General features: G+C 46.3%; 2 protein-coding genes across 2 annotated transcripts; both read right to left on the reverse strand.

Annotated features, from left to right (window-relative positions):
• Positions 1 to 16,814: 16,814 nt before the first annotated feature.
• Positions 16,815 to 28,972, reverse strand: LOC142491225 (immunoglobulin superfamily member 3-like). The gene is made up of 4 exons (XM_075593489.1): positions 28,819 to 28,972; positions 21,710 to 22,087; positions 20,934 to 21,341; positions 16,815 to 16,977 (listed from the first exon to the last, which is right to left on the reverse strand). Coding segments are annotated over exons 1-4 (879 nt in total). The 5' UTR covers positions 28,910 to 28,972; the 3' UTR covers positions 16,815 to 16,975.
• A 22,311-nt stretch (positions 28,973 to 51,283) lies between these two features.
• Positions 51,284 to 97,265, reverse strand: LOC142490543 (immunoglobulin superfamily member 3-like). Its single transcript, XM_075592954.1, has 4 exons — positions 97,113 to 97,265; positions 55,954 to 56,331; positions 55,167 to 55,574; positions 51,284 to 51,446 (listed from the first exon to the last, which is right to left on the reverse strand). Coding segments are annotated over exons 1-4 (879 nt in total). The 5' UTR covers positions 97,204 to 97,265; the 3' UTR covers positions 51,284 to 51,444.
• Positions 97,266 to 120,386: the final 23,121 nt, after the last annotated feature.

The raw sequence follows: 120,386 nt of genomic DNA on the forward strand, positions 1-120,386 counted from the left end.
ACTGTGTGGTGTTTTTGAACTGTGCTGGCAGGCAGTGCACATTTTACATCCATAAAATCCTTTGGGTGGATCCAGCCACGTGTGCTTTTTTGTAGGAGTATTTATTAGGGCACTTGGAGATAAATAATTTTTAATATTTGGAGCTCTCCTATATACCATTTTGACTTTATCAGCCAAATGCTCTCCCAAAACTGGGTCATTTTTAAGTATCGGCCAATGATTATTGAGGATTTTATTAATTCTGCTTGCATCCTTATTGTACTGCGTGATGAATGGCACTTTTATAGTGCCATCATCAATGGATGTTTTAGGGGCAGGTATAAGCATGGATTCTCTAGGGGTACTTTTTGTTCTAGCCAATGCTTGGTCTACTATATTTTTATTATAGTGTCTCTCCCTAAACCTTTTTGATAAAACTGCGGACTGTTCCTCAAATACATGGTTATCGGTGCAGTTGCCCTTAAGTCTGCGGTACTGCCCGTATGGGATGTTATTAATCCACTTATTGTGGTGGCAACTGGACTGTAGGATATAATTATTTGCGTCCACCTCCTTAAAATAATTTTTGGTTTTAATAGTGCCATCTTCCACATAAATACAAAGGTCTAGGAAGTTGATAGTAGTATGACTGACTGTAGATGTGAACTTTAGATTAAATTCGTTTGCATCTAAATATAGAAGAAACAAATCCAAATCAGCCACAGTGCCCTTCCACACAAAGAGATGTCATCTATGAACCTCCGCCATGTGACCAAATTTGCGTCCAGCCCCGTCCAAGACCATATGTGCTGATTTTCCCACATGGCCATCAATAGATTGGCGTAGCTGGGCGCAAATTTGGTCCCCATGGCGGTCCCACAGAGTTGCAAGTAAAAGACATCATCGAACCAAAAGAAGTTCTTACTAAGAATAAACATAATGCAGTCAACCAGGAAATCAATTTGTACATTTGGAAAAATCCCTTCCTTTTCCAGAAAATATCTAATGGCTCTGCACCCATCGTTATGTTTGATGGATGTATACAGAGCCGTTACATCTGTTGTTACTAGAATGAAGTTATCCTGCCATTCAATGTCCCTTAACATTAGAATAACATCATTTATATCCTTCAGATAGGATTTCTGTTTTTTAACCATTCCTTGCAGGTAACTGTCTACAAACTCTGACAGGTTGGCCGTCAGAGACCCGATGCCAGATATTATAGGCCGTCCTGGAGGATGTGTGAGATTCTTATGAATCTTTGGTAGAAAGTAGAAAACGGGGAACACTGGATCCTCCATATTTAGGAACTGTAATTCATGTTCCTCCAGTATTCCCCGTTCTCTACCATCCTCCAGTAGAGTCTGTAGTTCCCTTTTATAAACAGAAGTGGGGTTGGACACAAGTTTTTGATAAGTGTTTGTGTCGCCCAGTATGTTATTAGCTTCCAACATGTAATAGTCGTGACTCATTATTACGACTCCCCCCCCCCCCCCCTTGTCAGCTGGCTTTATTACGATAGTATTATCTGCTGAGAGTTCCTCTAATGCCAGTTTTTCATGTTTCGTTAAATTGGAATGGTGCTTTTTATGGTTATTAACAGAAAGGGCTTCCAAATCCTTAATGACTAATTGGAAAAAAACCTCCAAATGGTTGCCTTTGGCAAATTTGGGAAAGAAATGTGATTTTGGTTTGAATTTAGAGTGTACAAAATCCATTGTATCTGTGTTCATAATAGAAACATCTTCAACATTAGGATTTTTTGTTTTATTCCAATTCCTGGTGTCAACATCCTTATTTATAAAAAACCTCTTAAGAGTCAGTGATCTTAAAAATCTATGAGCATCCAAATATAAACCGAATTTACTAGGGCCAATAGTTGGAGCAAAAGTTAGGCCCTTAATGATTACTCCTTTTTGAGACTCAGTAAGAGTCTTACACTGGCGACACACTTTATTCGAGCTCGGCTAGTCCCACGAATTCGGGTATACCCGGGTGTATTGAGGTTTGTGACTGTTTTCTGCCCGAGTGCATTGAGGTATTTTCCAGGCAGGGATTGAAGCATTTTATTCCCGCTGGCTGCAATACTGCACAGTATATATATATACTGCATTACAATTCATGAATTTATGCCATCTGGTAGACACGCGAAGCATTGCAGCCTATTAAATCCTAATCATTATCATTTAACAGATCAGCCGCCCGTCAGCCAGGCATGAACCCAGGCTGGGAAGGCAAACGCAACGGGGCTTGTCAGAGGTGAGGAGCGGCGCATTCCAGGTATCGGCCAGGTACATACTGGGTATTTGCTCGAATAAAGTGTGTCGGTGCAGTACAACTGAGATTAAAAATATTTTTAGGTTCTAATTTAATTTTCTTGTTTTTCCGTGCTCTGCCCCCTCGTCGCCCTCTGACATGCGTCTTTTGTTTTTGGGTTTGCCAGAGGTAGGACTGGGAGCAGTGTTGTCTCAGCAATTTGATGGTGTTGAACACCCCATACTGTTCATCAGCCGGAAGCTGTTCCCAAGGGAAGTGAGGTATTCCGTTATTGAGAAGGAGTGCCTCGCTGTAAAATGGGCAATTGAGGCCTTGAGACATTATGTCGCCGGAGTACACTTCACCCTGGTCACTGACCATGTGCCCTTGAAGTGGTTAAACACCATGAAGGACACAAATCCAAGGTTGACCAGGTGGTATATGGCCCTCCAACCCTTCTCTTTTGATATTCAGCATAGACCTGGAAAGGACCATGGAAATGCTGATTTTTTGTCAAGAGAAGGAGTGGAGGGTCGGGCTTCAGCCGTGTGGGACACTAGCCACACACAAACAGGGGAGGTATGTGACAGGGTGAAGTCAACCCCTATCAATTATGCATGGGAAACATATGTCTGAGTGCTTTATCCAGCACTCATAAGGGTTAACTCAGGTGGAAGTTAGGTAATCAGGAAGTAAGCTGACACCTGAGAGCCAGGAAGGTAGATAAGGATCTTGTTACCAGCAGTAGCTGCCTGTCTCAGATGAGAGCACATGGATAGATGTGCTGCTAGCCAGAAGGATACAGCACACTACTTACTGCAGCCAAAGTAAGATTTGTTTCATTTGTTTGCATGACTGCTTAAAAGACTCTTAAGGTTTGGTTATGGTTTACGTGAAAAGAAAATATATCAAAAGTGGCGCTCACACATTATATCTATATATAAACAAGTGTACAAATTAATAATAAAATGATACTAATACAAACGTATATGGATGCTGCTTAACCCAGTGGGGGGTCGTTCTCTCGATCCCGTGGACATATAGGGGTGAAGATCATCAGGAAGCGCAAAACCATGTAAAACAGAAGAAATTTTCTGATGGTGCAATATTGTGGTAATATTGTGAATAAATATTCAAGGTGCAGTGTGCTAGGTACTCACAAGTGTATGGTGAGTGATGTTCCCATAAAGGTATGTTTTCAGGGACAGCCCATCTGACCAGATTGTGGGTAGGTCTGAATGAATTTATAAGTGCTGAAGACAATGTGTTAAAACAAAACAAGCGTTTAGATCACACAGATCGGATCTTGTGCGCAATGAAGCTGTCTCAGTCCCCCCTCCGCCTCGGCATGCGTGTCACCGGTGCGTCTCACCCAAACCGGAAACCGGAAGTGACGTCATCTGCTCTGGGGGACTCCGATCCTGTAGTGATCCTCACTCATCAGCATCACTCTACGCGTTTCTCCGTATTGCGGTTTCATCAGGAGTGTAATCTGACAAGTGCTGAGAGACTATTTATACGCTACGCTAGAGTTCCATTGGCTATACATTAAGTATGCTAATTTCATGGTAATCTGATTGCGTGGTGATAAAAGACTTAATTGGTTCACATAAGTTAAAGACTCACATCAAACATATGTGAGTCTTCCAAAATGACACATAATTTTAATTCAAACATGTATATATTTAAAATATCAAATAGTATAAACATAGTATAAAAATAGATAAAAATAGATAAACTAGCTATTTACAGCAAGATGTGCAATTAACCCCTAAATGAACTAGGCTAATGCAGCTAACTTAGTATTGGTATAATAGCAGCAAATCTATTAAGAAAGAAGAAAAGCAGGTTAGGGTCACAGAAAGGGTTTGATATCGAACTCTATGTTTAAACCCTGAGGGTGAATGGTTTTGAGCTCGAACATCCAAAAAGATTCCCTTTTTATTAAATTTAAATCTCTATTGCCCCCCCCCCCCTCCAATGGGGCAAAACTTGTTCGATAGCTTTAAATGAAAAGCTTGCAGGATTCAAGCTGTGTTGCAATAAAAAATGGTTTGACACGCTGTGTGTTGTTATTTTATGTTTTATGTTTCCCAGGTGTTCTAGTATATGCGTTCTAAGCGGACGTGTGGTCTTACCAATGTACTGTAAGCCGCACTCGCATTCTGCAAGGTAGATGACAAAGCTAGATCTACAGTTCAAATGTTGCTTAATATTATAAGATTTTTGTGTCGTATTAGATTTAAAACTGTGTGGTGTTTTTGAACTGTGCTGGCAGGCAGTGCACATTTTACATCCATAAAATCCTTTGGGTGGATCCAGCCACGTGTGCTTTTTTGTAGGAGTATTTATTAGGGCACTTGGAGATAAATAATTTTTAATATTTGGAGGTCTCCTATATACCATTTTGACTTTATCAGCCAAAACTGGGTCATTTTTAAGTATCGGCCAATGATTATTGAGGATTTTATTAATTCTGCTTGCATCCTTATTGTACTGCGTGATGAATGGCACTTTTATAGTGCCATCATCAATGGATGTTTTAGGGGCAGGTATAAGCATGGATTCTCTAGGGGTACTTTTTGTTCTAGCCAATGCTTGGTCTACTATATTTTTATTATAGTGTCTCTCCCTAAACCTTTTTGATAAAACTGCGGACTGTTCCTCAAATACATGGTTATCGGTGCAGTTGCCCTTAAGTCTGCGGTACTGCCCGTATGGGATGTTATTAATCCACTTATTGTGGTGGCAACTGGACTGTAGGATATAATTATTTGCGTCCACCTCCTTAAAATAATTTTTGGTTTTAATAGTGCCATCTTCCACATAAATACAAAGGTCTAGGAAGTTGATAGTAGTATGACTGACTGTAGATGTGAACTTTAGATTAAATTCGTTTGCATCTAAATATAGAAGAAACAAATCCAAATCAGCCACAGTGCCCTTCCACACAAAGAGATGTCATCTATGAACCTCCGCCATGTGACCAAATTTGCGTCCAGCCCCGTCCAAGACCATATGTGCTGATTTTCCCACATGGCCATCAATAGATTGGCGTAGCTGGGCGCAAATTTGGTCCCCATGGCGGTCCCACAGAGTTGCAAGTAAAAGACATCATCGAACCAAAAGAAGTTCTTACTAAGAATAAACATAATGCAGTCAACCAGGAAATCAATTTGTACATTTGGAAAAATCCCTTCCTTTTTCAGAAAATATCTAATGGCTCTGCACCCATCGTTATGTTTGATGGATGTATACAGAGCCGTTACATCTGTTGTTACTAGAATGAAGTTATCCTGCCATTCAATGTCCCTTAACATTAGAATAACATCATTTATATCCTTCAGATAGGATTTCTGTTTTTTAACCATTCCTTGCAGGTAACTGTCTACAAACTCTGACAGGTTGGCCGTCAGAGACCCGATGCCAGATATTATAGGCCGTCCTGGAGGATGTGTGAGATTCTTATGAATCTTTGGTAGAAAGTAGAAAACGGGGAACACTGGATCCTCCATATTTAGGAACTGTAATTCATGTTCCTCCAGTATTCCCCGTTCTCTACCATCCTCCAGTAGAGTCTGTAGTTCCCTTTTATAAACAGAAGTGGGGTTGGACACAAGTTTTTGATAAGTGTTTGTGTCGCCCAGTATGTTATTAGCTTCCAACATGTAATAGTCGTGACTCATTATTACGACTCCCCCCCCCCCCTTGTCTGCTGGCTTTATTACGATAGTATTATCTGCTGAGAGTTCCTCTAATGCCAGTTTTTCATGTTTCGTTAAATTGGAATGGTGCTTTTTATGGTTATTAACAGAAAGGGCTTCCAAATCCTTAATGACTAATTGGAAAAAAACCTCCAAATGGTTGCCTTTGGCAAATTTGGGAAAGAAATTTGATTTTGGTTTGAATTTAGAGTGTACAAAATCCATTGTATCTGTGTTCATAATAGAAACATCTTCAACATTAGGATTTTTTGTTTTATTCCAATTCCTGGTTTCAACATCCTTATTTATAAAAAACCTCTTAAGAGTCAGTGATCTTAAAAATCTATGAGCATCCAAATATAAACCGAATTTACTAGGGCCAATAGTTGGAGCAAAAGTTAGGCCCTTAATGATTACTCCTTTTTGAGACTCAGTAAGCGTCTTACAACTGAGATTAAAAATATTTTTAGGTTCTAATTTAATTTTCTTGTTTTTCCGTGCTCTGCCCCCTCGTCGCCCTCTGACATGCGTCTTTTGTTTTTGGGTTTGCCAGAGGTAGGACTGGGAGCAGTGCTGTCTCAGCAATTTGATGGTGTTGAACACCCCATACTGTTCATCAGCCGGAAGCTGTTCCCAAGGGAAGTGAGGTATTCCGTTATTGAGAAGGAGTGCCTCGCTGTAAAATGGGCAATTGAGGCCTTGAGACATTATGTCGCCGGAGTACACTTCACCCTGGTCACTGACCATGTGCACTTGAAGTGATTAAACACCATAAAGGACACATATCCAAGGTTGACCAGGTGGTATATGGCCCTCCAATCCTTCTCTTTTGATATTCAGCATAGACCTGGAAAGGACCATGGAAATGCTGATTTTTTGTCAAGAGAAGGAGTGGAGGGTCGGGCTTCAGCCGTGTGGGACACTAGCCACACACAAACAGGGGAGGTATGTGACAGGGTGAAGTCAACCCCTATCAATTATGCATGGGAAACATATGTCTGAGTGCTTCATCCAGCACTCATAAGGGTTAACTCAGGTGGAAGTTAGGTAATCAGGAAGTAAGCTGACACCTGAGAGCCAGGAAGGTAGATAAGGATCTTGTTACCAGCAGTAGCTGCCTGTCTCAGATGAGAGCACTTGGATAGATGTGCTGCTAGCCAGAAGGATACAGCACACTACTTACTGCAGCCAAAGTAAGATTTGTTTCATTTGTTTGCATGACTGCTTAAAAAGACTGTTAAGGTTTGGTTATGGTTTAGCCAGCCAGCCTGCTAGCTAGGAATGCTGTGTTAGTCAGTTTTCTCCCAACGAGGAGCAGGATTTATTTGCTTAAAGGGACAGTGTACTCGCATGTTATGTTGCTGTGGAGAAATAAAGCCACTGAACGTTTTCATTTATCCTGAAACTACACGTGTGGACTGTTCCCTGACCTCGGCTACAGGCCGTCCTGCCACACTCCCCTAGTGTGCTCCTTCCAAGGGTCTATCCCATCCTCTCCCGTGGGCACAGGTAGAGTCCCCGAGAAGGCCTTTAATTTCCGGGAGTTCTGGGAATGCGTGGCTAAGGTAAGGGCTTCTACTAACGGCGGTAAGCTTGAGGGGGTGGTTTACTGGTCTATCTTGTCATTGAGTTTCTGCAGCATGTCACTACGCACCCCCGCCTCTTAGGATGCGCAAACCAGGGATAGCTAGATTCTGGCGGACAGCTACCCGCCTCGCTTGCGGAGTAGTGAGCAAAGGGGAGCGTAGGGTCATCGTCACCTAGTTCCCCCACAGGGGGGGCCTGAAGTGGATAGACAAAGGGGCTGCCGACGGGTGGAGAGTTTGGAAGCGGCAGATATTGAGGGACTGCAGGCTCGAGGACTACTGGATCTCGCCGGCAATCTACTAGCAAGGTGTTCCACTTAGCATCTTGATCTATGAGCACATCTACCAGGTGGGCTTTGGCAAAACCCGGTAGTTGTCGTTGGGCCGTTTGCAATGTCTCTAAAGGTAAGGCCATGGGTACTCGGGTCACCGCCACTGCGCGGCGGGCGGGTGTGCGCATTTGCACGCCCAATCGCGTATCTCCTGACGGGAGGGAAGGACCATGGTGGCGGTATTTTTGGCTCGAGAGGCACCCCAGGTCTAAGATCACAGTAGCGCCTCCAAATGTAGCCCTGGTTCCTAGCGAACACAGACCAATACCATATGCTGTATAACCTGTAGGCTCACCACAGAGCCTCTGCCACAGAGAGCCTGGGGTACACACGATACTTATAACTTGGTGCAGCGCCTCCACCTGCGACATCTTCCGCCCGAGGGGAAGTGGGTCTTCGCAGGAACTGATGTACATTAACACTCACACAGTAATATACCTTAACTGATTAACTTTACTTGCAGCAACCATAAGCATATATATATATATATATATATATATATATATATATATATATATATATATATATATATATATATATGTACAACAAGATACAACAGCACAAAACAAAACACTTAGTTAGATGCACAGTAAATAACCAACACACCTGGCCAATCAGTCAACCGAGAGGTATTAACCCCTAAAAACACTGACCCTACAAATTGCTGCCAATTAGGTCCACGGCTCCACGCTTGCCGCAAGTATTGTATAGCGAAGAAATGAACTAGGTGCAGATATGCAGGGAGAGAGAAGAAAAGGAGAAAAACATCATAGGGCAGTATATCTGAGCAATCAGGGCTTAGGTGGTAAGATATGCACTTACACTTAATCCGGCAATTGTTTGCCTTTAATCCACAGTGGGACTCAGGAACTCTGCTGCTGGTGATCTTTAATTCCCCAGTTCGTCCTTTATTTTCAAGCTCACACGATATTTCCAACAGCTACTGTGGCATCATCACCGTTCCGCTGCTGGATGGCACCATTCACGGGATGGATCTCACACGGGGAGCGGTGGGGGAGGACCGGGGGGGGGAGAGAAATAATAGGGGAAAAAGGATAGTATAAAACCTTTTAATAAAAACCTATCTAAAAACAGCATTTGGTATCCCACTCACATGTATTGAATCGAATTTGGGCAGTTGAGAGTCTCACACTCGTGTCTCTCAGACGCCGGTTCACTGCACTGTAGTTGTTTGGAATCTCTTCCGCATCACGTGCTCCGGCTCCGGCTCTCGCGAGAATTCGTCTCTCTCGATAGACAGTAAACCAGCTTCTGCTCCGATGCAAAGGATCTCTCCGCAGTGCGTCTCAACCTGCTCCACCAATGCGCATGCCCTACGCGTTTCTCCACTTGGGCTTCGTCAGGGGCTAATGTCCTTAACCTCTCCCTACCCGGGTATTTATATCTACCTCTCGCGACTGATTGGATTAACACAAGATTGGCAAATTGGCATATTATTCACTTCATTTGGTCTCCGCAACTATCATTTAGAGAAACATCACAAGAAAGATATCATTACATACAAAGAATATACCCGATATAAGATTTAATAGTGTGATCATCTGTTTTTACATCACTCAGGTAATTCAACATCCAACCGATGGTCATCGATCTTTAACTTAACGGAACCAACTACTGAAATATACCCAATAGCGTCTGCCTATCATTAATAGACCTCATTGTATTTTTAGTTCCTTAATATATCGAACAGACATTTAATTTAATGAAGATGCTTTTAAAATCATGATCAGGAAAATTTAGTGCCACATATTATGGATCGATACATATTAGATATTAAATATCCAAACGGGTCCTAACTTATCAGGGGTATATGTACTAGAATTATACTCATTTATGGCAGATAGTAATCATCAGGGTAGACAGCAGAATACATAATATTGTTACCTCACGACTCAGAATGTTTAGGACTATGAATCCCTAACAAAATGGAGAAAGATATATAAGCAACAGCAGTGGGCTCTATGTCTATATCAGTAGTTCCCATACAATTTACAGATTCCTTTAAGCGGAAGAATAGATTCAATGTATCAACTAATGAATTAGATGGTATCCTACCAAGAGGAAAGGTATATAATTATCAGCAATTACATTATGCTGGCCAGATTCCCAATCATAAGATGATATAGATAATAACTACACTAACTTGTGATAACTTTTAATTAATTAAATATTATATTCCACAATCGTGATGTATTCCCAAATTATATATTTAATAACCAAAAGAACAATTAAACAATATTAACACAAACACCTCAGTATAATTAAATGCATTTATGTGTATTAAATTATATATTTATTTTAGTGCATACATTACTTTATTTATTTAATATTAGTAAATGAATCCTAATTTCTCCATACATTTTATTAACTATACCACATAGTATTAACTAATCCACATAGCGGGACACATATTAACACATAATGTCATCATTACAAAACACACTATTACAAAACACACTATTTACACCAAAGATAGACAATTCCAAAATGAATATACATATGAATAATATCCATGCATGATAGATATTTAGTCGCTATGACAATCCCACAAATTACATTACAACTTGCTTCACAGTTTTCTAACCCAGGGGGGGATCAGTGATCATCAGTAAGTGGATTGATTTATCAACAGGTTATGTTATTACATCTTAATATTATTCGATATTTAATTCCATATCTACATGTACTCGTTCTTAAATGGATCCAGGGGGAGACTTTGTATATGGGACTACATATATAGTTAAATTAATCCCAAACATTTCAAATTCTCGGGATGGAGGCAATCCAGATTACAGCAATTTCTTAATTTCATAATTTCAAATTGTCACAGTTTATTTCTCCAAAAAGACACCAAGGCTTATTGTGGGTTTGTTTGTGCCCGTACTACCGTTTGGTTAGTACAAGTTGAAAAAGATATACAATGCGCAAATAAAAATATTCATACATAAACTACAGAATCATTAACACAGCAAAAACAACAGATACATAGGAATAAGGATGTTAAACCGGCAGGCTGGACTTGATCTATAAACTAGAGATAGGTTTATACAGCATATGGATAATACTGTTAGTATTATTCCCTCAAAAATGATCCTAGGTCAATATCGATATTTATACCCTGTGGTATCAATGTTTTTAGGGTATAAATCCAGATGGTTTCCTGTCTGGATATCTTAATAATATAATTGCTGATAATTATATACCTTTCCTCTTGGTAGGATACCATCTAATTCATTATTTGATACATTGAATCTATTCTTCCGCTTAAAGGAATCTGTAAATTGTATGGGAACTACTGATATAGACATAGAGCCCAATGCTGTTGCTTATATATCTTTCTCCATTTTGTTAGGGATTCATAGTCCTAAACATTCTGAGTCGTGAGGTAACAATATTATGTATTCTGCTGTCTACCCTGATGATTACTATCTGCCATAAATGAGTATAATTCTAGTACATATACCCCTGATAAGTTAGGACCCGTTTGGATATTTAATATCTAATATGTATCTATCCATAATATGTGGCACTAAATTTTCCTGATCATGATTTTAAAAGTATCTTCATTAAATTAAATGTCTATTCGAGATATTAAGGAACTAAAAATACAATGAGGTCTATTAATGATAGGCAGACGCTATTGGGTATATTTCAGTAGTTGGTTCCGTTAAGTTAAAGATCGATGACCATCGGTTGGATGTTGAATTACCTGAGTGATGTAAAAACAGATGATCACACTATTAAATCTTATATCGGGTATATTCTTTGTATGTAATGATATCTTTCTTGTGATGTTTCTCTAAATGATAGTTGCGGAGACCAAATGAAGTGAATAATATGCCAATTTGCCAATCTTGTGTTAATCCAATCAGTCGCGAGAGGTAGATATAAATACCCGGGTAGGGAGAGGTTAAGGACATTAGCCCCTGACGAAGCCCAAGTGGAGAAACGCGTAGGGCATGCGCATTGGTGGAGCAGGTTGAGACGCACTGCGGAGAGATCCTTTGCATCGGAGCAGAAGCTGGTTTACTGTCTATCGAGGGAGACGAAGTCTCGCGAGAGCCGGAGCCGGAGCACGTGATGCGGAAGAGATTCCAAACAACTACGGTGCAGTGAACCGGCGTCTGAGAGACACGAGTGTGAGACTCAATTAAACTCTCAACTGCCAAAATTCGATTCAATACAGTACATGTGAGTGGGATACCAAATGCTGTTTTTAGATAGGTTTTTATTAAAAGGTTTTATACTATCCTTTTTCCCCTATTATTTCTCTCCCCCCCCCCCGGTCCCCCCCCACCCCTCCCCGTGTGAGATCCATCCCGTGAATGGTGCCGTCTAGCAGAGGAACGGTGATGATGCCACAGTAGCTGTTGGAAATATCGTGTGAGCCTGAAAATAAAGGACGAACTGGGGAATTAAAGATCACCAGCAGCAGAGTTCCTGAGTCCCACTGTGGATTAAAGGCAAACAATTGCCGGATTAAGTGTAAGTGCATATCTTACCACCTAAGCCCTGATTGCTCAGATATACTGCCCTATGATGTTTCTCTGCTTTTCTTCTCTCTCCTTGCATATCTGCGCCTAGGTTATTTCTTCGCTATATATATATATATATATATATATATATATATATATATATATATATATATATTCGACAGGACGCAGAGTATAGTGTCCCCTCTAGTGAGGGACACCGGTTGATATATATATATATATATATATCTCTATCAACCGGTGTCCCTCACTAGAGGGGACACTATACTCTGCGTCCTGTCGAACGCTCACTCTCCCCGTCCATCCACCGGGTGATCCCACCCCGTGTCCTGTTCCCTCGTGGAATACGTTCCCCCACCCTCAAGTGAGACAGTGAATGTATATTATGTGACTGCGCAGCCACCGTGTCCTGAGAGAATGATGGTACCGTTGGTGCACTTGAAGTTTACCTGCCGGGCACTTCAGTACCCGGTTCTGCAACAATCTTCACAAAGGATCGGTGTGGGCGTAGCTGACGTCACCCGTAGGTGTCCGGGGCGATCCCACCCAGACACGCTGCGACTTGGTAGCGGGGGCTGAGCCCAGGCCTCCCGCTGACTTAGAACTGTCTGATAGCGACTTTGTAACAGTAATGGGATCCGGAACCTGTCTATGGCCAGTCCCTAGCTCAGCTTCACACTACAGGGGCTCAGGGCCTAACTGGGCCTGGGGCATGCGGCCTAGGTAGGGAGCGGACTGCCTCCCTATACCGGAGCTCCTTCTCCTTCCTCCTCCAGCAAGCTCTGACCCCTCGTGCGCACAACCACTTCCTTTTCCTCCCTTCCACGTACCTGATTGGTCCTCGCACGTCACAGGGACCCGCGGGGCAGCTGGAACTCGTAGTTCCCTACCTCCCCTCCTGTCCGAGCTCTCCTCCTTTGCGGGCTTTGCTCACCTCGCCTGCGCAACCTCCCATTCAGCCAGTTCTGCGCCGGCACCACCCTTAACATGGCGGCTCCCTCTCTACGTGGAACCTCCGTTATTGGAGCATTCCCTAAGTGCAGCATCCCCCCCCACAACAACAACTGGTGGCAAAAAGGGGGTGCTAGCTACACACAGAATGTACACGCAGCCCTGTCACACTAGCTCTCTCCGTTCGCAAGTTAGCCCGCTTAATTGAAAGGCTCTCTTGTGGGATTCTAAGTTCACCTTGTTCTGACGTAAATTGACCGACTTCCCACGGCAATAGACTTTCCCTTTTTCAAGTTACGCGAGCTAACAAGGCATGGATACATTCTGTCGGGAAACCACTTCAGACCTAAACGCAAAGCACTTATTCAATTGACCTTACGGTTAAGAGGTCGAGTGCTTGAAAATGGATACCTATCCTTCAAAGCAGACCTCCCGTATACAGCCACGCTTCTTCAATCAGCGCTTGCTTCAGCTCTCACAATGCCATCTTGTGCCTGAAAACCTAATAGCACAGTTTGTATGTGTAGCCAGGTCCCCCCTCGCGCACTCACCCCCTCCTTCCCCGTTGCCGCGCGTGGTGGTAGTTGCGGCTGGTTGCTAGGGAAGCGGTCGGGCCGGTTGCCGGGGACGCGAGCGGGCCGGTTGCCGGGGATGCGAGCGGGCCGGTTGCCGAGGCCACGATCGCGTTGTTAGGGTCCCGGCGGCTAGCGGAGCAGGGCGCCGCCATTGACAGTCAGCTCGCGCATGCGCAGGAGGCCAGCTAGCGCGAGAGGCTCCAACAGCTCGCGCACACGCAAGGCGGGAAGGACAGCCCCCAGGGTGCACAGGGGCAGGGACACGTGATGCTAGGGAGCCAATCGGAAGGCCAGGTTCCCCTGCTCCCAGTTAGATACATTTCGCGGGGTTTTGAGTCACGCAGTCAGTCAGGATCCGGACCAGCTAGGGGTAAGAGGTGGATGCAGGGGTCAGTGACCTTCTGCATTAGGCCAGCAGCCCCCAGGCCCCCAGTTAGGTCCTGAGCCACCTTATAGCTTGTGGAGTATAGGGACAGGCCCTAGATAGGGACACTGACCCATTTATTTGTAGCTTAGTCAGGGACACAGTGCTACAGCCGTGCGGCACTGCGAGGTGGGTTCTGGGCTCAGAACACCATCACAGACCCTGGGACTAAGGTGATATTATCCGCGCTGGAATTCACCCAACGCGGTGTGGAGGACAACGTCGGATCGGGCGGATCTCCGGTGATATCGCGGTACCTGTGGCTGGAGCCCGGGCAGGTAACCTGCAACTCACGTGCACCAACCAGGCCTATCACCAGACATAGTGGCTGCGCAGTCACACATACACATGCACAGTGGTATTTGACTTTGGGGGTGCGAGACATTTGGGTGGGGGTTACTGGACACAGGGTGGGATCACTCTATGGGAGATTAGCGTCCGCCGTGACGCCTGAGGTGGTAGCGTCCGCCGTGACGCCTAGTGGGATTAGCGTCCGCCGTGACGCCAGAGGTGGTAGCGTCCGCCGTGACGCCCAGAGTGGTTAGCGTCCGCCGTGGCGCATGACGGTTGTGTTGATGTATGTAGATATAGTTGGTTATGCAGTAAAGCCAGTCCTGTTTTACATTCGTTCGCTTTGTGTGGTTGTTTCCTGCGAGGGCCTCCTCCCACTCCATTGGGATCCCTCCCAGGTGGAGGCGTTGCACCTAGAGATGTATAAGATGTATGTACCCCAGGTTCCCCGTGGCGGAAGCTCAGCCCTCCTGTGAGCCAACAGGTAATGCACCACACCTGCGTAACCTTGCATGTTCCTACACCTCCACAGTATTATCTGCGAGTGGGTGGGGGAAAACCCGTTACATATGCAATCCTATTTCTGCAGGCAGGGAACAGGCTGTAAAATGGGAATTAGAAGGCTGGGACAGGGGCAAATACATCAGGGTAATACATATACTTTTAACCCCTTCACTCCCAATGTGAGTTGGGGTTAATAAGCCGGGTAGAATACCTTTATAATTGGCCTGATTAACCCCTCCATCGCCACACCCTCATTCTCTCCCGTCTCGACTACTGTAACCTCCTGCTGTCCGGCCTTCCTGCCTCTCACCTGTCTCCCCTACAATCTATCCTAAATGCTGCTGCCAGAATCACTCTACTCTTTGCTAAATCTGTCTCAGCGTCTCCCCTGCCGTAATCCCTCTCCTTTCTTCCTATCAAATCCCATATCACATACTCAATTCTCCTCCTCACTTTTAAAGCTTTACACTCCTCTGCCCCTCCTTACACCTCAACCCTAATTTCTCACTATACATCATACCAACTCTTGCGTTCTGCTCAAGGATGTCTTCTCTCTACCCCTCTTGTATCTGAAGCCCTCTCCCACCTTAAACCTTTCTCACTGACTGCCCCACACCTCTGGAATGTCCTTCCCCTCATCCACCACCTTTAAGACCCACCTAAAAACACACGGCCTTAAGGAAGCATATGAGTAGCTCCGTGGCTGATCATTTACACCTCATACATTAATCTTGGCCCCCTGCAGACACACTTACCAGAATACACTCCTGCTGTCTCTGTACGTTCTTCCTACCAACAAATTAGATTGTAAGCTCTTCGGAGCAGGGACTCCTTTTCCTAAATGTTACTTTTATGTCTGAAGCAAATCTCCTCTTTATGTGTTACATATATTATTTATATTATTGCCACGTATATTACAGCTGTGAAGCGATATGTACATTAATGGCGCTATATAAATAAAGACATACTGTACTGTACATACATACATCCACACACACTTTGTTTACCGGTATCCTATTGATCATTTAGCAACCACTGTGGTAGGTGTGCTAAGTAGTCATAATAACATCAGATGTACTAATCCAGATCAATAATGCACATATGCGCTGGTGCACTGCCCCATTATATTCTGGTTATGGCGACAGTACCTGTGAATGGAGAGAATGAATAGTGTGGGCTATGAAGAATGTGCCCCTAGTGCATCTTCAGAGTAGTCTGGTGGAGTTGGGTACCACAGACACACGTTATGCTGATGGATATCTAGAAATGTTCTGCTATACACATCCTTGCAATGCAGGAGTGACGAGTGATCATAATTGAAAGAAGAAAGAATGAAGCCCTTATTTAACCCTATAGGAGCCAGTGTCTCTAGTTTCTAGATCCAGCCCGATTCCTTGCAGAGGACGAGGACCTGATCCCAATCACCAATCCTGGCCCGAGAGAAACCTGATCAATGCTCATAAACCGTAGAACATCCGGATTGCCATCGTGGCAATGGGTCACATGTCGGGTCACTGGGGTGTCCGTTACTCCGCTAACACAAGATTTCTCTTTATTTATCCCATCCCCACGACGGATAGATTACCACTTATGTAGAAATATCACTAGAGCAGATATTGTGCCCTCGGTGTGGACTGGTCACTCCACAATCATTTCCTCACTGGGGTATTTTAATAAGGGGAAAACATTCAGCCCATGGATGCTAAATGAATATTTATTATTATTGAACGATGATACAACGGCTGAAGTCTTAGAGGAGTTGATGCGATATTTCAACATTAACTCCACTACTGGCATTCCCCACTCCACTGTATGGGAAGCTCATAAAGCTGTAATCAGCGGAAATTAAAGCTTTGTCCTCCTGGAAAAGAAAACAGGAAAACAAAATCAAATTGATGCCCCTACTAACAAACTAGAACACTTATAAAAGCTTCATAAAAGCACTCCAACAAAACAGATTAATAGCCAAGTTATACAAACAAGAGGTGAATCAAACCAATTCTTAGCCGCGAAAGCAGAGAAGGCCATTCGCTGGACAAAACAACAATTTTATGATAAAAGTGATAAAGCAAACAAAATGTTGGCAAATAAACTAAAAGCAAAGCAATGCCTATCTAGAACACTCAGTATTTGCGCACAGAAGGGGGCATAACCTATGGTCCTGAACATATCTGCTCCGAGTTCAGAGATTTTTATACAGCTCTTTACAATTTACGGAGAGATGAAGGGAGATCTCGGAACCTCAATTATCAACAGACATTGATTCGTTCTTATCCAAATGCTATCTTGCAAAACTTTCAGGTGAAGATATTTTACATGAAAAATAGATATTTTACTGCTAGAATCTCCAATTTCACCACTAGAGATATCTGATGAGATTAAATCCCTTAAAGGAGAGAAAGGCTCCTGGTCAGGATGGATTTTTCAATCTCTATTATAAAAACGTTGCAATTATCCTTATCCCCCAGCTCACCAAATTATTTATCATCTTTCAAACAGGGTAAGCCCCTCCTAAAACAGTGCTGCAGATGTCAATAGTGATTATTCCCAGAGGTAAAGACCCCCTAAATTCCTCCAATTAAAGACCCATATCCCTACTAAATACCGATGTTAAATTAAATGCCCAAATTATTGCAAATAGACTTAATCCACTGTTGCCTAAATTGATTAATCTGGACCAAGTAGGTTTTATAAAAGGGAGACAGGCTCTGGATAACACCAGACGTCTGGTCAACCTTACCTATATAGTCCCCAATCCAAATCCCCGGCCTTCCTATTATCACTAGATGCCGAAAAGGCTTTAACCGCCTAAACTGGCAGTTCCTGTTCGCCACCCTAAAAACCAAATGATTCAGCAAAAAATGTATAGATAGTATCAAAATTCTATATAGCTCTCCTTCGGCCACAGTAAAAACTAATGCAGCCTACTCCTTCTCATTTCCCATAAATAACGGAACTCGTCAGGGATGTCGCCTATCCCCTCTCTTATTCGCAATATCTATTGAACCATTGGAAGCCTTTATTAGAAACATCCCCAATATCGCAGGAATTCAAGTTGAAAATCAGGAATATAAGATAACTCTATTTGCCATCGATATAATACTGTCCCTCACAAAAAATGTAATCTCACTCCCTGGCGTATTTGAAAATTTGGATTCCTTTGGTAAACTCTCAGGCTACAAAATTAATAATACAAAATCTGCAGCACTAAACTGAAATTAACCCAGCCACACAGTCAAACTGATCCAGACCGATTTTGACTTCAAATGGGATCCTCAAAAAATTAAATACCTAGGTATTCATCTCACAAAAGATTACAACACAATGTACATTTAGCTATGCCCCTCTTTATAAACAAATCTACAAAGATCTGTCGGATTGGGACCCCTACCAGATATCCTGGTTTGGTAGGATCACATCGATAAAGATGAACATCCTGCTTAAGATGATATATTTTTGAAGTGAAACATCATTGCGCGCACCTTCCACGCGAGAACATTTCCCTGGCAGTAAATGGACTTCTTGGTGGCGGAAGTGATGTCACTGCTGGCAGACGAGGCCATCAGCGACGTCAGTGTTTCCAGCTTGTAACAGCAAAAGGCACCGGAGAGGAGGACGGCAGGGCTGTATTCTGCACAGGCGTCCCCCACATGCGCAGAGGCCCCCTGTACGCACGGTGAGCATGTGCAGAGGCCCCCAGTACGCACGGTGAGCATGTGCAGAGGCCCCCAGTACGCACAGTGAGCATGTGCAGAGGCCCCCAGTACGCACGGTGAGCATGTGCAGAGGCCCCCAGTACGCACGGTGAGCATGTGCAGAGGCCCCCAGTACGCACGGTGAGCATGTACAGAGGCCCCCAGTGCGCATGGTGAGCATGTGCAGAGGCCCCCGGTGCACACGGTGAGCATGTGCAGAGGCCCCCAGTACGCACGGTGAGCATGTGCAGAGGCCCCCAGTACGCACGGTGAGCATGTGCAGAGGCCCCCAGTACGCACGGTGAGCATGTGCAGAGGCCCCCAGTACGCACGGTGAGCATGTGCAGAGGCCCCCAGTACGCACGGTGAGCATGTGCAGAGGCCCCCAGTACGCACGGTGAGCATGTGCAGAGGCCCCCAGAATGCACGGTGAGCATGTGCAGAGGCCCCCAGTACGCACGGTGAGCATGTGCAGAGGCCACCAGTACGCACGGTGAGCATGTGCAGAGGCCCCCAGAACGCACGGTGAGCATGTGCAGAGGCCACCAGTACGCACGGTGAGCATGTGCAGAGGACTCCACAGCAGCAGCATAGGGACACACACAGACACAGAAACACACACATAGCGAGACACACACTCACATACACACAAACACACAGAGATATACACACACACACAAAGAGACACACACATAGAGAGACACACACACACAGACACAAACACACAGAGATACACACACACAAAGAGACACACACAGAAAGATACACACACATAGAGAGAGACGCACACAGAGACACATACACACACACAGAGAGACACACAAACACACAGAGATACACACACAAAGAGACATAAAGAGAAAGAGACACACACATAGCGAGACAAACACACACAGAGACACATACACACAAACACACAGAGACACATAAAAACACAGAGACACACACACAGACACACACACAGACATGCACAGAGACACACACAAAGACACATACAGGTACACACACACGCACACAGAGACACACACGCACACAGATACACACACGCAAAAAGAGACACGCAAACAGAGACACGCACACAGAGACAACTGTGCCAGACATGGTGGAGCCTGCCCAGCGGGAGGCAATGGGTTGCCTGGGGGACGCCGCTGCTCGTAGGCACAATTCCCATTGGCTAATTCGTATTTTACGCTCGTCCGTCTTTCTGAGCTGGCTCGACACACACCCTCCTCTGACATCAGCAGCCAGACAAGACCCCCTTCTGATTGGCTGGCTGATTTACGATCCGGTCTCTGATTGGTCGCCAGCCCCTTCTCCATGCTAGACATAGAACACTGAGGTCTATGTAAGGGGACTGGCCGATCAGAGAACCAGACCTTCTTGTGGCTTGAGTCGGTGAGGCGCTTGCGGGCTTTTCAATGTTGCGAATAGCAGAGCAACCGGCTTCAGTTTTGGAGCTGGAAAAGCCCACCTAGCTGAGACTAAGTCAGACGCGAGGACCAAGTTCTGAGAATAGAACTGAGCCGTCGCGGTTATGCGGTCTCCCCGAAAAGAGAACCACGTATCCCGGGTCAATATCCTGGTCAGGGTAAGCCTTCCGAAGCAGGCGCCCTGCAGCAATTTGAGGCTAGTTGCACCCCCAGTAAGTGTGTATTCTTTCTGTATTTTGTGTATTCATTGTGTGTCCACGGGTTTCACCTGAATAAACCTCATTTTATTCCACTACCTTGTTTTGCTGAGTGAATGATCCCAGAAGGTATATAAGCTGTAAACAGTGCTGGTCTCCCGTGGCAGTGATCTCATAGACATAGACATGCCCTGCTCCTGTCAGCCTCACCTCCCACCCTCTACACGTAGCTCAGCTCCTAAGGCACCTGTAGGGCTGTGTAACGGGAAATGTAGATACATCTGGAGCTGTTTTTATATTACTCTTAAAGGGGTAGTCCCACGTTGTACCCTCCCAAAAATCTAAATTTCTTTAGGTTCATAAGGCTACAAGAACTACAAGTACCTTTAGGTGCCAGATTAGTTTGTTTTAAAAGCCTCCAGAGTTTACACCTTTCCTGCACCTGTAATGAATCTTTTGTTCTTACACGTATAGTTTATATTCCCCAACACTTACACTTGCCACTTGATACCACAAGTTTGGTTTCCTCTGACTCTTTCCTCTTGATGTCCGTCCATGTCCCATCAGGATCCTGGATCCATTCAGACGCCCGGCAGGAGATCTGACCCTGGTCTGATGTCTGGAGAGCCTGGATGGACAGACGGAAGACTGTTTTCATGAGCTTCTCCAGCTTTAGACCCCCGTCGGTAAAGCGCTCGGTGTAAGAGGGACCTGGGATAAGCACAAAATCCCGGGACATGGACAATATCTGTGTCTCATTCTCAGAGGTTAAGAGCCACGTGACAGAGAGGTGGGTGTGCTGGGAGGAAGTCGTTGATACATAGCAGAACAGCTGCAGTGGGTCCCCTTCTGTCTTCTGCAGGGCTTGAGGAAAAATTCTGACCTCCAGCGTGTCTGGTATCACTGGGGGGAAGAGGAGCAGCGTCAGGTCAACACAGGACAAATCCACCTTTATATTGTCATTGTCAAATAAAGATAGAACTTGCAGACAGAGAAGGAATCTTACTAACCGATCAGAGTCCTTCCTGCCCTTCCTCTGCCCTCTGTGGATGAAGTCATCTTCATTGTTGGATCTATGATGAGGCTGATCGCTGGTTTTCTGCTCAGCAGATTCCTTGTATTATTTGGTAAGATGCACAGAAGGTGCTGAATGCATCGGGGGGCAGAACATGAATTTCAGAGACTAAAAGTGACAGCTTCTTGCTGTGGTGCAAACTCCCCAATACATGAAGATACTACATGAAAAGGACCTATGCCTCATGGTTACTTACCTCTCAGATTCACCCTGCCGCTGTAAGTCCCATAATACGGTGTATCGGTCCCGGGCGTGTAACACTTGTACTCCCCGGCGTCCATCTCCTGCAGCTGACGGATGTGTAGGAGAGTGTGGTCGCCCGCCAGGCGCTCCACGTAGATGTCCCCGCTGTGCACGCGCTCGGAGTAGATAGGGTAGGCATAGTAAGAATCCGCTGTGCTCACCATCTGCAGCTCCCTCTCGGGGGAGGACGGACGGTATACGGACCAGAGAAATTCCTGCTGGGAGGGGCCCTGGTAACCGCTCACCCGGCACCAGATACTGATGTGGGAGCCCACGGTGCGGTACAGGGGTCCCTGCTGAAGCGTCACCGCCCGCTGGGCCCAGGACATGCCTGAGAGAAGGGGACACATGAGCTTATGTTATATGTCACAATATGAGGCGTTATAGGGAGCCGTTATATGGCACACTATGAGGAGTTATAGAGAGACGTTATATGGCTCAATATGAGGAGTTATAGAGAGCCGTTATATGGCACAATATGAGGAGTTATAGAGAGACGTTATATGGCACAATATGAGGAGTTATTGAGAGATGTTATATGGCTCAATATGAGGAGTTATAGAGAGACGTTATATAGCAAACTATGAGGAGTTATTGAGAGACGTTATATGGCAGGTTGATCACCTAAACCACGCGCGGGAGGACTATTTCCTTTTAATTTGGAATTTGTGGAAGAACTTAGATCACCTTCTTGGACTCTGGCTGCGGATCTCTGAGTATATACTTTACATTGCTTTTTAGAACTATTTATCCATTTTATCTACAGTATTTATCCCTTGTACTTTGTTTATTTTATGTATAAAATGTGTTACCAGGAAGTAATACATTGAGAGTTACCTCTCGTTTTAAAGTATGTCCTGGGCACAGAGTTAAGACAAATAATACATGGTTACACATACAGTTATATAAATGAGCAGGGTATACATTATATACAAGACATTGTGTGCACAGTTAGAGATAATATATATTATGGGCGTATGTAACAGTTACAGACCAGATTAAAATGTTACAGCCTTAGAATTGAAAGAATTTAAACTGGTGGTGGATTTGAGAGTCTCTGGTAGGTTGTTCCAGTTTTGGGGTGCACAGTAAGAGAAGGAGGAACGTCCGGATACTTTGTTGAGCCTTGGGACCATGAACAGTCTTTTGGAGTCTGATCTCAGGTGATAGGTGCAGCATGTGGTAGGGGTGAGGAGCTTGTTCAGATAGATGGGTATTTTGCCCATAAAGAATTTAAAGGCAAGACAGGAAAGTTGAACTTTGCGCCTAGACTCGAGTGATGACAAATCTAGTTCTTTGAGCATTTCGCAGTGATGTGTGTTGTAGTTGCATTGGAGAACAAAACGACAAAACTTGGTACTCAGATGGCGCTACGTAATTTTTCTTTTAGCAGTAGTAGTAGTGAGCGGTTACGTGGGGCAATAGGAGGAGTTATAGTGAGCGGTTATGTGGGGCAATAGGAGGAGTTATATGAACAGGTTATATGAAGCAATAGGAGATATAGGGTGCGGTTATATGGAGCATTAGGAGGAATTACATGGAGAGGTTACAGCCACGGCCCCTTTTATTCTCCAACATCTCCAAATTTTTTCAGGGATTTTTTCCGAATGCCACGCACTTCACCGCAATTCACCGCGTTCATGCCGCATTCATGCCGAGACAGCGCTAATAAAATGCACTAGGATAAAGGCGGCCGCGGCTAAAATACCGGAACATACTGCATAAAATACTGCATCTGCCCTCGGTTTTCAGAGTTGCGCCGATTCGGCCTCACCAGGATAAAGGCGGCCGCCACTGTATATAGAGCAATTGGAGGAGCTACAGCGAGCAATTATACAGAGAGAGAGTAGGTGCTATAGGGAGAGTTTATATGGAGCAGTAAAAAGAGTTATAGGGAAAAGTAGTTTAATAGGGAGGCATTATATGGATCATTAGAAAGTGTTACAGGGAGCAGTTATATGGAGTAATAGGAGGAGTTATAAGGAGAGGTTATTGGGACGGTGGTACCCAGGCCAGTAAATAAAGGTAGTATGCCCGGCTGAGTGCCCCGGAGCCATATTGGGGAAATGTGATTGTCAGCTCTTCGTCACAGTAATGGCAGTAACACGTTGCTTTTAATAAAATGTCTGTGTCTCCCACCAGGTATAAGGTGCAGAGAATAATGTTATTTCTACTGTAAAATGATTTAGATAGCGGTATTTTCCTGTAACGGCCAAAATGGTTTTAAAACCCAGCAGCCCGCAGCACAGCACAAAGCGCATAGCGCATAGCGTTTGGCTAACTTTTGCTAGGAAGGTCCTAGCGCGCTGTGAGTGCTGGGAGAGTAAAACCAGGAAAAATGTTATAACGCAATTTTTATAAAGTTTGATAAAAAATGATGAATGAAAGTCACCCTATTTTTATGGTTCCAACATTATAGGTGTAAGGGGATTTTCATTCAGACGGCCGGAACAGAGGGAAACACTCAAGTAGTAATTGCGGTACTTTGGAAATGTTTGGCAGGTAATTCCTGAGAGGTGAGCTATGCATATGTAACTAGGGCTTCTGAGCCCCACCCCCCCTGCTGGTTTGGTTCCCCGATGTCTGAAAAAGTCCAAAGTTGATGGCATTAGTCGACTAAAAGTGTGAAGTGGGGAGGGGTAATTCAAGTGTCCCCCATCTTAGCAAATGCCCAGATGTCCGGCCAGCTCAGACAAAATGTCGCCAGGTAAGGGGGCTTGGTCTGGTATGCTAAGCGGCAAAGGTGCGAGGTGCGCGCATGCCCTTAGCAAACTAAGACACCTCTGCCAAGTTTTGCCAAGTAGGGGCAACGGTGGGATAGGTGGAAATATTATTCCCATGAACGAGATAGGAATTTTTACTGCATAAAATCCCTGCAGCCGATCAGGAGTCAGATTCCTCTAAGCTGGATATTAAACTTTGCAAACTCGAAACCCAAGTCAAGAGTTCGTAAGAACTAAGGAATCCAGAACCAATTATATGGCTGTAGAACGAAGTAAGCAGCTGCGGAGGAGAAACAGGGGTTGCGAGAGGCGCCCCTATCCAAAGACTGTTTTTGGCTTTATTGCGCACAACTCCCGCTCCTGGGAAATGGTGCCTAATGACTCTGTTTCTAAAGATTTCATTTTGGAGTTAGAAGATTTCATTTTGACCCGTCCCAGTAAGAGTATTTCAAGTGCGGTTTTTTTGCAAATAATCGTGTGTGTGTTCATTCTGTAAATAAATTACAACTTATTTTATCTCTTGCTTTGCTCAATCAATGGATCCGGGTATTTTGGTGTTAAAAGTTCTTGTCTCCCGTGACAGGTTTTTTTCTGGTGGCAGCGGTGGGATCTGATTGAGTCTATGGTATAGTATCCTGCGGGATCCTATAGCATAGCGGGAGACTCAAAAGTTTGGAGCTCCCAAAGCAAGAAGTAGCATACACACGATTTGCAATTGCACGAGAAATACAGTCACCCTTTTCTTCCCATAACTGTTTGCCTGCGGGTAAAACATGGAAAGGCGAGCCGAATGATTCCGGACTTAAGATCGTGCCCGGATCGTTGTCCGGTGTGAGAGTTATGGACTACCGATGGCTTGTCTGTGAAAGGTGCCAATGGAGGAGGAATTAGAAAGACATGAAGCAGGTATTGCTTATCCTGCGGTCATGGAGCTCGTAACTGCAGCCACAGTGATTACACTTCAGCCCAGGGTTTAATAGGCTGATCTCCCTGGAGGGAGATGGACATGGGGAGGGAGAGTGTGCTCACTGGGTTAATGGTGAAGGACTGGGTCTTGGAGATGCGGGAGGTATTATCCCAATAGTTCCAATAGTCCCCGTTGCTACTGGACTTGCTAACTCTGGACTCACAGCACTTCTTGCCTCATGGGGGAAGGAGCTACAGCAGATGAGAGAATTTGCCTGCTGGCAGCTCTACACGGACAAGTGTCCCCTCACTCTCACTTGGTAAACGGAGAGCAAGCTGTCCCTCAAGTTAATCACCAAAGTTTCAACAAGTTTGTCTGTGGCACAGACAAAATCGACCGTTTTCTATCATTCTTTGAAATTCAGTGTCTGAGATACCGGGTGCTACAACGGGACTGGGTGCTGCGGATGCACCCCTTGTTGTCTAGGATTTCTAAAGAGACCCTGCAGGGCATCCCACGAGAATATCGGGATGACTATGAACATGTCAAAGCTTTGCTGCTGTTGCAGTATGCCCTCAACCTTGAAGACTACCGAGGCAAGTTCAGGACAGGGAAGCATTATCTCGAGGAGTCCAATGTCAAATTTGGTGCCCGCATGGCATGGCATGGCAAGGCCCTCAGTGGGTGGAGGGCTATGGTGCTATAAAATACCACACTTTGCTGGACTTGATTTTCCAGGAGCAGTTACTGCAGCAGTGTCACTCGGACGTGTGGGCATGGGTCTTTGACCGTAAAACTAAGACCCATGTGGAAGCTGAAAGAATGGCTGATGAGTACGTATGCAGTCGCTCCCTAATAGATGAGGAAGGGGCTGCAAAGAAACTGGCTGTGCCAGCCAAGGGAGCCATGCAGACTCCTCAATGGGAGCAGAGTCTGGAGCAGAGAACGGCGTATCAAAAGCTGCAGAGATGCTATCTCTGCAACAAAGTGGGTCACATCAGACCTGACTGTCCGGACTGTGCCAAGTCCGGTGGACCCCATCAGGGACAACGTTCTCCAGCTGCGAGGCCAGTCACCCGTGTGCGACTGGCACACACAGAGGAGTCAAGCACAGCCACGGAATCAACCCACAGAGGGACGTCTGTGGAGAGATCTGCGCTTTCCACCCTGGCACCAGCAGCGGAGATAGAGGGACATCAGGTTGCATCAGTCAGGATGCAGCCCAGCAATGTCCGGCAGAAACATTTGCGAAGTGACTATTGGAGATCGCCAAGCTGCCGGCTTGCTGGACTCTGGTGCGACTGATACTCTGATATGACCTGATATGGTCCAACCAGAGTATTTGCTCCTGGGCACCAGGATGCAAGTGCCCATGTCAGATGGGGGACTGTGGCCACTCCAGGTTGCCCGGGTGTTTTTGGATTGTGGTGCCGGATGTGACATGAGGGAGGTGGGGGTATTGTCTGGGTTAGATGCCACAGTTTTGCTCGGCAATGACCTGGGACATGTAACCTGTGTGTTCAGAGCAGAGCTGGCTCCTGTTGCAGCAATTACTAGGAGCCAGTCATCAGGGATCTCAACAGAACCAATCCCTGTCCCCCTGCATTTGGGACCAACAGTTCCAGTGGTGTCAGCGGAGACCAGACAGGTAACCCAGACTGAGTCGTGACCAGAGACTGACTTACTGTTCCTTTACCTGTTCCTGTTCCCCCTTACTTAGAGGCTAAGGGTGGACGGTTAGTGTTAGGAAGAGGGTTTAGGGATGCGTTGAAAGCTGACCCCAGCTTGGAAGGTATGAGACTTCGGGTGTCCGTCTCGAGAAAGTGAGGGGTCAGACCACTTTCTGTGGCACCACGGGCTTCTGTATAGGAAGCAAGGTTCTACCGGCTCAGATAGAGTCTGGACAGGTAGAAGATGGCTAGTGGTACCAAGGGAGAATATGCAGCAGTTATTACAGGTAGCCCATTCCATTCCACTAGCGGGGCATCAGGGGGTCACTGTGATGAGAGCTCGGCTGTTGCAGCCTTACTCTTGGCTGGAGGCATCAGCGGCATTGGCAGATTTCTGCCACCCTGGTGATGCCTGCCATCCAGTGGGTAAGACGGGTGATTGTGTGCGGATATCCTTGGACTATTAACCGGTAATGGGGAACCTGTTTCAAAGAGTAGCTCAGGCAGTGCTAGGTATCTTTGCTAGGATAGGTTTTCCTAGAGGTGTGCTAGTTAAGTTAGGGTGCCGGGTAAGTAGGCAGCCAGGAGCAGCAGCCACGGGTAAGTTAGAACAGCATAAGGATCTGTTCTCAGACCAGCCGGGCAGGACACATAGTACAGATCATCCTGTGCTCACAGGTGATCGGCGTCCTCTGCATAAGTATGCCTACCCGCTATCTGCAGAGGTGAAGAGCAGTATAGAGAGGGAGGTAGGAGCGATGCTGACCTTAGGGGTAAGTGAACCATCTCAGAGCCCTTGGGCTTGTCCGGTAGTCCCCGTAACTAAGAAGGATGGACCACCCGCTTCTGTGGGGACTACTGGCAGCTCAATGCAGGGGCTGTGTCAGATGCTTATCCCATTCCCCACATGGATGGGCTAGGCAAGTACTAAGTATGTAGTAAGGGTACTGGCAGATCCCCCTGAACCAGGAGGCTAGGGAGAAATCAGCTTTCATCACTCCGAGTGGCCTCTATGAGTTCTTAGTGATGCCATTCCTCATGAGGAAAGCCACGGCTACCTTCCAACGCCTGGTCAATAGGTTGTTAGAAGGAATGCAGAGATATGTAAGGGCATATCTTGGAGGATATTGCTGTCTTTAGTAATTCATGGGATTCACATCTCGTACATGTAGCAGCGGTGCTAGCCAGAATTAGGGGAGCAGGGCTTACCGTGAAACCCACTAAGGGGTTGGTAGGAATGGCTGAGGTGTTGTACTTAGGTCACAGGGTGGGCAGGGGGCTTCTGAAGCCTGAACCAGCTATGGTTGAGGCAATAGTACAGTGGCCCATCCCCAAGACTAAGAAGCATATACACACATACACACACACACACATACACACACACACACATACACACACACACACACACACACACACACATACACACATACACACACATACACACACACATACACACACACACACATACACACACACACATACACACACACACACACACACACACACACATACACACACACACACATACACACACACACATACACACACATACATACACATATACACACATACACATATACACACATACACACACACACACACACACACACACACATACATGTCAATACATTGCTGCAGCTTACCGTATTAACCCTTCCCGGTACCAGTATTATTAACCCTTCCTCTGCCACAGTCCTGCAGAGCACCATTGCAGCTGATGCATGTTAACCCTTTGTGTGCAGTGCTTGGCTGCCAGACTTACCTGTGCATAAGAGGAGTGCGGTGGTGAGCAGCCAGCTCTGGGTGCTGGGGGGGAGACCGTCACACATGCTGCCTCTGGATCTTCTGCTCATTGCTGAGTCTGTGGCTGGTACCCATGTGCCGCCTTATATCCCCTCCAGGGGCGAAACGTCCGCCCTTTCCCATCCCCTCCTCCCCCCCACCAAGGGTCAGATAGTACTGATGGGATTAGGGCAGGGCTGGGGACCTCTAGGACTGCACGGCTCAGCCAATGGCAATGGAAGAGACCTGCCTACCTCTAAGACAGATCAGGGGATGAGCGCATGGATACAGAGCCCGACACCACTAGGACAAGACAGGAGAAGTAGGGAGTGGAAAAAATAACAAGTTGTCGTACTGTGGGTTTTACCATAAAAATATACCCCCCAGTATCATCCCACTTCAGAGGCTAGTTCATGGATTCAACTACTAGACATGCTAGAGAAATTCTAAAGTTGCATGTACAGTCACATGAGCAGACATATTTAAGAGACCCACCCCAAAAATCAAATCAGATCACTAAATCTGTCTATCTATATCTAAGTGTATATCTTTTTATATATATCATACACATTATTTAAGTTATGGTGGGTGAAAAAGGCGACAAAAACACCACCGTTAGTATATAATCAATAAGGAATATCCCTTGTGAGCACATTCACATGTCTTAGACAGGTCTGCACCCTGCCTTTCAGCCATTATCACCCAGCATACAGCGCTTCCACTGCAGCAAGGGTTTCTGGGAATTTACATGCAAATGGACACACAATGTATCACCTTTTGCCTGAAATCCATTTTTACATGGAACTCTTATAAGCAAATGCTCTGCTGTTTACACAGCTTTTAAGCACAGCATGGGATTAGATGCAAAGCCAGTCAAACCCCTCACAGACAGCTGTTTTGACCTTTTCGGTCTCGTCAGTGTGAGGTTGGTTGTACTGGCTTTGCAATGTTCAAGCTGGGCAGGTTTACCGTACACATTATTTACGTTATGGTGCGTGAAAAAGGTGACAAAACCGCCCCCGTCAGCATATAATCAATAAGGAATATCCCCTGTGAGCACAGTCACATGTTTGCCACCCTGCCTCTCCCCAGTATCATATATAAATGGGAAGGGGGAAAAGTCTGCGTCCGCCTATAGCAAAATGTGTGAGTGAAGATACACCGCGTGCAATGTAGGGCAAGTGAGATATGGTAGAAGAAAGAAATGAAACCCTACAGTATGCACTCTGTCAGTGATCCATGGTCCCTTATACTATTTTTAACAAGTCAATAAAAGGCTTTTAATTTGCAATCAATTATTCACATCACAGCGAGTGCATACTGTGGGGTTTCTTTTCTTTCTTCTACCATATCTCCCCATTATCACCCAGCATACAGTGCTTCCCCGGCAGGAAGGGTATATTTTCATGTGTTGACATTTCCGGATAAGTGCCTCACTGTCTGTGTTAGACTATATCTGTTTACTTATTGAGGTGTGTCCGTTGTGTCTTAAAAATTAATCATGTGTTTGTTTGCACGCTGTTCTTTGCAACAATATAGCTGCTGCAGGCTCATGTGCCCTATAGGTATTTATTGCCATCTCTTGGTCATTACAGTTGCCCTCTGTGTATCACTTTACACTGTGTCCTAGGTGGGTATCAGCAGTAATGTTACATATTGGGCCTTGCAGTACTTGCATGTCCTCTGTAATTTGGGGGTCGGAGCCCCTTCCAGTTCTTTGTGTAGTTCTATGGCACATCGATACATTGTGTTTATATTTGCCTTGGAATACCCGTGTGCTCTTTCAGGGAATTTTTTTTGCTGTTTTCAACTATTTTTATATATAAATATAAAAAAAGCAAAATGAAAAGCAGCGTTTCTGCCTAAACAAAGTAACAACTATGAAACAAATTCCTTTTAGAATTAAAAAACATTAAAAAAAGTGATACAAAGTATGACATTTTTCTTTTCTTGTGTACAACGTGTTAAAGGCAAGTAAAGCTAAAGTGTAACGTTATCAAATAAAGGTTGTTAATTTGTAACAGCAAATATGTTACACGCTGATTTAAAAAAGTATTATTTGTGTAGGTGGAATCTGAGAACAGAGACGCACAGCTATCTCTATAGATTCGTCCGCTGAATTACCCAGAAGCCTCCATGTTTCAGATGGATAATGTCGGCTCTTTTACTCCCAGGGTCCCCAGGAATTAGGAGGGGGCAGATTAAAATAAAGAATGGATCATTTCTTTGAATTGCCCTAGTGTAGAACTGAACTGGTTTCCTGGTTTGTATAAAACATTTTTTGGACAGTAACAATATCTGGGGTATTTCCAGCAGCAAACTTATATCTCTCTTTTATTCTTATTATTTTAATGTGTGTAGTGACAGATATTTGGTTATAGGATGGGGGCAGTGTGTGCAGGGGTAGAGGGTTGGGTACAGGATGGGGCAGTGTGTGTAGTGACAGAGATTTTGGTATAGGATGGGGCAGTGTGTGCAGGGGCAGAGGGTTGGGTACAGGATGGGGCAGTGTGTGTATGGGCAGAGGGTTGTTTACAGGATGGGCCAGTGTGTGTAGGGGCAGAGTGTTGGGTACATGATGGGGCAGTGTATGTAGGGGCAGAGGGTTGGGTACAAGATTTGTAATTGTGTGTATGGGTACAAGATGGGGCAGTGTGTTTATGGGCAGAGGGTTAGGTACAGGATGGGGCAGTGTGTATAAGGGCAGAGGGTTGGGTACAGGATGAGACAATGTGTGCAGGTGCAGAGGGATGGGTACAGGATGGGGCAGTGTGTGTATGGGCAGAGTGTTGGGTACAGGATGGGGCAGAGGGTTGGGTACAGGATGGGGCAGTGTGTGTAGGTGCAGAGGATTAGGTACAGGATGGGGCAGTTAATGTAGTGACAGAGATTTGAGTACTGGATGGGGCAGTGTGTGTATGGGCAGAGGGTTGGGTACAGGACGTATAATTGTGTGTAGGTGTAGAGGGTTGGGTACAGGATTGGGCAGTGCGTGTATGGGCAGTGGGTTGGGTACAGGATGTGTAATTGTGTGTAAGGGCATAGGGTTGGTTAATGGATGTGGCAGTGTGTGTAGGGGCAGAGGGTTGGGTACAGGATGTGTAATTGTGTGTAGGGGCAGAGGGTTGGGTACAGGATGTGTAATTGTGTGTAGAGTCAGAGAGTTGGATACAGGATGGGGCAGTGTGTAGGGGCAGAGGGTTGGGTACAGGATGGGGCAGTGTGCGTAGGGACAGAGGGTTGAGTACATGATGAGGCAGTGTGTGTAGGGGCAGAGGGTTGAGTACAGAATGGGGCAGTGTGTGAACGGGTAGAGGGTTGGGTACAGGATGGGGAAGTGTGTAGGGGCAGAAGGTTGGGTACAGGATGGGTCAGTGTGTGTAGGGAAAGAGCGTTAGGTACAGGATGGGGCAGTGTAGGGGCAGAGGGTTGGGTACAGGATTGGGCAGTGTGTGTAGGGACAGAGGGTTGGGTTGAGCATGAGGCAGTGTGTGTAGGGGCAGAGGGTTGAGTACAGAATGGGGCAGTGTGTGTATGTGTAAAGGGTTGGGTACAGGATGGGGCAGTGTGTAGGTGCAGAGGGTTGGGTACAGGATGGGGAATTGTGTGTAGAGGCAGAGGGTTGGGTACAGGATGGGGCAGTGTGAGTAGAGGATGAGGGTTTGGTACGGGATCGAGCAGTGTATGTAGGGGCAATGGATTGGGTAAATAATTGGGCAGCATATGTAGTGACAGGGGATAGGGTACAGGATGGGGCAGGTTGTGTAGGGGCAGAGGGTTGGCAAAAGGATGGAGCAGTTTGTGTAGGGGCAAAGGGTTGGGTAAAGGATGGGGCAATTTGTATAGGGTCAGAGGGTTGGGTACAATATTGGAAGTGTAGGTAGGGGCAGAGGGTTGGGTACAGGATGGGGAAGTGTGTGTAGGTGCAGAGCATAAGGTATTGGATTGGGCGTGTGTTTATGGGCAGAGGTTTGGGTACAGGATGGGGCAGTTTGTGTAGGGGCAGAGGGTTGGGTAAAGGATGGGACAGTTTGTGTAGGGGCAGAGGGTTTAGGGTAAAGGATGGGGCAGTTTGTGTAGGGGCAGAGGGTTGGGTACAATATCGGAAGTGTGGGTGGGGGCAGAGGGTTGGGTACAGGATGGGGCAGTGTGTGTAGGTGCAGAGCTTAAGGTATTGGATTGGGCGTGTGTTTATGGGCAGAGGTTTGGGTACAGGATGGGGCAGTTTATGTAGGGGCAGAGGTTGGGTACAATATGGGCAGTGTGTGTAGGGTCAGAGTGAAGGGTACAGGGTGGGGCAGTGTGTGTAGATGCAGAGAGTAAGGTATTGGATTTGGCGTGTGTATATGGGCAGAGGTTTGGGTACAGGATGGGGCAGTCTGTGTAGTTGGGTACAAGATGGGCAGTGTTTGTAGGAACAGAGGGTTTAGAGTAAGGGGCATTAGAGTAAGGGGCATTTGGGTAGGGGGCATTAGGGTAAGGGGCATTAGGGTAAGGGGCTTTACGGTAAGGGGCTTTACGGTAAGGGGCTTTAGAGTAAGGGGCTTTAGAGTACTGGACTTTAGGGTAAAGAGCTTTAGGGTAGAAGCCCAATGTCTTCCTGATCGGCTATGTACTGTATATGTAGAGATCCAATAGAGGAGGCAGATGCCAATAATAGATGAATGTGTCTCCAGTGGATATACAGTGAGGGACCTTTGATAAGGCTCTCCACTTCCATGGATCTATGTTAGCGCCCACTTTTATCACCATTTTTATCTCCATCACACGTTCAAACTGATAACCTATTTTAAACAATTACCATTAAAATGTAAGTATTAACTCTTTCATTACTCACTTAACTGGTATTATTACTTACGGACTGTCACGGTAGCTAGTAACAGTGTATAATATACACGAAAATATCTGGGTGGAATTGAACATGACTTAGATACAGTATAATAAATATAGTTTATTCCTTAAAAAAAGGTGAACACACAAGATAGTACACATAACAGACAGGAAATAACACTTACTTAGGGGTTGGGGTGATGAAGTAATCAGGTTACAGGATTAGCAATTCATACAGCAATCGGGCATCACGAAAAGACACGAAAACACTGAGTATAGAGCTTACACTCGTTTATATGGAGTTTCCCTCTTATACTCTGGCATTGAGTGCAAGTCATTGGAGAACAATTATCTGCACCCAATCCCTCCTGGCCACCTCACTTGGAGGGCAACGTAATACCTGCCCATTGGACGGATATTATTCTAATCAGGGGCTTATTTCCTTAGCCCCCTCCCACAAGACTGGCATCTGAATGTCTGGCATGGGCAGGAAAGCCTTTGTCCCTAGGTATTAAACACAACACTTATCATCAAGTTCCCACATCCTGCTTTCCTTTGTGATACCATACACAAGCAGGATGGGGGAGCCTTTGATCAGGGGTTTATTGTAGACCATTTGTCTCCCCCATGAGCATTAACATACCATCTGGGCTCTGGGTTTTTCTAGCCGACCCAAAATACAATACATACTTTAATATATACACATATTAAAAAAATCCGTTCTGTGGGTCTGAGCGGGCTTGAAATCATGCCTGAAGACCTTTGCCAAAGTGGCCAAGTTTCAGTCTTCCACGACCCCCAGAACCGGAGATACCAAAAACAAGTTAAAATCCCCTATTAACTTTAATGCAGGATTCTCCGCTATAGCTAAAATAAATCTCTGCTTTTCACACTCCCATTGAAATCAATGGGCTCCGTCGCTATAGGCTTTCATTGGAGCAACTCCGCCATTGAAGTCAATGGTAAAATTACAATTTTCACATTTGCATACACTCTGTCTGGTTGATCAGAGAGGATTGGAAATGGCCATGCAGTCATGCCGGAACAGTGACTGCCTGCGACCAAAATCCCAACCCTCTGGTACTCACAGAACTGGAGATATAGTCTTAAACTTTTTACCCTTTCGGACTTAGCCGTTTTAAAGCAACGTGGTTTTCCCCCATTGGAATCAATGGCCGGCGCCGCCATAGGAAATGCATGGGCCTGGCGCCGCCATAGGATTCAATGGGACCTCCGCTCCCATTAGAGTCAAAGGCGCGACCCTCGTTGCGAGCGCGACCCTTTATGGGGGTCCTTCATTGCCGGACCCGGTGGTGGTCAAGTGTGGGGGTTCCTAGAGTCTAGGGGCAAAAATAATTTTATTTCTGGGTGCCCTAGAACCTAAGTTTCCCACGCCAATAGTATTTGAACTTGACCGGGGAGTGATCAAAGCTCTTTTTTAGACAATGTTTCCGCTCTTGCGGTCTGCGGTTTGGATGGCTGCCATCCCGTTCCTGGAGGTCGGCGTCGAGGAATCCCCATTGAAACTAATGGCTCCATTAACTTACAATGGGAAACGTCACTCCTCCTCTCGGGCGCCACCTGCAGGTCTTCTACCGAAACGGCCAGAATCTCCTTAGTGTTGCATTGGGCTGCAATGGCGACCAATAGACAGCTGCAAAATGGAGTCTGAAAAGGCAGGAAAGTGGAACAAAGGGCTATAATCACTCCTTAACTATTAACCCCTTCTCTCCTGCATCAATCCCAGTGTATGTGTTGGTGCAGACACTGGAATGTGAACAATACATATTTAAAGGGGAATACACATATGGGTTCTGAAGCAGGGTAAAAACACATTACTGGACCACAGTCCAGTTAACACCTTGCTTCCCACGTGAGAGCAGGGGAGGGGGAAAATAGGGTGTAACCCCTTTAATATCGGGCCAAAGCCCCTCTCTCATGACACGGATGTTTGAGTGCTTCACTACCTGGGATATATTTCTCCTTTGTTGTTGTTAAATTGCAAATGTCAAGGAGGAGGAGAGTAGAACTAACTCCAAATCTCCGATAGAAAGGTTACTAAACAAACTAATATTACAGCTACTTAAATTCATTCAATAGCTTACAATTACATATATTTTAAAAGTTAAATAAAGAATTAAGTTATACATTTCTCACTGAAGATTTTGAAAAGAATTAAAGAGGCGACTGTTGAAATGGACTGGGCAGGGTTCTCTGGAGAAGAATTATGAGCAGGATTCAGAATCCATTTTGTCTGTCATGTCGTGTCTCAGTATCCTCTCAGTATCCATTTCTGTGTGAAAGGATGTGTTTGTTTGTAAGGATGAGTTTCGCTAACAGTAGATTTCCAAGGTTGTGTCTGTGGCTCAACACCCAGAAGTATAGTGATAAGATGCACTGTACCCTGTTGTGTACAGAATTATAGTAATAAGATGTACCCTGACGTACGTTGTTGCTGTTCAGAGCTGTTTTGTATCAGTTTTACTAGCTTTTGGGACCTTGAAAATGATAAACTTAGTATTGGGAGAGGCCCGCATGATCACCACCGAATGTATGCGTCACTTCTGTCACGGGAGACCAGACAGTTAACACTTGGTTACCAGGATCATTCATTGAGCAAAACAGGTAAGTTAAATCAATTGTAATTTATTCGCATAAATAGGCATACACAGAATGGAACACAAAATGCAGATGAAAAACACACTTACTGTGTGTCTGGGGTTTGAAAACTAGACTGTTCTAGGTGCAGGGAAATCTAAAAATGAGTTTTACCCTGACAGGTACTTAGCCCAGAATCTTCCGGTTCCCAAATCGGCATGAAGTTTCACACACTACCGCTACGTTCCTTTCTGAGAAATTGGACTTTTTCTTGACAGGGTGTTAGTACCAAACTCCTGCGACTAAAATTGGCTTGCAATCCAAGCCGCGACCGCTACATTCTATTTTGAGAAATCGGTAAAAAAAAGACCGGACTTAGGGGCCTATGCACTAAGCACAGGAAAAAATATATAATGCCCGGCTGGGTGCCCCTGAGCAAGATTCGGAATGGTAGAGTGTCAGCTCTGCAACCCAGCAAGGGTGGTAATACTGCAAATGTATTCAAAATGCTGGTGTCTTTCCCCACCGGGATAAGGGGGCGAGAGTAATGCTATGTATCAGCTGTATCAGCCATGTAACAGAGTTCCCCTTAGTCATAGTGGGTAAATGTAAAGTGTCAGCTCTGCAGCCCACTAAGGGCTGCAACCCTGTAATTGGGTTAGAACGGTCTGTATGTGTCCCGCTAGGTGTAAGGGGACCACATGTATAAGTCATGTAACAGAGTTCCCCTCAGTCATATGGGGTAAATGTGAACTGTCAGCTCTGCAGCCTACTAATGGCTGCAAGCCTGTAAATGTATTTTAATTGTCTGTGTGTGTCCCGCTAAACATAAGAGAACCACATCATTATGCTTAGTAACATTGTATCAGTTATGTATCATGTGCGCGCATTGCAATAGTGTTTCACTGCAAACCGCAAGATAGGAAAAAGGTTTAAAAAACCAGCAGTCTTGCGCTTAGCATATAAGCAGCAAGCTAACTTTGGATAGGAATGTCCCAGCGCTCTGATTTTTGCTATGCATACTGCTAGGGGGCAATCATTAAACCGGTTATGTTTTCTGTATTAGAAACTTTCATAAGAAGAAATGAATGAAAGTCCCCCTCTTTTTGTATATTAATATTATAACGGTAAGGGGATATTCCTTCAGGCATCCAGACCAGGAGGTAACACTTAAAGTGTGAGTACTATGCTGTATAATGCATGGCAGGAAATCCAGGGGGTAAGCAATGCATAATTTATACTCAGGCTTCTAAGGCAACCTGCTGATTCGGTTCCCCTGTGTCTGGAGACAGGCCATAGTTCAAAGAAACTGACACTGTCAAGTGTTGAGTGGGTAGGGGGAGAGGTAAATAGATTTACCTGACATATTTCCAGGTGTCAGGGGAAAGGCAGACAACATGTCACCAGGGAAGTGGGCTTGGCTAGGTATGCTAAGCAGCTTAAGGGCGAAGTTTGCACATGCTCGCAACATACCTTGAGCCTCTGCCAGGCATACTGAAGTATGGGCAAACCTTGCCAGTAGGTGGGATTTTTGTTCCCACGCCGCGATTGGTTGAAAGTGTAAAGATAGGACTTTGTGAGGTTTCAAAAGACTGAGCAGCCAGTCAGGAGGTAGATTCAACATGTTGTAAAAAGATTAATCTGAGATTCCATCTAAGATATTTCCTGTAACCAGATTTAACATCGTAACTAAGTGTATTTTCGTATTATTTTGTAAATTAAACTGTGTATGTTCATTGTGTGAATAAATTACAATTTATTTTATCTCACGTTTTGCTGAAAGGATCTGGGTATTTTTGTGTTGAAAGCATTGGTCTCCCGTTACACCTAGGGACCCCTTAAATTTACTGGGACACTTTGCATCCAATGTCACATTTACATTTCTGGGCAGTGCTGAAGCAGGGAACTCTAGCGGTGAGTCGTGCAAACTTTTTTAAGGGGAAATATTGCCGGGACAATGTGCCTATATGTACCTGGGAATCAAGCATGATTCCCGGGTACCTTTTTGGAGTATCCTTCAACTCTGGACCCCGACTACTTAGACACATTCTGACCACACTTTCTCCACAAACCCTCCCCCCCCTTGAAACCCATACCCTAGCAATCCCTGCTTGCTTTCATCCCTGGAGAGGCAAAAACATTTAAAAAAATTTATGGTCGCTGTAACAGGGTGAATAAACGTCACCAGCCCTACGCCTGGCAGACCAATGTTTAGGTCTGCAGTGCAGCAGTGACCGGGTTAACATTCAGCTGGGAGGGTCTTGTTAATTAATATAAGGGAATTGTGCGCGCTGTCCCTCCAATTGCTCTCCCTCGACTTCCAAGTCTTCCCTGCAGCTCCTAGTCTCCCGTGATCAGCGGGGCACACTCAGTACATCAAACACAAAAATAGGAGCGCTTGGAAAGAAACAAAAAGACTGAATTAAGTACATAAATCTTATATAATCAAATATCAAAATGAAGGCCAAAAGACATTACATTTGGAGTAATATCACATAGATCAATAGGCCCGTGACACACACTGAGGATCGGGTACTGACACCCAATAAAACTCATGATAGGAGTGATTCCCTAGTTGGTAAACAAGAGAGAGAGAGTCCAAGACTACAAAGATGGAAAAACACAGATCTGCGGGTGACGTCATACGCAGCGACGTTACGTCTGTGACGACGGACTTCCGTGCTGCAGCCTAGAGACACCACGAGGACGCCGTTAGGAGGATATTGAGTCTCAAGGTCTTTTCATTTCTTTCCATGCGCTCCTATTTTTCTGTTTGATGGTCTTGTTAATTAGTCTGATTCCAGCTGCCTCATCAAGGAGCTTTAAAAACCCCAGTGGGATATACTGAAATGCTGAGGGAGAACTACTGCTTTAAGGTCTGTCTCCACTATACTGTTTCTGCTATACTGATACTCTGGACTCTGAACAGCCCTTTTTGGGACAATGGCAAAGCCCTGCTCAGTACTTATTTTCTGTTTGTTGCATACTGTATGCTGAAAAGTAGCTGTTTTATTTTTGTATGCCATATTTTTGAGGCTCAATAAATAAGCCATTTCAGAAACCGACGTGTGGTTGCATGTACCCTACAACATATGGTGGTTGAAGTGGGATACTGAGAGGACCCTGCATTTGAAGGGCCACACATACATTAAAAAAAAAAAAAAAGGAATTTAAAAAAAAAGAGTTTCTGAAGGCAGCATCATCGTTATTGAAGCCAAAGTCGGGGTAGGAGAAGACAGGACAATCGATGGCCGAAGCAGGGTCAGGATAGAAGACATCCGGGTGGTCGTAGTTGTAGCTAGGAATCGGCAACAGGCAGACAGGAGTTCCCCGCTTCAGCTTGTGACGTGGGAGTGGCCTCTGCGTGAGGAGCAGGCTCGGCCTATGACGCCGGTGTCAGCAGGGGGAGACAGCAGGCTGGCCGAAGTACACCACGGGGCAGTGTTGGGGAAACAAACGCTTCAGCACAGAAGTCCAGGGCAGGCTACTGCAAGGAGATTAGAAGCAGGCCTCAGGAGAGGAAGGGTATCCACTGCTAGGAGAGAATGCAGCAGGTACCAGGAAATTTAGGGTAACCACTGCTAGGAGAGAATGCAGCAGGTACCAGTGCTGGCTAACCACGCTTCAGCACAGGAGACCGGAATAGGCCTCTGGACACTAAGGAACTAGGAAGGTTAGAACACTAGGAGAGAGGCCTGGGCGGTTTGTGGCAGAGACATTAACATCCAAGGTAGGAGATAATGCTCGGCACTGGTTCAGTGCCAAAGCCCAGGATATAAAGGGCGGAGATCCAATCACAGGAGGAGGGTGTGTGAGTATTCCTCCAATGATGAAGCACAGGGCAGAAGCTGCAATGAGAGGCAGCACATGTGCCATTGATTGCCAGAGGAAGCTTTTGCAACAGCAGAAGTCTGCAAAAGCTATAATCAAAGCCAGGAGTGGATTCCTTACACTGTGCGAGCAGGCCAAACAGCATGGACTGTTAATGCAGGAGCAGGCCAAACAGCAGGTACTGTTAATGCAGGAGCAGGCCAAACAACAGGCAGAGCGAGATGAAAGACAAGCAATACAAAACCAGCTACTATTGCAGCAGCAAACCCAGCTCCTAATCCGGCAACAGGCAGCACAGGATGAGCAGATGACTAGGCTGCTGGCCCAATCTCATGCATCTGCCAGTCCAGAACTTTTGATCAAACCCCCGGTCCTCCTGAGGAAAATTACTCCGAACGAGGATCCAGAAGTTTTTCTACTGACTTTTGAAAGGGTTGCTGAAGACCAGGGCTAGTCTCCAGATCGCTGGGCAACCGCTTTGGCCCCACTCCTTATAGGAGAAGCCCAGGCCGCATATCAGGGTCTCCCAGTAGACCAGGCAATGGACTACAAACAAGTAAAAGCTGCCATACTGGATCGCTTAGGTCTGACCCCAGAGACCTACCGGCAGCAGTTCCGGAACCTGAAGTACACCTATAAGATGAGACCCCGAGTCCTAGCTCAGCGGTTATTGGACTTTTGTACTCGCTGGATACAACCCGAGCAGTGCACTAAGGAGTCGATTCTTGAACAAGTTGTTTTGGAACAATTCCTACAAGTGATAACCCCTCCCGCACGCTCTTGGGTAAAACTCCATACTGCTAAAACCCTAGATTTGCCTGTCCAGCCCGTTGCAAACTTCCTTGGGGCCGAGGATCAGGAGAGTGTTCTGGGCCCGACGGATCCGACTCCACCGACACTTATGGATGCCAAAAGAGGGAGACCGAAACTACCACCCATCCACACGCAACCGCCAAGTCCCATGAAAGGAGCAGTCGTCCCAGCAAAGGAGAGGTAAAAACGCCGGTCCCCACCGAGACCCTCATCTACTTCCTTATGTCGGCTCATCGCCAAATGAGAGGAACTTCAGAGGACGTCGCATGCAGGACCCATCTGATGCCTGGTCTCCAGTATCCGGTCCAGATGAGCGATATCAGCGTCAACCTCCGTGAGGGAGCCCTCTCCAAAGATCTCCAGTATCTTTATGACTTAGATCCACATCACATATAGAAAAAAGATAAACAGCTAACAGATCTGGTTTAGAGTACATTGCAGGGTTACTTTAAGCTCACCAGGTGGATTTCCATGTATCAGCTCTTCAAGGAGGCAGGAGCAGCAGAATCTGGGGAGAATAGAGTTTTGCAGAGCAGCTGCAGTGAGGTACAACCTTCTCCAACTCCTTCTCCAACTCCTTCTCCAACTCCTTCTCCAACTCCTTCTCCAACCCCTTCTCCAACTCCTTCTGCAACTCCAACTCCTGATCTGCAAACTCCTTCTCCCACTCCTTCTCCCACTCCTTCTCCAACTCCATCCCCAACTCCTTCTCCAACTCCTTCTCCCACTCCTTCTCCCACTCCTTCTCCCACTCCTTCTCCCACTCCTTCTCCAACTCCTTCTCCAACTCCTTCTCCAACTCCTTCTCCAACTCCTTCTCCAACTCCTTTACCCACTCCTTTACCCACTCCTTCACCCACTCCTTCTCCAACTCCTTCTCCAACTCCTTCTCCAACTCCTTCTCCAACTCCTTCTCCAACTCCTTCTCCAACTCCTTCTCCAACTCCTTCTCCAACTCTTTCTCTCACTCCTTCTCCAACTCTTTCTCTCACTCCTTCTCCAACTCCTTCTCCCACTCCTTCTCCCACTCCTTCTACAACTCCTTCTCCAACTCCTTCTACAACTCCTTCTCCAACTCCTTCTCCCACTCCTACTCCCACTCCTTCTCTCACTCCTTCTCCCACTCCTTCTCCCACTCCTTCTCCCACTCTCACTCTCGATCTGCCAACTGATCCCGCCTTAAATAGCGTCAGACACCTGGTTCATTAGGACCAAACCAAGTTAAGCCAAACACGGGGGAAACATTTCCAAAACATACACAAATAGAAAACATAATAAACCTGGTGTCACATATACAATTTGCTACAGCAAAAACAAAAGTAAATACCATTCCCACGGTTATTACTCTTGCACAATAAGAAGTTACTGAAATTGAATATCACTTAATTTAAACCCCATACAATGGTATAATCCACCATGTAAGGTATTGCAGGCAGGAAACACCCTTTTCTTTTCACAGTCTGCACAAGTAACATCACATACCCACACCACCGTGATATAGTTCAGGTAAGGATTTGTCTAGAGAAACCATAGGAAAGGGATAGGGAGTGATCACAGGACCATAAAAATTGAATAATATAATTAAATACGTGAATAAGGTAATTAAATTGTGGGTGCAAACTGTGAACTGAAAAGTGAATCACAAAAAGGGGGGAAGGGAAACACAAAATGATTGTGCCCCTAAAATAATTCACTAAACTGCACACCACAACGTGTAAAAGTTAACTTTTAATCGATTTACTTAAAATATATATTACCAAAGATTTGTGTAAAGTGGGTTTAAAAGTAGATCAAATCAACCCTTTCAAACATCCATGTCGTCAAATATATGATTATACTATCCCAGAACTCAACCTAATGATGATGGGATGTAGAGGACATAAGATGCTGTAAGCCAGGGTGTTAACCCCTCTGTGACAGCTGTGGGACCAAATGGTATGTCTATATATATATGCAAGTCTGCGAACAATTAGATGAATAAATAATCAGCGTTCCTGCTGCTGTTGTTACCATTGAGCACTTCAGTGATAAATTGTCAGTGTGTTGAAGTGCAAATACTATGAGTGGTATAGCTAACCCTCGCAGTATTAATATTAGTGAGTTTACAACATGATAGAACTGACACTCACAGCAATGTTGATGGTGAATTCACAACATAAGCTCTGTGAACACACATATCATAGGGAGCAGGGATAACAAGCTCGCTGACTGTAAAGATAGGATTAAGTAACCAAAGACTGGGGTCTATGCACAGTGAACCAGGAGACTGCAAACACTACATTAAAACAGCTCCAAGTAGGAGACTGACAACATTGCGAGTCCAACGCGCGTTTCCCTCCAGCAAAGGAGCTTCTTCAGGGACAAAATTTACTGGGGGAGAGAAGGCTGAACCCTTTTATACCCTTTCAGTGCCGTGATTGAAAATCAATGACTATAAGCTGTTGCGCATGCGCACTGCGCTCACGCTCAGACTTACTCAATAAACTATACATATGCTATTGCGATTCAATCACATTAAAATCATGGGCATTGTACCTTAATCGCGCAATTTTTAACTATTCCGCCGATCGTTTCCAGGGCTTATAGGGCCATAAAACATTGGCAACGCATATAACAACTTCTGCACATGCGCAGGGACTTAGAAAATATTAACCGTTCCCTGCCGTGCACAATGTGCATGCGTGGGGACTCAGAAACAATTCCCTCTGCCCGTTCGTAATGCGCAAGCGCGGGGACTTAGAAAGTATTGGCAATTGCTGTCCGTACGTTTTGCGCATGCGTGGGACTTAGAAATTGTTTGCTGTGCCTGGCCGTGCAAAATGCGCATGCGCGGGGACTTAGAAATAATTTCCTCTGCCCGTTCGTAGTGCGCATGCGCAGGGACTTAGAAATTGTTGGCCATGACTGTCCGATCGTGTTGCGCATGCGCGGGGACTTAGAAATTGTTGGCCATGACTTTCCGATCGCGTTGCGCATGAGCGGGGACTTAGAAAATATTAACCGGTCCCGGCTGTGCACAATGCGCATGCGTGGGGACTTAGAAGCAATTCCCTCTGCCCGTTCGTAGTGCGCATGCGCGGGGACTTAGACATAATTACTCCAATTCCCCGTTCGTATTGCGCATGCGCGGGGACTTAGAAATAATTCAACAATTCTGCCCATTGGTATTGCTCCTGCGCGAGCCACATAAGAAGGCATTCAGTGCGCAGGAGTGGGCTGATAGAATCTACCAGCCACATTCCTATTGTTACCATGCATGTAACATGCATGCGAGCTCTTATGTGGCAAATATGGCAGGTACTAGCCGTAGAAAGGGGATAATGGTATACAAAACCTATATAACACATTGTGTATAAGATGATTATATATGCTAGATTATTCACAGTCCCCCATACATATGATACTAAGCGATGTGTCAAAGTACAATGTAGTGATGAATAGAATACATATAATAATTAAACAGAACATGTATATGTACATGCGAGATGTTAATTGACTGCTCTCATCAAATAATTATTTTGAAGCACATGTACACACCTTACACATACACCAATCCCACAGATGGGTTTAGAGCTCTAGTATTATAGTCACTAGTCTATACGGAAATAATAAATCATAATACTGTTATATATTTTATTTCAATACTAAGCGCTGGAAACAAACACAGTGGATATGGAAAATGACACAGCTGTACATGAGAGGGAACGGTAAAGAGTATGTGATTCAGGGGACACGAGGATACATGGGTCCGACCAAAAATCCCCACAATCAAATAAAGGGTGTAAAGGTGAACCCCTCATTGAGTCCATGGGTACTCCTAGTTTTTAACTTGTAAATCCATTCTGCTTCGATACGAAGCAAGGATTGGTCAATGTTACCCCCTCTCATGGGACTTTTCAACTGATAAATGCCCATGAATTTGATGACATTGGTATCGCCATTCTGAAACTGTGTGACGTGTCTATCAACCAATGTTTTGGCAGAGTGCTTGATAGAATTATTATGTTCAAGAACACGTCTGCGTAGTTGTCTTGTTGTCTTCGCAACGTATCTCTTACTACAAATACATGTGATAAGATAGGTAACGTTGGTAGTCTGACAATTAATAAAACTGTCCACACAGAATTGTGAGGTGTTATCATGATTGGCAAATACTTTGCCAGCGTTGATATGTCTGCACGCTTTGCACCCCTGGCAGTGGTGCATGCCTTTCACAGGACTTAGCCAAGTAGTGGTCCTAGCCCACTGAAAATGGCTATTCACTAAAGAGTCCCGTAAGTTCTTAGACCGCCTGCTGGCAATAGTGGGTCTAGGGCCTATAACTTTCACCATGTCGACATCAGCCTGAAGAAGATGCCAGTGTCTAGCAAAGATCTTTTTAATAGCCCACCATCTTTTGTTAAAGGTGCCAATGACTCTAATTGTTTTGTCCTTAGATTTTTCCTTTTTACTGGACAGGAGAATGCACCTATCGCTGTGCAGTGCCCGATGATAAGCCTTATTCAATGTTTTTATGTTATACCCATGGTTAAGGAACCTCGATCAGAGTTCTTTAGATTGAGCAATGAATTCTTCGATCGTGGAGCAATTCCTCCGAAGGCGGAGATACTGCCCGATTGGGATACCCGTTATGAGGCTGCTAGGATGCTGGCTTTGAGCCAGCAGCAGACTATTAGTTGCTGTGCTCTTCCTAAAGACCTTTCTTTGTATGTTCCGGTCACAAGCGACATAGATGTTCAGGTCTAGGAATGTTATAGATGTAGTGCTTAGCACAGTCATGAGCATCAGGTTAAGCGTATTTGTATTCAGCTTATCCACAAATTCATGAAGAAGTTGGGTGGGACCTTCCCATAGAAGCAGAATGTCATCTATGTACCTGATCTACATTGAGATGTGGTCAGTGTACATAGAAAGTTCCTCATTAAAAACGTGGGTATGCTCCCACCAGCCCAGGTACAGGTTTGCATATGTTGGTGCGCGGGCAGTGCCCATACACTGGCGACACACTTTATTCGAGCTCGGCTAGTCCCACGAATTCGGGTATACCCGGGTGTATTGAGGTTTGTGACTGTTTTCTGCCCGAGTGCATTGAGGTATTTTCCAAGCAGGGATTGAAGCATTTTATTCCCGCTGGCTGCAATACTGCACAGTATATATATATATACTGCATTACAATTCATAAATTTATGCCATCTGGTAGACACGCGAAGCATTGCAGCCTATTAAATCCTAATCATTATTATTTAACAGATCAGCCGCCCGTCAGCCAGGCATGAACCCAGGCTGGGAAGGCAAACGCAACGGGGCTTGTCAGAGGTGAGGAGCGGCGCATTCCAGGTATCTGCCAGGTACATACTGGGTATTTGCTCGAATAAAGTGTGTCGGTGCAGTAGCTGTACCTTGGGTCTGGTAGTAATAAAGCCCATCAAAAACAAAGTAGTTGTGTGTTAGAACATAGTTAAGTAGGTATAACACGAATGTATTATGTCTGTTAAACCTACAGTCCCTAGTCGTCAAAAAGTATTTAACAGCAGATAGACCATTCTTGTGAACGATGGAAGTATATAATGACTCGACATCTAAACTCACAAGAATGGTCTGAGATGTAACATGAATCCCGTCCAGTCTCTTGAGTGTATCTTTCGTATCCTAAACATACGATGGGAGACTGATGACAAAATCCCTCAGAACCTTGTCCAAATAAATACTGCTGCCTTCGGACAAACAATTGTTGCCCGAAACAATTGGACGACCAGGAGGGGACTGTAACTGTTTATGCACCTTAGGTAAGGTGTAAAATGTCGCCACAGTGGGCGATTTAGGGTACATAAATTCAAACTCACTCCGGCTTATCATATCTGTATCGAGGGCATCCTGTAAGATGTTTAACAGTTCTAGTTTGTATTCAGATGTCGGACTGCGCTCAAGGGTCTCGTAACAATCTTAATCACTGAGAAGCCTCATGTTTTCACTAACATAGGCTTCAGTGTCTTGAATCACAATGTTACCACCTTTATCAGATGGTTTAATGGTGTAAGCTTTATTGGACATAAGGTCTCTTAGACCAATTCTTTCCTCAGGTGTGAGGTTATTGTAAGACTTATAGTGTCTTGGCTCGGCTTCTAGGTCCCTAGTAACACAAGCGACAAATAATTCAACAGCTGGACAAATAGTGATTGGCGGGGTAAAATGACTCTTGGTCTTCAGGTGAGTGAAGGGACCAGTTATATCAGTATTTGATGAGAGGTTTTGGTCAAACAGCTGACAAAGATCCGCCATATCCTGTCTTTCCTGTGCATTCAGACCGTCAGTGATGGGATTTGGATTGGCGGCAGCCCGTTTAGAATAAAAATTTTGTAACAGTAACCGTCTGCCAAAAAGGTTCAAATCCTTCACCCACTCGAATAAATTAAAATCAGAGGTGGGTGAAAAGGAAAGACCCTTCTTTAACAAATTTAGTTGGATCTCACTGAAGGAATGAGTGGACAGGTTGAACACTTGCAAGGCATCATTGTCCATACAATTATTAGTCTTTTTAGGTGGGTGCATTTGTGTTTTTCTTGATTCTTAGGGTTCTTTTTTCCCCTTCTGGTTTTGCGTTTTGGAGGGCCTGTGCTTAAAACCAGCCTGCATATCTTTGATGGTCTTGCTACCTATACCTTTATTTTGACCCTTGGGTCTGGAGCCCGTCTGTTCACCGTCAGACACATCTGTCTCTGATGACGAGTAATCGGAATAATTACCCCTTCTCCTAGACCTAATTGGGAATCTATAGACTGTGCCTTGCTCGTAGTCATTAGTATCTCGTAGATATTTAGTATGTTTCCAATCCTTCAGCTCTTGTCTAAACTTAATCATATTAGTTTCCAATTTTTTCTCCATTTCCGCAAATTCCTTCAGTTGGTTATATTTACTGAGGTCCTTGAGGTTGACGTCAAGATCTTTATTGGTCACATCTAACCTTGATTTCTCATGGTCAATGAGGAGAATCATAAGTTCATTAGAGCATCTGGATAGGGTATCTTCCCACTTTTTAATAAAGTCCTGAGAGGTGATATAGTACGCAGGACACAATTTCAAACTCAGTCCGCGTGGGATCATGTTGGAGTCAAGATAACTTTGCAAACTTGTGATCTCCCACCAGACTTGAGATTGAGTGCGCAGGAGTTGAGAGATATTGCGGAAATAGTTTACAATGTCAATCAATAATACAATCTGTATCTGATGTACCCTGTGATGTCTTAGTAAAAACGTTCCTAGCCTCATCTTGCCAGCCAGACATATCCATGCCACTAGTGAGATAACCAGCCATGGTATGTATGAGAAATGGATCCACTCCCTAGAAGGGGTTAATTAGAGTACCCCAGAAAGTTACTCAGAGAAACCATAGGAAAGGGATAGGGAGTGATCACAGGACCATACTAATTGAATAATATAATTAAATACGTGAATAAGGTAATTAAATTGTGGGTGCAAACTGTGAACTGAAAAGTGAATCACAAAAAGGGGGGAAGGGAAACACAAAATGATTGTGCCCCTAAAAGAATTCACTAAACTGCACACCACAACGCGTAAAAGTTAACTTTTAATCGATTTACTTAAAACATATATTACCAAAGATTTGTGTAAAGTGGGTTTAAAAGTAGATTAAATCAACACTATCAAACATCCATGTCGTCAAATATATGATTATACTGTACTATCCCAGTACTCAACCTAATGATGATGGGATGTAGAGGACATAAGATGCTGTAAGTCAGGGTGTTAACCCCTCTGGGACAGCTGGGAGACCAAATGGTATGTCTATATATTTATGCAAATCCGCGAACAATTAGATTAATAAATAATCAGCGTTCCTGCTACTGTTGTTACCATTGAGCACTTCAGTGATAAATTGTCAGTGTGTTGAAGTGCAAATACTATGAGTGGTATAGCTAACACTTGCAGTATTAATACTAGTGAGTTTACAACATGATAGAACTGACACTCATAGCAATGTTGATGGTGAATTCACAACATAAGCTCTGTGAACACACATATCATAGGGAGCAGGGATAACAAGCTCGCTGACTGTAAAGATAGGATTAAGTAACCAAATACTGGGGTCTATGCACAGTGAACCAGGAGACTGCAAACACTACTTTAAAACAGCTCCAAGTAGGAGACTGACAACATTCCTGACGGAACGAAACGCGTCAGAGGATAGGAGTCTCTCTGTGATGTCCAGCACCATGTCTGAATAAAGCTGATTTTAACTCTCATCTTTGGCTGAGTTCCTATCTACGCAGTGACTGCCAACAATTTACCTTTTGCTGCATGTGTACAATACGTTAAAACTGTGCAGCAAATTAACCACTCCTGCCTTCATGTGACTGCCTTCAGGGCACCACATGAAAGGTTGGTAAAGTTTAGGGTAGAAAAGAGAACAGATAGCTGGGCCCAGCAAAAAGAAACCAGTGAAGACAGGAACGTGGTGCACTGCTTGCAAGAAAACTAATATGCATTTACTCTACACAAAATGTACACGCAGCCCTGTCACACTAGCTGTCTCCGTTCGCGAGTTAGCTCGCTTAATAGAAAGGCTCTCTTGTGGGATTCTAAGTTCACCTAGTTCTCACGTCAATTGACCGACTTCCCACGGCACTAGACTTTCCCCCTTTCAAGTTCCGCGAGTTAAAAAGGCACGGATACATTCTGTTGGAAAACCACTTCAGACCTAACCGCAAAGTCACTTATTCAATTGACCGTGTGGTTATGAGGTTGTGTGCTTTAAAATGGATACCTATCCTTCAAAGCAGACCTCCCATAAACAGCCACGCATCTTCAATCTGTGCTTGCTTCAGCGCTCACAACGCCATCTTGTGCCTGAAAACCTAATAGCACAGTTTGTATGTAAACCTATTACTGCAGGCAGAGAACAGGCTGTAAAATGGGGATAAGAAGGCTGGGACAGGGGCAAATACATCAGGATAATGCATATACTTTTAACCCCTTCACTCCCAATGCGAGTTGGGGTTAATTAGCCGGGTAGAATACCTTTATTAATGGCCTGATTAACCCCTCCATCGGCAAACCATCATTCTTTCCCATCTCAACTATTGTAACCTCCTTCTGTCTGGTCTTCTGCCTCTTACCTTTATAACCTACAATCTATCCTAAATGCTGCTGCCAGAATCACTCTTCTCTTTCCTAAATCTGTCTCAGCGCCTCCCCTGCCGAAATCCCTCTCCTGGCTTCCTATCAAATCCCATATCACACACTCAATTCTCCTCCTCACTTTTAAAGCTTTACACTCTTCTGCTCCTCCTTACATCTCAGCCCTAATTTCTCAATATACATCATACCAACTCTTGCGTTCTGCTCAAGGATGTCTTCTCTCTACCCCCTTTTGTATCTAAAGCCCTCTCCCACCTTAAACCTTTTTCACTGACTGGCCCACACCTCTGGAATGTCCTTCCCCTCAACTTTCCACCTTTAAGACCCACCTAAAAACACACGTGCTTAAGGAAGCATATGAGTAGCTCCATGGCTGATCATTTACACCTCATACATTAACCATGGCCCCCTGCAGACACACTTACCAGAATACCCTCCTACTGTCTCTGTATGTTCTTCCTACCAACAAATTAGATTGTAAGCTCTTCGGAGCAGGGACTCCTTTTCCTAAATTTTACTTTCATGTCTGAAGCACTTCTCCTCTTTATGTGTAATTTATATTATTTATTATTTATATTATTGTCACGTATGTTACTGCTGTGAAGCGATATGTACATTAATGGCGCTATATAAATAAAGACATACATACATACACACACACTTTGTTTACCGGTATCCTATTGATCATTTAGCAACCAATGTGGTAGGTGTGCTAAGTAGTCATAATAACATCAGATGTACTAATCCAGATCAATACTGCACATATGCGCTGGTGCACTGTCCCATTATATTCTGGTTATGGCGACAGTACCTGTGAAGGGAGAGAATAAATAATGTGGGCTACGAAGACCGAAGCCCTTGTTTAACCCTATAGGAGCCAGTTTCTCTAGATTCCAGATCCAGCCCGATTCCTTGCAGAGGACGAGGACCTGATCCCAATCACCTCTCCTGGCGCGAGAGAGAGCCTGATCAATGCCCATAAACCGTAGAACATCCGGATTGCCATCGTGGCAATGGGTCACATGTCGTGCCACTAGGGTGTCCGTTACTCCGCTAACACAAGATTTGTCTTTTTATATCCCATCCCCACGACGGATAGATTACCACTTATGTAGAAATATCACTGGAGCAGATATTGTGCCCTCGGCGTGGACTGGTCACTCCACAATCATTTCCTCACTTGGGCATTTTAATAAGGGGAAAACATTCAGCCCATGGACGCTAAATTAATATTTATTATTATTGAACGATGATACAACGGCTGAAGTCTTAGAGGAGTTGATGCGATATTTCAACAATAACTCCACTCCTGACGTTCCCCACTCCACTGTATGGGAAGCTCATAAAGCTGTAATCAGCGGAAATTAAAGCTTTGTCCTCCTGGAAAAGAAAACAGGAAAACAAAATTAAATTGATGCCCTAACTAACAAACTAAAACACTTAGAAAAGCTTCATAAAAGCACTCCAACAAAACAGATTAATAGCCAAATTATACAAACGAGGTGAATTAAACCAATTCTTAGCCGCGAGAGCAGAGAAGGCCATGCGCTGGACAAAACAGCAATTTTATGATAAAAGTGATAACGCAAAAAAATGTTAGCAAATAAACTAAAAGCAAAGCAATGCCTATCTAGAACGCTCAGTATTCGCACGCAGAAGGGGGCATAACCTATGGTCCTGAACATATCTGCTCCGAGTTCAGAGATTTTTATACAGCTCTTTACAACTTACCGAGAGACGAAGGGAGATCTCGGAACCTCAATTATCAACAGACATTGATTCGTTCTTATCCAAGTGCTATCTTGCAAAACTTTCAGGTGAAGATATTTTACCTCTAGAATCTCCAATTTCACCACTAGAGATATCTGATGAGATTAAATCCCTTAAAGGGGCGAAAGGCTCCTGGTCAGGAGGGATTTTCCAATCTCTATTATAAAAACTTTGCAATGATCATTATCTCCCAGCTCACCAAATTATTTCACATCTTTCAAACAGGACAAGCCCCTCCTAAAACGGTGCTGCAGGTGTCAATAGTGATTATTCCCAGAGGTAAAGACCCCATAAATTCCTCCAATTACAGACCCATATCCCTACTAAATACATATGTTAAATTATATGCCCAAATTATTGCAAAAAGACTTAATCCACTGTTACCTAAATTGATTCGTCTGGACCAAGTAGGATTTATAAAAGGGAGACAGGCTCTGGATAACACCAGACGTCTGGTCAACCTTACTCATATAGTTCCCCAATCCAAATCCCCGGCCTTCCTATTATCACTAGATGCCGAAAAGGCTTTAACCGCCTAAACTGGCAGTTCCTGATCGCCACCCTAAAAACCAAGGGATTCAGCGAAAAATGTATAGATAGTATCAAAATTCTATATAGCTCTCCTTCGGCCACAGTCAAGACTAATGCAGCCTACTCCTTCTCATTTCCCATAAATAACGGAACTCGTCAGGGATGTCGCCTATCCCCTCTCTTATTCGCAATATCTATTGAACCATTGGAAGCCTTTATTAGAAACATCCCCAATATCGTAGGAATTCAAGTTAAAAATCAGGAATATAAGATAGCTCTATTTGCCATCGATATAATACTGTCCCTCACAAAAAATGTAATCTCACTCCCTGGCGTATTTGAAAATTTGGATTCCTTTGGTAAGCTCTCAGGCTATAAAATTAATAATACAAAATCTGCAGCACTAAACTTAAATTAACCCAGCCACACAGTCAAACTGATCCAGACCGATTTTGACTTCAAATGGGATCCTCAAATAATTAAATACCTATGTATTCATCTCACAAAAGATTACAACACACTGTATACATTTAGCTATGCCCCTCTTTATAAACAAGTCTATAAAGATCTGTCGGATTGGGTCCCCTCCCAGATATCCTGGTTTGGTAGGATCACATTGATAAAGATGAACATCCTGCTTAAGATGATATATTTTTGAAGTGAAACTTCATTGCGCGCACCTTCCACGCGAGAACATTTCCCTGGCAGTAAATGGACTTCTTGGTGGTGGAAGTGACGTCACTGCTGGCAGACGAGGCCATCAGCGACGTCAGTGTTGCCAGCTTGTAACAGCAAAAGCACCGGAGAGGAGGACGGCAGGGCTGTATTCTGCACAGGCGTCCCGCACATGCGCAGAGGCCCCCAGTACGCACGGCGAGCATGTGCAGAGGCCCCCAGTACGCACGGTGGGCATGTGCAGAGGCCCCCAGTACGCACGGCGAGCATGTGCAGAGGCCCCCAGTACGCACGGTGAGCATGTGCAGAGGCCCCCAGTACGCACGGTGAGCATGTGCAGAGGCCCCCAGTACGCACGGTGAGCATGTGCAGAGGCCCCCAGTACGCACGGTGAGCATGTGCAGAGGCCCCCAGTACGCATGGTGAGCATGCGCAGAGGACTCCACAGCAGCAGCATAGGGACACACACAGACACAGAGACACACACATAGCGAGACACACGTTCACATACACACAGACACAAACACACAGAGATATACACACACACACACAAAGAGACACACACACATAGCGAGACACACACCTAGAGATACACACACACACAGACACAAACACACAGAGATACAAACACACACAAAGAGACACACACAGAAAGAGACACACACACATAGCGAGACACACACATAGAGAGAGACACACACAGAGACACACACACACACACACAGACACACAAACACACAGAGATACACACACAAAGAGACAAACACAGAAAGTGACACTCACAGAGACACACACACACACAGAGACACAAAAACACACAGAGATACACACACAAAGAGACACACACAGAAAGAGACACACACACATAGCGAGACAAACACACACAGAGACACATACACACAAACACACAGAGACACATAAAAACACAGAGACACACACACAGACACACACACAGACACGCACACAGAGACGCACATAAAGACACACACAGGTACACACACATGCACAGAAAGAAGCACACAGAGACACACACGCACACAGATACACACACACGCACAGAGACACGCACACAGAGACACGCACAGAGACAACTGTGCCAGACATGGTGGAGCCTGCCCAGCGGGAGGCAATGGGTTGCCTGGGGGACGCCGCAGCTCGTAGGCACAATTCCCATTGGCTAATTCGTATTTTACGCTCGTCCGTCTTTCTGAGCTGGCTCGACACACACCCTCCTCTGACATCAGCAGCCAGACAAGACCCCATTCTGATTGGCTGGCTGATTTACGATCCGGTCTCTGATTGGTCGCCAGCCCCTTCTCCATGCTAGACATAGAACACTGAGGTCTATGTAAGGGGACTGGCCGATCAGAGAACCAGACCTTCTTGTGAGTCGGTGAGGCGCTTGCGGGCTTTTCAATGTTGCGAATAGCAGAGCAACCGGCTTCAGTTTTGGAACTGGAAAAGCCCACCTAGCTGAGACTAAGTCAGACGCGAGGACCAAGTTCTGAGAATAGAACTGAGCGGTCGCGGTTATGCGGTCTCCCCAATAAGAGAACCGTGTATCCTGGGTCGATGTCCTGGTCAGGGTAAGCCTTCCGAAGCAGGCGCCCTGCAGCAATTTCAGGCTAGTTGCACCCCCAGTAAGTGTGTATTCTTTCTGTATTTTGTGTATTCATTGTGTGTCCGCGGGTTTCACCTGAATAAACCTCATTTTATTCCACTACCTTGTTTTGCTGAGTGAATGATCCCAGAAGGTATATAAGCTGTAAACAGTGCTGGTCTCCCATGACAGTGATCTCATAGACATAGACATAGACATGCCCTGCCCCTGTCAGCCTCACCTCCCACCCTCTACACACGTAGCTCAGCTCCTAAGGCACCTGTAGGGCTGTGTAACGGGAAATGTATATACATCTGGAGCTGTTTTTATATTACTCTTAAAGGGGTAGTCCCACGTTGTACCCTCCCAAAAATCTAAATTTAGGATCATAAGGCTACAAGAACTGCAAGTACCTTTAGGTTCCAGATTAGTTTGTTTTGAAAGCCTCCAGAGTTTACACCTTTCCTGCACCTGTAATGAATCTTTTGTTCTTACACGTATATTTTATATTCCCGAACACTTACACTTGTCACTTGATACCACAAGTTTAGTTTCCTCTGACTCTTTCCCCTTGATGTCCGTCCATGTCCCATCAGGATCCTGGATCCATTCAGACACCCGGCAGGAGATCTGACCCTGGTCCGATGTCTGGAGAGCCTGGATGGACAGACGGAAGACTGTTTTCCCAAGCTTCTCCAGCTTTAGACCCCCTGAGGAAAAGCGCTCGGTGTAAGAGGGACCTGGGAGAAGCACAAAATCCCGGGACAGGGACAATATCTGTGTCTCATTCTCAGAGGTTAAGAGCCACGTGACAGAGAGGTGGGTGTGCTGGGAGGAAGTCGTTGATACATAGCAGAACAGCTGCAGAGGATCCCCTTCTCTCTTCTGCAGGGCTTGAGGAAACATTCTGACCTCCAGCGTGTCTGGTATCACTGGGGGGAAGAGGAGCAGCGTCAGGTCAACACAGGACAAACCCACCTTTATACCTGTATTGTCATTGTCAAATAATTATAGAACTTGCAGACAGAGAAGGAATCATGTCAACCAATCAGAGTCCTTACTGCCTTTCCTCTGCCCTACTGTATGTAGATGAAGTCATCTTCATTGTTGGATCTAGGATGAGGCTGATCGCTGGTTTTCTGCTCAGCAGATTCCTTGTAGTATTTGGTAAGCTGCACAGAAGGTGCTGAATGCATCGGGGTGCAATACATGCATTTCAGAGACTAAAAGTGACAGCTTCTTGCTGTGGTGCAAACTCCCCAATACATGAAGATACTACATGAAAAGGACCTATGTCTCATGGTTACTTACCGCTCAGATTCACCCTGCCGCTGTAAGTCCCATAATACGGTGTATCGGTCCCGGGCGTGTAACACTCGTACTCCCCGGTGTCCATCTCCTTAAGCTGACGGATGTGTAGGAGAGTGTGGTCGCCCGCCAGGCGCTCCACGTAGATGTCCCCGCTGCGCACGCGATCGGAGTAGATAGGGTAGGTATAGTCAGATGCCGCTGTGCTCACCATCTGCAGCTCCCTCCCGGGGTAGGACGGCAGGTATACGGACCAGAGGAATTCCTGCCGGGAGGGGCCCTGGTAACCACTCACCCGGCACCAGATACTGATGTGGGTGCCCACAGTGCGGTACAGGGGTCCCTGCTGAAGCGTCACCGCCCGCTGGGTCCAGGACATGCCTTTGAGAAGGGGACACATGAGCTTATGTTATATGTCACAATATGAGGCGTTAAAGGGAGCCGTTATATGGCACAATATGAGGAGTTATAGAGAGACGTTATATGGCACAATATGAGGAGTTATAGAGAGACGTTATATGGCACAATATGAGGAGTTATAGAGAGACGTTATGTGGCACAATATGAGGAGTTATAGAGAGACGTTATGTGGCACAATATGAGGAGTTATAGAGAGACGTTATATGGCTCAATATGAGGAGTTATAGAGAGACGTTATATGGCACAATATGAGGAGTTATAGAGAGACGTTATATGGCACAATATGATGAGTTATAGAGAGACGTTATGTGGCACAATATGAGGAGTTATAGAGAGACGTTATATGGCACAATATGAGGAGTTATAGAGAGACGTTATATGGCACAATATGAGGAGTTATAGAGAGACGTTATATGGCACAATATGAGGAGTTATAGAGAGACGTTATGTGGCACAATATGAGGAGTTATAGAGAGACGTTATATAGCACAATATGAGGAGTTATAGAGAGACGTTATGTGGCACAATATGAGGAGTTATAGAGAGACGTTATATGGCACAATATGAGGAGTTGTAGAGAGACGTTATATGGCACAATATGAGGAGTTATAGAGAGACGTTATATGGCACAATATGAGGAGTTATAGAGACGTTATGTGGCACAATATGAGGAGTTATAGAGAGACGTTATGTGGCACAATATGAGGAGTTATAGAGAGACGTTATATGGCACAATATGAGGAGTTATAGAGAGACGTTATGTGGCACAATATGAGGAGTTATAGAGAGACGTTATATGGCACAATATGAGGAGTTATAGAGAGACGTTATATGGCACAATATGAGGAGTTATAGAGAGACGTTATATGGCACAATATGAGGAGTTATAGAGAGACGTTATGTGGCACAATATGAGGAGTTATAGAGAGACGTTATATGGCACAATATGAGGAGTTATAGAGAGACGTTATGTGGCACAATATGAGGAGTTATAGAGAGACGTTATATGGCACAATATGAGGAGTTATAGAGAGACGTTATATGGCACAATATGAGGAGTTATAGAGAGACGTTATATGGCACAATATGAGGAGTTATAGAGAGACGTTATGTGGCACAATATGAGGAGTTATAGAGAGACGTTATATGGCACAATATGAGGAGTTATAGAGAGACGTTATATGGCACAATATCAGGAGTTATAGAGAGACGTTATATGGCACAATATGAGGAGTTATAGAGAGACGTTATATGGCACAATATGAGGAGTTATAGAGGGACGTTATATGATACAATATGAGGAGTTATAGAGGGACGTTATATAGCACAATATGAGGAGTTATAGAGGGACGTTATATGGCACAATATGAGGAGTTATAGAGAGATGTTATATGGCACAATATGAGGAGTTATAGGGAGGTGGTATATGGCACAATATGAGGAGTTATAGAGGGAAGTTATATGGCACAATATGAGGAGTTATAGGGAGGTGGTATATGGCACAATATGAGGAGTTATAGAGAGACGTTATATGGCACAATATGAGGAGTTATAGAGTGACGTTATATGGCACAATATGAGGAGTTATAGAGAGACGTTATATGGCACAATATGAGGAGTTATAGAGGGACGTTATATGGCACAATATGAGGAGTTATAGAGAGACGTTATATGGCACAATATGAGGAGTTATAGAGAGACGTTATATGGCACAATATGAGGAGTTATAGAGAGACGTTATATGGCACAATATGAGGAGTTATAGAGAGACGTTATATGGCACAATATGAGGAGTTATAGAGAGACGTTATATGGCACAATATGAGGAGTTATAGAGAGACGTTATATGGCACAATATGAGGAGTTATAGAGAGACGTTATATAGCACAATATGAGGAGTTATAGAGAGACGTTATATGGCACAATATGAGGAGTTATAGAGAGACGTTATATGGCACAATATGAGGAGTTATAGAGAGACGTTATATGGCACAATATGAGGAGTTATAGGTAGGTGGTATATGGCACAATATGAGGAGTTATAGAGGGAAGTTATATGGCACAATATGAGGAGTTATAGGGAGGTGGTATATGGCACAATATGAGGAGTTATAGAGAGACGTTATATGGCACAATATGAGGAGTTATAGAGAGACGTTATATGGCACAATATGAGGAGTTATAGAGAGACGTTATGTGGCACAATATGATGAGTTATAGAGAGACGTTATATGGCACAATATGAGGAGTTATAGAGAGACGTTATATGGCACAATATGAGGAGTTATAGAGAGACGTTATATGGCACAATATGAGGAGTTATAGAGAGACGTTATATGGCACAATATGAGGAGTTATAGAGAGACGTTATATGGCACAATATGAGGAGTTATAGAGAGACGTTATGTGGCACAATATGAGGAGTTATAGAGAGACGTTATATGGCACAATATGAGGAGTTATAGAGAGACGTTATATGGCACAATATGAGGAGTTATAGAGAGACGTTATATGGCACAATATGAGGAGTTATAGAGAGACGTTATATGGCACAATATGAGGAGTTATAGAGGGACGTTATATGGCACAATATGAGGAGTTATAGAGGGACGTTATATAGCACAATATGAGGAGTTATAGGGAGGTGGTATATGGCACAATATGAGGAGTTATAGAGGGAAGTTATATGGCACAATATGAGGAGTTATAGGGAGGTGGTATATGGCACAATATGAGGAGTTATAGAGAGACGTTATATGGCACAATATGAGGAGTTATAGAGAGACGTTATATGGCACAATATGAGGAGTTATAGAGAGACGTTATATGGCACAATATGAGGAGTTATAGAGAGACGTTATATGGCACAATATGAGGAGTTATAGAGAGACGTTATATGGCACAATATGAGGAGTTATAGAGAGACGTTATGTGGCACAATATGAGGAGTTATAGAGAGACGTTATATGGCACAATATGAGGAGTTATAGAGAGACGTTATATGGCACAATATGAGGAGTTATAGAGAGACGTTATATGGCACAATATGAGGAGTTATAGAGAGATGTTATATGGCACAATATGAGGAGTTATAGAGAGACGTTATATGGCACAATATGAGGAGTTATAGAGAGACGTTATGTGGCACAATATGAGGAGTTATAGAGAGACGTTATATGGCACAATATGAGGAGTTATAGAGAGACATTATATGGCACAATATGAGGAGTTATAGAGAGACGTTATATGGCACAATATGAGGAGTTATAGAGAGACGTTATATGGCACAATATGAGGAGTTATAGAGGGACGTTATATGGCACAATATGAGGAGTTATAGAGGGACGTTATATAGCACAATATGAGGAGTTATAGGGAGGTGGTATATGGCACAATATGAGGAGTTATAGAGGGAAGTTATATGGCACAATATGAGGAGTTATAGGGAGGTGGTATATGGCACAATATGAGGAGTTATAGAGAAACGTTATATGGCACAATATGAGGAGTTATAGAGAAACGTTATATGGCACAATATGAGGAGTTATAGAGAGACGTTATATGGCACAATATGAGGAGTTATAGAGAGACGTTATATGGCACAATATGAGGAGTTATAGAGGGACGTTATATGGCACAATATGAGGAGTTATAGAGAGACGTTATATGGCACAATATGAGGAGTTATAGAGAGACGTTATATGGCACAATATGAGGAGTTATAGAGAGACGTTATATGGCACAATATGAGGAGTTATAGAGAGACGTTATATGGCACAATATGAGGAGTTATAGAGAGACGTTATATGGCACAATATGAGGAGTTATAGAGAGACGTTATGTGGCACAATATGAGGAGTTATAGAGGGACGTTATATGGCACAATATGAGGAGTTATAGAGAGGTGGTATATAGCACAATATGAGGAGTTATAGGGAGGTGGTATATAGCACAATATGAGGAGTTATAGGGAGGTGGTATATAGCACAATATGAGGAGTTATAGGGAGGTGGTATATAGCACAATATGAGGAGTTATAGGGAGGTGGTATATAGTACAATATGAGGAGTTATAGGGAGGTGGTATATAGCACAATATGAGGAGTTATAGGGAGGTGGTATATAGCACAATATGAGGAGTTATAGGGAGGTGGTATATAGCACAATATGAGGAGTTATAGGGAGGTGGTATATAGCACAATATGAGGAGTTATAGGGAGGTGGTACATCCCACTTCCCATTCCTCAGTGATAAAGCTTAAGGCGAAACGCATTTGATGAATTGTGGACACTACAGGCCACCGTAGTTGAAGGAGTAAGCTTTCCACCTAGACAACCCTAACCAGCAACAGAAGCCATCAGCCCCTTGCGTGCAGGCACCAAACCGAGTCCCAAGGGAAGGACAAGTTTTGGGAGGAGCAACCAGGGCTGTGCACAAGTCAAGGGAGTCCCCGCATGATGCAGAAAGGAATTAGTAATCGGGAACTGGGACAGACGTCACGCTGATACCCCACGGACAAGGGAGAGACGTGTAAAGTCCGAACTGGAAAACTAATCCACAAGCCACTGTGTTTTGGCTGTTTGTGAGCGGGCCGTTCTATTTGTACTATATCTGCTGCTAATAAATGGTAATACACTATATCCTTCGCCTTTCCATTTGAGAAACACCCCAAGGGTCAGAGTGGAGGAATATCCTGTCAGGTGGGACTTAGCTCCTGTGAGTGTTTGTTTTATAGCTACTTTTAATATTATATGGGATTTGTCTGCATATATCCATTTCTTACCACTGATTTTTGTGGTTTGTTTTTTTCTTCTCTCTTTTATCTCAGGGGGGCGCAAACTTTTTTCCCTGCGCCCCCCTGCCGGCTGTCCCCTCACTCCCGCGCCCCCCCCAACCCCAACTTACCCTCGCTCCGGCGTAATGACGTCACGTTGCCATAGCAACGTGACGTCACATGACCTCGCAGCGTCATTTTGACGCCGCGTTGCCATGGCGACGCCGGGAGGAAGCCGCCGGAGCCACGGGTAAGTATGGTTTACAGAGGCCCTGCAGCTCCCCCGGCACTTAATTTAAGTGCCTTCGGGAAGCGCGCGGGGCCTCTGTAAACCCCGTGCCCCCCGTCGGCAGTCTCGCGCCCCCCCTGGGGGTCGCGCCCCACAGTTTGCGCACCGCTGCCTTATCTGTACGGGGGGTGATCACCTAAACCACGCGCGGGAGGACTATTTCCTTTTCATTTGGAATTTGTGGAGGAACTTGAATCACCTTCTTGGACTCTGGCTGCGGATCTCTGAGTATATACTTTACATTGCTTTTTAAAACTATTTATCCATTTTATCTACAGTATTTATCCCTTGTACTTTGTTTATTTTATGTATAAAATGTGTTACCAGGCAGTAATACAGTGAGTGTTACCTCTCGTTTTAAAGTATGTCCTGGGCACAGAGTTAAGACAAATAATACATGGTTACAAATACAGTTACATAAGTGAGCAGGGTATACATTATATACAAGACATTGTGTGCACAGTTAGAGATAATATATATTATGAGCGTATGAAACAGTTACAGACCAGGTTAAAATGTGACAGCCTTAGATTTGAAAGAACTTAAACTGGTGGTGGATGTGAGAGTCTCTGGTAGGTTGTTCCAGTTTTGGGGTGCACGATAAGAGAAGGAGGAACGGCCGGATACTTTGTTGAGCCTTGGGACCATGAACAGTCTTTTAGAGTCTGATCTCAGGTGATAGGTGCTGCATGTGGTAGGGGTGAGGAGCTTGTTCAGGTAGCTGGGTAGCTTGCCCAGAAAGTATTTGAGGGTTAGACAGGAGAGGTGAACTTTGCGCCTAGACTCGAGTGATGACCAATCTAGTTCTTTGAGCATTTCGCAGTGATGTGTGTTGTAGTTGCATTGGAGAACAAAACGACAAAACTTGGTAATTTTTCTGTTAGCAGTAGTAATAGTGAGCGGTTATGTGGGGCAATAGGAGGAGTTATAGGAAGAGGTTATATGAAGCAATAGGAGATATAGGGTGCGGTTATATGAAGCAATAGGAGGAATTACATGGAGAGGTTACAGCCGCGGCCACTTTTATTCTACAACATCTCCGAATTTTTTCGGGGATTTTTTCCGAATGCCACGCACTTCATCGCAATTCACCGCGTTCATGCCGCATTCATGCAGAGACAGCGCTAATAAAATGCACTAGGATAAAGGCGGCCGCGGCTAAAATACCGGAACATACGGCATCAAATACTGCATCTGCCCTTGGTTTTCAGAGTTGCGCCGATACGGCCGCACCAGGATAAAGGCGGCCGCCACTGTATATAGAGCAATTGGAGGAGCTACAGCGAGCAATTATACAGAGAGAGAGAGTAGGTGCTATAGGGAGAGTTTATATGAAGCAGTAAAAAGAGTTATAGGGAAAAGTAGTTTAATAGGGAGGCATTATATCGATAATAGAAAGTGTTACAGGGAGCAGTTATATGGAGTAATAGGAGGAGTTATAAGGAGAGGTTATTGGGACGGTGGTACCCAGGCCAGTAAATAAAGGTAGTATGCCAGGCTGAGTGCCCCTGAGCCATATTGGGGAAATGTGATTGTCAGCTCTTCGGCACAGTAATGGCAGTAACACTTTGCTTTTAATAAAAAATGTCTGTGTCTCCCACCAGGTATAAGGTGCAGAGAATAATGTTATTTCTATTGTAAAATGATTTAGATAGCGGTATTTTCCTGTAACCGCCAAAATGGTTTTAAAACCCAGCAGCCCGCAGCACAGTGCATAGCGTTTGGCTAACTTTTGCTAGGAAGGTCCTAGCGTGCTGTGAGTGCTGGGAGAGTAAAACCAGGAAAAAGGTTATAACGCAATTTTTATAAAGTTTGATAAAAATTGATGAATGAAAGTCACCCTATTTTTATGGTTCCAACATTATAGTTGTAAGGGGATTTTCATTCAGACAGCCGGAACAGAGGGAAACACTCAAGTAGTAATTGCGGTACTTTGGAAATTTTGGCAGGTAATTCCTGAGAGGTGAGCAATGCATATGTAACTAGGGCTTCTGAGCCCCACCCCCCCTGCTGGTTTGGTTCCCCGATGTCTGGAAAAGTCCGAAGTTGATGGCATTAGTCGACTAAAAGTGTGAAGTGGGGAGGGGTAATTCAAGTGTCCCCCATCTTAGCAAATGGCCCAGATGTCCGGCCAGCTCAGACAAAATGTCGCCAGGTAAGGGGGCTTGGTCTGGTATGCTAAGCGGCAAAGGTGCGAGGTGCGCGCATGCCCTTAGCAAACTAAGACGCCCTCTGCCAGGTTTTGCCAAGTAGGGGCAATCCTGGGACAGGTAGGAGTATTATTCCCATGAATGAGATAGGGATTTTTACTGCATAAAATCCCTGCAGCCGATCAGGAGTCAGATTAATCTAAGCTGGATATTAAACTTTGCAAACTGGAAACCCACGTCAAGAGATCGTAAGAACTAAGGAATCCAGAACTAATTCTATGGCTGTAGAACGAAGTAAGCAGCTGCGGAGGAGAAACAGGGGTTGCGAGAGGCGCCCCTATCCAAAGACTGTTTTTGGCTTTTTTGCTCACAACTCCCGCTCCTGGGAAATGGTGCCTAATGACTCTGTTTCTAAAGATTTCATTTTGGAGTTAGAAGATTTCATTTTGCCCCGTCCCAGTAAGAGTATTTCAAGTGCGTTTTTTTTTGCAAATAATCGTGTGTGTGTTCATTCTGTAAATAAATTACAACTTATTTTATCTCTTGCTTTGCTCAATCAAAGGATCCGGGTATTTTGGTTTTGAAAGTTCTGGTCTCCGTGACAGGTTTTTTTCTGGTGGCAGCGGTGGGATCTGATTGAGTCTATGGTATAGTATCCTGCGGGATCCTATAGCATAGCGGGAGACTCTGAAGTTTGGAGCTCCCAAAGCAAGAAGTAGCATACACACGATTTGCAATTGCATGAGAAATACAGTCACCCTTTTCTTCCCATAACTGTTTGCCTGCGGGTAAAACATGGACAGGCGAGCCGAATGATTCCGGACTTAAGATTATGCCCGGATCGTTGTCCGGTGTGAGAGTTATGGACTACCGATGGCATGTTGGTAAAAGGTGCCAATGGAGGAGGAATTAGAAAGACATGAAGCAGGTATAGCTTATCCTGCGGTCATGGAGCTCGTAACTGCAGCCACAGTGATTACACTTCAGCCCGGGGTTTAAGAGGCTGATCCAGCCCTGGAGGGAGATGGACATGGGGAGGGAGAGTGTGCTCACTGGGTTAATGGTGAAGGACTGGGTCTTGGATATGCGGGAGATATTTTGCCAACAGTTCCAATAGTCCCCGTGGCTACTGAACTCGCTAACTCTGGACTCACAGCACTTCTTGCCTCATGGGTGAAGGAGCTACAGCAGATGAGAGAATTTGCATGCTGGCAGCTCTACACGGACAAGTGTCCCCTCACTCTCACTTGGTAAATGGAGAGCAAGCTGTCCCTCAAGTTAATCACCAAAGCTTCAACAAGTTTGTCTGTGGCACAGACAGAATCGACCGTTTTCTATCAGACTTTGAAACTCAGTGTCTGAGATACCGGGTGCTACAACGGGACTGGGTGCTGCGGATGCATCCCCTGTTGTCTGGGATTGCTAAAGAGACCCTGCAGGGCATCCCACGAGAATATCGGGATGACTATGAACATGTCAAAGCTTTGCTGCTGTTGCAGTATGCCCTCACCCCAGAAGACTATGAGGCAAGTTCAGGACAGGGAAGCATTATCTTGAGGAGTCCTATGTTAAATTTGGTGCCCGCATGGCATGGCAAGGTAAGGCAAGGCCCTCAGTGGGCGGAGGGTTATGGTGCTACAAAATTCCACACTTTGCTGGACTTGATTTTCCAGGAGCAGTTACTGCAGCAGTGTCACTTGGACGTGTGGGCATGGGTCTTTGACCGTAAAACTAAGACCCATGTGGAAGCTGCAAGAATGGCTGATGAGTATGTATGCAGTTGCTCCCTAATAGATGAGGAAGGGGCTTCGAAGAAACTGGCTGTGCCAGCCAAGGGAGCCATGCAGACTCCTCAGTGGGTACACAAGTCTGGAACAGAGAACGGCGTATCAAAAGCTGCAGAGTTTAGGCACGAGAGGAGATGCTATCTCTGCAACAAAGTGTGCGACTGGCACACACAGAGGAGTCAAGCACAGCCATGGAATCAACCCACAGAGGGACGTCTGTGGAGAGATCTGCACTTTCCACCCTGGGACCAGCAGCGGAGATAGAGGGACATCCGGTTGCATCAGTCAGGATGCAGCCCAGCAAAGTCCGGCAGAAACATTTGTGAAGAGTGACTATTGGAGATCGCCAAGCAGCCGGCTTGCTGGACTCTGGTGCCACAGATACCCTGATCTGACCTTATATGGTCCAACCAGAGTATTTGCTCCCGGGCACCAGGATGCAAGTGACCATGTCAGATGAGGGACTGTGGCCACTCCAGGTTGCCCGGGTGTTTTTTGATTGTGGTGCCGGATGTGACATGAGGGAGGTGGGAGTATTGTCTGGGTTAGATGCCACAGTTATGCTCGGCAATGACCTGGGACATGTAACCTGTGTGTTCAGAGCAGAGCTGGCTCCTGTTGCAGCAGTTACTAGGAGCCAGTCATCAGGGATCGCAGCAGAACCAATCCCTGTCCCCCTGCATTTGAGACCAACAGTTCCAGCAGTGTCAGCGGAGACAAGACAGGTAACCCAGACTGAGTCGTGACCAGGCCTATAATCTCTTTCGCATAAGGGAGGGGGACGAATGGAAAACCGCGTTTAATACGTGATCTGGACATTACAGTACAAGTATCTAGTAATGCCCTTTGGTTTATGCAATGCTCCTGCCGTCTTTCAAGAGTTCATGAACGACATCTTCCGGGATGTGTTGGGAACATTTGTTATTGTATACTTGGATGACATTCTCATTTTTTCTAAAAACTTAGATGAACACATTCACCATACCAAACTGCTGCTGTCTAGGCTCTGTACTAACCGCCTATGCGCCAAGATGGAGAAATGTTTGTTCCACCAGACTTCTACTGCCTTCCTAGGCTATATTATCTCTAACCAAGGTTTCTCAATGGACCCAGAGAAATTGAAGTCTGTTCTTGACTGGCCGCTGCCAAATTCTCTCAAGGCCGTACAGCGTTTTCTCGGCTTTGCCAACTATTACAGGAAATTCATCTGTAATTTTTCTTCCATTGCCCTCCCCATCACTGCCTTGACCAAAAAAGGTGCCGACCCCACGTCTTGGTCTCCTGAAGCCATTGGTGCATTCGAGTTTCTCAAAAAAGCCTTCGTCTCTGCACCCATCCTACGTCACCCGGATACCTCTCTTCCCTTCTCATTGGAAGCCGACGCTTCGGATGTGGGAGCCGGTGCAGTTCTTTCTCAGAGATCCTCTCCCCAAGAAAAACTCCATCCCTGTGTTTTTTTTTCACGGAAATTCTCGTTTGCGGAAAGAAATTATGATGTTTGAAATCGTGAGCTTTTGGCCATTAAATTGACTCTTCAGGAGTGGAGGCATCTTTTAGAAGGCACCAAGGAACCTATTGCCATCCTAACCGACCACAAAATTTGCTGTATATCGAGTGGGCTCGACGGTTAGGATCCCGTCAGACTCGTTGGTCTTTTTTTTCCCCTGTTTTAACTATACCATTTCGTATATTCCTGGTACCAAAAATATCAAAGCGGATGCTCTCTCTCGCCAGTTCGCCACAGAGAACGAATCTAACGAATCCACGGAACCAATTCTTCCTGCCAAATGCATTATCTCTGCTAATAACTTTGATGTGTTGGATGAAATCAACAAAGCCCAGGTTCACATTTCCAGCAGTTTCAGGGTACCAGAGGGACGCTTATACGCAGCTCCACGGTTTCGCCACAAGATTTTACTTTGGGGACATTCTTCTAGATCAGCTGGTCATCCAGGCTTCAAGAGGACAGCGGATCTTATTAAACGGATATTTTGGTGGCCTAAGATGAACAAAGACATTTTTTATTTCATTAGTGCTTTTCCGGTATGTGCCCAGAGTAAAGCTGCCCATCACAAACCTTCTGGCCTTCTCATGCCTCTTCCCATTCCGGAGCAACCTTGGAAACACATCTCTATGGACTTCATTGTCGAAATTCCCAATTCCAAAGGAATGAATACCATTCTTGTCGTGGTAGACAGATTTTCTAAACACTCACAATTTATTCCCTTAAGGGTCTTCCTAATTCTGCTACTTTGGCGGATATTTTTTACAAGGAAATTTTCAGATTACATGGCGTCCCCATTTCTATTGTCTCTGACAGAGGGTCTCAATTCATCTCTAAGTTCTGGCGGGCGTTTTCCCAGAGATTGGAATTTCTCTACTTTTTTCTTCCGGATACCACCCTCAGACCAATGGTCAGACTGAAAGGATGAATCAAACCTTAGAGCAATATCTCAGATGTTTCATCTCTAAGTCACAAGACAAATGGATGGACCTGTTACCATGGGCCGAATTTGCTATTAACTCTCTTAAGAATGAATCTAAACAAGAGTCTTAATTTTTCATCAATTTCGGTTTTCACCCTAGCAGTCTTCCCCTCTCCCCCCCCCCCCCCCTTCTGACGTTCCCGCAGCAGACTCCCATGTTACGACCCTTCAGAATTCGTGGAGAAAGATCCTTAAGTCCCTATAAACTGCCGTCTCTAGACAAAAAACTAAAGCAGATCGACGTCGCCAACCAGGTCCTTCATTTAAGCCTGGTGACACTGTGTTTGTCCTCAAAGAATATTAGGCTCAAGACTCCATCTCCAAAGTTGGCCCCAAGATTTCTGGGCCCTTTCAAGATAACAGAAAAGATCAATCCGGTCGCCTACCGTCTAGCACTACCTCCTACCATGAGGATACCTTCCATATTCCATGTGTCCCTACTCAAGCCTTTTATCCAGAGCTCGCATTTCCCGGATCCTTCCTGAAAACCCAACCCAGTGACTACCCTAGGACAACAAGAGTACAAAATTCACTCTTTCATTGACTCTCGTTGGTCAAGAAACAAGCTCCAGTTCCTCGTCCACTGTAAGGGGTATGACCCAGAAGAGCGTTCATGGGTTCCAGCACGTCACATCCATGCTCCCAAACTTCTCCGGCAGTTCCATCTGAAATTTCCCCAGAAGCCATGGCTGGATCGTCCGGAGATCGATCCTCAAGGGGGGGATACTGTGACGGTTCAGGGATTCCTTCCCCTCCATGTGTCCCTGGCGCTCCGCTCCTTCCTGCCTCTCTTGTCCCTTCCTTGCCTCCCCATTCTATTCTCCCTTCCTCCTCCCGCATCTGTCCCTCTGTGACAGCCTCTGACGCTCTCCCGGCATCTGCGCACGCTCCCCGGAAGATACGCGCGCCTTCTCTGTCTCCTCTTCCCCGTTGCGGTGCTCCCCGCTCACGGCCCCCGTTCCGGTTCCCATGCATCCTGCAGTTTCTCCTCCTGTTCTTCCTCCGTAGGTGGCCCCGCAGCACGGCGCTCCGCGCGCCTCGTGACGCAGCCTGTGTGCGCACACTCTAACCTTACAGAGGGCGCACGCTCCTCTTGTAAGCTTTCCCAGACCCCTGGCTCCTCCTCTCATGCTCTACAGGCTATCTCTCTCACTGGCTCACCTGTCTCCTCCTCTTCTCCTCCTTACCTATCCCTGCTGTCTCCCACTTCTCCCTCTGCTCCTCCTCTCTCTCCCATTGGTGTTCCCTCCTTTATAACCCCTGTCTGTCCTCTCACTCATTGCTCTGCACAGTTCTTTGTAACCTCTGTGTGTCCAGTCCTATATGCTTGGCTCTCCTGTGTTTTCCAGCGTTTGCTCCTGCTCCTGCTTACCCCTGGATTTCCCTGGCTTGACCTCTGCTTGTACTGGATTACCCTGCTCTCTACTGCCCTTGAACCCTGCTGACGGACACGACTTTGCTGACTTCTGTGATCCCTGGACTCTGGCTTACGAACATTACGATCCTGCTCTCTATATCCCTGGACTCTGTCACACAGACATCACTACTCTTACTCTGAACCCCAAAGGCATTGCAAGTATAACTAATCATCTCTCTACAGGCCCGGCAACGCCATACCACACTTCGGGCACGCCCTCACTGCTGTGGGTGCATGATAAAACCATTAACCCACCTGAGTACTGGGGACTGGCAGGGTCTGCGGGCATACAGGCGTTACACTAATGTACTTGCAACTCCCCCCTTCCCGCCGGGACCGCCACACTCCTTGCTTCATGGAGAGAGGGGCGACCCTGGACTAAAGGGTCCGGCTTCTTGCAGCCACACAAAGAATATCAGCCCTGCACTCACACCTTGTTAATGGGAAGCAAACAACCCCCCAAGTGGTATATGCAACTACACACGTGGGTTTCTTGACAAGGCTTATTTATTTAGCCTTGTAATATATACAACACACAAAACAAAAATAACTTTCTTATCAGCAACAAAAGGAAAATGGCTTGCTTCAGCAGACAGACAAAAATAGTTTCACTTTAGCAGACAGTGTATATGGCAGTTGCTCTTTTCAATGCAGGGCACAGACAGTTCACAATTCAGTTACTTTGTTTATCAGACCTTGTATCAGGAAATCTCTTTAGCAGCAGCTTACTCCTCTCTCATCAACCACCCCTCCATGTGTGTACAGCCTGGGTTTTAACACACCTTGATTAGGTAGCTGGGATTCAGCTAATTGTCCTGAGGTTCCCAGCTGAAGTTAACCTAGTCAGTGCTGCACTGCAGACTAGACATAGGTTTTCCAGGCATCTAACTGGTGGCTGTTATTTACCCTGTCACATTCCTCCCCTGTTAGTGTGTGGCTGGGGCTATGCACGGCTGAAGCCCGACCATACACCCCTTCTCTAGAAAAGAAGTCAGCATTTGCGTTCTCTTTTCCCGGCCTATGCTGAATCTCAAATGAGAAGGGTTGGAGGGCCATATACCACCTAGTCAATCTAGCATTGGAATCTTTCATGCTATTTAACCACTTCAGTGGAGCATGATCCATCACCAAAGTAAAATGGACTCCTGCCAGGTAATGCCTCAAAGCCTCAATTGCCCACTTTACTGCGAGGCACTCTTTCTTAATCACTGAGTAGTTTTTTTCCCTTGGGAACAATTTCCTACTCAGGAAAAGGATAGGATGTTCAACTCCCTCAAACTGTTGTGACAACACTGCCCCTAGCCTTATCTCTGATGCATCTGTTTGCACTATAAAAGTGCTGTTGAAGTCTGGGCTTCTAAGTATGGGACCCTCTGATAGACACCTTTTTATGTCCTCAAAGACTCTCTGACAATCCTTTGACCACACCACTTGTGTAGGGGCACACTTTTTTGTGAGGTCCGTTAAAGGGGCTGACACTTCCGAATAGTTGGGGATGAACCGCCGGTAGTACCCTGCTAAACCCAGCAGAGAGCATACCTGCATTTTTGTTTGGGGGTTCGGAACTTCTTTCAGGGCAGCTACCTTGTCGGCTAGTGGCCTTACTTTTCCACCTCCCACTGCATACCCTAAGTATTTGGTTTCCGCTTTACCCAAGGCACATTTCTTAGGGTTGGCTGTGAGCCCTGCCTCTCTTAGAGATTTGAGGACCGCTTTCAGCCTATTTAGATGGGCCCGCCAGTGTTTACTATAAAATGACAATGTCATCTAGGTAGGCTGCGGCATAAGTCCTATGGGCCTCAGTACCTTATCCATGAGTCTCTGAAATGTGGCTGGGGCTCCATGCAGTCCAAATGGCATTGTCACAAACTGGTATAAACCCATGGGAGTGGCAAAGGCTGTTTTGCATTTGGACTTTTCCTCTAAGGGTATTTGCCAGTATCCTTTTGTCAAGTCCAACGTGGATATATATTCCGCGTTAGCAGGGTGTCAATTAATTCGTCCACCCTTGGCATCGGAAATGCGTCAAACTTGGATACCGCATTGACCTTTCGGAGGTCCACACAAAATCTTACCTTCCCATCGGGTTTAGGGACCATAATTATTGGACTACACCACTCACTGCATGATTCCTCAATCACTCCTAGGTGTAACATTTCTTGTACCTCCTTCTCTACCAGAGCCCTACGACTTTCAGGCAACCTATAAGGACGGGAATGTACTTTTACCCCAGGTGCTGTCTCGATTGCATGGGAAATTAAGTTAGTTTGTCCTGGTAAGTCAGAAAAAACATCCTGGAATTGTGTAATTATTGCTAACAAGTCCCCTTTTTGTTCAGAGGACAACTGTTTACCCATTGGGATTTTATCGTCACTCACGTGGAGGCTGAGGACCCAAGTCCATTTCCTCCTCCACCGGGTGGATGAATAGAGACCGCTGCATCTTCCAGGGTTTCAGCAAGTTCACATGGTAAATTTGTTTACCCTTCCTGGACCCTGGTTGAGCGATCTCGTAATCCACATCACCCGTACGGCGGAGTACTTCGAATGGGCCCTGCCATTTGGCCAGGAGTTTACTCTCGCAACTGGGTAACAATAACATCACCTGGTCTCCTGGGTGAAACACTCTCATGCGAGCATTCTGATTGTAATGTCTCTCCTGACTGTCCTGGGCTGATCTAAGATTCTCCCTGGCGAAATGGCCGACCACATCTATGCGCTTCCTAAGGTCTAGTACATATTGCAGGGTATTCTTATAAGGGGGCTGCTGTTCCTCCCAGTACTCTTTTAGGAGGTCTAGGATACCCCGGGGTTGGCGGCCATAGAGCAATTCAAGTGGAGAGAATCCAGTGGAGGCCTGGGGAACTTCCCGCACGGCAAACAGCAGAAAAGGGAGAAGTTCATCCCAAGCTCTCTTCTCTGAATCTGTAAATTTCCTCAGCATCCCTTTTAGAGTTCGGTTGAATCTTTACACCAATCCGTCAGTCTGTGGATGGTAGACCGATGTCCGAACAGGCTTGACCTCTAGTAACTTTAAGACATCCTGCATCAGTTTAGCCATGAAATTTGTACCTTGGTCTGTCAACATAACCTGGGGAAGTCCAACCCGTGAGAACAGTTCCAACAACTTGTTGGCTACTTGCTTCGCTGTTGCTGTTCTCAGGGGGAACGCCTCAGGATATCTTGTCGCATAATCAACTATTACAAGGATAAACCTGTGTCCTTTCGCAGAAGGTTCTCGAGGTCCTACCAAGTCTACCCCAATCCTCTCAAAGGGAACTGACACCAAGGGTAGAGGAACCAAAGGGGCTGGTTTTTGTTCTTTTGGACTAGTTAGTTGGCACACTGGACATGCTGCACATAGCTTAGCAATATCACTATGCACCCCTGGCCAATAGAATCGGGATGAAATACGGTCCAATGTTTTATCCCTGCCCAGGTGACCACCCCAAGGGACAGTATGGGCTAGAGTGACCACAGATTTAACAAACGCCTTGGGAACCAATATCTGTCTGGTGACCTCCCCTGTTTGTGTCTGCCTATTCACCCTACTGTCGCGGCCAAGTTTATTCGAGCATTTGCCCGGTCTCGGCTGCGACAGTAACCGGGCGCACGCCGGGGTGTCCCGGGCGCGCGCCGAAGCCTCGGAGGAGCGCCCTCCGATCGGGGCTTCCCCCTCCCCTCTCCGGGTCCGCCGGGTCCCCCGGAACCCCCCACCGCCGTCCCCCACATCGCGGGACACCAGGGCTCCCTCGGGGAGCCCTGGGCACGCGTGCACGGGGTGCAGGCACCCGATGACGCGTGACCGCGCATCGGTGACGCGCGGCATGCCGAGGGGATGCGGCTAGCATGCCGGGACATCTCCCGGCTTGCGGAACTAGCCTCACTCAAATTAAATGTGCTGCCTCTGTATATAAGATATCCTTTGATAGCTCAAAATGGGGGAATACTATCACCCCCTGTGCATCTAAAATCTGTTCATCAATTTTCACCACCTTGTCATACTGTCTAGCAAGGACTGGGTCTTCCCTTTGCTTCTGGCGAAAGTCAGGGAGGTATAGGTCTGGTAAATCTCCAGGGCCCATATCCCCCTCTCTTTGGCCATCCCCAGCCATCACTTGTGACCTCTGACTACTAGAATGGTCACCTTGAGACCCTGATTTCTGCAACCAGTCCTGTTTGTCCAAGCGTCTTTGCTTCCGAGTCTTTTGAACTCAGTGTCTACTGGGAAAAAGGTCTGCCGAGAAGGGGAACAGTTTGCCAGGGTTCTCCTGAGCCCTAGAAGGAGGCTTCTCGTGAAAGACTGGGGCTATTAGGTCCGAAAAGAAAGGCCAGTCCCGACCGAGCACAACTGGGGCAGGGAGCCAAGGAGCGACTCCTACTTCGAGGTAAGCCTCCTGACCTTTTACCTGTAGCCGGATTTTGGCCGTCGGATAGCGTTTTACATTGCCGTGTATACATTCTATGCTCCATGGGGAGTCAAAAGAACACACGTTGGGCGGTAACAGTTCCTGGAGCACCAGAGTTTTCCCAGAGCCCGAATCTACAAGGGCCTGGACGTTTTTTCCCCCAATCAGGGCTGGAAGTAGCCAGGGCTTGTAATTTTCCCCAGTAAAAGCCGAGGCGACAGTTCTGTTGAATAAACAATCCATCAGTGGACAGTCCACATACCGGTGGCCTTGTTCTCCGCAGGCGGAACATGGAGAAGGTTCCCTCGCAGGAGGGGGCTGTGGATAGCGCTCCGCTGGACCGGTTACTGGAGACCAGGCATCTGGTGGGTCCTGTGGGCGACGTCCTCGGAAGTTCCTCTCACTTTGCGACGAGCCGACATCCAGAAGGAGATGAGGGTCTCTGCGGGGACCAGCATTTGGACTCCGTCCTTGCTGGAACGACTGCTCCTTCCGTTGGACTTGGCGGTTCCGTGACGGGCCGTAGGTTCCCCATTGATCCGACCTCCCTCTTTGGGCATCCGCAAGTGCCGGTGGAGTCGGGTCCAGGACACTCGCCTGCTGCTCAGCCCCAAGGAAGTTCTCCACGAGTCGGACCGCCAAAGCTAGGGTTTCAGCAGCGTGGCGTTTTACCCACGAGCGTGCGGGAGGGGGTATTATTTGTAGAAATTGTTCCAAAACCACCTGCTCAAGAATTGCCTCCTTAGTGCACTCCTCGGGTTGTATCCAGCGCGTACATAAGTCCAATAATCGCTGAGCGAGGACCCGGGGTCTCATCTTAGCGGTGTACTTCATGTTCCGGAACTGCTGCCGGTAGGTCTCTGGGGTCAGACCTAAGCGATCCAGTATGGCGGCTTTTACTTGGCGGTAGTCCATTGCCTGGTCTGTAGGGAGGCCCTGATATGAGGCCTGGGCTTCTCCTATGAGGAGCAGGGCCAAAGCAGTTGCCCAGCGATCTGTAGCCCAGCCCTGAGCTTCGGCAACTCTTTCAAAAGTCAGTAAAAAAGCCTCTGGATCCTCGTTCGGAGCCATTTTCCTCAGGAGTATCGGGGGTTTGCTTGCAAGTTCTGTACTGGCAGACCCCTGGAATTGGGTCAGCAGCTTGGCCATTCGCTCCTCCTGTGCTGCCTGCTGCGGGGCTACGAGCTGGGTTTGCTGCTGCCAAAATCTTTCATCTCTCTCTGCTTGCAGCCGGGCCTGCTCGCACAAAAACTCTTTCAAAAATTCTTCCATTCTTGTGTGTGAGTGTGTGGCCCTTTAACTGCAGGAGCCTTTTGAAAAAAACCTTCCCAATTCTTGACACCATATGTTGCAGGGTATATGCAACTACACACCTTGGGTTTCTTGACAAGGCTTATTTATTTAGCCTTGTAATATATACAACACACAAAACAAAAATAACTTTCTTATCAGCACCAAAAGGAAAATGGCTTGCTTCAGCAGACAGACAAAAACAGTTTCACTTTAGCAGACAGTGTATATGGCAGTTGCCCTTTTCAATGCAGGGCACAGACAGTTCACAATTCAGTTACTTTGTTTATCAGACCTTGTATCAGGAAATCTCTTTAGCAGCAGCTTACTCCTCTCTCATCAACCACCCCTCCATGTGTCTACAGCCTGGGTTTTAACACACCTTGATTAGGCAGCTGGGATCCAGCTAATTGTCCTGAGGTTCCCAGCTGAAGTTAATCTAGTCAGTGCTGCACTGCAGACTAGACATAGGTTTTCCAGGCATATAACTGGTGGCTGTTATTTACCCTGTCACATGGACCATCACAGCTTGTGGATGGCACGGACAAAATTGATGGGTTTCAATTGATGGAACTTTGAAGCCCAGTGCCACAGATACAAGGTACCAGAACGGGACTGGGTTTTGCGGCTTTACCCGTTATTGTCCGGTGCGGCCACAGAGAATTTGCAGGTAATCGCACATGAAGATGGCAATGACAACAGGCATGTGAAAGCCTTACTGCTAACCCAGTATGCCCTCACCCCAGAAGCGTACTGTGGCATGTTTCGGTCCGAGGAGAAATGGGCCAGTGTGTCCTACATGCTGTTTGCCTCCCGCATGGCTTTGCATGGGGGACAGTGTGTGGCAGGGTATGGTGCTACTAAGTACCACTTGCTTCTGGACTTGTTATATAAAGAACCGTTTTTGCAGCAGTGTGTCGTGAATGTGCGGGAATGGATCTTTGACCACAAGCCAAAGACTTACACAGACGCTGCAAAGCTGGCTGATGAGTTTGTCACCAGTCAGGGGGTGTTGCAAAAGAAGGGGGCTACCCAGGACACAGCCACTTCAGGCAAGGGAGCCAAAAGCACTCCTCACTGGAAGAGTAAACCTGCAGCAGCGGGAAGTGAAACCAAAACTGCAGAGTTCCAACATGAAAGGAGGTGCTACCAGTGCAACAAGACTGGGCACATCAAGCCAGACTGTCCGGACTGTCTGAGTTCTGATAAACCCCATCAGGGGCAACGCTCTCCATCTGTCCCGCTCTCCCATGTGCGATAGGCACTCACAGAGGAGCCAAGAACAGCCGAAGGACCAGCCCCGCGGGAACCTCCATAGAGAGATCTGCATATGTCACCCGGGAACCAGTAGCGGAGACAGAGGTACATCAGATTGCACCAGTCGGGATGCAGTCCAATGATGTCCGCATCTGTGACCAGTGACCATTGGAGCTTGCCAAGCATCCGCTTTGCTGAACTCCAGTGCCACTGTAACTTGAGCCGGACTGATATGGTCTGGCCAGAGGATTTGCTTCCGGGCGCAGGGATGCAAGTGATTATGCCAGGCCTGAACCTCCAGGTTAAAACAAAAATAGAACATAATAGAATCTAAATGCATAGGAGGTTACAAAATACTAGGAGCAGATCGACTCTTCTTGATCAATCAACTTTGAGATGCTTCGGGTTGTTCACTTTTAAATGTATATGTTAATTAAGTTTAATGTCTATAAACAACCATGTGATGTGAATGTACCCCTGTCAGAAAACAATAAAAATGTTTGAAATAAAAAACAAAAATAGAACAAAGCGGCAGAGTTCGCTCTGTAGCACTTTTTCTTGTGTATATGCACGAATAAACTACAACCTTTTATTGATTTCTACTGCGTGTGGATCTCCTATCTTCCATGACCTGAACGTGGCAGTGCACCGCCGCTTTGTTCTATCCTTTACTTCCGGTTCAGAGGTACCTGCTGTCATCGCTGGATGCTGAACGCCGACTGCTGAGCGTAGGATCAGAGACTCGTCGTGTCAAGAATGTGAGTGTTTGCGCTCCTTATTCTATCCCGCCCGTGCACCTCCGCTGTGAGGTTATCTTGACTTTGTGTGGCGCCGGGTGTATGAGGGCAGTGGCGGAGGGTGGCGACATATTCAGCTGTTTATGGTTCCTTCTCAGGGGACACGGCTGTGTTGTTGCTCCACATCCTCCTTGCCATATCTCAGCCCCTACCCGTGTGACGCTACGATACATGGTTCAAGTGGGGTAATTATATTCATGCAATATGTATCTTTCAATGGGACTCTGAACGGAAGATTGCTTTATTTATGATACAGTATATATATTTTTTTCTGGACATTTGATAGTATTATCTGCAACGATTTGAAGCATCAGTAATTCCTTGGAGCAATTCTAGGATTTTTCATTACCTGAACCTCCAGGTTGCCTGGGTCTTTGTTGATTGGGGTGCCGGACGTGGCTTGTGGAGGTGCGGTATTGCCCGGGTTAGATGCTGTGGTCCTCCTTGGCAATGACTTGGGGCATGTAACATGTGTTTTTACGGCTCCTGTTGCAGCGATTACCAGGAGTTAGTCCTCAGGAGTTGCACCTGAAGGGTCCACCGTCCCCCTGCATTTGGGACAAATAGTTCCAGGGGTCCCTGAGGTGACCAAGCAGGTAAGCCAAACTTTGTCACGACAGTGCACTGACGAACCTTCACCTTTACCTGTTCTCTGTTTCCCTGACTTAGAGACTAAGGAAGGGTGGCCAGAATTAGGACACAGTTTAGGGAGGCGGTGAAGTCTGATCCCAGCTTGGAGCACATGAGGCTCCGGGCGTCTGAGCCTAACTCGGACAGTGGGTCAGAACGGTTCTCATGGCACTGTGGGCTCTTATCTAAAGAGCAGACGGTATGGGTCTAGATCGGGCCTGGACTGGTAGGAAACAGTTAGTGGTACCCAGGGAGTATAGGTACCAGTTGTTACAGGTAGCCCACTCAATTCCACTAGCTGGGCATCAGGGGGTCACTCAGACGAGAGCACATCTTTTGCAGCGTTACTACTGGCCGGGGGCAGTGGCAGGTTTCTGACACTCCTGTGATGCCTGCCAGCAAGTAGGTACGGCGGGGGATCGGGTGAGGGCACCCCTGAAACAGTTACCGGTAATTGGGGTACCTTTCCAGCGGGTAGCTATGGATATAGTGGGTCCTCTCATGATCCCCAGTTGGTCGGGCAAGTGCTACATACTCACGGTGGTGGATTTTGCCACCCGGTACCCTGAGGCTGTAGCACCTGCCACCATCGATGCTAGGGCAGAAGCAAAGGCATTGTTAGTTATCTTAACTAGAGTAGATTTCCCTAGTGAGATTCTAACCAATCAAGGGTCACAATTCATGAATGAATTGTTACAGTGTCTCTGGGATGCATGCGGGGTGAAGTACCAGCGCACGCCCCCTTATCACTGGAACGAAAATAGGGTTAATCAGCACATTAATAAAGGCAATATGCTCGGCTGGTTAACCCTAATTCCCACTGGGGAATGAAGGGGTTAATTTTATATGCACTACCCATGTATTATTTTCCCTTCTATGCATTTTTGTCCCCCTTTTGCAGGTTGGTGTGTGTCTGCAAGTATATTTTGTGCCTGCATACTATTTTTTAGGCACAAGATGGCGCTGCGGTAGTCGAGCCGCAAGTTAATGGAATGAGTTAGAACCCCGATTTTTTGTATGCACCCCTAGAAAAACATTCCAAACACACACACATATGCAAAATGTAACGGCAGCATAGGTAGAACATGTATTTGTAATAAAGTGCTGTTTTGCTGCAGGTTTTAAACGACAGGCAGGAAACTATTTTTCCTGCTGCCTTTGAAGTGTATAGGTGCACATATTGTATGTTCCGGTGCATTTATAGTGTATATGTGCACATATTGTATGTTCCGGGGCATTTAAAGTGTATATGTGCACATATTGTATGTTCCGGGGCATTTAAAGTGTATATGTGCACATATTGTATGTTCCGGGGCATTTATAGTGTATATGTGCACATATTGTATGTTCTGGTGCATTTAAAGTGTATATGTGCACATATTGTATGTTCCGGGGCATTTATAGTGTATATGTGCACATATTGTATGTTCCGGGGCATTTATAGTGTATATGTGCACATATTGTATGTTCCGGGGCATTTATAGTGTATATGTGCACATATTGTATGTTCCGGGGCATTTATAGTGTACAGTATATGTGCACATATTGTATGTTCCGGGGCATTTATAGTGTATAGGTGCACATATTGTATGTTCCGGGGCATTTATAGTGTATAGGTGCACATATTGTATGTTCCGGGGCATTTATAGTGTATATGTGCACATATTGTATGTTCCGGGGCATTTATAGTGTATATGTGCACATATTGTATGTTCCGGGGCATTTATAGTGTATAGGTGCACATATTGTATGTTCCGGTGCATTTATAGTGTATATGGTTAACCCTAATTCCCACTGGGGAATGAACGGGTTAATTTTATATGCACTACCCATGTATTATTTTCCCTTCTATGCATTTTTGTCCCCCTTTTGCAGGTTGGTGTGTGTCTGCAAGTATATCTTGTGCCTACATACTATTTTTTAGGCACAAGATGGCGCTGTGGTAGCCGAGCCACAAGTTAATGGAATGAGTTAGAACCCCGATTCTTTGTATGCACCCCTAGAAAAACATTCCAAACACACACATATGAAAAATGTAACGGTAGCATAGGTAGAACATGTATTTGTAATAAAGTGCTGTTTTGCTGCAGGTTTCAAACGACAGGCAGGAAACTATTTTTCCTGCTGCCTTTAAAGTGTATAGGTGCACATATTGTATGTTCCGGGGCATTTACAGTGTATAGGTGCACATATTGTATGTTCCGGGGCATTTACAGTGTATAGGTGCACATATTGTATGTTCCGGGGCATTTATAGTGTATAGGTGCACATATTGTATGTTCCGGGGCATTTATAGTGTATAGGTGCACATATTGTATGTTCCGGTGCATTTATAGTGTATATGTGCACATATTGTATGTTCCGGGGCATTTATAGTGTATATGTGCACATATTGTATGTTCCGGGGCATTTATAGTGTATATGTGCACATATTGTATGTTCCGGGGCATTTATAGTGTATATGTGCACATATTGTATGTTCCGGGGCATTTATAGTGTATATGTGCACATATTGTATGTTCCGGGGCATTTATAGTGTATATGTACACATATTGTATGTTCCGGGGCATTTATAGTGTATAGGTGCACATATTGTATGTTCCGGGGCATTTATAGTGTATAGGTGCACATATTGTATGTTCCGGTGCATTTACAGTGTATATGTGCACATATTGTATGTTCCGGGGCATTTATAGTGTAAAGGTGCACATATTGTATGTTCCGGTGCATTTACAGTGTATATGTGCACATATTGTATGTTCCGGGGCATTTATAGTGTATAGGTGCACATATTGTATGTTCCGGGGCATTTATAGTGTATATGTGCACATATTGTATGTTCCGGGGCATTTATAGTGTATAGGTGCACATATTGTATGTTCTGGGGCATTTATAGTGTATATGTGCACATATTGTATGTTCCGGGGCATTTATAGTGTATAGGTGCACATATTGTATGTTCCGGGGCATTTATAGTGTATAGGTGCACATATTGTATGTTCCGGGGCATTTATAGTGTATATGTGCACATATTGTATGTTCCGGGGCATTTATAGTGTATATGTGCACATATTGTATGTTCCGGGGCATTTATAGTGTATAGGTGCACATATTGTATGTTCCGGGGCATTTATAGTGTATATGTGCACATATTGTATGTTCCGGGGCATTTATAGTGTATAGGTGCACATATTGTATGTTCCGGGGCATTTATAGTGTATATGTGCACATATTGTATATTCCGGGGCATTTATAGTGTATATGTGCACATATTGTATGTTCCGGGCATTTATAGTGTATATGTGCACATATTGTATGTTCCGGGGCATTTATAGTGTATATGTGCACATATTGTATGTTCCGGGGCATTTATAGTGTATAGGTGCACATATTGTATGTTCCGTTGCATTTATAGTGTATATGTGCACATATTGTATGTTCCGGGGCATTTATAGTGTATATGTGCACATATTGTATGTTCCGGTGCATTTATAGTGTATATGTGCACATATTGTATGTTCCGGGGCATTTATAGTGTATATGTGCACATATTGTATGTTCCGGGGCATTTATAGTGTATATGTGCACATATTGTATGTTCCGGGGCATTTATAGTGTATATGTGCACATATTGTATGTTCCGGGGCATTTATGAGCTGGGGGTATTTTTTCTGCAACCTTCAGAGACCTCCTGTAGTGGCAGTGCCACTGAGTCTCCGAATGTGTTGCAGTTTTTTATTTATTTATAAAATATTTTACCAGGAAGTAATACATTGAGAGTTACCTCTCGTTTTCAAGTATGTCCTGGGCACAGAGTAAAACAAATAATACATGGTTACAAATACAGTTACATAAATGAACAAGGTATACATTTATATACAAGACATTGCATGCACAGTTAAAGAAAATATATATTATGAGCTTATGAAACAGTTACAGACCAGATTAAAGTGTGAGACAGCCTTAGATTTGAAAGAACTTAAGCTGGTGGTGGATATGAGAGTCTCTGGTAGGTTGTTCCAGTTTTGGGGTGCACGGAAGGAGAAGGAGGAACGTCCGGATACTTTGTTGAGTCTTGGGACCATGAATAGTCTTTTGGAGTCTGATCTCAGGTGATAGGTACTGCATGTGGTAGGGGTGAGGAGCTTGTTCAGGTAGCTGGGTAGCTTGCCCAGAAAGTATTTGAGGGTGAGACAGGAAAGGTGAACTTTGCGCCTAGACTCTAGTGATGACCAATCTAGTTCTTTGAGCATTTCGCAGTGATGTGTGTTGTAGTTGCATTGGAGAACAAAACGACAAATTGAATTGTAGAGGGTGTCAAGTTTGCTAAGGTGGGTTTGAGGAGCCGAGCCATATACTATGTCTCCATAGTCAATAATTGGCATTAGCATCTGCTGTGCAATACGCTTTCTGACCAGGAGACTTAGGGAGGATTTGTTCCTGTAAAGTACCCCTAGTTTGGCATAGGTCTTGGTTGTCAGGGTATCAATGTGCATCCCGAATGTTAAGTGGGAGTCAAACCATAAGCCCAGGTATTTAAAACTAGTGACAGGTGTTAGGGTGGTTTTAGCGTTGGTTCTAATCAGGAGCTCAGTCACTGGAAGCTTTACAAATTTAGTCTTGGTCCCAAATACCATTGTTACAGTCTTGTCAGTGTTTAAAAACAGTTTGTTTTGGGAAATCCAGTTTTCGAGTCTCAAAAAGTCAGACTGAAGTATGTGTTGAAGGTCAGAGAGGCTATGGCTGTGTGCATACAGGATTGTGTCATCTGCATACATGTGTATTGAGGCTTCCTTACAAGCTGTGGGAAGATTATTAATGAACACTGAGAAGAGTAGGGGCCCCAGAACAGAGCCTTGCGGGACACCACAGGTGATATCCAGGGGGTTGGAGTTAGAGCCTGAGATGGACACATGTTGGGATCTTCCTGATACACTGGCGACACACTTTATTCGAGCTCGGCTAGTCCCACGAATTCGGGTATACCCGGGTGTATTGAGGTTTGTGACTGTTTTCTGCCCGAGTGCATTGAGGTATTTTCCAGGCAGGGATTGAAGCATTTTATTCCCGCTGGCTGCAATACTGCACAGTATATATATATATACTGCATTACAATTCATGAATTTATGCCATCTGGTAGACACGCGAAGCATTGCAGCCTATTAAATCCTAATCATTATCATTTAACAGATAAGCCGCCCGTCAGCCAGCCATGAACCCAGGCTGGGAAGGCAAACGCAACGGGGCTTGTCAGAGGTGAGGAGCGGCGCATTCCAGGTATCTGCCAGGTACATACTGGGTATTTGCTCGAATAAAGTGTGTCGGTGCAGTAGGTAGGACTGAAACCAGTTTAAAGCATGTTTCCCTATTCCAGAGCTCTGGAGTTTGTTAAGCAGGATAGCATGATCAACTGTGTCAAAAGCCTTTGCAAAATCTAGGAATACTGCACCAGTGAGTTGGCCCCGTTCCATTCCACACTGGATTTCATTGCAAACTTTTAGCAGGGTAGTTACGGTGGAGTGTTTGGGACGAAACCCAGACTGGAATTGGCTAGGGAAATTTGTCTTGGTGTAGAACTCGCTTAATTGGGAGTGGACACATTTTTCCATAACTTTGGATAGAATTGGGAGAAGTGAGATTGGCCTGTAGTTTGAGACAGTGTTTTTGTCCCCACTTTTGAAGATTGGGACAACTCTGGCAGTTTTCCAGGTCTTAGGGATATGGCCTGCAGACAGGATAGAGTTGACTATCGACGCAATTGGTTTGGCAATGGCTGGGGCACCAAGTCGTAGGAACCTAGATTGTAGTAAGTCGGGTCCACATTGGCTGCTTAGTTTTAGTTTGAGGAGCGCTTGTGTAATCTCCTCTTCAGATACTGGGCTAAATTGAAAATTGTGGGCAGTGTTGGGAGGGGGTGGGACTATAGGGGTACTCCCAGGATGAGATTCAGGTTTGGGGTTTGTGCTGCGTTTCGCTAATAGGTTAGTGGCACACCCCACAAAGTAATCATTGAATGCATTTGCAATGTCAGTGGGGTTTGTCAGAGTAATATCCCCCTTAGTGATATTACTTGGTTGTTGATGGTTAGGAGGCTGGAATATATTGTTGATAACCTTCCAGAAATTAGCTGGGTTTGATGTATTCTGGAGGAGATTGTCAGAGTAATATTGTGCTTTTGCATGCCTTGTTTGCCTTGTGCACACGTTCCGCAGGCATCTGTAGTGAATGAGATCCTTGGTAGTGCCAGTTACTTTGTAGCTTTTCCACAAGGCATCCCTGAACTGGTAGAGTGCTATAAGGTCAGGTGTAACCCATGGAAGGTGGGCCCCCCGTACCCTTATTTTGCGTAGTGGAGCATGGGTATCGCAGAGTTTTAAGAACTCGGATTGGAAATAGTCGAGCGCAGAATCAGGGTCGGGAATTAAATCGATTCTGTGCCATGGGCAGTTGGTAAGGTCATCCAGAAACTGTTGTGGGTTAAAGTTTTTAAATGTTCTAGTTAGGAGAACTTTGGGGCTTGAATGGGGCGGTTTAATTTTCCTTACACAGTACACTATTGCATGGTCACTGAAAATGTCAGGAAGGATGCCAGAGGATTGGATTCTGCTGGGGTTTGAGGAGAGAATCCAGTCTAGCAAGGAATGGTTATGCGACTTCAGGTTTATTCGTGTGGGTTGGGAAATGAGTTGCGATAGGTTAAGTGACTTGATTTGTATCTGGATTTTGTGGTTTTTAGGGTCAAGCCAATTGAAGTTGAAATCCCCAAGAACTAGCAGCTCACTCTTCTCATTCAGAGAGGAAATGGAGGCAAGAAATTGGGTGATATCAGTCAAGGATTGTGGAAGGGCTTTAGGTGGGCGGTAGATGCCAGCAAGCAAGATGGGCTTAGAAAAGGGGAGGCAGATTTTGCCAACTAGAGTTTCAAAAGAGGGTGGACTTGGTGGGCAATGTAGCAGTGTAAATTGTAAGGTGTCTGCAATATAAAATAACACCCCTCCTCCTCTCTTTGACCTATCTCTCCTAAAAATGGAGTATCCCTGAATGGCGATATTTGCATCAGGGGTTTTAGAGGATAGCCATGTTTCTGTAAGAACGATGGCTTTGGGTTTATGCATAAGGCACCATGCCTTTAGTTCGTCTAGTTTGGGCAGCAGGCTCCGGATGTTTATATGGGCGACAGATAGCCCTTTTTGGAATTTAAAGGTGGAATTCTCAGGGGCATGGGACAGAGCTGAAATGGGAGGACCTGGGTTAGTTTCAATATCACCTGCTAGAGAGAGTTAAAAGGCCCAGACCTGCCAAAGTGTGAGGTGGCCAGGATGCTGGCTGAATAGAAATCCTGTTAGCCAGCAGGGCTAATTCACACCTTGGGGACAAACCCTAGCCAGGGTGACGCCGGCTATGGGTGGGAGTATCCTTATGCTAAAGAGGCCAGGTGTCAGGTTGGCACAGGCTCAGTAGTGACAGGAAATCCCGGATGTGCCCACAGGGCAAGGTATGGGCAAGGTGGTGATTGGGGAAATTATTTTTCCCACGCCTGGGGTTGGAGGGCTATGCTGGAGAGATGCTATTAGACCCTATATACATGCTTCCTAAGCTATCAGACTCTATATACATGCTCCCCAGGCTATCAGACCCTATATACATGCTCCCCAGGCTATCAGACCCTATATACATGCTCCCTAAGCTATCAGACCCTATATACATGCTCCCCAGGCTATCAGACCCTATATACATGCTCCCCAAGCTATCCCCATGGTCTGATTTTTCTTGTAACATCTGAAGAAACTTTCCAAGGTTTTGTGTCCAAGTCCAACAGCTGCAATTCCAGGAGACCACAAACTCTTTCCAGCGTAACAAGAAGTACATCCCATCTTCAGGAATTCCTTTGTGCTGGGGCTTCTCTAACTAACCCCACGGACTCAGAACGGACATTTCGTTTTCCAAGGATTTATGGGCTTTGTTTCTTGCGCCCCTTGTAAACGGACAGCAAGTTTAAAAGACATTTTTCCTGTAGTTTACGTTCACTGGACAATTTCCCCTGTTCCTATACCAGTAAGTGTAATTATTAAGTTTATTTGCCTATCAAGGGAATAAATCTCAGTTTATTTTGCTGCACTTGTTCTGCTCAATTGGGATCCACAAAATATAAATTTGTTAATAAGTGCGTCCATCGTGACAATCACGCCCAGACAAATGGACTATGTGAGAGGTTCAATGGTACCCTGAAGCAGACCCTTCGAGCGTTTACAGAGGCTGAAGGGAAGGACTGGGAGATTCAGCTGCAGCACTTGCTGTTTGCCTACCGAGAGGTACCGCAAGAATCTACCGTTTTTCTCCCTTTGAGCTGATATATGGTCGCAGGGTGCGGGGACCTCTTGTCTTATTCCGTGCGGGATGGGAAGGGGAGGCTACTAATACAGATGCTTCTATGCTTCAGTACATGGTATATCTCAGAGACTGGTTAGAGATGCTCATGGGGTTGGCACAGGCTAATCTCAAGGAGGCGCAAACCAAGCAGAAAGCTTGGTATGACCAGAAAGCCCGTAGCAGATCGTTCATCCCAGAACAGCAGGTACTTGATCTAAAGCCCACTCGGCAGAACAAATGAAGGGCTGCCTGGTCTGGACCGTACACGGTTCTGAGAAAGATGAATGTTGTTCAGTTATAGAAGGGGTAGAAGGTAGAGCACTGCAATGTTAAGCAGGGCTGGAGGCAAAAACATAGAACTATTTATTGGGCATATATGCCAAAAAATAAAGGCACACTCTTAAAAATACTCTGACGCCTGTCCCGCCGTATAGAGGCACTTTATCAAAGAGTAACCTGTTCTCACATAAAGACTTTTTAATAATGGTCAGTAGAGGGATCACGCCCTAAAGATATTTAATTAATTACGCAACATTCTCCAACAGATGTAAAAGCTGAAGGTCTATTGGATAAGACTTCATTAGCAGAGCTGACCATTGCTACAGAGTTTAATGAGTATACAGGCATACCCCGGTTTAAGGGCACTCACTTTAAGTACACTCGCGAGTAAGGACATATCGCCCAATAGGCAAACGGCAGCTCGCGCATGCGCCTGTCAGCACGTCCTGAACAGCAATACCGGCTCCCTACCTGTACCGAAGCTGTGCGCAAGCGGGGAGACTATAGAGCCTGTTACACATGCGTTCTCATCAGTTATGCACATATATGACGATTGCAGTACAGTACATGCATCGATAAGTGGTGAAAAGGTAGTTCTTCACTTTAAGTACATTTTCGATTTACATTCATGCTTTGGACCCATTGCGTACGTTAATGCGGGGTATGCCTGTGTTACATAGCTACATACATGCTCTGGACCCATTGCATACGTTAATTTGGGGTATGCCTGTGTTACATAGTTACATACATTTTCCGGTCCCATTGAGTACGTTAATGCGAGGTATGTATTTATATATGCGTACTTTAATGCGGGGTATGCCTGTGTTGCATAGTTAAATACATGCTCCGGTCCCATTGCGTACTTTAATGCGGGGTATGCCTGTGTTACATAGTTACATTCATGCTCCGGTCCCATTGAGTACGTTAATGTGGGGTATGCCTGTGTTACATAGTTACATAAATTCTCCGGTCCCATTGAGTACGTTAATGTGGGGTATGTATGTATATATGTGTACGTTAATGTGGGGTATGCCCGTAATACTAAAAAAGCACCTAATACAAAACAATATACCATACCATTGAAAGATAGTATGAAAATACAAAACACCAATACTAACATATAGATGTAACAGATTAAAAACTAACACAGTGAAAATAGATAAAGATACAAAGTAAATTGTGTCTTAAAGACAAAAAAATACAGATGTTTATAAGAAATAGATCAAATAAAACTAAACCCTTATGAAACCATCATATATCAATGCATAAATAATATATCATAATATATAATAGAAAAGTTGATATATTCAAAAGGACATATATATTTATGTTGATGAAAAAACTAGAAAATATATGAAATATAGCATACATAAATATTAAACATACATGTGTATAACATATCAACATATAATCAAATGACTGTTATAACTATAAATTCAAAGAAATCACCATATGAGAAAACACTCACTACATACACTGGCGACACACTTTATTCGAGCTCGGCTAGTCCCACGAATTCGGGTATACCCGGGTGTATTGAGGTTTGTGACTGTTTTCTGCCCGAGTGCATTGAGGTATTTTCCAGGCAGGGATTGAAGCATTTTATTCCCGCTGGCTGCAATACTGCACAGTATATATATATATACTGCATTACAATTCATGAATTTATGCCATCTGGTAGACACGCGAAGCATTGCAGCCTATTAATCCTAATCATTATCATTTAACATATCAGCCGCCCGTCAGCCAGGCATGAACCCAGGCTGGGAAGGCAAACGCAACGGGGCTCGTCAGAGGTGAGGAGCGGCGCATTCCAGGTATCTCCCAGGTACATACTGGGTATTTGCTCGAATAAAGTGTGTCGGTGCAGTATAATGTCAATCCCCTTTTGTATGTAACCCATCTCCCCCCCCCCCTTTCTGGGAGATTATGCTGTTAGATGGGGTGTGGTGGGGTGCATACCTGCTGGCTTACAGTAGTCCTGAGTCTCCCGTATGGTGGTAGGGGATGTCAGGACAGGCTTCTGGGGTATAACTGAATCATACATTACTCACGGTGACAGCGCCTCCATCTCTTGCAGCCCCCAGGGATGAGAGGTGAAATCCCTGCAGGAGAACTCTTTACTCTCCCCCCTGATAGATTACAGTCTCAGGCAAGGAGGTATAATGAACAACTGGAACACTTTATTCTCTGTACACTTCGCAGCATACACAGCACACAGAGCTTAGGGCCTTTACCCTCAGGATATCCCTGGACCTACACTTCCAGACAACGTGCACCAGGAGCAGTCCTAGCTCTTCCCTTACTCCCTGGTAGAGTTAGGGGAATGGTCTCCCTCCACTCCCCTAAGGGAGGGCCTCAAACTGCCAGAGCCCTGCACAGCTTGGTATGGGTGGACCTGTCTCTCTCAAGGGTAGAGGCAACTGACTAACTCTAGGAATTACAGCCCCTTAAGTTCAGAGAAAGCAAGAAGCAAGCCTTAGTCTCTGATTGGACACAAGGTCTGGTTGCTCCGCCTCCTTTTGGACTCCCTGAGGCTACACAGAGGTGGGGAAAACCCATGATTACTCCTGGCAAGCCTGCTTTTACTAGGGCTTACTTCCAGGAGGAGAGCAGACTGGTAGCCCAAAAGCAGCCAGGGCTACATGTATAACAAGGGAACAGTGTAGCAGGAGAGGGTAAACCAGGCCAAATAATAAAGGCATTATGCCCGGCTGGTTAACCCTAATCCCTGTTGGGACTGAAGAGGTTAAACTGTATTGTCCCCATCATATCATGTTTTCCCCTGCACTATCTTTTTTTGTCCCTGGTTTGCAGCTAAGAAGCTAGCTGCAGTTACACTGAATGAATGAAAATGTGCTAACTGTATTTGTGACACATGGGTTAGCTTCTAGTGCTGAACCAAGCGCTAAGTGAAGAAGCGTGCCTGGTAAATGGTTTGCGGTCTAGCTGAAGTGCCGTCTTGTCAAAATGTATCCAGCAGTCTTGTTACCCACCTGAGCTGAATTGTTAGCACGTGTCTGCGGTTACCGATCGAAAGCCAGCACGGATACATTGTATGCCGACTTGTAATCCAGACCAATTATAGGTCAAATCGCAAACCACATCACAGAGCCCATTCAATTAAGTGGATAACTTGCGCTATGAAAGAGCCAGCACTCTAATTTTTGGAGTGCAGTCAGTTACACATGTACCATGAACATACATATGTGTTTTATATTTGTGACATATGCAGAACGTACCTTAATAGACATAATGTATTTCCATGGTGTTTTAAATGCAAAGGCCCTTTTCTGCCATTCCGGCGGTGAATCCATTGACAAGTCCATATGTTATGGATGAATGAGCTGAGGGATTTTTCATCTCTGAATGACAAAAGGCACCCTGTTAAGGTGTTGCCCCCCGTGTCTAGAGAAGTCTGGAGTTGAAAAGTCTCAGAGACTCTACGTGGGAGGGAGGCCGTGATATCTGTAAGTATCAGATACGGTGCGAAGTATGGGCACTTCACACTTGGTAGCCAAACCCTAGACTTACTGTCACCAGGTAAGTGGTTGGGACCGGTATGCTAAGTAGCTCATGTGTGAGGTTAGCACATGCTCTGTTCAAACCGGGAAGCAACTTCTGCCCTCTTTGTAAGGTACTGGCAAGTCTGGGATAGGTGTGGAAAATTATTCCCACGAGAGGATTGGGTGTATATGTTATGTATAGGACCCATAACTCTATAAAATTGCCTGCAGCCCAGTCCCAGTCAGATTCACCTAAGATTCATCTAAGCTTTTCCAAGAAGCGTCCAAGTTACAGCGTCAGCGGTTCCGGAGTGTGAGGGGTTAACTACACCGTAACGAAGAATTGCACCCCTCTTCCAGAATTCGTTTGAGCTAAGGTTTCCCAAACGAATTCTATAAGGACATTACGAAAGACTTCCTTTTGGCGCAGATATAGGGCGGGCAAGTTGCGCCCCTAGCCAAGGACTGTCGCACGGCTCACATCGCGCACCCACTTGCATGCGTGCAGGGGTGCCCAGAGACTTTGTTTCGTTCCGTAGTAATTTTATTTAGTTTCCCCATCTCAGTAAGTGTATATTGACTGTAATTGTGAAGGATTGTGTGTTTGTTTTAAAAGGAAATAAATTACAATTTTTTTACCCGCCTTGTACTGCTCAGTCCTGAATCCCGGTATTAATTTGTTGGTAAGACCTGGTCTATCGTGACAAACAGACAAAAACAATTTGTTTGAGAGAACTAAACCTGAATGGAAGTAGTATAATTCTCATAGAAGAAATAACAACAATATCTATACTAAAATATTGAAAATGTCAGCAGAATATATATTGTAAGAAATCTGCTGATATTTTCAATATTTTGCCACCTTAGACACCTTAGTGTTTGTAGCATAATTTTGGGGTTACCCCCTTATTTTATCCATGTTGTACAGTTAGATGATGCGACAGGAAGAACTAGGACTTATCACATAAATATGCTAAAAGAGTATTTTGCACCAATTTTGGCATCAGTGCTGGCTATCTGTTGCCGACCGAGCAGGGAGCGGCAGAGGGTGCAGGTGAGAGTTATGCTAGATCCGTATAGGGCTCTGTTCACGGACAAGCCGGGAAGAACACATATTACAGATCACCCAGTGCTCACTGGTGATCTGAGACCTCTGCATAAGCATACCTATCGGGTATCAGCAGAGATGAAGGGCAGTATATAGAGAGAGGTAGAGGAGATGCTGGCCCTAGGTATAATTGTACCATCCCAGAGCCCTTGTGGTTTTCCGGTAGTCCTAGTGCCTAAGAAGGACGGAAGCACACACTTCTGTGTGGACTTCCGGCAGCTCAATGCAAGGACAGTGTCAGATTATTATCCCATGCCCCACATGGATGAGCTGTTAGATGAGCTCACAGGGGCAAAGTATCTGACAACCATGGATCTGAGCATGGGGTATTGGCAGATCCCGCTGACCCAGGAGGCTAGGGAGAAGTCATCATTCATTACCCAGAGTGGCTTCTATGAATTCTTAGCGATGCCATTTGGGATGACAAATGCCCCGATTACCTTCCAACACCTGGTCAATAGGTTACTGGAAGGGATGCAGGGTTTCGCACAGGCATACATGGACGACATCGCAGTGTTTAGCGGGACGTGGGACGGTCACCTAGATCGTGTATCTAGTCTGGAAGATGCTGCAGCAGGGATCCTGGCGGTGAGCCGCAATAATGCTTTCAGAGTCAGAGTCTGCCCTGAGTAATGTGCCTGGCTGTATCCGAGAATCTCACCCGATTCCACGATAAAACTTTTGGGGTATCCCATAACTCCGGAACCCCGATACATAGCCACATTCTGTAAAGACTTTCTCCGACAAACCCACCCTAAAACTTACAGCCTAGGAATCTCCCGGTCCCAGCACCCTAGGAAAGGCAAAAATCACATAAATCTTTATTGTGCAAAATAAGCATAGAGTTGTAGTAATACATTTTCGACACCTGAGTCCCAGAGCTGACACTCTAAGATCCTAACACACGGGTCAGGGTTAACCAAGTGGGCTTGACCTTTATTAAAGAATCTGGTTAACCATTTACCGTCACAAGCACCTCAGAACCCCTATACAGGTTCTGGGTCACCTGGGCATTAACTGGGTATCCCCCTTAACCTGGGGACCCCTGAGTGTTACAGGGGCACCTTGCATCTCTTTGTACCATTTTTCAAGGGAAGATATGGTGGACAATGTGCCTACATGTATTCGGGAATCAAGCATGACACCGGGTACATTTTTGGGGTACACAAAAGAACAGAAAACCTAGTGGCAAGCACTCTATCACCATGGGTAATGTTAATTATTTAAAATACTTTATTACCAAATGAATATAAAATATAGGGCTTTAAAACACAAACAGAATGAGTGACTATGACCGATATGTAAGCACTATAAGAGGGTTCTCGATCTAGCTAGTAGGTATCAGGTATAGTTACCTAATACTGCTTGAGCAATGTGCTCACAAGCCAAAAGGGCTAAAAACTGAGAAATAACATGTTCCTCACACGATCCAGGGTAAAGTAACCTATGGATGCTGTCAGAATAGATAGGTTCCGTCACGGTGCATGTATTGTATAGTAACCTATGGATGCTGTCAGAATAGATAGGTTCCGTCACGGTGCATGTATAGTATAGTAACCTATGGATGCTGTCAGAATAGATAGGTTCCGTCACGGTGCATGTATAGTATAGTAACCTATGGATGCTGTCAGAATAGATAGGTTCCGTCACGGTGCCTGTATAGTATAGTAACCTATGGATGCTGTCAGAATAGATAGGTTCCGTCACGGTGCATGTATAGTATAGTAACCTATGGATGCTGTCAGAATAGATAGGTTCCGTCACGGTGCATGTATAGTATAGTAACCTATGGATGCTGTCAGAATAGATAGGTTCCGTCACGGTGCATGTATAGTATAGTAACCTATGGATGCTGTCAGAATAGATAGGTTCCGTCACGGTGCCTGTATAGTATAGTAACCTATGGATGCTGTCAGAATAGATAGGTTCCGTCACGGTGCATGTATAGTATAGTAACCTATGGATGCTGTCAGAATTGATAGGTTCCGTCACGGTGCATGTATAGTATAGTAACCTATGGATGCTGTCAGAATAGATAGGTTCCGTCACGGTGCATGTATAGTATAGTAACCTATGGATGCTGTCAGAATAGATAGGTTCCGTCACGGTGCATGTATAGTATAGTAACCTATGGATGCTGTCAGAATAGATAGGTTCCGTCACGGTGCATGTATAGTATAGTAACCTATGGATGCTGTCAGAATAGATAGGTTCCGTCACGGTGCATGTATAGTATAGTAACCTATGGATGCTGTCAGAATAGATAGGTTCCGTCACGGTGCATGTATAGTATAGTAACCTATGGATGCTGTCAGAATAGATAATTTCCGTCACGGTGCATGTATAGTATAGTAACCTATGGATGCTGTCAGAATAGATAGGTTCCGTCACGGTGCATGTATAGTATAGTAACCTATGGATGCTGTCAGAATAGATAGGTTCCGTCACGGTGCATGTATAGTATAGTAACCTATGGATGCTGTCAGAATAGATAGGTTCCATCACGGTGCATGTATAGTATAGTAATCAAATAAATACTGCTCAGATCATTGAATTCCCGTGGTAACTGAGTATAGGGTAATAGCTATGGCTGTTGCTGTATTGGCAGAAGATGTCACTGTACTTATAACTATTTATCACGAATGCCTGATAATAGAAATAATGGATTCTTTGGTACATTGATACAGCAGCATATACTCATGTAGCTGGTAAGTATAGGGCATTCAGGGTATGCCGGGGGTATCGGTGACGTGTCGGTGTGACAGGCCAGAGGGCATAACCCGACGCTCTCCTTGAGAGAGACCTAAAGTATACTGCAGCCCTGTAACCCAGCCAGAGACAGAGTCGTGCTAATGGCTTAGGGCACATATCGGTAGCACGGATTGTTGCTGCGTTGAGTCGCGGGTGCAGCGGTGTGTGCGCTAACACTACAGTGCAGTGTCTTGGTGGCAGTTGTTCACAGGTGATTTGAATCACAATGTGTGAATGTTGAAAGTGCCAAACCAATGTTCCTGAAATCACCTGCGCTAAATCACACAGATTCCTTGTGACGCCAGCTCTGATTTTCCTTTTCCCACTGCTCATAACGGGCTCCTTTCCCCCTCTTTCACCTGCACTGCTCTCTCACCTTAATCCCTCTCCCCTCACTGCCCCTTACCTGTGGGACCCCCTCTCCCCCAGTATATCCCAGACACCTTCTCCCCCACCTGCACTGCTCTCTCACCTTAATCACTCCCCCCTCACTGCCCCTTACCTGTGGGACCCCCTCACCCTCAGTATATCCCAGGCACCTTCTCTCACCACCTGCACTGCTCTCTCACCTTAATCTCTCTCCCCTCAATGCCCCTTACCTGTGGGACCCCCCCAACCCCCAGTATATCCCAGGCACCTTCTCTCCCCACCTGCACTGCTCTCTCACCTTAATCCCTCCCCCCTCAATGCCCCTTACCTGTGGGACCCCCTCACCCCCAGTATATCCCAAGCACCTTCTCCCCGCACCTGCACTGCTCTCTCACCTTAATCCCTCTCCCCTCACTGCCCCTTACCTGTGGGACCCCCTCTCCCTCAGTATATCCCAGGCACCTTCTCCCCCCACCTGCACTGCTCTCTCACCTTAATCCCTCTCCCCTCACTGCCCCTTACCTGTGTGACCCCCTCACCCCCAGTATATCCCAGGGACCTTCTCTCCCCACCTGCACTGCTCTCTCACCTTAATCCCTCTCCCCTCACTGCCCCTTACCTGTGGGACACCCTCACCCCCAGTATATCCCAGGCACCTTCTCCCCCCACCTGTACTGCTCTCTCATCTTAATCCCTCTCCCCTCACTGCCCCTTACCTGTGGGATCCCCTCAACCTCAGTATATCCCAGGCACCTTCTCCCCCACCTGTACTGCTCTCTCACCTTAATCCCTCTCCCCTCACTGCCCCTTACCTGTGTGACCCCTCACCCCCAGTATATCCCAGGCACCTTCTCCCCCCACCTGCACTGCTCTCTCACCTTTATCCCTCTCCCCTCACTGCCCCTTACCTGTGGGACCCCCTCACTCCCAGTATATCCCAGGAACCTTCTCCCCCCACCTGCACTGCTCTCTCACCTTAATCCCTCTCCCCTCACTGCCCCTTACCTGTGTGACCCCTCACCCCCAGTATATCCCAGGCACCTTCTCCCCCCACCTGCACTGCTCTCTCACCTTAATCCCTCTCCCCTCACTGCCCCTTACCTGTGGGACCCCCTCACCCTCAGTATATCCCAGGCACCTTCTCCCCACCTGTACTGCCCTCTCACCTTAATCCCTCTCCCCTCACTGCCCCTTACCTGTGGGACCCCCTCACCCTCAGTATATCCCAGGGACTTTCTCCACCCACCTGTACTGCTCTCTCACCTTAATCCCTCTCCCCTCACTGCCCCTTACCTGTGGGACCCCCTCACCCTCAGTATATCCCAGGCACCTTATCCCCCCCACCTGCACTGCTCTCTCACCTTAATCCCTCTCCCCTCACTGCCCCTTACCTGTGGGACCCCCTCACCCCCAGTATATCCCAGGCACCTTCTCCCCCCACCTGCACTGCTCTCTCACCATAATCCCTCTCCCCTCACTGCCCCTTACCTGTGGGCCCCCCTCACCCTCAGTATATCCCAGGCAACTTCTCCCCCCACCTGAACTGCTCTTTCACCTTAATCCCTCTCCCCTCACTGACTCGTACCTGTTGGACCCCCTCACCCCCAGTATATCCCAGGCACCTTCTCCCCCCACCTGTACTGCCCTCTCACCTTAATACCTCTCCCCTCACTGCCCCTTACCTGTGGGACCTCCTCATCCTCAGTATATCCCAGACACCTTCTCCCCCCACCTGCACTGCTCTCTCACCTTAATACCTCTCCCCTCACTGCCCCTTACCTGTGGGACCTCCTCATCCTCAGTATATCCCAGACACCTTCTCCCCCCACCTGCACTGCTCTCTCACCTTAATCCCTCTCCCCTCACTGCCCCTTACCTGTGGGACCCCCTCACCCCCAGTATATCCCAGGCACCTTCTCCCCACCTTTACGTCAAACCTTAAAACTCACCGCTTACATTTCAATAGCCCGGACTCACGGCTACAGTCCCACCCCCACAGACACTCCTACCGACCACTGTGACCAAGCACAGCCACCTACAGTCCCACCCCCACAGACACTCATACCAACCTGTGGCCAAGCACTGCCACCTACTGCACTTACTCCCTCACCTGCTGTCTCTGTAACTCTCCCAACATACCGCTTAGGCTAAGGCCCCGCTGCCACAGACCGCGCACCTGCACTGCAGACAGGCGGCGCGTGGTTTGAGAAGAGGGCTCTCCGTGCTGTCCCCCCCTTCCCCCCTCCCCCGTTGCCCCCCCCCCCAAACACACACATACATACACACACTTCCCCCCCTGCCTTTTGGAGGTGGGCAAAGCTGCCTCTAACTCCAGACCCGGCGCTGATTGGCTCACCAGCGCAACTCGTGACGCGTCACCGCTCGGGTTCGCAATTCTCTTGCATTCCCTCGTGGCTGACACGTCACAGCGCGTAGCGAGCCGTGCAGCGAGGGGAGACTGGGACCGGCTCGGGAGGATACCCCTGCTGGTGAGTAACGCGCACACGGCCGCGCGCGCCCCGGACACAGCGGGACCAAAGCCTAAGAGTGTAAGTTCTCCGGGGCTGGGATTTCCTTTCCCATTGTCTGATTTTTCTGCGCTTACTGTATTTTTATAATTCCCTGTACTGTATTCTTTGTGAAGCGCTGAGTACACTTTTAGCGCTATATAAAGAAAGACATACATACAAACTGTATACACATGCAAACATACACACATACACACACAAAACATACATACAGTACATACACACATATATACATACACACAAACATACATACAGTACATACACACATATATAGATACATACACACATACACACATATACATATATACACACATACATACACACATACACACAAAACATACATACACACACACACACACACACACACACACACACACACACACACACACACACACACACACACACGTCAGTACATTGCTGCAGCTTACCGTATTAACCCCTCTCGGTACCCGTATTATTAACCCTTCCTCTGCCACAGTCCTGCAGAGCACCATTGCAACTGATGCATGTTAACCCTTTGTGTGCAGTGCTTGGCTGCCAGACTTACCTGTGCATAAGAGGAGTGCGGTGGTGAGCAGCCAGCTCTGGGTGCTGGGGGGGAGACCGTCACACATGCTGCCTCTGGATCTTCTGCTCATTGCTGAGTGTGTGGCTGGTACCCATGTACCGCCTTATATCCCCTCCAGGGGCGAAACCTCCGCCCTGTCCCATCCCCTCCTCCCCCCACCAAGGGTCAGATAATACTGATGGGATTAGGGCAGGGCTGGGGACCTCTAGGACTGCACGGCTCAGCCAATGGCAATGGAAGAGACCTGCCTACCTCTAAGACAGCTCAGGGGGTGAGCGCATGGATACAGAGCCGACACCACTAGGACAAGACGGGAGAAGTAGGGAGTGGAAAAAATAACAAGTTGTGGTACTGTGGGTTTTACCATAAAAATATACCCCCCAGTATCATCCCACTTCAGAGGCTAGTTCATGGATCCAACTACTAGACATGCTAAATTCTAAAGTTGCATTTACAGTCACATGAGCAGACATATTTTAGAGACCCACCCCAAAAATCAAATCAGATCACTAAATCTGTCTATCTATATCTATTTGTATATCTTTTTATATATATCATACACATTATTTAAGTTATGGTGGGTGAAAAAGGCGACAACAAACCTCCACCGTTAGCATATAGCCAATTAGGAATATCCCTTGTGAGCACATTCACACGTCTTAGACAGGTCTGCACCCTGCCTTTCACCCATTATCACCCAGCGTACTGCGCTTCCACTGCAGCAAGGGTTTCTGGGAATTTACATGCAAATGGACACACAATGTATCACCTTTTGCCTGAAATCCATTTTTACATGGAACTCTTATAAGCAAATGCTCTGCTGTTTACACAGCTTGGGATTAGATGCAAAGCCAGTCAAACCCCTCACAGACAGCCGTTTCGAACTTTTCGGTCTCATCAGTGTGAGGTTGGTTGTACTGGCTTTGCAATGTTCAAGCTTGGCAGGTTTACCGTGCACATTATTTAAGTTATGGTGCGTGAAAAAGGTGACAAAACCGCCCCCGTCAGCATATAATCAATAAGGAATATCCCCTGTGAGCACAGTCACATGTTTGCCACCCTGCCTTTCCCCATTATCATATATAAATGGGAAGGGGAAAAAGTCTGCGTCCGCCTATAGCAAAATGTGTGAGTGAAGATACACCGCGTGCAATGTAGGGCAAGTGAGATACGGTAGAAGAAAGAAAAGAAACCCTACAGAATGCACTGTGTCAGTGATCCATGGTCCCTTATACTATTTATAACAAGTCAATAAAAGGCTTTTCATTTGCATCCGCTGTGATTTGAATAATTGACTCGCTGAGAGACCCGGCGTTGCCCGGGAGTACAATTTCCCGCTCCCCCTCTCTGTTTGTGTTCCAGTCCCTGCGCAGCTCCGTTCCCCCACCTTACAGTGTTCTACACACACACACACAGCCCCCCCCCCACACACGCTGTCCCCCCCACACACACTGTCCCCCACACACACACTGTCCCCCACACACACACTGTCCCCCACACACACACACTGTCATCCTTCCCACCACACACACACACTGTCGTCCCCCCTCCACACACACAGCCGTTCCCCCCCTCACACACACACTGCCCCCCCATGCCACACACTGTCCCCCCCCACCCCACACACTGTCCGTGTCCCCCCCACACACACACTGTCCGTCCCCCCCAAACACACTGTCCGTCCACCCCCCCACACACACACACACACACACACACACACACTGTCCACCCTGTTCCCCCCCACACACACACTTTGTCTCCCCCTCCCCCTACACACACTGTGTCCCCCCCTCCCCACACACACACTGTGTCCCCCCCTCCCCCACACACTGTGTCCCCCCTCCCCCCCCCACACACACACACACTGTGTCCCCCCTCTTCCCCCCCACACACACACACACACACAGTGCCCCCCCAATTCCCCCCCACACACACACTGTGTTCCCCCCTCCCCTCACACACACAGTGTCCCCCCAAACACTGTGTGTCCCCCCCCCACACACACACTGTGTCCCCCCCTTCCCCCACACACTGTGTCCCCCCCCTCCCCACACACACACACACTGTGTCCCCCCTCCCCACACACACACACTGTGTCTCCCCCCCAACACACACTGTGTCCCCCCTCCCCCCCCACACACACACACACACTGTGTCCCCCCCCCCACACACACACACATTCTGTCCCCCGCTCCCCACACACACACACTGTGTCTCCCCCTCCCCCCCCCACACACACACTGTGTCCCTCCCTCCCACACACACACACTGTCCCCCCCCCCCCCCACACACACACACACATTCTGTCCCCCGCTCCCCACACACACACACTGTGTCTCCCCCTCCCCCCCCCCCCCCCACATACACTGTGTTCCCTCCCTCCCACACACACACACACACACACTGTGTCCCCCCTCCCCACACACACACTGTGTCTCCCCCCCAACACACACTGTGTCCCCCCTCCCCCCCCACACACACACTGTGTCCCCCCCCCCCCACACACACACACTGTGTCCCCCCTCCCCACACACACACACTGTGTCCCCCCTCCCCACACACACACTGTGTCTCCCCCCCAACACACACTGTGTCCCCCCTCCCCCCCACACACACACACTGTGTCCCCCCCACACACACACACACATTCTGTCCCCCGCTCCCCACACACACACTGTGTCTCCCCCTCCCCCCCCCACACACTGTGTCCCTCCCTCCCACACACACACACACACACAAAGCCCCCTCCCCTCTGCCAGGACTCACAGTACCGCTCCTCCGATTGTCGCGTGGCGCCGAGCCCTTCTCTGCTTTCCCTCCTCCCGCGTATGCGTCCCCTCTCTGCACCTGTGAGAGCGAGCCACCGCCGAGGAGCGGCGTGACCGGAGGGAGGGGGTGGGGGAGAGGTGAGGCCTGCGCCGAGGAGCGGTGGGTGGGGGAGAGGTGAGGCCTGCGCCGAGGAGCGGTGGGGGGGGGGGGGTTGGTGGGGGAGAGGTGAGGCCTGCGCAGTAGTGGCATGACCGGAGGGAGGGGGTTGGTGGGGGAGAGGTGAGGCCTGCGCCGAGGAGCGGTGGGTGGGGGAGAGGTGAGGCCTGCGCAGTAGTGTCGTGACCGGAGGGAGGGGGGTTGGTGGGGGAGAGGTGAGGCCTGCGCAGTAGTGGCGTGACCGGAGGGAGGGGGGTTGGTGGGGGAGAGGTGAGGCCTGCGCAGTAGTGTCGTGACCGGAGGGAGGGGGTTGGTGGGGGAGAGGTGAGGCCTGCGCCGAGGAGCGGTGGGTGGGGGAGAGGTGAGGCCTGCGCAGTAGTGTCGTGACCGGAGGGAAGGGGGTTGGTGGGGGAGAGGTGAGGCCTGCGCAGTAGGGGGGTGACCGGAGGGAGGGGGGTTGGTGGGGGAGAGGTGAGGCCTGCGCCGTAGTGGCATGACCGGAGGGAGGGGGTTGGTGGGGGAGAGGTGAGGCCTGCGCCGAGGAGCGGTGGGTGGGGGAGAGGTGAGGCCTGCGCAGTAGTGTCGTGACCGGAGGGAGGGGGGTTGGTGGGGGAGAGGTGAGGCCTGCGCAGTAGTGGCGTGACCGGAGGGAGGGGGGTTGGTGGGGGAGAGGTGAGGCCTGCGCAGTAGTGTCGTGACCGGAGGGAGGGGGTTGGTGGGGGAGAGGTGAGGCCTGCGCCGAGGAGCGGTGGGTGGGGGAGAGGTGAGGCCTGCGCAGTAGTGTCGTGACCGGAGGGAGGGGGGTTGGTGGGGGAGAGGTGAGGCCTGCGCAGTAGGGGGGTGACCGGAGGGAGGGGGGTTGGTGGGGGAGAGGTGAGGCCTGCGCAGTAGTGGCGTGACCGGAGGGAGGGGGGTTGGTGGGGGAGAGGTGAGGCCTGCGCAGTAATGGCGTGACCAGAGGGAAGGGGGTTGGTGGGGGAGAGGTGAGGCCTGCACGGTAGTGGCGTGACCAGAGGGAGGGGGGTTGGTGGGGGAGAGGTGAGGCCTGCGCGGTAGTGGCGTGATCGGAGGGAGGGAGGTTGGTGGGGGAGAGGTGAGGCCTGCGCAGTAGTGGTGTGATCGGAGGGAGGGGGGTTGGTGGGGGAGAGGTGAGGCCTGCGCAGTAGTGGTGTGATCGGAGGGAGGGGGGTTGGTGGGGGAGAGGTGAGGCCTGCGCCGAGGAGTGGGGGGTGAGGAGTGTGGGGGGTGAGGAGTGTGGGTTCGCAGGGTATATTGTCATTTGTTGACATTTCCGGATAAGTGCCTCACTGTCCATGTTAGACTATATCTGTTTACTTATTGAGGTGTATCCGTTGTGTCTTAAAACATAATCATGTGTTTGTTTGCACGCTGTTCTTTGCAACAATATAGCTGCTGCAGGCTCATGTGCCCTATAGGTATTTATTGCCATCCCTTGGTCATTACTGTTGCCCTCTGTGTATCACTTTACACTGTGTCCTAGGTGGGTATCAGCAGTAGTGTTACATATTGGGCCTTGCAGTACTTGCATGTCCTCTGTAATTTGGGGGTCGGAGCCCCTTCCAGTTCTTTGTGTAGTTCTATGGTACATCGACACATTGTGTTTATATTTGCCTTGGAATACCCGTGTGCACTTTCAGGGATTTTTTTTTGCTGTTTTCAACTATTTTTATATATAAATATAAATAAAGTAAAATGAAAAGCAGCGTTTCTGCCTAAACAAAGTAACGACTATGAAACAAATTCCTTTTAGAATTAAAAAACATAAAAAGAAAGTGATACAAAGTATGAAATTGTTCTTTTCTTGTGAAAATGTGATAAAGTTAAGAAAAGCTAAAATGTAACGTTATCAAATAAATGTTGTTAATTTGTAACAGCAAATATGTTACACGCTGATTTAAAAAAGTATTATTTGTGTAGGTGGAATCTGAGAACAGAGACGCACAGCTATCTCTATAGATACGTCCGCTGAATTACCAAGAAGCCTCCATGTTTCAGATGGATAATATCGGCTCTTTTACTCCCAGGGTCCCCAGGAATGAGGAGGGGGCAGATTAAAATAAAGAATGGATCATTTAATTGAATTGCCCTAATGTAGAACTGAACTGGTTCCCTGGTTTGTATATAACATTTTTTGGACAGTAACAATATCTGGGGTATTTCCTGGAGCAAACTTATACAGTATCTCTCTTTTATTCTTATTATTTTAATGTGTGTGTAGGGGCAGAGGATTAGGTACAGGATGGGGCAGTGTGTGTAGTGACAGAGATTTGGGTGCAGGATGGGGCAGTGTGTGTATGGGCAGAGAGTTGGGTACATGATGGGGCAGTGTGTGTAGTGACAGAGATTTGGGTGCAGGATGCGGCAGTGTGTATAGGGGCAGAGGGCTGGGTACAGGATGGGGCAGTGTGTGTAGTGACAGAGATTTGGGTACAGGATGGGGCTGTGTGTGTAGGTGCAGAGGGTTGGGTACAGGATGGGGCAGTGTGTAGGGGCAGAGATTTGGGTACAGGATGGGGCAGTGTGTGTATGGGCAGAGGGTTGGGTACAGGATATGTAATTGTGTGTATGGGTAGAGGGTATGGGTACAGGATGGGGCAGTGCAAGTATGGGCAGATATTTCGGTACAGGATGTGTAATTGTGTGTAGGGGCTGAGGTTTGGGTACAGGATGGGGCAGTGTGTGTATGGGTAGAGGGTTGGGTACGGGATGTGTAATTGTGTGTATGGGTAGAGGTTTAGGTACAGGATGGGGCAGTGCATCTATGGGCAGAGATTTGGGTACAGGATGGGGCAGTGTGTGTAAGGGCTGAGGGTTGGGAACAGGATGGGGCAGTGTGTGTAGGGGCAGAGGGTTGGGTACAGGATGTGTAATTGTGTGTAGGGGCAGAGGTTTGGGTACAGGATGGGGCAGTGTGTAGGGGCAGAGGGTTGGGTACAGGATGGGGCTATGTGTGTAGGTGCAGAGGGATGGGTACAGGATGGGGCAGTGTGTGTAGATGCAGAGAGTAAGGTATTGGATTGGATGTGTTTATGGGCAGAGGTTTGGGTACAGGATGGGGCAATCTGTGTAGTGGAAGAGAGTTGGGTACAAGATGGGGCAGTGTTTGTAGGAAGAGAGGGTTTAGGGTAAAGGGCTTTAGGGTAAGGGGCATTAGAGTAAGGGGCATTAGGGTAAGGGGCGTTAGGGTATGGGGCTTTAGAGTAAGGGGTTTTAGAGTACTGGGCTTTAGGGTAAGGGGCTTTAGGGTAGAAGTCCAATGTCTTCCTGATCGGCTATGTTCTGTATATGTAGAGATCCAATAGCGGAGTCAGGTGCCAATAATAGATGAATGTGTCCCCAGTGGATATACAGTGAGGGACCTTTGATAAGGCTCTCCACTTACATGGATCTATGTTAGCGCTCACTTTTATCACCATTTTTATTTTTTCACTACACATTATACTGTATGTAGATCTCCATCACACGTTCAAAATGATAACCTATTTTAAACAATTACCATTTAAATGCAAGTATTAACTCTTTCATTACTCTTCACTGGTATTATTACTTAAGGACTGTCACAGTAGCTAGTAACAGGGTATAATATACACCAAAATATCTGGGTTGAATTGAACACGATTTAGATATAATAAATATAGTTTATTCCTTAAAAAAGGTGAACACACAAGATAGTACAAATAACAGACAGGAAATAACACTTACTTAGGGGTTGGGGTGATGAAGTAATCAGGTTACAGGATTAGCAATTCATACAGCAATCTGGCATCACGAAAAGACACGAAGACACTGAGTATAGAGCTTACACTCATTTATATGGAGTTTCCCGCCTATACTCTGGGATTTAGTACAAGTCATTGGAGAACTATTATCTACACCCAATCCCTCCTGGTCACCTCACTTGAAGGGCAATGTAATACCTGCCCTCTGGGCGGATATTATTCTAATCAGGGGCTTATTTCCTCAGTCCCCCTTCCACAAGACTGGCGTCTGAATGTCTGGCATGGACAGAAACGCCTTTGTCCCTAGGTGTTAAACACAACACTTATCATCAAGTACCCACGTCCTGCTTTCCTTTGTGCTAGCATACACAAGCAGGGTGGCGAAGCCTTTGATCAGGGGTTTATTGTAGACCATTTGTCTCCCCCCTGAGCATTAACATACCATCTGGGCTCTGGGTTTTGCTACCAGACCCAAAATACAATATATGCTTTAATATATACACATATTAAAATTATCCGTTCTGTGGGTCTGAGCGGGCTGAAATTTGCCAGGTCCTTATACCGGAAGACTTTTTCCAAAGTGGCCAAGTTTCAGCCTTCCACGACCCCCAGAACCGGAGATACCAAAAACAAGTAAAAATCCCCTATTAACTTTAATGCAGGATTCTCCGCTATAGCTAAAATAAATCTCTGCTTTTCACACTCCCATTGAAATCAACGGGCTCTGCTACTATAGGCTTTCAATGGAGCAACTCCGCCATTGAAGTCAATGGGCACTGCCACTAAAGGCTTTCAATGGAGCAACTCCGCCATTGAAGTCAATGGTAAAATTACAATTTTCACATTGGCCTACACTCCGTCTGGTTGATCAGAGAGGGCTGGAAATGGCCACGCAGTCATATCGGAACAGTGACTACCTGGGACCAAAATCCCAACCCTCTGGTACTCACAGAACCAGAGATATAGGCTTACACTTTTTACCCTTTTGGACTTAGCCGTTTTAAAGCCACATGGTTTTCCCCCATTGGAATCAATGGCCGGCGCCGCCATAGGAAATGCATGGGCCTGGCGCCGCCATAGGATTCAATGGGACCTCCACTCCCATTAGAGTCAATGGCGCGACCCTCGTGGCGAGCGCAACCCTTTACGGGAGTCCTTCATTCCCGGACCCGGTGGTGGTCAAGTTTGGGAGTTCCGAGAGTCTAGGGGCAAAAATAATTTTATTTCTGTGCCCTAGAACCTAAGTTTCCCACGCCAATTGTATTTGAACTTGACCGGGGAGTGATCAAAGCTCTTGCGGTCTGCGGTTTGGATGGCTGCCAACCCGTTCCTGGAGATCGGCGTCGAGGAATCTCCATTGAAATGAATGGCTTTATTGACTTACAATGGGGAACCGCCACTCCTCCTCTCGGGCGCCACCAGCGAGTCTTCTACCGAAACATGGCCAAATCGGCGGAATCTCCATAGGGTTGCATTGGGCTGCAATGGAGACCAATGAAGAGCTGCAAAATGGAGCCTGAAAAGGCAGGAACGTGGAATAAAGGGCTATAATCACTCCTTAACTATTAACCCCTTCCCTCCCGCATCAATCTCAGTGTATGTGTTGGTGCAGATACTGGAATGGAACAATACATATTTAAAGGGGAATACACATTTGGGTACTGAAGCAGGGTAAAAACACATTACTGGACCACAGCCCAGTTAACCCCTTGCTTCCTACGTGAGAGAAGGGGAGGGGGCAAAACTGGTGTAACCCCTTTAATACCGGGTCAAAGCCCCTCTCCCATGACACGGACATTTGAGTGCTTCACTACCTGGGATCTTTTTCTCCTTTGTTGTTGTTAAATTGCAAATGTCAAGGAGGAGGAGAGTAGAACTTACTCCAATTCTTCGATAGAAAGGTTACTAAACAAACTAATTATACAGCTACTTAAATTCATTCAATAGCTTACAATTACATATATTATAAAAGTTAAATAAAGAATTAAGTTTTACATTTCTCACTGAAGATTTTGAAAAGAATTAAAGAGGCGACTGGTGAAATGGACTGGGCAGGGTTCTCTGGAGAAGAATTATGAGCAGCATTCAGAATCCATTTAGTCTGTCATGTCGTGTCTCAGTATCCTCTCAGTATACATTTCTGTGTGAAAGGATGTGTTTGTTTGTTAGGATGAGTTTCGCTGACAGTAGATTTCCAAGGTTGTGTCTGTGGCTAAATACCCAGAAGTATAGTGATAAGATGCACTGTACCCTGTTGTGTACAGAATTATAGTAATAAGATGTACCCTGACGTACGTTGTTGCTGTTCAGAGCTGATTTGTATCAGTTTTACTAGCTTTTTGGGACCTTGAAAATGATAAACTTAGTATTGGGAGAGGCCCGCATGATCACTGAATGTATGCGTCACGTCTGTCACGGGAGACCCGGCAGTTAACACTTGGTTACCAGGATCATTCATTGAACAAAACAGGTAAGTTAAATCAATTGTAATTTATTCGCATAAATAGGCATACACAGAATAGAACACAAAATGCAGACGAAAAACACACTTACTGTGTGTCTGGGGTTTGAAAACTAGACTGTTCTAGGTGCAGGGAAATCTAAAAATGAGTTTTTCCCTGACAGGTACTTAGCCCAGAATCTTCCGGTTCCCAAATCAGCATGAAGTTTCACACACTACCGCTACGTTCCTTTCTGAGAATGTGGACTTTTTCTTGACCGGGTGTTAGTACCAAACTCCTGCGACTAAAATTGGCTTGCAATCCAAGCCGCGACCGCTACGTTCTATTTTGAGAACCTGGTTCCAAAAATACCGGACTTAGGGGCCTATGCACTAAGCACAGGAAAAAATATATAATGCTCGGCTGGGTGCCCCTGAGCCAGATTGGGAATGGTAGAGTATCAGCTCTGCAACCCAGCAAGGGTGGTAATACTGCAAATGTATTCAAAATGCTGGTGTCTTTCCCCACTGGGATAAGGGGGCAAGAGTAATGCTATGTATCAGCTGTATCAGCCATGTAGCAGGGTTCCCTTGAGTCATAGTGGGTAAATGTAAAGTGTCAGCTCTGCAGCCCACTAATGGCTGCAACCCTGTAATTGGGTTAGAACGGTCTGTATGTGTCCCGCTAGGTGAAAAAGGACAAGATGTATAAGTCATGTAACAGAGTTCCCCTCAGTCATATGGTGTAAATGTGATGTGTCAGCTCTGCAGCCCACTAATGGCTTCAAGTGCTGTAAATGAATGTGTTAGAATTGTCTGTGTGTGTCCCGCTAAGCATAAGAGAACCACATCATTATGCTGAGTAACATCGTATCAGTTATGTAACATGTGCGCGCATTGCAATAGTGTTTCACTGCAAACCGCAAGAAAGGAAAAAGGTTTTAACAACCAGCAGTTTTGCGCGTAGCATAGTATAAGCAGCAAGCTAACTTTGGATAGGAATGTCCCAGCGCTCTGATTTTTGCTATGCATAATGCTAGGGGGCAATCATTAAACCGGTTATGTTTTCTATATTAGAAACTTTCATATGAAGTAATGAATGAAAGTCCCCCTCTTTTTGGTGTATTAATATTATAACGGTAAGGGGATTTTCCTTCAGGCCTCCGGAACAGGAGTTCCAGGGAAATCCAGGGAGTATTAATGCATAATTTAGACTCAGGCTTCTAAGCCACCCTGCTGATTTGGTTCCCCGGTGTCTGGAGACAGGCCATAGTTCAAAGAAACTTACACAGTAAAGTGTTGAGCGGGTAGGGGGAGAGGTAAATAGTTTTCACTGACATATGTCCAGGTGTCAGGGGAAAGGCAGACAACATGTCACCAGGGAAGTGGGCTTGGCTAGGTATGCTAAGCAGCTTAAGGTCGAAGTTCGCACATGCTCGCAACATAACTTGAAGCCTCTGCCAAGCTCCCTGAAGCATGGGCGAACCTTGCCAATAGGTGGGATGTTTTGTTCCCATGCCGCGATTGGTTGCACAGTGTAAAGATAGGACTTGTGAGGTTTCAAAAGGCTGAGAAGCCAGTCAGGAGGTAGATTCAACATGTTGTAAAAAGATTAATCTGAGATTCCATCTAAGATATTTCCTGTAACCTGATTTAACATCATAAATAAGTGTATTTTCGTATTATTTTGTAAATTAAACTGTGTATGTTCATTGTGTGAATAAATTACAATTTATTTTATCTCACGTTTTGCTCAAAGGAACTGGGTATTTTGTGTTAAAAGCATTGGTCTCCCGTTACACCTAGGGACCTCTTAAAGTTACTGGGACACTTTGCATCCCTATGTCCAATTTGCCTTTCTGGGCTGTGCTGAAGCAGGGAACCCTAGCAGTGAGTCGTACAAACTTTTGCAAGGGGAGATATTGCCGGGATAATGTGCCTATATGTATCCGGGAATCAAGCATGGTTCCCGGGTACCTTTTTGGGGTATCCTTCAACTCTGGACCCCGACTACTTAGACACATTCTGACCACACTTTCTCCACAAACCCTCCCCCCCCCTTGAAACCCATACCCTAGCAATCCCTGCTTGCTGGCATCCCTGGAGAGGCAAAAACATTTTTAAAAATGTATTGTCGCTGTAACAGGGTGAATAAACGTCACCAGTCCTATGGCTGGCAGACCTATGTTTAGGTCTGCAGTGCAGCAGTGACCGGGTTAACATTCAGCTGGGAGGTTCTTGTAAATTAATATAAGGGAATTGTGCGCGCTGTCCCTCCAATTGCTCTCCCTTGACTTCCAAGTCTTCCCTGCTGCTCGTAGTCTCCCGTGATCAGCGGGGCACACTCAGCACATCAAACACAAAAATAGGAGCGCATGGAAAGAAACAAAAAGACTGAATTAAGTACATAAATCTTAAATAATAAAATATCAAAATGAAGGCAAAAAGACATTACATTTGGAGTATTGTATTGTATGTCTTTATTTATAAAGCACATTAATGTACATAGAGCTTCACAGTAGTAATCAAATAAATAACAGATAATATAAATAACATATCATGGGAATAAATGCTTCAGACATAAAAGTAACATTAAAGAAGAGTAGTACCTGCTCCGAGGAGTTTACAATCTAAGTCTAGAGTAAGATCACATAGATCAATAGGCCCGTGACACACACTGAGGATCGGGTACTGACACCCAAAAAAACTCACGATAGGAGTGATTCCCTAATTGGTAACAAGAGAGAGAGAGTCCAAGGCTACAAAGATGGTAAAACACAGACCTGCGAGTGACGTTGTACGCAGCAACGTTAAGTCTGTGATGACGGACTTCCATCCTGCAGCCTAGAGACACCACAAGGACGCCGTTAGGAGGATATTGAGTCTCAAGCTCTTTTAGTTTCTTTTCATGCGCTCCTATTTTTGTGTTTGATGGTTTTTTAATTAGTATGATCCCAGCTGCCTCATCAAGGAGCTTTAAAACCCCCAGGCTGCACACACATGCAGCCTGTCTGACCCGGTGAGATATACTGAAATGCTGAGGGAGAACTACTGCTATAAGGTCTGTCTCCACTATTCTGTTTTTGCTATACTGATACTCTGGACTGTGAACAGGACTTATTTTCTGTTTGTTGCATATGCTGAAAAGAAGCTGTTTTATTTTTGTATGCCATATTTTTGAGGCTCAATAAATAAGCCATTTCAGAAACCCACGTGTGGTTGCATGTACCCTACAACATATGGTGTCAGAAGTGCGATACTGAGAGGACCCTGCTTTTGAAGGGCCACACATTCATACAAAAAAATGGCACATTTTTTAAAAGAGTTTCTGTGCAAGCAGGCCAAACAGCAGGGACTGTTAATGCAGGAGCAGGCCAAACAACAGGCAGAGCGAGATGAAAGACAAGCAATACAAAAACAGCTACTATTGCAGCAGAAAACCCAGCTCCTAATCCAGCAACAGGCAGCACAGGATGAGTGGATGGCCAGGCTGCTGGCCCAATCTCATAGGTCTGCCAGTCCAGAACTTTTGAACAAACCCCAGGTCCTCCTGAGGAAAATGACTCAGAACGAGGATCCAGAGGCTTTTATACTGACGTTTGAAAGGGTTGCCGAAGCCCAGGGCAAGTCTTCAGATCGCTGGGCAACCGCTTTGGCCCCGATCCTCATAGGAGAAACCCAGGCCTCATATCAGGGCCTACCAGCGGATCAGGCAATGGACTACAAACAAGTAAAAGCCGCCATACTGGATCGCTTAGGTCTGACCAAAGAGACCTACCGTCAGCAGTTCTGGAACCTGAATTACATCTCTAAGATGAGACCGCGGGTCCTAGCTCAGTGGTTATTGGACTTGTGTACTCGCTGGATACAACCCGAGCAGCGCACTAAGGAGGCGATTCTTGAATAAGTTATTTTGGAACAATCCCTACAAGTGATAACCCCTCCCGCACGCTGTTGGGTAAAATGCCATGCTGCTAAAACCCTAGCTTTGGCTGTCCAGCTCGTTTAGAACTTCCTTGGGGCCGAGGATCAGGAGAGTGTCCTGGGCCCGACGGATCCGACTCCACCGACACTTGCGGACGCCCATAGAGGGAGACCGGACCAACGGGGAAACTTCAGCCCATCCACACGCAACCGCCAAGTCCCACGAAAGGAGCAGTCGTTTCAGCAAGGGAGAGGTCCAAACGTCGGTCCCCGACGAGACCCTCATCTACTTCCTTATGTCAGCTCATCGCCAAATGAGAGGAACTTCAGAGGACGTCGCACGCAGGACCCATCTGATGCCTGGTCTCCAGTATCCGGTCCAGATGAGCGGTATCTGCGTCAACCTAAGGTGAGGGAGCCCTCTCCATGTTCTACCTGCGAGAAACAAGGCCACCATCATATGGAATGTCCACAGATGGATTGTTCCATCAACAGGACAGTTGCCTCATCCTTCCCCAGAGAAAGCCCAGATTTTCGCAGCCACCTCATAGGTCTGAGGTTTGTGGTCAAAGACCCATGCCCTCACATCCGAGGGGAGCTGCTGCAGTAGCTGCTCTTGAAAGATCAAGTCCAGTAGGGTATGGAATTTTGTAACCCCACTGAGTCCCGTGTTAGGCCATACGACCGGCATAGTCAGCAAATGACTCCCCGGGGATTACCCCCCCCCCCCCGTCCGGAACTTGCCCCTGTATGCTTCTGGGGTCAGGGCGTACTCTTTACATGACCGTAGAAAGGTTACTAAACAAACTAATTATACAGCTACTTAACTTCATTCAATAGCTTACAATTACATATATTATAAAAGTTAAATAACGAATTAAGTTATACATTTCTCACTGAAGATTTTGAAAAGAATTAAAGAGGCGACTGTTGAAATGGACTGGGAAGGGTTCTCTGGAGAAGAATTATGAGCAGCATTCAGAATCCATTTTGTCTGTCATGTCATGTCTCAGTATCCTCTTAGTATCCATTTCTGTGTGAAAGGATGTGTTTGTTTGTAATGATGAGTTTTGCTAACAGTAGATTTCCAAGGTTGTGTCTGTGGCTCAACACCCAGAAGTATAGTGATAAGATGCACTGTACCCTGTTGTGTACAGAAGTATAGTAATAGGATGTACCCTGACGTACGTTGCTGCTGTTCCGAGCTGTTTTGTTTCAGTTTTACTAGCTTTTTGGGACCTTGAAAATGATAAACTTAGTATTGGGAGAGGCCCACATGATCACTGAATGTATGCGTCACTTCTGTCACGGGAGACCAGGTAGTTAACACTTGGTTACCAGGATCATTCATTGAGCAAAACAGGTAAGTTAAATCAATTGTAATTTATTCACATAAATAGGCATACACAGAATGGAACTCAAAATGCAGACAAAAACACACTTACTGTGTGTCTGGGGTTTGAAAACTAGACTGTTCTAGGTGCAGAGAAATCTAAAAATGAGTTTTACCCTGACAGGTACTCAGCCCAGAATCTTCCGGTTCCCAAATCGGCATGAAGTTTCACACACTACCGCTACGTTCCTTTCTGAGAAATTGGACTTTTTCTTGACCGGGTGTTAGTACCAAACTCCTGCGACTAAAATTGGCTTGCAATCCAAGCCGCGACTGCTACATTCTATTTTGAGAACTTGGTCCCAAAAAGACTGGACTTAGGGGCCTATGCACTAAGCACAGGAAAAAAAATCGGCATTATTTTTAAAATCACCGTTGCTATCAGGGTATGCAGAAAAGGCTGAATACCAGTGACACAGGTACAGCTGCAGCGGCCGTTATTATAAAACATCACAAAATGAAATAGCGGTCTATATCCCGTGATCCTCAGTAATGTTTGCTGGCAGACTAGCTAAACGCACCGCAGTGTTCCATGCTGTGTGAATGCTACCGTAGTCTGCCTGCCTGAAATAGACACGCAGTTAGAGGCTGAATCAGTCACTCTAACTGCGCGTCTCTCACAGGCGATCACGGGGGTTTTATTAAAATTCTTTACACTAATCTAGCAGGGGGTCTCCAGAGATGAACCACATTGATTTTTGGTCCGGGGACCCCCTACTTCCCAAGTTACAGGCCCCGTTATGGCGTGCCGGTATCCCCATATTAAAATCCTGTAGGTCACGTGACCGTGGGATCTAAACAATGCAGAGGGGATACCGGCACCCCATAACAGAGCCTGTATCTCGGGAAGTAGGGGGTCCCCGAGGCTGAAATCAACTTTGTTCAGCTCAGAAGACCCACTGCTTCCGCACACTAGTATCAAACACCCCCCCCCCCCTCCATTACCTTAGCAGGTAGCTGCTAAGGTAATGAAGCTGCTTACATTTTATTTTTATTCATAGTGTGCGTGTGCAGGGGGTCTCCGGAGCTGAACAAAGTTGATTTCAGCCTAGGGGGCACCCTACTTCTGAGTTACAGGCCCCGTTATGGGGTGCCGGTATCCCCGCAATGTTCAAATCCACTTGGGATGTACTGTAAACTAGTGGGTGTACCGAGTACCCGGCGTTACCCGGCACATTTCCAGCTACCCAGACATTACCCAGATGCGGCAACTGAGAAGTGGGCTCGGCACCGGGTAATACTGTCTGTCCAACAGGAACGCTCCGTCTCCTGCTCCGGTCACATGGTTCCCCGGCGGCTCACACACACACTGTTTACCTGCTCCGGTGCTGTGGAAGGGATTCCTGCAGCTCCCCCGCTGGCTGAAGACACCTCCGATGCTGCCAACGCCACATGACCGCTGCTGCTGGACCTAGATGTTGCTGCCACCCTGCAGGTATGTGCCAAACAGGGTAACTGGGTATCCGACCGGGAAGAACCATTGATTTTGGCCGTGTACCCATTCCCCGTTTTTTTTATAAATGAAGACCCAGTCCAACACTACTGTAAAAAATGCAGAGGGATACCGGCACCCCATACCGGGGCCTGTATCACGGGAAGTAGGGGGTCCCCGAGGCTGAAATAAACTTTGTTCAGCTCAGGAGACCCCCTGCTCACACACACAATAAATAAAAATTAAAAATGTAAGCAGCTTCATTAAAGTAGCGGCCATGCAATGCCCGCTAAGGCAATGAAGGGGTTGAAGCACAGCACTGTATCAGATTACATTACAATATGTACAGTACTGTACTACCCACCCACTAATACACAACCCACCCACCCCCGTGGCCCCCCATAAAATTTATTATTTTACACACAGGATTAATACCCCAGGCCGACGGGAGTCCCCGGTGGTCCCGGCAGGTGTCCGCAGGCTTCACAGTGCACCAGTACCCCAGGGTCTGGAGCCCTCTGGTGGTCACCGCCAGGCACCGTGGGCCTCCAGGTAGTTCTCATGGGTCCCCGTGGGCCCGAAATGGGGTCCATGGGTGGGCCCGCAGGTGTCTGAGGGTCCCCGGGTCAGCCCCACAGGTGTCTGAGGCCATTGGGTGGTTTCCACGGGGGTCTGGGGGCCCTTTGGTTGTCCTATGGGTCCGCAGGGCCCTCACAGCTGTGGGGCCCTCAATTCGTCCCCGCAGGTGTCCCCCGTGGGTCCGCAGGTGGGACCCATGGGTCCTCATGTCGTTTTCAGAGGTCCCCGCAGACCTGCGGTACCAACTCTGTATATAAAAACATAAAATATGGACCTACATTAAAATAAATCAATCCACCCCCCTCCCCCCCGCACCACCAAACACATACAGTACAGTAATGGGCAAAATAACTATTATCCAGATATGGATAATAGATTATTTCCCAATTATTAAACACAACATTAGCAAGCATAAATAAAGTACATAAATACAGTTCTACTTACCACAGCAATATGAAGGGCTTCCTCCTCTGGATACAGCAGGTCCCTCTATCCTCCGTTGCCGGAAAGCATACTGTACATACATAATAAATACAATCTAATGTCACCTAAACCCTTAATCACCTTAGCGGTTAATAACTGCTACAGTAATTAAGGGGTTAACCCACCCTGGCCCGCTACCCACCCTGTACCCATTGAGTAGTATAGTGGTACATCATACCCATATACTGTAATAATATGGGCATGATAAGCCACTATAGCACACACCATTGGGTATTTAGCCTTTGGTTTGATTTAGTACATACTACCCTGAAGAAGTAGCATAGCGCTACGAAACGCTTAGAATTAATTTGTACTATTGAATCCTTAAAGGCTAAATCCTGTTTCTTTCTTTCAGGTAACCCCTGAAGCTCCTAAGCATTGTTTATCTTGTGTAGCGGGATAAGAACCTGCAGTAAGCCATTGATACTGTACATATGTTGAGCTCAGTGGGTTTATAATTTGGTATATCCCGGCTGTTCATTCATTTCTAATTGTGACCCCTGTGACATCATCCCCCGTTTCCCAATATACGGGCTTCTATCCTAACCGATACACCGGTTGGTGTAAGGGGGAGGGGGGTCATTTTTTGCTCCAACTCATGGACATTGCCTGAACGATTTTCATCAGTGAGACTGATACCACCGTGGAGAGAAACCAATCGGAAGGGACGTTTTACCAAGGAGGTTAAATAGTGCCACTATGTGAGAGGCCCCCTACCTGGGGGGGAATCCCACGTTTCCAGAAGCCCGTGATTGACGCTATCTGAGGGTGCGGTGACGACGACTCGTTCCGTTCCGGCGTGTGCTAACCCGTGTCTGAGTACATGGAATGCTTGTCTTAACTTTCTTTGATGTTCGCAGAACTATTACCTGTTAAATACAATTCTATTTTTTAAACACACTTCACGATGTGCGTTGTGCGCCGTTTTTCTTTTTGTTTTTCTCCACACAGCGTTACCTGCTCGTCCACAGCTGTTCCGAGTCTTCCACCCCAGGAGACAGCCGGCGGGAGTGCCTCAGTGTATCGAGCAGAGAGACCGCTCTGCAACTTCTACTGTTAGCGCTGATCATTTTACCCAAATGTGCATACGATTCAGACACCATGTGAGTGTCATTTTATCAGTTCTACTGCAGATAAAGTGTTTTTTAGCAGTCTGTGCTCTGCCCTCTTTCCTGGTTACATGTCGTTAGGATTCCGTCATATGCTGATCCCAGACGTGACAACTCTACACAATCGTATGATAAAGGAACCTTTATATACACAATACAGAGACATCTGTGGGAACACATCTCATTGCATTACCGAACATTTCTTCTGTTACACGTTTCCGCGCTCCCCGAACTCCGTGGACACCACCGAGGAGCCTGACCCAGCGGGGGGCATCTGAAAAGCAATTGACTAGGTGGCAAACTTGCACATGTCCCTCGGCAGATTCAGAATCCCCACTTGCCCGGCTTCACAAGACCGGCTTCGTTCTGATTGGCTGGAAGGAAAGTTCCCACGCTGTGATTGGCTTTTGTATTTTGTGAATGAACTCCAAAATACTATAAGAAACCCCTAAGCCAATCAGACGAGGGATTCTCCGCGCCAGAAACATCGACAGGATTTTCAAAAGTGCTCTTGTGCGAATAGCAAAGTGCCGGCTTCAGAAAACTCTGCCTGGAAAATATTATAATTCCAGATTTTCGCGGCCAAATTTTCACAAACGAATGTAGCGGTCGTGGCAGGGAATGCGCCGATTTCCTTCCGGTATTTGAAAAATAAAAGAGGAAAAACACCGTTACCCTCCCCATACCCACCCTCCCCATACCCTCCTCCCCATACCCTTACACTCCCCATACCCTTACCCTCCCCATTCCCCCCTCCCCATACCTCCTCCCCATAATCCCCTTCCCCTACCCTTCTCCCCATACCCTCCTCCCCATAATCCCCTTCCCCTACCCTCCTCCCCATACCGTCTTCCCCATAACCCCCTCCCCATACTCTCCTCCCCATTCCCCCCTCCCCATACCCTCCTCCCCATAATTCCCTTCCCATACCCTCCTCTCCAAACCCTCCACCCCATACCGTCTTCCCCATAACCCCCTCCCCATACTCTCCTCCCCATACCCCCGCCCCATACCCTTACCCTCCCCATACCCTCCTCCCCATACCCTCCTCCCCTTACCGTCTTCCCCATAACCCCCTCCCCATATCCTTACCCTCCCCATACTCTCCTCCACAAACCCCCCTTCCCATACCCGTACCCTCCCCATACTCTCCTCCCCATACCCCTCTCCCCATACCCCCTCCCCATACCCTTACCATCCCCATACCCTCCTTCCCATGTTGTGTTACCCTTGATTTTACTTGTTACCCCCAAATAAGTGATGTAATGATTTATATGTATGATGTACTGAACTTTAATCAAATGTAAATTCCAAAAAAAAAAAAAAGGTTCAGCCAAACACTCCTTATTATTCAAACATAACTTTCTTATTTGTACAATCTAATCCCACTGGCGACAAGAAATTACCCCAAGTCTCAGAGCTCGCTCTATATCCCCTCACTCTTATCACTCTCTCTGCCTCCTCTCACTATTATCTCTCTCTCTGCAGACTGTCACTCTTCTCTCTCTCACTGCACAGACTGTCTCCTCTCACTCTGATCTCTCTCGCTGCACAGACCTTCTCCCCTCTCTCTTAATTCTCTCACTGCACAGACTGTCTTCTCTCACTCTTCTCTCTCTCACTGCACATACTGTCTCCTCTCACTCTTAATTCTCTCACTGCACAGACTGTCTCCTCTCACTCTTCTCTCTCTCACTGCACAGACTGTCTCCTCTCACTCTTCTCTCTCTCTCTGCAGACTGTCTCTCTTCTCTCTCTCACTGCACAGACTGTCTCCTCTCACCTCTCTCACTGCTCACTGTCTCCTCTCACTCTTCTCTCTCTCACTGCACATACTGTCTCCTCCCACTCTGATCTCTCTCACTGCACAGACTGTCTCCTCTCACTCTTCTCTCTCTCACTGCACATACTGTCTCCTCTCACTCTGATCTCTCTCACTGCTCAGACTGTCTCCTCTCACTCTTATCTCTCTCACTGCTCTGACTGTCTCCTCTCACTCTTATCTCTCTCACTGCTCACTGTCTCCTCTCACTGCTCACTGGGACCATGAACAGTCTTTTGGAGTCTGATGTCAGGTGATAAGTGCTGCATGTGGTAGGGGTGAGGAGCTTGTTCAGGTAGCTGGGTAGCTTGCCCAGAAAGTATTTAAAAGCAAGACAGGAAAGGGGAACTTTGCGCCTAGACTCGAGTGACGACCAATCTAGTTCTTTGAGCATTTCGCAGTGATGTGTGTTGTAGTTGCATTGGAGAACAAAACTGCATATTTCTCTCGCTGCTTCTCTCTGTCCTGCATGTCTCTCTCTCTCTCTCTCTCTCTCTCTCTCTCTCTCTCGCTGCTTCTCTCTGTCCTGCATGTCTCTCTCTCTCCCTCTCGCTGCTTCTCTCTGTCCTGCATGTCTCTCTCGCTCGCTAATTCACTGTCCTGCATGTCTCTCTCTCTCTCGCTGCTTCCCTTTCTCTCTGTCCTGCATGTCTCTCTCTCTGTCCTGCATGTCTCTCTCTCTGTCCTGCATGTCTCTCTCTGTCCTGCATGTCTCTCTCTGTTCTGCTTCCCTCTCTCTCTGTCCCGCATGTCTCTCTCTCTGTCCCGCATGTCTCTCTCTCTCATATATTACAATCCTTATACTTATCCCAGACTCTTGGCCGCTATGTGGGGCTTCTGCTTATATATATATTTTATATATGTACACATGAAGGTCAGTCAGCACACTGCAGTAGAAAAGGTTATAATAGCAGATGCTAGTCCCATAGAAAATAAGTATGATACGAACCAATCCAAAGACCAGTAAAGAGACAGCACACCGCACGGGGTTAATCCAAAAATCTATATTCACAACATGAAATACACGTAAGCCAACGTTTCGGTCCCACAGAGAGACCTTCCTCAGGGCCGTGCAACCCACAAGTGCAAGTGACCACACATATATACCCTCACCCATAGTGCAATGCAAACAAAGGGAACCAATCACCAACATGCAATCAGACAGAATATGCAACATAGCTGTGCTCCGTGCCCCCTCCCCTATTACCTGATTATCCAAATGACTCATCATGACATGAGAGTAGGCACTTAAACTATTAGGAGAAAGACACCCTTTAGACACTGGTCCCAGGGTCTACTGCCCTTGCGGGGGAAGGTCGCGCACCGCGCATCTGCAGTGGGCCAAAACATATTGACTGCCGGAGCGCCAGCAAGGAGAGTACGCCGCGCATCACAGCTGTGAGCAGACGCCTCATTGACTCTCCCTGGCCACCAGGGACGCCGGCAGCGCAAAATGCACATGCGCAGTCTGAAAAACCGCCTCGGTGCACAGTTACCCACACACTGACAGTAATAATGGGCTAAACAGAATAGTAATAAACAGAGCGTTAAGGTGAACCACAGGGGGACAGGTAGAGGTATAGAGCACAAGGAGCGCATAGCATCACCATAGTATATAAGGACAAAGGAAGTGCAAAAGTGCAGAGGGAGTGATGCAACAGAGTATGAGTGACAAACATAAAAAAGGCATAATGCAAAATCAAGTGAAAGCAGGGAGACTGCTACAAAAAGCAGCTAAGTGAAAGTTCCTCATTTAGGCCACCAGGTGTCATAGTTCTTAGTTCATAAATAAGCCTTGCTTCCTGTTTAAGCAAAGTCCTGCCCCTGTCACCCCCACGGGGGGGACTGGGACCTGCAGAATAGGCATACAACGAAGTGTGGCCAGTGTATGCCTTTTTTCCTTGAAATGTCTAGCCACAGGTAGACACTTCAGGTCTACATCAGAGGCATCACTCAGTAGGGCTTTTCTGATGTTTGAACGGTGCATGGCCATGCGTTCTTTCAGCATCCTTACAGTCTTCCCGATGTACAGCAATCCACAAGGACACTTAATAAGGTACACCACGAATTTAGACTCACAGTTCAGTGGTTGTTTGATTTTAATCGGTGCGCCACTATGCGGGTGATTGTAGCTAGGGCCCAGCTGCATATAGTTGCAGTTGGTACAGCCATGACAGCGGTACGAACCAGGTTTTTTGGCTAACCAAGTGGTGGGTGTGGCATATTTGTCTATTGGGTCAGATCCAGTGACCATGTCACCAATGTTTGGTCCCCGACGAAAGCAGAATAGAGGTGGCTCTCTAGCAAATGCACCAATCCTCTCGTCATTCTCCAGGATGCGCCAATTGCCCTGTAGGTCACGTGACCGTGGGATCTAAACAATGCAGAGGGATACCGGCACCCCATAACAGGGCCTCTATCTCGGGAAGTAGGGGGTCCCCGAGGCTGAAATCAACTTTGTTCAGCTCAGAAGACCCCCTGCTCCCGCACACTAGTATCAAACACCCCCCCTCCAAATAAAAAAATCATTACCTTATCAGGTAGCTGCTAAGGTAATGAAGCTGCTTACATTTTATTTTTATTCATAGTGTGCGTGAGCAGGGGGTCTCCGGAGCTGAACAAAGTTGATTTCAGCCCAGGGGACACCCTACTTCTGAGTTACAGGCCCCGTTATGGGGTGCCGGTATCCCCGCAATGTTCAAATCCACTTGGGATGTACTGTAAACTAGTGGGTGTACCGAGTACCCGGCGTTACCCGGCACATTTCCAGCTACCCGGACATTACCCAGATGCGGCAACTGAGAAGTGGGCTCGGCGCCGGGTAATACTGTCAGTCCAACAGGAACGCTCCGTCTCCTGCTCCGGTCACATCGTTCCCCGGCGGCTCACACACACACTGTTTACCTGCTCCGGTGCTGTGGAAGGGATTCCTGCAGCTCCCCCGCTGGCTGAAGACACCTCCGATGCTGCCAACGCCACATGACCGCTGCTGCTGGTCCTAGATGTTGCTGCCACCCTGCAGGTATGTGCCAAACAGGGTAACTGGGTACCCGACCGGACAGAACCATTGATTTTGGCCGTGTACCCATTCCCCGTTTTTTTTATAAATGAAGACCCAGTCCAACACTACTGTAAAAAATGCAGAGGGATACCGGCACCCCATACCGGGGCCTGTATCTCGGGAAGTAGGGGGTCCCTGAGGCTGAAATAAACTTTGTTCAGCTCAGGAGACCCCTGCTCACACACACAATAAATAAAAATAAAAATGTAAGCAGCTTCATTGAAGTAGCGGCCATGCAATGCCCGCTAAGGCAATGAAGGGGTTGAAGCACAGCACTGTATCAGATTACATTACAATATGTACAGTACTGTACTACCACTAATACACAACCCACCCACCCCCGTG

Source organism: Ascaphus truei, chromosome 3 (genome assembly GCF_040206685.1).
Source record: "Ascaphus truei isolate aAscTru1 chromosome 3, aAscTru1.hap1, whole genome shotgun sequence".
NCBI classification, from domain to species: domain Eukaryota; kingdom Metazoa; phylum Chordata; class Amphibia; order Anura; family Ascaphidae; genus Ascaphus; species Ascaphus truei.

Coding starts and splice junctions, on each gene's coding strand:
- LOC142491225 (XM_075593489.1), bottom strand. CDS start 28,909: ATGAGCAGAAGATCCAGAGGCAGCATGTGTGACGGTCTCCCCCCCAGC. Junction 22,088..28,818: donor CGCACTCCTCTTATGCACAG/GTAAGTCTGGCA, acceptor CCCTTCTCTCAG/GCATGTCCTGGGCCCAGCGG. Junction 21,342..21,709: donor CGGCAGGGTGAATCTGAGAG/GTAAGTAACCAT, acceptor TCTTCCCCCCAG/TGATACCAGACACGCTGGAG.
- LOC142490543 (XM_075592954.1), bottom strand. CDS start 97,203: ATGAGCAGAAGATCCAGAGGCAGCATGTGTGACGGTCTCCCCCCCAGC. Junction 56,332..97,112: donor CGCACTCCTCTTATGCACAG/GTAAGTCTGGCA, acceptor CCCTTCTCAAAG/GCATGTCCTGGACCCAGCGG. Junction 55,575..55,953: donor CGGCAGGGTGAATCTGAGCG/GTAAGTAACCAT, acceptor TCTTCCCCCCAG/TGATACCAGACACGCTGGAG.